Consider the following 144,179-nt stretch of genomic DNA (forward strand, 5'->3'; position numbering starts at 1 on the left):
AGGGAGGATGGCGGTGGAGGAGTCCCCCAGCCTCGGATGGTGGTGATCACCTCCTGCAGTGCGGACCCCATCTGCAGGATCTGGTCACTTTGTTCACGGACCTTGTCCTCCAGCGTCGCCTGGGCTGCTGCGGCTCATGCTGATTCCATTCTTGAAGGTGTGTGATTCTGTCAAGAATGCTGTAGGTGGGTGTAGTGGTGGAATCAAGCGCAGGACACCGAAGTATAGTCCAAAAGACTTTAGTTCAAATTCCAACAAGGAAAATACGAACAAAACTTGCCCGGAGGCGAAACTACGCACGAAGGCGACACAAACAAAAGGCGCACTAAACATGTGCGTAAACGCTCCAACACAGTGGAGTGAAGCTCAACCGAGCGAATAAGCAAATACAAGCACAACACACGACAGAAATAATCACACACAAACACAGACACACCCAACGAGACTTAAATAGAACACTAATGAGGACTAACTAGACACAGGTGTACAACATCAAGACCAAACCAAACGAACATGAAACATAGATCGGTGGCAGCTAGTACTCCGGGGACGACGACCGCCGATGCCTGCCCGAACCAGGAGGAGGAGTAGCCTCGGCCGAAACCGTGACAGTAGACCTTCATTGCAGTGTGTTTTAATCAATTATTTTGTGATGTGAATATATTTAGTATAGTTTTATCTACAAATGATAACTTTTTTAATGTTTCACAATTTTTATGAAATTCATTGAGGATGGTCCTCCCCTTTCTTCCTCTGAGGAGCCTCCATTGACACAGACACACACTTCCTCACACACACACACACACACACACACACACACACACACACACACCATTAGTAATAAATTGCTCTGTGGGTGTAGTCTGCTTTATCCAGAGCTCTACCCCACTGTAAATCCAAATACTCTACCTTACACACTGCTTACCATGATGTTTCCATTCATGACACAGAACACTCATCAGCAACAACATAAAAGATGGGAGCAACACACCAAAAACCAGTCTTGCATTTCATACTGTTCAATATTTTAATTTTGCCAAACAACCACACGTCCATGACAAAATATGTAATTACAGAGTATTGATACAGACATAAATTGGGCCAATAAATCACTGTTTGCTGGTGTGAAACGGTTTACTTAACCTTGAGCGTGCCGGCAGAATTAGAACCTGAGAATTCAGTGAGAAACCATCTCAGTATGCTTGACCATATTCCTCAGCTGAGGTGGAGGGAAGAGCAAGGGATGGGTACACAGAGAGGGAAAGAGAGAGGGTGAAAAATGGAGAGAGAGAAGGAAGGAGTGGACGAACTGGAAGAAGAGGACAGATGGTATAGGATAGAATGGGATGAATGAACACAGAGACTAAGACTGAGACTGAAGGAGAGAAGTAAAGCAGACATATTTGGTTGGAGAGAGGAGGCAATGTGGAGGCAAGACGTGGAGAGCAAGGGGACGGAGAGAGTGAGAGAGAAGGCGGGAGGGGGTGAGAGAGGGGGATGGAGTGGGGTGCATGAGGCGGATGACAAATTGTGATTAATAGATGGTGTCCGGGGCCGCAGTGTGGAGCGTTGCTCATTAATAGAGAGAATTAGAGAGGCTGTGCAACTCAATCTGCACACTGTCACTTGCAATCAGGGACCATAATCAGACATACACACAGGCAGAGGTGCATGCACACACACATTGGCGTACGTGTGTGTGTGTGCGCGCGCGCGCGAGAGCTCACAGGCACGCGCAGATACATACACACAATGACGCACACACACACACACTAAGGGTCAGACTTATACAGAAACGGTAAATCTAAAAAATATGTCAAAGCCTTGCCATAGACAACATGGCACCATGCCTGCACTGTATTTTAATCTCCCTCCCTCTCAATCGCTTTCAGTCTCTTTTTCTTTCTCTCAAGCTTTTCGGTCAGGTCAGGCCCTTTCCAAAGATAATCATTTGGCCTGGGTGCCATCTCTGCAACACACACAGTGGTAACTCCCAGATAACATGTTGGCTTCCTGTTCAAGACCTGATTGGTTTGTTGATAGTTTTTTTTTTAAGAGGAGGTCCAAGACAACTCCACAAACCTCAGTGGTCTCTCTCGCTAAACTTCCTATTTCTCCTAATAACAATGATTTAAAGTTACTCAACATCAATTTTGTACCAATAACTTGCTTAACATAATCTATTTTGTATCCAGCACATCTAAAATGGCAGTCTCAGGGTTAGGAGATACAGTATAGCCTACTCAGGCAGTTAAGGTTAAGGATGTTAGTCAATGGTACAACAGAATGCCCCACCTGAGACTTGACCCAGCAACCCTCTGGTCCTCCATCCATTCACCTGGCGGGAAGGCCATCTTATCATTCATCACCAGTCAGACACCTGAAGGCAAGAGGATAAGTGGTGGGATGTAACAGTCATATTACAGGACAAGCACCAGTGTCCCACTATTCCAGCTATACATGAAGACAGTGTAGGGTCCACTGACTTTCTGCACAACCTGTATTCCCTTAATAGGTAAGAATCTCTTTGATTTAACTTTTAGGTGAATATTGAGAAAGATGTTAAGAGTATCCATGTGTTATCAGGTGTGTACACCTTAGAGCAGTTTATTATTTAATAACGACATAAAGAAGACTCAGAGGATCGCGATATGATTGTCGCTATCCCCATCTAGAAATAGTATGATATTCAAAGTTTCGTTTTATCTACTGTTGGAATGGACAGTTCTCCCTGAATGGTGAATGACTTCAATAGTCATCAAAAATAGATGTATTTTGCATATTTAAACATTTTAACCATACTAACAGTTAGTGGTGCATGTAAGAGACACATATTACAAGATTAATATATAATCACAGACTTCTATATTCATCAGCTCGCTTCATATTTTATAAAGCTCTCAAAAAAGCTAATTCTCTGTCAATTGTCTTCGCCTCTTGGCATCGATAATTTAAACCTGGGGCAGTCAGTCAGGTCAGCAGCAATATACATGCTCTGCATGTGCACACACCCACACACGTCCACAAACATGCACGCACCATACACGAGCGCACACGCATGCGCACACACACACAAAGGGCCAGACTGATAATACTGAAACACTTTGTAAATCTGTCCTTAAACCTATGGAGACTAACATGTGTCACTCCGTTCATGAAGTTACACTTATACATGTCCTCTTATCTATGATATATTATCTATTTTATAATGCAGATGGACCTAGCAGACTTTTCTCTGGTTTACTCTCAGCTCTCTTGTTATTTGTCTAGAGCATGACCGATATATAGTTTCCCCGATATTATCGGCCGGTATTGGTCTTTTACAGATATATTGATAATTGTCTTATAATTCCACCGATATTTAATAAATAGGATGAAAAAAAAGTATCTCATGTCATTATAGTCACAATGCTTGAAATCAACATTTCCCATTTCCCTGCTGAAAACCGGAATATCGGCAGATAGCGGAATCTGTATGTTTTGTCCCCCCCAAAAATCGTAATCGGACCCAAAAATCCCCATATAAGTCATGCACTAGTTTTTTCTTCCTGCTTATGCTAATGTGACCAGAGGCTTGTCTGGCGCCCAGCGGCTCAGGCAGCTGACAGTATGCATCCTGGGGAGTGATCTATTGATCCATATTCAATATGTGCTTCACTTTCCCCCTCACTAAAGTTGGTTGATGAATAACTAAAGTGTAGAACTGACAGTACATCCCACACTTAAACCACAAAAGGCTGAAAACAGCCCAGATGCTAGTTTGGATCGTGTTTCAATCAATTTCATTGGCAAACATGGTTTAAGGGACATTATTTATTTTTACAAAAATATGTTCTCTACATTAGAGGCTTTTTGATAGAGAAGTTAGAAATGTCCCCAAACAGTCAGATATACAGTGCCTTCGGAAATTAAAAATGATTTGATAAAATATTGAATTTGGCCTTTACTACTATAGCCCAGTGGAACGCAGTGAACAACACATTCATAAATGGAAAAATAGAAATCATAAGAAACAGGGGATATAAGAAAGGTCAGGAAATATATACAGTGGGGGGAAAAAGTATTTAGTCAGCCACCAATTGTGCAAGTTCTCCCACTTAAAAAGATGAGAGAGGCCTGTAATTTTCATCATAGGTACACGTCAACTATGACAGACAAAGATTTTTTTCCAGAAAATCACATTGTAGGATTTTTAATGAATTTATTTGCAAATTATGGTGGAAAATAAGTATTTGGTCAATAACAAACGTTTTTCAATACTTTGTTATATACCCTTTGTTGGCAATGACACAGGTCAAACGTTTTCTGTAAGTCTTCTGTCACGGTTCAGACAGACGACCAGAGGACCACAATTGCGTCACACCAGAAAGTTTATTAAAACTTAAGGGAAAAGGGAAGTAGGGAGTGAATGAAGGCTCCAGGGGTAACAGGGATCCCGTCCAATGTGCTGGGTCTGTGCCCCCCCCAGTGGCAGCGATGCGTCCTATGAAGCCGGTGGTGGGTGGTCCAGAAGTCCTGGGGGGGGGAGACACAGACACAACAGGGCGGAATGAAACAAGGCAGCAGTACAGTTCAAGGGAAATCCAAAATACGTAGTAGCAAGGCAGAAGGCTGGTCAGAGTTACCGGGATTGAAGAGTAGTCAGGAGTCGTTATGGCAGAAGCAGGTCTGGATCTCCTGGGGCAGAAGAGTATCCAAAAATCAGGCAGGTCCGGGGTCACAAAACCAGGGTGAGCCAGAAGCGCGAGCAAACAGGTTCCGGGTGTGAGCTTTGCAGACGATCTGACACCGGAGAGCTGAAAGACAGGGCCTTAAATACTGGGAGAGGTAGTGGGTAATGCAGCGCAGCTGGCAGAGTAATTAGAGCAGAGCAGAGCAGGGACAGGTGGAGCTAGTTAGGCTGAGTAGATAGAGTGGTGAGCAGAGTGGAAGAAAATTAAGGTGGTAACCCGGTGGAGTGAGAGGCTCATGACAGAACCCCCCCCCCAAGGGACGGCCCCAGAAGTCCCAAGAGCAACACCACGCCGGGCGGGAGGAGGGGAGCCGGAGGAGGGCTAGAACTCCTCCGAACGGTCCGAGTGAACGTCCTCATCCTCGGAGGAAGCCGGAGGGCCGTGGTCGGGAGATGGGACAGGTCCCGAGACAGGATCAGGCACAGGACAGGAAGCCGAGCGGGCAGGACGGTTAGGGACCCCTCTGGGGCGGCCCCTACGGATTGCAGGTTGATCAGGATGCCGTTGGTGGAAAGCGGTGATGAGAGTCCTATCCACAATCCGACTAGCTGGCACCCAGGTCCTTTCCTCCGGTCCATAGCCCTCCCAGTCAATGAGGTACTGGAGACCCCTACCCCTCCGTCTGGACCGAAGCAGGCGGCGGACGGTGTAAACCAGACCACCATCGACGAGCCGTGGAGGAGGAGGACAAGGCGCAGCAGGGACCAGCGGACTCTCATGGATGGGCTTAATCTTAGACACATGGAAAGTGGGGTGCACCCTCAGGGAATTAGGCAGTTGGAGCCGGACAGCAGTTGGGCTAATCACTCTTATGATAGGGAATGGGCCAATGAACCGAGGTGCCAGCTTCTGCGACTCCACCCTGAGTGGCAGGTTCTTCGATGACAACCACACCCTTTGACCAACATGGTAGGTGGGAGCAGGAATTCTCCGACGGTTGGCCCCGGTAGTGTAGCTGGCAACGGATCTGAGGAGTGTGGCTCGGGCTTGTGACCAGGTGCGGCGACATCGACGGGCAAAAGCAAGTGCAGATGGGCAAGTAACCTCCTCTTCCTGGCTGGCAAATAGAGGAGGCTGGTATCCATAAACACATTGGAAAGGGGACATACCGATGGCAGAGCAGGTCAGAGAATTGTGTGCGTACTCCACCCATGTCAATTGCTGCGACCAGGAGTGGGGGTTGCGTGAAGTCATGCATCGCAGTGCCTTCTCGAGCTCCTGATTAGCCCGCTCTGACTGCCCATTGGATTGGGGATGGAATCCGGAAGTCAGACTGACTGTGGCTCCCAGCAGGTGACAGAACTCCTTCCAAAAAGCGGAGGAGAATTGTGGACCACGGTCAGAAACTACATCCCTTGGCAGTCCGTGGATCCGGAAGACGTGTTCCAGGACCACCTGGGCGGTCTCCTTGGCGGTTGGGAGCTTGGGGAGGGGAATGAAGTGTGCCATCTTGCTGAAACGGTCAACTATGGTGAGAATGACGGTCATGCCACTTGAAGGGGGCAGCCCCGTGACAAAGTCAAGGGCGATGTGAGACCAGGGACGTCTGGGCACAGGCAGGGGCTGCAGCAATCCGGCTGGGGGCTGGCAGGACGACTTGTGTTGGTTGCAGATGGGGCAGGCTTGGACGAATTCCCGTACATCCTTTCTCAGAGAGGGCCACCAGAACCTCTGGGCGAGCAGGTTGTAAGTGCGGGTGGAGCCAGGGTGACAAGCTAGGCGGGAGTCATGTCCCCACTGAACGACCTGGGACCTCAGGTCTTCGGGGACAAAAAGGCGGTCAGCTGGGCAAGTGCTGGGACCTGGCTGGTTACGGAGAGCCTCCAGCACCTGTTCCTCAACAGCCCAGGTCAGAGCTGCAACGATGCAGGGACTTGGCAGAATCGACACAGGGTCCTTGGAGGGGGTGTCATCCTTCTGGAATTGACGGGAGAGGGCGTCTGGCTTGGTGTTGCGTGATCCAGGCCGGTATGACAGAGTGAAATTAAACCTGGTGAAGAACAGGGCCCAGCGGGACTGCCTGGAGTTCAACCGTTTGGCCGTGCGGATGTACTCCAAGTTCTTATGATCGGTCCAAACGAGAAATGGAATGGTGGACCCCTCCAGCCAGTGACGCCACTCCTCCAAGGCAAGCTTCACAGCCAGCAGCTCACGGTTCCCTATGTCGTAATTGCACTCAGAGGGGGACAACCGACGTGAGAAAAAGGCACAGGGATGGAGCTTCCTATCCTCCGCAGCCCACTGAGAAATCACAGCACCAACTCCCACATCCGAGGCGTCCACCTCCACAATGAATTGCCGGTCCACATCAGGCATCTGGAGGATGGGAGCGGAGGTGAACCTCACCTTGAGGGTACTGAAGGCTTTGTCGGCTGCTGGGGTCCAGGTGAAGGGTTGCTTGGTGCTGGTTAGAGCAGTGAGAGGGGCAGCAACGGTACTGTAGTTCCGGATAAACTTTCTATAGAAGTTAGCAAACCCCAGAAACTGTTGCAGCTTCTTTCTGTTCTCCGGAACTGGCCATGAAGTGACTGCTGATACTTTGGCAGGATCCATTTGGATACTTCCCTCTGCCACTATGTACCCCAGGAAGGCCACTGTCTTGACGTGAAACTCACATTTCTCTGCCTTGGCGTAGAGGGAATTCTCCAGAAGACGATGAAGGACTTGCTGGACATGGCGGGTGTGTTCAGACAGGTTTCTGGAGTAGATTAAGATGTCATCCAGGTAAACGAAGACAAACTTGTTTAACATGTCCCGCAGTACATCATTCACTAGAGCCTGGAACACAGCAGGAGCATTGGTGAGGCCAAAAGGCATAACCAGATACTCGTAGTGGCCTGTTGGTGTATTGAATGCGGTTTTCCATTCATCTCCCTCCCGGATCCGCACTAGGTGGTAAGCGTTTCTGAGATCCAACTTGGTAAAAACAGTGGCTCCCTGGAGCAACTCAAAAGCAGAGGTGAGCAGAGGCAGAGGGTAACGGTTTTTCACTGTGATGTCGTTGAGTCCCCTGTAGTCGATGCAGGGGCGAAGAGATCCGTCCTTCTTCCCCACAAAGAAGAAGCCAGCACCAGCAGGAGATGAAGATGAACGGATTAATCCTGCGGACAGAGAGCCATTGATGTAGTCCTCCATGGACTTTCTTTCAGGAGCAGACAACGAATAAAGACGACCCTTTGGAGGGGCTGTTCCAGGGAGGAGGTCGATGGCACAGTCGTACGGTCGGTGAGGGGGCAGAGATGTGGCTCTTGCTTTGTTAAACACCTCTCTGAGACCATGGTAGCATTCTGGGACATTGGAGAGGTCAGGAGCGGAGTTAGTAGGTACTGGCCGAGGGGGTAGTGCGGCAGCAAGCAGGCAGGTTCGGTGGCAGTCCTCTCCCCACTCCCTGATCACCCCGGTCACCCAGTCGAGCTGAGGGTTGTGCCGGCGGAGCCATGGGTAACCCAGGATGAGGGGTTGGCCTGGAGAGGGGAGCAGGTGAAACTGGATAGTTTCTTGATGGTTTCCGGACAGACCCATCGAGACCGGGGCCGTGACATGAGTGACCGATCCGAGTAAGTGTCCGTCCAGTGCCCGGGCAGGAATAGGAGGTGTCAAACGGAGGTTCTCCAGTCCCAGTTGGCGTGCCAGCTTGATGTCCATTATGTTGGCTTCGGCGCCAGAATCCACCAGAGCAGCCAGGGTGTGAGTTGAGTCAGAGAGGCGGAGGTGAACTTGCAGCAGGGGTTTGCGGTCGGAGGACTGGATGGTCATTGAACTCAACCGGACTCCCCCTATGCCCGGTGAGCTTCGGCCCTTTAAAGGGCAGGTTACCACACGATGTCCATCACCTCCACAATAGAGGCAGAGGTTTGAGGTGAAGCGGCGCTGGCGCTCTGCAGGAGTGAGAGAGGCTCGCCCAATCTCCATAGGCTCAGACTGATCAAGCTGACCTGGGTGAGTGGCAGTAGATGACAGGAGCCCAGTCGGATCTCTCCGAATGCCGGTAGTAGGTGGACCTTGGCGCCCCCTCTCACGACGACGGGTCTGTATCCTTCTGTCGATCCTGACAGTCAGTGCGATGGCTTCATCAAGAGTGGAAGGCAGTTCATGGGAGACCAACTCGTCCTTGATATAGTCAGCCAAACTATGGAAGAACGCGTCCACCAACGATGGTGTGTTCCAAGAACTTCGTCTAGCCAGGGTTCGGAAGTCGATGGAATGGTCTGCGACTGTACGTCTGCCTTGTCGAATACTGAACAGTTCACGAGACGCCTCTGCGGTTGGTGAATCCAGGTCAAACACCTTCAGCATCTCCTCAGCAAACAGGTCGAAGGTTGCACATGCGGGGGTTTGACGTTCGAACTCTGCTGTTCCCCAGAGTCGAGCTCGGCCCGTCAGGTGAGTGATGGCATACCCAACTTTAGCCCCCTCCGTGGCGAAGGTCCTTGGCTGCAAGGAGAACTGAAGTCGGCAGCTAGTCAGGAATGGCCGGACCTGGGTTGAATCGCCGTTGAACCGCTCGGGGTTTCCAATCTTGGGTTCCGGAGCAGCGGCTGCAATGACCGGGGCAGGTAACTCGGGGGCAGGGCTGGTGGGCAGACTGGCTGGGGTAAGGTTGGTGAGGAGTTGAATGATCATGGCGAGTTGTTGTTGCTGCTGCTGGAACTGCTGCTCATGCTCATCGGTTTCCATGTCGGGGAAAGTGTGCGCTGAGTCCATAATGGTCAGATCGTACTGTCACGGTTCAGACAGACGACCAGAGGACCACAATTGCGTCACACCAGAAAGTTTATTAAAACTTAAGGGAAAAGGGAAGTAGGGAGTGAATGAAGGCTCCAGGGGTAACAGGGATCCCGTCCAATGTGCTGGGTCTGTGCCCCCCCCAGTGGCAGCGATGCGTCCTATGAAGCCGGTGGTGGGTGGTCCAGAAGTCCTGGGGGGGGGAGACACAGACACAACAGGGCGGAATGAAACAAGGCAGCAGTACAGTTCAAGGGAAATCCAAAATACGTAGTAGCAAGGCAGAAGGCTGGTCAGAGTTACCGGGATTGAAGAGTAGTCAGGAGTCGTTATGGCAGAAGCAGGTCTGGATCTCCTGGGGCAGAAGAGTATCCAAAAATCAGGCAGGTCCGGGGTCACAAAACCAGGGTGAGCCAGAAGCGCGAGCAAACAGGTTCCGGGTGTGAGCTTTGCAGACGATCTGACACCGGAGAGCTGAAAGACAGGGCCTTAAATACTGGGAGAGGTAGTGGGTAATGCAGCGCAGCTGGCAGAGTAATTAGAGCAGAGCAGAGCAGGGACAGGTGGAGCTAGTTAGGCTGAGTAGATAGAGTGGTGAGCAGAGTGGAAGAAAATTAAGGTGGTAACCCGGTGGAGTGAGAGGCTCATGACATCTTCACACACTGTTGCTGGTATTTTGGTCCATTCCTCCATGCAGATCTCCTCTAGAGCAGTGATGTTTTGGGGCTGTCGCTGGGCAATACGGACTTTCAACTCCCTCCAAAGATTTTCTATGGGGTTGAGATCTGGAGACTGGCTAGGCCACTCCAGGACCTTGAAATGCTTCTTACGAATGCTTCTCCTTCGTTGCCCGGGCGGTGTGTTTGGGATCATTGTCATGCTGAAAGACCCAGCCACGTTTCATCTTCAATGCCCTTGCTGATGGAAGGAGGTTTTCACTCAAAATCTCACGATACATGGCCCCATTCATTCTTTCCTTTACACGGATCAGTCGGCCTGGTCCCTTTGCAGAAAAACAGTCCCAAAACATGATGTTTCCACCCCCATGCTTCACAGTAGGTATGGTGTTCTTTGGATGCAACTCAGCATTCTTTGTCCTCCAAACACGACGAGTTGAGTTTTTACCAAAAAGTTATATTTTGGTTTCATCTGACCATATGACATTCTCCCAATCCTCTTCTGGATCATCCAAACGCACTCTAGCAAACTTCAGACGGGCCTGGACATGTACTGGCTTAAGCAGGGGGACACGTCTGGCACTGCAGGATTTGAGTCCCTGGCGGCGTAGTGTGTTACTGATGGTAGGCTTTGTTACTTTGGTCCCAGCTCTCTGCAGGTCATTCACTAGGTCCCCCCGTGTGGTTCTGGGATTTTTGCTCACCGTTCTTGTGATCATTTTGACCCCACGGGGTGAGATCTTGCGTGGAGCCCCAGATCGAGGGAGATTATCAGTGGTCTTGTATGTCTTCCATTTCCTAATAATTGCTCCCACAGTTGATTTCTTCAAACCAAGCTGCTTACCTATTGCAGATTCAGTCTTCCCAGCCTGGTGCAGGTCTACAATTTTGTTTCTGGTGTCCTTTGACAGCTCTTTGGTCTTGGCCATAGTGGAGTTTGGAGTGTGACTGTTTGAGGTTGTGGGCAGGTGTCTTTTATACTGATAACAAGTTCAAACAGGTGCCATTAATACAGGTAACGAGTGGAGGACAGAGGAGCCTCTTAAAGAAGAAGTTACAGGTCTGTGAGAGCCAGAAATCTTGCTTGTTTGTAGGTGACCAAATACTTATTTTCCACCATAATTTGCAAATAAATTCATTAAAAATCCTACAATGTGATTTTCTGGATTGTTTTTCCTCATTTTGTCTGTCATAGTTGACGTGTACCTATGATGAAAATTACAGGCCTCTCTCATCTTTTTAAGTGGGAGAACTTGCACAATTGGTGGCTGACTAAATACTTTTTTCCCCCACTGTACAGTGCCTTTGGAAAGTATTCAGACACCTTGAATTTTTCCACATTTTGTTACGTTACAGCCTTAATCTAAAATGGATTAAATAAAATAAAATCCTCAGCAATCTACACAAAGTACCCCATAATGACAAAGTGAAAACAGGTTTTAGAAAACTTTGCAAATTTATACAAAATAAAAAACAGAATTACCTTATTTACATAAGTATTCACACCCTTTGCTATGACCCTCGAAATTGAGCTCAGGTGCATCCTGTCACCATTGATCATCCTTGAGATGTTTCTACAACTTGATTGGAGTCCACCTGTGATAAATTCAATTGATTGGACATGATTAGGAAAGGCACACACCTGTCTATATAAGGTCCCACAGTTGACAGTGCATGTCTGAGCAAAAACCAAGCCATGAGGTCGAAGGAATTGTCCGTAGAGCTCTGAGACAGGATTGTGTCGCGGCACAGATCTGGGAAAGGGTACCCAAAAATGTCTGCAGCATTGAAGGTCCCTAAGAACACAGTGGCCTCCATCATTCTTAAATGGAAGAAGTTTGGAACCACCAAGACTCTTCCTAGAGCCGGCCAAACTGAACAATCGGGGGAGAAGCGCGTTCTTCAGGGAGGTGACCAAGAACCTGATGGTCACTCTGACAGAGCTCGAGAGTTCCTCTGTGGAGATGGGAGAACCTTCCAGAAGGACAACCATCTCTGCAGCACTCCGCCAATTAGGCCTTTATGGTAGAGTGGCCAGACGGAAGCCACTCCTTAGTAAAAGGCACATGACAGCCGGCATGGAGTTTTCCAAAAGGCACCTAAAGACTCTTAGGCCATGAGAAAGAAAATTCTCTGGTCTGATGAAACCAAGATTAAACTCTTTGGCCTGAATGCCAAGCATCACGTCTGGAGGAAACCTGGCACCATCCCTACGGTGAAGCATGGTGGTGGCAGCATCATGCTGTGGGGATGGTTTTCAGTGGCAGGGACTGGGAGACTAGTCAGGATCGAGGCAAAGATGAACGGAGCAAAGTACAGAGAGATCTTTGATGAAAACCTGCTCCAGAGCGCTCAGGACCTCAGACAGTGGCGAAGGTTCAACTTCCAACAGGACAATGACCCTAAGCACACAGCCAAGAGAACACAGCAGTGGCTTCGGGACAAGTCTCTGAATGTCCTTGAGTGGCCCAGCCAGAGGCCGGACTTGAACCTGATCAAACATCTCTGGAGAGACCTGAAAATAGCTGTGCAGCAACACTCCCCATCCAACCTGACAGAGCTTGAGAGGGTCTGCAGAGAAAAATGGGAGAAACTCCCCAAATACAGGTGTGCCAAGCTTGTAGCATCATACGCAAGAAGACTTGAGGCTGTAATCGCTGCCAAAGGTGCTTCAACAAAGTACTGAGTAAAGCGTCTGAATACTTATGTAAATGTGATATTTCCTTTTTTTATTTTTTATAAATTAGCAAAAAAAATTGCTTTGTCATTATGGGGTATTGTGTGTAGATTGAGGAAGAAAAAATACATTTTAATAAATTTTAGAATAAGGCTGTAACCTAACAAAATGTGGAAAAAGTCAAGGGGTCTGAATACTTTCCCGAAGGCACTGTATAGTGTGGAGCAGGGTGATATGGCACAACGAAAAACTGTCAAGATGACACAGAATAAAGAAGATGATCCTGTTGCAGTGATGTGCAGTCAGGGTAGGCAGGCTAGGCAGTGCTTACCCTGTGATAATTCCCCCCAAAACTTTGCTATGAAAAGCCAAATAAATAAATAAATTACTGTATATAAAAATTGTCATTCGCTTTTGTTTTCTAATGTTTTTTTTATGAATCTGGTGGTTTTTCTGCTCAAAATCAAAAAATATGCTAAAACTGCATCAAAACCTCAGGAAAGGCACCAGGGTATTCATGCCTTCTGTTCCATCCACTCAAATGTATTCAAATCGTTGACGCGGACGGCCGTTCCTGACTCCAGTCACTGTTAATGGACAGGGTCAGCTACTTTGCCTAGCTTGAAGTAGCTTCATTCTTTGCATTGAGCTGATTTCATATTTTGCCCATGCATATTGCCTAAACATGTTGTGTGGGTATTAAACTGGGGTAAGCTCTGCACATTTGGGCGTGTCCAATTTGGTGCTTGCATCCCTTGAACTGAAGGAAGCTAGCTAACTAGCAAAAATAACCTCACAAATGAACACTATACTGCATCTGAAACATTGTCCTAGTTGTAATAATGGAATGCGCCGTTTGAAGGGTTCGAAGAGTGGAGCGTAAACTATAATGAAAGTTAAGACTACGTGAGGCAGCATACAGAGCAGCATACAGGAGCTCTATTCATGACAGGCAACCACCATCTCCCTCATTGGGCTGTCGGGCAGGCGAGTTGTGAGTACTAGGGTGTATTCATTCTGCCAATTTTGTTGCAAAACGTTTCTTAAATGGGACGAAGTGGGGCGGGACTCTCGTTTTAGTCAAAAAAACATTCAGTTTTGCAACAGAATCGGCTAAATGAAAACATCCCTGGCCTGTCCACTTGACGAAATGTCATTACCAATTAATACATTTTACCCAGTCTTTTACACATCTTGGACATTTACTTGGCTTCTACAAGATGGATGTGACTAACTAGAACGATTCAGTGTGCGTGGCTGCATGGGGGCGCACTAGAGCGGGAGGATTCTTCTCTCTGACCGGCTGGATGCCCTAATGGATGGAGCTGCCTACCTGTGATACCAGCTACTGTTTGTGTGTGTGTGACTTTTTGTGTCAGTGTGAAAATGGAACCGAAGGAGGCCTTGGGGATGCGTCTCCCACATGACCGTGGGTCTTCTGTGTCCATGCATAATAAAATAATGGACATGGGGTTCTGTTGTGCCTTCTGCAACGCTGTCACCAAGAGGTTCACCCTGAAAGACAGAAGAATGGACTTAATTTACAAGTAAAGGTAGGCCTAAATGCATTTTCCTTTGCAATTTGCGGGTTAGGCCACTGTTGAATGAACACTAGAATAGACAACATCCCTTTGATTCACTTCATTTATCAAGCTAGAATTTTGTTTTGATTAGACACTTTTTTGACATTTTGAACTGCATTTTTCTGTCATTTCGATTGTTGATATGGAAATTTCGTTAGAATCTTATTTAATATATACACAGAGTATTCCAAACATTAAGAACACCTGCTCTCCTAACCCTGAGACATGACATAGACTGACCAAGTGAATCCAGATGACAGCTATGATCCCTTATTGATGTCACTTGTTATATCCACTTCAATCAAACTCCCGAGTGGCGCAGTGGTAAAAGGCACTGCATCGCAGTGCTAGCTGTGCCACTAGAGATCCTGGTTAGAGTCCAGGCTCTGTCGCAGCCGGGAGACCCATGGGCGGCGCACAATTGGTCCAGCGTCGTCCAAGGTAGAGGAGGGTTTGGCCGGCATGTGGGTTCGTTTCCCACGGGGGGCCAGTATGAAAAAATATATAATAATAATAACCATGTATGCATTCACTAACTGTAAGTCGCTCTGGATAAGAGCGTCTGCTAAATGACCTAAAATGTAAATGTAAATGGATTTTTAAGCCTTGAGACATGGATTGTGTATGTTTGCCATTCAGAGGGTGAATGGGCAAGACAAAACATGTAAGTGCCTTTGAACAGGGTATGGAAGTAAGTGCCAGGCGAACCGGTTTGTGTCAAGAACTGTAACGCTGCTGGGTTTTTGACGTGCAACAGTTTCCTGTTTGTATCAAGAATGGTCCACCACCCAAAGGACATCCAGCCAACTTGACACAACTGTGGGAAGCATTGGAGTCAACATGGGCCAGCATCCCCGTGGAACGCTTTCAATATTAGGAAGGTGTTCCTAATGTTTGGTATACTCAGTGTATGTGTTTGGAATAATATTTCACATAATAATACTATTATGTGTGTGTATATTAAGCTTGTGTATCTTGGCTAGATTGGTATTTACATTTGGTGAACATTTTTGGTCAATTTCATTTAATAGCCACTCTGGTTGTTGGAGCTATCATTTACATTTACATTTAGGTCATTTAGCAGACGCTCTTATCCAGAGCGACTTACAGGTAGTGAGTGCATACATATATTTTTATTTTTATTTTTATACTGGCCTCCCGTGGGAAACGAACCCACATCCCTGCCGGCCAAACCCTCCCCTACCTTGGACGAAGCTATCTGTTGTATGGGTGAACTTGGGCTTCATCAAGGTTTATTTGTGAGTAAATCTGGCTTTGATAATAGCCAGTGCCTACCTAGCCACCGACCTCACCGCACATCACCGGCCTGTTGACATTAACAGATACATCTGAAGGGGCTAAAGGTATAGAATATGTTGAGAAACAAAGAGAGAAGGAACGAGTGAGAGAGAAAGAAAACGAGAGGTTGTCAGTAGCAATGTGTCTTTCACCACTAATGAGATCTGAAAGCTGTAGAAACACAGAGGCACTGACAACAGCCCTGAGAACACCACTCTCCTCCTTTCACCCTCTCTCTCACACATACACACACACTTTGTCATTCTTCACACCATGTCTCAGTCTCACATCAGTACATCTCCTATACACATCACTCTCTTTTCACCTGTCCTCCCACTACCAAGAAAACTTAAAATGTTATACAAAGTTCTAGCCCTTGATCATGACTCTCAGTTCCATTACATTACACATAAGAATAATTGGACGAAGGCGTCTTCTGTAGGGGTGTGTTTTGTTAAGATTCCAGACGCTTGGCCTGAACATTAACATGCATCGCTTGAGGTATGGTTTTGGAAGCATAAGGACCTTATCTTTCATATCAGTGAGAAATAATTTCTAAAAACAAAAGTTTAACTTGATACAGACCTTGATAGGGTTATGGTTAGTGTTCCCACATGACCATAGCTCCATGTTACAGTGCTTGTTTACGGAAAACAGACGGCAGATAAGCGGCGACCATCTGCGCTAATTAGCTATCTAGCATGCTCCAAATACCTGTGTAATTCGGGAAGTGTAGAGGAAGTGTAGTTTCGTCAGATGGAGGTACCCATAGCTGTATGGATCTGCGCAAAACTGCTACAGTAAGTGTATTTTTTTTATTTGAATGATTCTTTCTCGCTGATGAAAGATAAAGGCCATATGTTTCGAAAGCCGTATTGCAAGTGATTATTATTGACATTTGTAAACGTTAAAACACAGCGTTCGGATTGTAGTTCACATGAGACAGTCGTGGGCGAAGCTAATGGCTGAAAACTGTAGGGAGAAGGCAGAATGCCACCTAGAGTTAGAGAGCTAACAAAGATTCTGCTATTTGTCTGCTCATATCTTTAACAAGAAATGGTTTTGAAAATGCACAAGACAGAAAAAAACACCTAGTACAAAAAACACCTTAAGAGGTTGGCTGAAATAAGAGGGATGTTTTAGTCATTACAATCATGTTAAGTTATCATAATATAATCATTTTTAATAATAATTTGTATTCACAGTAGGCCTACACACCCAAAAAATGTTTTGCATGTGAAGTAAGACAAAAACTAATTGTCTCTATTGCGTTGATGACAATAGGCCATAGGCTTGTGGGGAAATAATGGATGCCTAAACAGTCATGTCACTAGTACGTGCGAGTTCTGTTCAGTTCCCAGGCCATTTGGCTACTCACCTGTAGCTGATTGCTGCTCGTGCCTCGTGGCTTTTGCACCATGTGTGACGAGCCGGAAACAATATATACACAAACTGCTGTGTATGTTAACATTTTGGTTTATTCTAGAGCTAAGAAAATAAGTTATCAACGCATTTATAAGACCATAATGACACAGAAAGCCTACTAAGGTCATACAGAATGTGACGATGTGTAAGAGCGGAGAGAGGGAGCACGGAATCATTGTGCGAGAGGGCGGGGGAGCAGAGCGCGCGACTGTCAGAGGAGAACGGAGGAAATCTAACAAGTGAGAAAACTGTTGCATTTTGGTAAAGACGCTTATCAGTGGATTTAAATATGTAAATCTACAATACTTATTTTTAGAATATTTTGTTGCATAGAAAGGAAGCGAAAAGTTAATTAGGTAAGTGGTAGCCTAAGTCACTATTTTGTTCTGTCTGTCTGCCTTGGGTGTTGATGGCCAACGAGTGACCTGTTACCCACTGACTGGAAAAATAATAATAGTCGGCATCACGAAGGCTCATTGCAGTAGCCTAGTCGAAGTGAATAGTTTGTGATTAACGACAACAATTGTGTAAAAAGGAGAAAATAAAAGTTAATTTGCTGTTAGTTTTCGAGTTCGTCGGACTATTCCAGAGCTTGGCAACTCACGGAGACGACGGCGAGGATGCGCTGTCTTCAATGTTTTCTCGACCACGTTGAAGGTCTGCCTGCGCGAAGCTGATAAGATCACCTTCCCACAGAGTATCTCAGATCATCGACACTATTGTGCAGCGAGGAGGAAAAGGTAAGCGATCATATTTTTAAGATTTAAAGATTTGTTTGAAATAGCCTCTATCTCTCGGAGATATTTATATTTTCGGTAGCCCAACATAAGAAAAATGTATGGTCACATTAAATATCGGAATGTGTTTGAATGTGTGTCATTAAAAATGCTTGAATAAAGTGACTGACAATTAATTGAATATCCTAAAAATGAACTAATCTAGCCTACTATGCAAAGCACATTTTTGGTTTCAAATAATTTTTTAGGCCTGGCTGTTATTCATAATTGTATTATTACTATTAGTTTTGTTATTATTCCAAAGAACAAATAGTCTCACATTTATCCACAAAGTACATTTTCAATCTTGCACAAATGTAACCATTTAGGTCTACTAGTATTGAATCAAGTTACTCTACTGTAGGCCTACACCTCTTCCATTTTCACATACAATTTTGCTCAGTCCCAATATGTTGAATGTAAACAATTATATTGGATATCAAAATGTAAAAACTGTGCTTTGCAGTAATTGTGTAAGTGATTAGATTTGTGGTAATGGTATCTTATGCATATGGTTGAGCTATAGTAATCAATGCAATTAATATAGTGAATAATATACTGTATTAATTTAGTAGGCCTAATGTACATCAATCTCAAAATATATTTCCTTACCCCAATAGAATACTTCCTGGCACAAGATGTCTGATTTAGAGGCGAGCAGTGGAACCTGAGATATTCTCTGCTACGACTCAACACACCACAAAAAAACAGAGGAACAAGTTTTCATGAGGAACGGAACATTTTCTCAACACTGTTTTCATAAATACTGACTTTTGAAAAAATCACCCTCAAACAACCATATCTGAGAGGGGAATTTGTTAGTCTACCCAAGAGGAAAACAGACCCAGAATTAAGCGAATGAAAAATACATAGAGAAAGAGAAGCACAAGGAAGGAGGAAGAAGAAAAAATACAAGAGATTTAAGCATTATTTCATTCCTCTCCACTCATCCTTGGACCAGACAAGTGAATGCCGAGGGTGAGATGGACTCCAGTGGGAATACTGGAGCAGACCCCACCTGACAGCTCTCCAACTGAGAAATATAAGGAAAATCCACCAGGAGATTCTGCTGCCATTCTGGCTGAAAAATATTTACAGTTTTAGAGAACCCTCTAGAACAATCTCCACTCCATCCCAGGGAAAAACCTTGCATTTATCGTTCCAAAGAACTGGATGTGTGACTTAGTCAGATTCAACCCATTTCTGTAACACTGAGCACTGAGAAGGTGTCCACACTCAACTGGCTGGTTTCACCTCTAGCCCTCTAAAAGATAATAACATACTACATTTGATATCAGTGAGATCTTTACTGAAAAGAAGGATGAAGAAAGTGAATAAATATTGCTTTGCAGATTAAACGTTTTACCTTAAAAAATAAATGTGAAGAAAAAGTTGTTGAGAAATTAGAGGATAAACCTAGAAAAACATTTAAAAAAATTAATGGAATGAAAAAACATGTTTTGTATTCTCCTCCTGACATTTGACTTCAATGACTCCTGACTTTGCGACATTGAGCTTTGCTGTTCCTTCAGTGTCCTATAGCATCTCATTCCTGTCTTTACATTGAAATCTCCTGTATTTCTAGTCTTTCCTCACAACCATCCTACCTTTTCACTCTCCCTCATTTACCTCTTATTTCCCTTAATTTTACCAAACTACCTCACCCCCCCACTCCCTGTGTAGAACCTCTCTGTCCCATCCCCTTTCCCCCTTATCCCCTCTCTCACCATCTCTCCCCCTAGTCCCGGTTTTCCCAGAGTTCATTCTGGCCGGCACCACCATTCCGGCCAAGGGGGAGGAGGACTTCCTCACGCTGGCCGCCTCCCGGCTCAGCCGTAGGAGACGTGTCATCGGGGCAGGAGTGGGCGTGGCCATGGTGCTGGTGCTGCTGGTCGCCATCCCCTTATTGGTTCACACCACCAAAGGGGGGGCGTCTGGAGGCGGGAGCACCCATTATGAGATGCTCGGCAGCTGCAAGATGGTGTGCGACTCTTTCACCCCCCCACAGGGCAGCCATGAGCTGACCGCTGTCTCCCCCCAACCCCCAGACTTCACAGGGAGAAGGGGCAAGTCTGGGTTTCGTGGGAGCCCTGGACTCCCTGGCCCCCCAGGCCCCAGAGGTCCCCAAGGAGAACCAGGCAAGCCAGGCCCCCCTGGTCCCCCTGGCCCTGGCCCAGGGGGCTACGTCCCCTCCTTCTACAGCCCCAAGATCGCCTTCTACGCAGGCCTCCGCAAACAGCATGAAGGGAGTGAGGTGTTGAGGTTTGACGACGTGGTGACCAATGTAGGGAACTACTATGAACCCAGTACTGGCAAGTTCACCTGCCCCCTACCTGGCATCTACTTCTTCACCTACCATGTCCTGATGAGGGGCGGAGATGGGACCAGCATGTGGGCCGACCTAAAAAAGAATGGACAGGTGAGACAGAGAGGTGTGTGTGTGTGCGTGTGTATGAGGAGCTAGACAGATGAGCACACAATTAATCCTACACTAAAAGTCAACAGTTCAGCTGATTTAGTCTAAGAATGCCTGATACACCTATTCCTTCTTGGATCACTTCTACTTCCATTATCCCATAATGTTTGTTTCTCCTTGTCAGAGGCCTCTCTGAAAAGGAGAAAGGGTTATAATCGGGTTGGAACCGAAATTATTTTCCAATGGTTTCGTTTCGAACATAACCCCTATTTCTTTCATTCTGTTCCAGTGTTCCAACCAGAAAATAATGTTCTGAACCGGTTTGAAACCAAAAAAGTTCATCTTTTTTTAAACCTATGAAATCAACATAGCTTTTTACAAAAATAGCTCCTTAATTTACTTCACCAATTAGCACAAATAGAGAAGCTATGGAAAGCGTAAGCTAGTTGTTTACATGTTTGATTGGTCAGATAAGTACAGGCGCGAGATGCAAATGAAATTTCACCGGTGGGGAGAGAGCGAGAGTTAGGGGTAAACATGGAGGGGGCTTGGCTTGAAGCACTGAATATCATTACATTTTTTTTTTCTTTTTTATTTCTTTAACCTTTATTTAACTAGGCAAGTCAGTTAAGAACAAATTCTTATTTACTACCAAAAGATAAAATGCCTCCTATATATAAATATAGGACCAAACACACATCACAACAAGAGAGACAACACAACACTACATAAAGAGAGACCTAAGACAACAACATAGCATGGCAGCAACACACGACAACACAGCAAGGTAGCAACCCAACATGAATACAACATGGTAGCAACACAACATGGCAGTAGCACAACATGGTAGCAGTACAAGACATGGTACAAACATTATTGGGCACAGACAACAGCACAAAGGGCAAGAAGGTAGAGACAACAATATATCACGCGAAGCAGCCACAACTGTCAGTAAGAGTGTCCATGATTGAGTCTTTGAATGAAGAGATGGAGATAAAACTGTCCAGTTTGAGTGTTTTTTGCAGCTTGTTCGCTACCTGCAGCGAACTGGAAAGAGGAGCGACATAGGGATGTGTGTGCTTTGAGGACCTTTAACAGAATGTGACTGGCAGAACGGGTGTTGTACGTGGAGGATGAGGGCTGCATTAGGTATCTCAGATAGGGGGGAGTGAGGCCTAAGAGGGTTTTGTAAATAAGCATCAACCAGTGGGTCTTGCGACGGGTATACAGAGATGACCAGTTTACAGAGGAGTATAGAGTGCAGTGATGTGTTGCGAACTGGACGTGAACTTGAATGTGTTTAGGCTATTACTAGCATTATAACTTCTCAGAATGATATACTAGACATTAGGAACAAAAAATAACATTATTAACCAGTTCTGAAGATTAGAAAATAACGGTTCTGTTCCGGAAGACTACAGATCTTTCCTAGCTACCCAGCCACATCACTCCGGCCAAACTGACGTTTCTTCTCCACGATGAGTCTGGATTTGCCTCCCTCCCCTATGATATCTAGAATGCTAACACATTCTGACCATTCTGATTGGTCCCAGAAACCGATTGGTAGGGTTAGGGCTGTGGCGGTCACGGAATTTCATCAGCCGGTGATTGTCAAGCAAATAACTGTCGGTCTCACGGTAATTGACCTTTTAATTAACATAAACACATTTAGCATCTCTTGGCTTCCACACATAGCCTACAAGCCACTGATGCAGACCTTTGGAACATCTACACTAACGATCAAAAGTTTTAGAACACCTACTCATTCAAGGGTTTTTCTTAATTTTTTACTATTTTCTACATTGTAGAGGGGGGGGGGGGGGGGGGGGCAATGATCATGAGAACGGTGAGGAATCAGCCCAGAACTACACGGGAGGATCTTGTCAATGATCTCAAGGCAGCTGGGACCATAGTCACCAAGAAAACAATTGGTAACACACTACGCCGTGAAGGACTGAAATCCTGCAGCGCCCGCAAGGTCCCACTGCTCAAGAAAGCACATATACAGGCTTGTCTGAAGTTTGCCAATGAACATCTGAATGATTCAGAGGAGAACTGGGTGAAAGTGTTGTGGTCAGATGAGACCAATATCAAGCTCTTTGGCATCAACTCAACTCACCATGTTTGGAGGAGGAGGAATGCTGCCTATGACCCCAAGAACACCATCCCCACCGTCAAACATGGAGGTGGAAACATTATGCTTTGGGGGTGTTTTTCTGCTAAGGAGACAGGACAACTTCACCGCATCAAAGGGACGATGGACGGGGTCATGTACCGTCAAATCTTGGGTGAGAACCTCCTTCCCTCAGCCAGGGCATTGAAAATGGGTCGTGGATGGGTATTCCAGCATGACCCAAAACACACGGCCAAGGCAACAAAGGAGTGGCTCAAGAAGAAGCACATTAAGGTCCTGGAGTGGCCTAGCCAGTCTCCAGACCTTAATCCCATAGAAATTCTGTGGAGGGAGCTGAAGGTTCGAGTTGCCAAACGTCAGCCTCGAAACCTTAATGACTTGGAGAAGATCTGCAAAGAGGAGTGGAACAAAATCCCTCCTGAGATGTGTGCAAACCTGGTGGCCAACTACAAGAAACGTCTGACCTCTGTGATTGCCAACAAGGGTTTTGCCACCAAGTACTAAGTAATGTTTTGCTGAGGGGTCAAATACTTATTTCCCTAATTAAAATGCAAATCAATTTATAACTTTTTTGACATGCATTTTTCTGGATTTTGTTGTTGTTATTCTGTCTCTCACTGTTCAAATGAACCTACCATTAAAATTATAGACTGATCATGTCTTTGTCAGTGGGCAAACTTACAAAATCAGCAGGGGATCAAATACTTTTTTCCCTCACTGTAGTTATGCACGCTCAAGTTTTCTGTTTTTTTGTCTTATTACTTGTTTGTTTCACAATAAAAAATATTTTGTATTTTCAAAGTGGTAGGCATGTTGTGTAAATGAAATTATACAAACCCCCCAAAAATCAATTTTAATTCCAGGTTGTAAGGCAACAAAATAGGAAAAAATACCAAGGGGTTGAATATTTTCGCAAGCCACTGGAATGCATTTCAATTAATGTGTGCCTATTTATATAATGAATATGAATTCGGAGGACAGGAATTATTAAATATTAAAGCATTAGACCAATCACTAAAAGCTTCAGTCATACAAAAGTTATAATTAAATCCGAACTGGTTCTCTAGCAAATTAATAAGATTGTCTCACCCCATGTTCAAGAATGGCCTTTTTCCCTTTATTCAGATTACAACCTATCACTTTAAGTTATTTGAAAAGGAAATCATCTCCCAAATATCACTATTTCTAAAACAAGCCATAGAAAGTTGGTTGCAATTTCAATTTAATCCTCCAGAAACGACAGAACAAATAATGCAACAAATATTGTGGTTAAACTCAAATATACTAATTGATAAAAAAAAAGGTATAATCTTTGTAAATTATATCATAGTTAGGACTGGTGGAGTTATGTCGCACATGCAGTTAAAAAAACATATGGAAATGTCTGCTCTACCCAAAATTACAACCAAATAATTGCAGCTTTACCGCAAAAATGGAAGAGGAAAGTGGAAAGGGGAAAAAGTAAGGAACTTGTCTGTCGTCCCTGCATTAAAGACCATAATTGGTTAAAGACAATTTGATAAATAAAAAAGTATACAAGTTATATTTGAGATTCTTCAAATAGCCACCCTTTGCCTTAACAGCTTTGCACACTCTTGGCATTCTCTCAACCAGCTTCACCTGGAATGCTTTTCCAACAGTCTTGAAGGAGGTCCCACATATGCAGAGCACTTGTTGGATGCTTTTCCTTCACTCTGCGGTCCGACTCATCCCAAATCAGAAGAACAGAATAGCATACTCTGAGTTGTCCTTATGTTAGGTCCTGATCTGGCTATGCCAAATGGCTGTGAGCTACACTAGTTCATTTAGCAGACAAGATTTGCTTAGAATTCCATTGCATTATTTTATATTATTTTATAGTATGAAGAATACAATTGAACAAAGCGGAATAAAATCGAAAGGACATTTTCTCCAAACAATTTGAGGGAGTACGCACATGCGGCTTTTTTGGGTTGAGTGGTTAACAAATAAATAGTTACTCCTGTATGCTTAATTTAGAGTTATTAATGTAACTTTAGTTGTTGTACAAAGGTTGGGCTATATGTTTTGATTTTTAATACATTGTAAGGCTGCATGATGCGACTCTAATGATGATTTGAAAAAAGTGTCTTGAAAGGCATGAGTTCTGCTTTGTTTTTTTTGCGCAGGCTGTACAGTCGTGGTCAAAAGTTTTGAGAATGACACAAATACTAATTTTCACAAAGTCTGCTGCCTCAGTTTTGATGATGGCAATTTGCATATACTCCAGAATGTCATAAAGAGTGATCAGATGAATTGCAATTAATTGCAAAGTCCCTCTTTGCCATGAAAATGAACTTCATCCCCAAAAAATATTTCCACTGCATTTCAGCCCTGCCACAAAAGGACCAGCTGCCATCATGTCAGTGATTCTCTCGTTAACACAGGTGAGAGTGTTGACGAGGACAAGGCTGGAGATCACTCTGTCATGCTGACTGAGTTAGAATAACAGGAGGGTGGTGCTTGAAATCATTGTTCTTCCTCTGTTAACCATGGTTACATGCAAGGAAACACGTGCTGTCATCATTGCTTTGCACAAAAAGGGCTTCACAGGCAAGGATATTGGTGCTAGTAAGATTGCACCTAAATCAACCATTTATCAAATCATCAAGAACTTCAAGGAGAGAGGTTCAATTGTTGTGAAGAAGGCGTCAGGGCGCCCAAGAAAGTCCAGCAAGCGCCAGGACCGTCTCCTAAAGTTGATTCAGCTGCGGGATCGGGGCACCACCAGTGCAGAGCTTGCTCAAGAATGGCAGCAGGCAGGTGTGAGTGCATCTGCACGCACAGTGAGGCGAAGACTTTTGGAGGATGGCCTGGTGTCAAGAAGGGCAGCAAAGAAGCCACTTCTCTCCAGGAAAAACATCAGGGACAGACTGATATTCTGCAAAAGGTGCAGGGATTGGACTGCTGAGGACTGGGGTAAAGTCATTTTCTCGGATGAATACCCTTTCCGATTGTTTGAGGCATCCGGAAAACACCTTGTCCGGAGAAGACAAGGTGAGCGCTACCATCAGTCCTGTGTCATGCCAACAGTAAAGCATCCTGAGACCATTCATGTGTGGGGTTGCTTCTCAGCCAAGGGAGTGGGCTCACTCACAAATTTGCCTAAGAACACAGCCATGAATAAAGAATGGTACCAACACATCCTCCGAGAGCAACTTCTCCCAACCATCCAAGAACAGTTTGGTGACGACCAATGCCTTTTCCAGCATGATGGAGCACCTTGCCATAAGGCAAAAGTGATAACTAAGTGGCTCGGGGAACAAAACATCGACATTTTGGGTCCATGGCCAGGAAACTCCCCAGACCTTAATCCCATTGAGATTTGTGGTCGATCCACAAACAAAAACCCACAAACTCCAAGCATTGATTATGCTAGAATGGGCTGCCATCAGTCAGGATGTGGCCCAGAAGTTAATTGACAGCATGCCAGGGCGGATTGCAGAGGTCTTGAAAAATAAGGGTCAACACTGCAAATATTGACTCTTTGCATAAACTTAATGTAATTGTCAGTAAAAGCCTTTGACACTTATGGAATGCTTGTAATTATACTTCAGTATACCATAGTAACATCTGAGAAAAATATTGCATAACACTGAAGCAGCGAACTTTGTGAAGACCAATACTTGTGTCATTCTCAACTTTTGACCACGACTGTACACACTTCATCAGTCTCTTATGCACAATTTGACAAGCACTTGATAATGCCTCGAATTTCACGGCGGCATGCCCTTTGTGTGGCCATAATACACCCTAAAAAAATCCTGGCCTTTTGCGGCCAATGGCCGTTGTGCCCTTGGCCCGGAGTGCTGCGTTGTGCCCTTCTCTCTGAGTGCTGCGGGCTCCGAAGCACCTCTCACTCACATGGCTCTCCATCACGTGATCGGGTCTTTCTCACAAGCTACAAGTGAAGACAGACACATCGGGGATGCAACTGTGTGTGTCCTTATCCAATTCCGAGGTGCATATTGAAGATATTGGAAGAAATGTACACATTTACTTTTCATCAGCCAACAAGATGAGTAAGCCTAACGAACAGCAAAAGCACTAGCCTATGTCAATCTACTATCCTCCATAGAACAAAAGTTGACCTATTCTGTGCGAGAAATAAATATTCCAAACATAGTCTGGGACAGTTGTGGGATGCGATTAATACAACCACTAGCATAAAAACCACTTTTTCTACGCAATGTGGCTGACGCAACAGATCAGAACGTTTAGCATAAAATGTTGATAAACTTGTAGGCTATTTCTTCACATTATAAGTACAGCAATGCGCACACGGCAGTAGGCTAATGTTCCATTAGCGGGAAAACACCATAATCAAAAGTGACCGTAAATGCGATTATGTATGTAATGGAGGACGCTTTTCCCGTGGTTCATTTTCATGCCAGCCAGGTAGGCTAAACTCCTGTTGTAAAGATAAGCAATGCGCTTAATATTAGGAAAGTTGAGAAATAAATATAGTAAGCCTAGCCTATAGAAAGCTGATGGGATCCTCCTCTTTTTAATAGAGGCACAATTGCATAGCCTATAGAAATGTTGCGCAAAATGAGCTCATGGGCTCTCATGAAGTGTTTGATTAGATTTTCGATAACATTTGCATTGATTTCAGAGTGATTAGAGGGACAATAGAATGCTGAGTACCAGGCAGTTAGCAAGTTTGGTAGCCTACTAATGACCATCAGCAGCATCAGAGCTTGGACAAGCCTAATTACCGTGACTAAACGGTCATGTGGAATTTGACTGCCTTCATGACTCGTGACCGCCGGTGTGGCGGTAATACGGTCACCGCAACAGCCCTAGGTTGGGCCAGACCCGGCCTACATGATGACGTTATCAACTTTGATACTCTGATTGGTTAGATTTCTTAGAGACTATCCAATCGCTGATTAATTTGCTTTGTACAACGGCCCTCATTTTGAGGTCACACAAACGACTTCTAGGATGGCAGATTCATACTGAATGTATGTAGCGATCGATAGAATGGAATTCAGGGTGAGTCGTCAGGCACCTACAGATCACTTTCATTACCGGTTCTGTTTCCATTCCTTGAACAATTTAATCATTTTCCGGTTTTCGGTTCTGTTCCCTGAACCGATTCCAACCTCTGGTTATAATAGGTATTTTGGAGTTGTGTGCATATGTGTCTTCATGCTCAGTTTTACACAAGTATACTCAGAGTATTATTGTTTAAACATGAAGGGACAGAGAAGTGGAACGCTTACATATCCCAATCAACTAAAAAGTATAAACCTTTAACACTAACCATTTATCTATAGCTAGGCCGAATGATGTGGGTTGAATGTTGCCATTTGGTATTCTATTGTTGGTAAGATGGTGGGATGGCCATAAACAACAATGGCATGTTTGAAGGATGAATTAGCAAAGCAATCTAGATTAAACATAAAAATGTTAAACATTTTTATGCAGACAGAGTAGAATGAGAATAAAGTAACTCATCCAACATTTGTATAAGAACAAGTAAGCCCTCACTTAATAATTCAACAATCAATTTTCTCTGGATATCATCAAAAGGCTTAAAAAAAAAGTTCCCCAAAGATATAGTGAATTGCTCCTGGAGGACACAGAGAAAATGAAGGCCTGAAGTACAGTCAGAAAGACCTGAACGGCAAACTGCACACACCAAACTGGAATGGAACGGAAGACAAAAAGTGTAACACTTTGCCAGTTTCTACCTCCTGATTTGGGCAGCAGGAGAGAGAGAGAGAGTGACAGCTATGCGATCAAGAGGATAACGGTCCTCCGCATTTCTGTGGAGTGACGCCAAAACGCAACAGCTGGCTACTGTCCTCTGAGGATCTCCGGCTTTAACATTAATAAATAAACAAGCAAAAAATTAAAAATTAAAAGCCCCAAAAAAGCCTTGAAAGTTTCCCATCTGGAGATGACAAGCTTGAGGAATTAAACCCTGACTCTATTGAGGTTTCATTTTGATGTGTGTGGTGCGGAACAGAAGAGCTACACCGAGGGATTACCATAGAGGAACAGAATAAGACTCACTTTGCATTGTTACCAGCCAAGTCAAATTAGCCTGAGTGTTTGATGAAACACTGGTGGTTGATTTCTTTACACATAATTTACAAGCTGTATAGTCAGGCAGTGGTGTGTTGCTGAGTCGACAGTGACCCTGATATCTACTGCTTATTCATGACAGATTGGTAGGCATCAACAACTTGAACCAATCCGTCATAAAATCTTTATAAAACTGTCTTCAGGGGAAATGCTGAGTTGAATATTTCTTACCCTTTATAAATTAGTACAAACAATTATATGTAAGTGTAACTAACCTTTCTTCATCAGATAATTTTCACTGGGTTGAATGTATACCCCCAACTAAGGAGCTCAAGTCCAGTCAAGCCCTTATCCACAATAGCCATAAAGGAAGGATGTTAGGGGTTTCGCATGGTGCTCTGGTCAAATTTCAAATGTTGGCCTTACTGTAATACTGTATCTCAATCGTCTAACCATCTCCCTGTAAAAATAGGCAGAGTACATGTTATCTCCATGATATAAATGTTACCTACCCAATTGGTGTTGGAATGGATGAGTCCAGTTCAGGCACATATTTAAATGATAACATATATCATAAGTTACCATTCATTTTGTTTCCTTGGATCCTGTACCACCCTGGCCTTCGCCCAGCTTCCCCAATACACCCATAACACATGCTTTTTATTTGACCAGGTCTATTAAGAGGTAGATTCCGCTCTGCCTCCCCGCTCATTGATTTGACAGGGTGTGAATAAAGTGCACAGTAAAGAAGACAGATAGGAAAATGCCAGGTATAATTGGGAGACCTGGTTTGTCGCGTGCTGTCCTGAAATTGTCATTCCTGTCCTGTACCGGTGTTAAATCATTCATGGCCTTTAGATGAGACCCCCCCCCCCCCCTTGCCCATTAATTATCTTTTCCATCAACTAAATTATTTAAGCCAATTCAGTGCCCATCCCCCTTTCACAGGCCCACTCTGCAATGAATAGACAAGAGCTCTTATAGGGGAGCTAACTTATGGGATCAATTACAAAAACACAACCCTGGGAGAACATTTCTTAGCCAACGCTAGAGACTAACGGATCAACATCAAAGTTACAGCAAGGAGTACCAATATCAATGTCAATGTTTGGTATTTGCGGTGTGTAGGCATACTGTTTGGATTGTGTCAGAAATCAAAACATTTGATTTGTCCGTTGTTGCTCCCCCTCCCATGTCCCATTTTAGTTGTTGTACCTGTCCTTCTGAGTATCCAGTCAATAACTCTACTTTTAAACAAGGCAACAGTAAACATGTCGTCCCCCACGAAAATCCGTTATGGATTGACAAAGTGAAAACAGGTTTTTTGACATTTTTGCAAAAAATATATACCTTATTTACATAAGTATTCAGACCCTTTGCTATGAGACTCAAAATTGAGCTCAGGTGCATCCTGTTTCCATTGATCATCCTTGAGATGTGTCTACAACTTGATTGGAGTCCACCTGTGGTAAATTCAATTGATTGGACATGATTTGGAAAGGTACTCACCTGTCTATATAAGGTCCCACAGTTGACAGTGCATGTCAGAGCAAAGACCAAGCCATGAGGTCGAAGGAATTGTCCGTAGAGCTCCTAAACAGGATTTTGTTGAGGCACAGATCTGGGGAAGGATACCAAAATATTTCTGCAGCATTGAAGGTCCCCAAGAACACAGTGGCCTCCATCATTCTTAAATGGAAGAAGTTTGGAACCACCAAGACTCTTCCTAGAGCTGGCCGCTCGGCCAAACTGAGCAATCGGGGGAGAAGGGCCTTGGTCAGGGAGGTGACCAAGAACCCGATGGTCACGCTGACAGAGTTCCAGAGTTCCTCTGTGGAGATAGGAGAACCTTCCAGAAGGACAACCATCTCTGCAGCACTCCACCAATCAGGCCTTTATGGTAGAGTGGCCAGATGGAAGCCACTCCTCAGTAAAAGGCACATGACAGCCCGCTTGGAGTTTGCCAAAAGGCACCTAAAGGACTCAGACCATGAGAAAGAAAATTCTCTGGTCTGATAAAACCAAGATTGAATTATTTGGCCTGAATGCCATCCCTACGGTGAAGCATGGTGGTGGCAGCATCATGCTGTGGGGATGTTTTTCAGCGGCAGGGACTGGGAGACTAGTCAGGATCGAGGGAAAGATGAACGGAGCGAAGTACAGAGAGATCCTTGATGAAAACCTGCTCAGGATCTCAGACTGGGGTGAAGGTTCACCTCCCAACAGGACAACTACCCTAAGCACACAGCCAAGACAACGCAGAAGTAGCTTCGGGACAAGTCTCTGAATGTCCTTGAGTGGCCCAGCCAGAGCCCGGACTTGAACCCGATTGAACATCTCCAGAAAGTCCTGAAATAGTTGTGCAGCGACGCTCCCCATCCAACCTGACAGAGCTTGAGAGGATATGCAGAGAAGAATGGGAGAAACTCCCCAAATAAAGAAGTGCCAGGCTTGTAGTGTCATACCCAAGAAGACTCTAGGCTGTAATCGCTGCCAAAGGTGCTTCAACAAAGTACTGAGTAAAGGGTCTGAATACTTATGTAAATGTCATATTTGCACAAATTTCTAACAACCTGTTTTTGCTTTGTGTGTACATTGATGAGGATAAAAAAAAACAATTTAATCAATTTTAGAATAAGGCTGTGACGTAACAAAATGTGGAAGAAGTCAAGGGGTCTGAATACTGTCCGAATACACTGTACCTTCATGACTTTAGGTCAATCGGGGTGAGGGGGTGGCCTTTCAAAGTTAGCGTTTTCAATCTCTTGTTATAGCGTCACCATCTGGCCAATCAGTGTAATTTTGTAAATAACGGCTCTCCATGGCAAGATGCATGATTCACCCAAGTTTCATTAAAATCGGGCCAGTGGTGTCTGAGATATCGCGTGGGTTAGCTAGACTCATATCCCTGAGCCTGTGTGCCAAATTTCATCACTCTGAAATCCCTTTCATACTTAGACGTTTTTCCGCCAACTTTACCATACCGGCAACTTTTTTCCGCCTTTTTCTTATATCTGAAAGGTATTGCCGGTATGAAAGCTAAAACTTGTATTTCCACCTAATGACCTAGTAATCATTTCAGTAAACTTCTGCCTATGGCTTAGTATGAAACGTAGCTGTAATGCCTAGGCGGCATTGGCACGCACTACGCTCTTAAACCCTTGATGGTTGCTAGGCAGCGCCAGTTAATAACCATCCTCCTGCCAGTTTGAAACTTTGTGAGGCATGTCACTTCTCCCATCTCTTCGCATATCCCACCAAGCATGCACTGTTTTCTTAACAACAACTGGATGGAGCCATAAAGAATTACTGTGGGAATAAATATCACTGAATGACGAAAATATTGTAAGAAAGTAGGCTAATGCAATTGAAGGCATGTATCAAATGGTTGTTTACTGAAACTCCCAAAGTTATCCAATCATTGTAATACATTTGAAGCAATAGCCTACCCGCGTGTGGTCAATTAGTCTTGATAAATCAATCGATGTCAGATTTTTGTTTTCACTGAATCTCTGTTTGGATATTGGATAGGCTACAATTAGGCTGGGGAAATGTTAGCTAAGTTGAGGTGAGTGCTGCTCATGGTCATCTTGTCTAGTTGGCTCATTTATTAGAACATTTTGCCAGCATGTGGATTATTTTGCTCTTCACTCGCAGTCGCTTAGAATCCTAGGCCTACTCCTGACCAAAAGCCTGTGACTTCACTGATTTGTCTCAATCAATGTGATTTTGTTTAACTGAATCTCCATCTATAGGCTATTTGGCTAAGTGGTTTCTGGCTGTGCAAATAAGTGGAGGTGGTATAGCTCATCTATTCGTTTGCTCATCGATCACTGATCAGAAACATTTAGCATGCAATAATGTAGCCCGAATCAAGTGTAGGCCTATTATTTTGCTCGATCGCATATAGGCAACTCCAAAAGCCTGCAGAGGTTATGAAAGATGAACACGAGACTGAAATGCTTTTGAAAATAGGATTGCTATTATTTTCTAGCGGTATCATGATGAAGATATTCTCAATGTAAGACCCTACGCCTGCACCCTAACAAAGTGGAGTGAGGGTAGGAAAGAGATTAAATGTTTGGGCTCTGTTTCAAAATATCACTTTTTTATAAGACAGTGGTTTCACAGTGTTCACGGGAGGTAAAAAATTTGTATGCAGGCAAGAATGTGGTACAAATGGGCCTGTTTGTAAGGGGGTCATACAAACATGGCCCAATTTATTTTTACAGCCAAAATACAGTAAATCCTTTGTGAAAGCAGTAAGAGTCAAACAGATTAAGCGATATAAACACGTGCCCGTTATAGCGCCACCGTGTGGTCGATATGAATGTTCTTGCATATGTTGAGTCTTGACAGTGTTTGCAACATGTGTATGTTACAATACGAATATCCTTGACTGATTTATATGCATTTATGTGCCAGACCACCCCCATGTAATTGTTTATTGGTCAATAGCGTCCGTGTTGTTTTAGGCACTAATATGGAAAATATTGACGTGAGAGAACTTTGTCCATAGATGCCACATGTTAAGTTTTGTGCAGATCGGTCATACCGTGCCAAAAGAGTAGCGTTTTAAGTGTTTTTCACAAAATTCTAAATGGTGGAAAATCCATCATGGCAGACCTAATGGGTCCCTGAGGCATATTTGTTCCTTGTGAGGAGGGGGACCTATGTACCGAATTACATGACTTTAGGTCAATCGGGGTGAGGGGTGTGGCCTTTCAAAGTTAGCATATTCAATTTCTTGTTATAGCGCCACCATCTGACTAATTTAGTAAATAACGGATCTCTATGGCAAGATGCATAATTCTTCCAAGTTTCATCAAAATCGGGCCAGGGGTGTCTGAGATATCGCATGTGACTAACGTACGAATGTACTAACGGACGGAGACAGATTCACAGTTCCCTCCCCGATTTCATTGTGGGAGAGAATTATTATGTACTGTAAGTGTAATTTACATTGACTATAACTCAAAAGGCAGATCTAGGTTGTGCGTTTAAATTGTGTCATATTGACACAGAGATACAGTTTATCCACAGCACATCAAAGGGAGGTGGGATTAAGACAGCTGGGGGAGAGATGCCTGTAAAGGGAGGCAGGCTGCAGACAAGTGGGGCGACAGAGAGATCAAGAGAGGAGAGAAAGATGGTTGGATAAACAGAGGAGAGCGGGCATAGGGGGATGAGAGACACAGCTACAGCAAGGCCAACATGAGAGGGCAGGATCAGATCAACATAAAGAAGCCAGATGAGGAGGGATAGAATGAACGAAAGAGGGGAGATGGAGTGAAAGAGAACAAGGCCAGTGTAAGGACAGAAAGGTGGAAGAAGTTAATTGAATCAAATACATTATTGACAGTCGTAGATCTCTGAATATCTGATATTGCTAAATAGATAATGAATCCTTCACGTGTTCCTTGACATCTTGTCCAGTGTACCTATTAGACAGCTATGATTAGGAGGGAAATTATGTCTGATCCTCACAACTGACAAGCCTGCATACCCTACTGAGCCGTCAGATCTCCACTCTCCATGTTTCTTAAGCCACAAAATGATTTTTGTTAAAGCAAGTGACCTTTCCTATGAATTTATAATTTACAACCAATATAGATTTTGCCCTTTGCGATGATGAGCTGGGAGTGGGATTATCATCAATATTTATAGCCGGGGCATGGGTTGGTCATTTTGGGAGTGTCTAGGCCCATCCCCCACGTTGGCCGCATATTTCTTCTATGACTAATAGATTATGATGAGTCCAGTGCAGTGTTTAAAGAGCTGCTGCTAACCCATTTAGACCCAACATGTCTGCTCAGAAGCATTGTGCCACCTGTGACTCCATGTCCCCATTACAGGACTGTGGCATTTGGTTTGATTTGACCTATTGGAAAAAGAAACCTGGAGGACACACCAAGCACTAATTAAGCCCAACACAACATTGGAACCGCTGCCCTGATTCCTGCTTCACACGGCGCAGCTCTTTGCACTTCTCACAGAGGACATACAACTGGAGAGTTAGAGTGTATTTTCCATTCAGTTGGATAGTGCAGTGTCAATGTAGGACATATACAAATGGTTATACTATTTTGATACGAAAACACAGTCATGTTCACTTCAGAATGGATCCGGTCCAACATCGACTCAATTAGCTCATTAATTAATGATGCTAGTAGCTAGTAGCTTATTTGTGGGCGACTGTGTGACACGTGTGAAGCGCTGGATCTTATTTAGTGAGCCTGACGTGTCCGCTGTCAGGATTAGTAGCTACTAATTACTGTGGGTTTCAGTGGAGGTGTTAGTTTAGAACAGCCTTCCAGATACTGTCTGCTAATTAATGACTACAGTTGTTTTACCTTTCCCTTGTCATCCAGCTTTTGTAAGACATACAGGTGGCTTTGAAACTGCAACAGCAAAGTTTTGATATAAGTGCATTTTCATTACTCTTCCTAGGAAATGTACGTGTATTGTATAACCATAAAAAACATAACTTTTGCATTACAGCCCCTACGTTTTATAGTAGGGCACATTTTCCAAGCGATGGTTATTTTCATCATGTACTGTTTCCTAAGTCAGGGTTGCAGGGAGCTTAGTGGTTAGAGCATGGATGGGCAACATTGATGGGGTTGGGGGCCACAAAAAATCTGAGCTCATCATGATGGGCCGCAGTGGCTCGCTGGTCTGCGTACCCACATCCATACCCACACATGCATTCAGAGCCGGCCCTTGCCTTTTTGGGGGCCCTAAGTGAAGTTTTGTTGGGGGGGCACCCCCCACCTTCTGAGTTAAACATTTTAGCAGGCCCCCTCTTGACAGCAGAGAGAAACATTGAAGTTTTAGTCAATTTCCAGCAAGATTTTGCAATTTTATAACTAATATCATGCAATTGCAATTATACTTGTTTTGCCATGGAGCGGATAGAAAGATTTGCAGTTTTACAGCTCATTTCCTGCAATTCATAGGGTGGAGAGAGATGTTTGCCGTTTTTAATATGATATCTGAGTGAGAGTGACTAAAAAAATCAATGGGGGGTGGCTGAGAGTGACTAAAAGTCAATGGGGGGCCCCCTGGTCAGTAATTCGACAATGATTACTAGAAGTTTAGATAGCTGGCTAGACTAACTTACCAATCTAAAAAATTTTAGCTGACATGGGCTAATTGATTGACTGTCAGTGACTGACATAACAAGAGAAAAACTGCTGATGCGCAACCAAATTTCGAAATTGCACCTTGTGTATTCTACTATTCTAACTCTCAACAGTAAGTTGAGACCCCGGGGGAAAAAAATTGATCCACGGGCCTACAAAAGGGGACCACCAGTTGCCCATCCCTAAATTGGAGCGTTGGGCTAGTAACTGAATGCCCAAGCCGATAAGGTGAAAAATCTGTTGATATGCCCTTGAGCAAGGCACTTAACCCTAATTGCTCCATTGATAATGTCTCATTTCCAATTCACACATACATGTGTGAATTAGGACAAATATAAGCACCCCCCTTATTATTATTATTATTAGGTCAGTACACCAAAAATGCAGTTTTGCCGTCTCTCTCTCTCTCTCTCTCTCTCTCTCTCTCTCTCTCTCTCTCTCTCTCTCTCTCTCTCACACACACACAACCATTATACTGTATATGTCCATTCATTTCTCTAATTATCACTGAGGCCTTTACACAGTGCAGACTAATAGGCCTCCCTTCTCTTCCTTTTTCTGTCTTTTGTTTCATCTTTGTTTTCCTTCTCATTTTGCCTCCCACTCCTTCAAAAGTTCATCCCAAAGGTTGGGCTTTCTCATTGAGGAGTGTTCAAATGTCAGGATTTGTTTGATAAAGACCATTTCCTGTGTAAGGGGGATACAGAACATTTAGCCCTTAGAGATCATGGAAATGTATATGACATTATATATAACATTTGCAAGAATAGACAGTAAAGGCTAAAAGTATGGAATTACCCATGACTCATTGTATTATATAATGAGGGAACTAAAGTTAGCCAATGAAGAATTTCTCGCCACCATGACAGCTTGATCACTTTGTGAAAATGTCAGCAGTGTGAGATGTCTTAGGATTGGCTCAACATGTGAAGGAAATGTTTAATCAGTCACGTGATGTTTGCGTGACCTAACCACACACATAGGTGGCATTGTAATCAGATGATATGGAGGATAAAACGCTGGTTAGCAAGGCCCAAGAAAATGTGTCTGCGTGCATGCATGCTTGTGTGTCTGCCTTCCTGCGTGCTTGTATTGGTAAATATCGCAATAATTCCAATATTAATATTTTCCAAATTGTCAATAGGGGCCAGTCACTGACTAAGTGGCACATTACTTAATGTCATTGCGCAACCTTTGGCTGCTTCATAGTTGATGCTCTGCAGGTAGAGCTGTCTGTAGCTGAAACCCTTTTATATCCAATTAAACTGTCTCCACGATTGGAACATTCCAGGCCAGCGCCAATTAGAGACTTTCTAATCAACATCTTGACACCTTAGGTCCAGAGTGTCATGGCAATATATTAGCATTTAGCATGACAATTAGGGGTCAGACTCACACGGCTGCTAAAAGGCTTCCACAACCACCACCCTAATATATATATATATATATATATATATATATATATATATATATATATATATATATATATATATATATATATAGAGAGAGAGAGAGAGAGAGAGAGAGAGAGAGAGAGAGAGAGAGAGAGAGAGAGAGAGAGAGAGAGAGAGAGAGAGAGAGAGAGAGAGAGAGAGAGAGAGAGAGAGAGAGAGAGAGAGAGAGAGAGAGAGGAGAGAGAGGAGAGAGAGAGAGAGAGAGAGAGAGAGAGAGAGAGAGAGAGAGAGAGAGAGAGAGAGAGAGAGAGAGAGAGAGGAGAGAGAGAGAGAGGAGAGAGAGAGAGAGAGAGAGAGAGGAGAGAGAGAGAGAGGAGAGAGAGAGAGAGAGAGAGAGAGAGAGAGAGAGAATATTGTATAAACTGGATATTTCCATCAGTCCTCCATACCCCTGCCTCTTTTCCCATATATATATATAGTGGTCCCACAGGTGAGTTTAAGAGACCCCTCTAAATCGTCTCGCTCCGCTCTGAGAGGTCTGTACATCACGGTGAATGAATCCTGTCAGTTTTATTACCAGAGGAGCAGGGCACCACTGCAAAACACCAAAATAACAGAGTCTACACAGACTCCCACCTCCCAAGTCTCATTCCTGCCCTCCAGAAATAGGTTTGCTTGATCAGTTTGTTATCCAACAGGCTCCCTCCCTCCCCATCACTCCAGCCCCCTCCAGTTTGGCTCCCCTCACCCCGGTCTTGTGCTTAGACTGTTAAAGTGACACGCAGCTGCTCTCTCCTATGTGCTCTCATTCTAAATCTCTCTCACTTCCACTCTCTCTCCACTCTCACGTCTCTCTCCTCTATTTTCTCTTTACCCGATTCCCTCTTTCCCCTGTACTTGCTTCTACTTCTCTTCCTCCTGTTCTCCACGGCCTCTCTGCCTCCACCTCCCGCTCTCCTCTTTGTGTGTCTTTAGCTCCCTCTCTCCATCTCTCTCTCTCTCTCTCTCTCTCTCTCTCTCTCTCTCCCGCCCCTATTTAATGGTGCCCCTAATGAAAAGTGGAGGCGGTGTATCCTTCCTGTCGTCCCACGGGCCCTCGCTCTCCCCAGCAGCAGCTCAAGTCGGCACGGCATTTGGCCAACAGACAGAAATGTACTCCCTTGTCGATATCAATCTCCACTGCAGTTGACAATATTCCTGATTTGCCTTTCTCTATTTCACATTCCCACTGCACCCCCCTCCTCACCTCTTAAAGGAAACAAGGTTTCATTTTGATAGTTACTACGAGACCAAATTGAGACTCACTGCTCTGGTTCTCTCTGACTGCTCCTCCTGTTTCTGTCGGCCTCCTGGCTTAACAATATAATGGTAATGAAATCTTTGAAATTATGATTCATATTGACTTTTTTGCCACTACATAGTCATTTGATTTGAGCTTGTGGACTCAAAAACAGAACCATCTTTCATCTGTAATTGGTAGCCTATGCTCTATTCATTTACACAAATTACTCTTTGCTGTTTGACCATGCAATTACTTTAGAGTTGAAGGTAACATCATAAATAACACTGTATAATCATGTATTCTCTTTTTCATATATTGGTTTCACCAACATTGTTTTAAAATGTTATACCATGAAGCTTCATTGTTGGTCAGAATTGCTGTTGGGCCACTAGGTTATATAGGAAGTACAATGCAACCATACATTAATCATAAACATGACACATTAAATGTCAGCGACGGCATATATTTTCTGCTGTCTGAGCCTTGGTGAAGTAATGTCCCCTATGGATCCATGCCAGAAGAGTCATAAATAACCAGGCCTCCTTATCACTAGCAAATATAATTAGCTGAATGACATGTTTAAAGGGTCATTGGAGGGAGGAGATGTAAACACCAGCACTGTCACAGCCCTTCTTATGACTCTTTAACATATGGGCTATTCAATTAGACAGAACGCTCATGGCATTTGCCCTTGAATTCAAGAGTGTGCAGTGTCATAGGTTAAATAAAAGCTGGCCAATTGCTCTGAAAGCTTGAAAATTGGTTCTGTGAAAGTTCCCAGAGCACATTTTGTTAGGTTGCGGCAAATGTTCTCATAACACAAAAACTGTCCAGTTGTGCTGATGATTATACAATGTTTGTATAAAACATTCACCTGATGTTCCAAGTAAGTTCCCAGAATGTTGTTCTCATATTTTGTTGTGGTAGTATGTTCAAAAAACATTACTTGGACATTGTGTTATTACATTACCTGGAAACCGAATGAGAACTTTGGGGGAATGTTCTGTGGTGGTTGTTAGATGTTATGCACACATTTTAGTGAATGTTAGAACATTCCAAGGATATATAATTTAATAAATTTTCTGAAGAAAAAAAACGTTCTTATCAAAACAGTTACAGTTCATATAAGGAAATCAGTAAATTGAAATAAATAAATTAGGCGCTAAACTATGGATTTCACATGACTGGGTTAGAGCCGTGGATCAGAAAACCAGTCAGTATCTGGTGTGACCACTATTTGCCTCATGCAGCACGACACATCTCCTTCACATAGAGTTGATCAGGCTGTTGATTGTGGCCTGTGGAAAGTTGTTCCACTCCTCTTCAATGGCTGTGCGAAGTTGCTGGATATTGACAGCAACTGGAACACACTGTCATACATGTTGATCCAGAACATCCCAAACATGCTCAATGGGTGACATGTCTGGTGAGTACGGTATCTCTGTGCATTCAAATTGCCATCGATAAAATGCAATCATGTTCGTTGTCTGTAGCTTATGCCTGCCCATACTATAACCCCACCGCCATCATGGGGCACTCTGTTCACAACGTTGACATCAGCAAACTGCTCGCCCACACAACGCCATACACGTGGTCTGCGGTTGTGAGGCCGGTTGGACATACAGTCAGCATGCCAATTGCACGCTCCCTCAACTTGAGACATCTGTGGCTTTGTGTTGTATGACAAAACTGCACATTTTAAAGTGGCCTTTTATTGTCCCCAGAACAAGGTGCATCTGTATAATGATCATGCTGTTTAATCAGCTTCTTGATATGCCACACCTATCAGGTGGATGGATTATCTTGGCAAAGGAGAAATGCTCACTAACAGGGATGTGCACAATATTTGAGAGAAATAAGCTTTTGTGCGTATGGAACATTTCTGGGATCATTTATTTCAGCTCATGAAACCATGGGACCAACACTTTACATGTTGCGTTTATATTTTTGTTCAGTATATATCAAATTGCCTCTGAAATAAATTGGCCGACACCATTTTTCTGTTAGTTTTTTTGCCATTGTCGGCCGATACTGATATGGCAATATATCGTCTGATACCATTAAACAATATACAATCAGTTTATTAGGTACACCCATCTAGTACCGGGTCAGACCCCGCTTTGCCTCCAGAACAGCCTGAATTCTTCAGGGCATGGAAACGTTGCTCAATTGGTATCAAGGGATCTAACGTGTGCCAGGAAAACATTCCCCACAACATTACACCACCGCCACCAGCCTGTACCGTTGACACCTGTACCGTTGATACTGATTAGACAATATATCGTCCGATACCTAAATGACGATATATCATGACATCCCTACTGACTAGCTTTGGTTCGTAGTTGTATTGCTAACACAATTCTACACAGATTTCCCACCTGTGAAACAGGAATGACCAAGTGCTACCAAGAGAAAATGACAGATGAATAATTGAAAGGATGTCCATCCAGGCAGGCAAATACCAAACTGAATACTAACCTTAACCCTAAACCACAACAACCCATAAACTGCCTATACATCTACAGAAAAATATTCTCCTGGAAACGTTCTCCTCCTTGTCCGCCCCTCAAAACAACTCAGAGAATGTCAGGGGATTAATGCCACTCAACCATGTAAACAGATGTTGGGACCGACTGCAAGTCAGCCTCTCTGCTCACATACAAAAACCACACAACAGATCCTCCTCAAGGGAGTCATTCATTCCTCTCAGAGAGAGGTAGTCTATAGAAGATCGCAAAATATCTTTATAGATGCAATTCCTTTATATACTGAACAAAAATATAGATGCAACAATTTCAAAGATTTTACTGAGTTACAGTTCATATAAGGAAATCAGTCAATTTGGGAGTGGGGGGGGGGGGGGGGGGGCTGGTGGAGGGGGTCCCGGGAGACCTGCCACAGCAGCGCGCCGTTAATCAATCCGATTTAGAGCGGACAGTGACACGCTTAGCCGCCTCTCCCGCCAACACTGCCATGGCGGGGGAAGAAACTGTGAGCGTGACCTGCATCTCATTCTGGGGAAAGAACGAAAAAAGATGGATAGATGGGTCCAGAATGAAGAGATAGTGAGGGGGAGTGGACGGAGGAAGGATGATGGAGTAGATGTTAGATGGAGAGGGAGAGACACAACAATTAATGGAGTGATGTGAGCTGAATTAAAAACAAAAGGAATGTATCGATTAATTTAAGTCTTCAGGAAGAAGAGAAAAGGCCCAAGCAACAAGCTGTACATGGAAACAGATAGCCTGGCTATAAGACTATGGGAAACGAATGAGTTAAATGTTTGATATGTGCAAAAATAACTCATTATTGCCAACAAGTTTGTGGAGAAATGGTTAGTTTAGTCTCGCCTGAAAGGTTGAGATGATGGAACATATCCTCAGCCAGGCCTAAACCCTGGGAGAGAGACAAGGATGGAGTGAGGGTATCAGATTTGCAATCATTAATATGGATGCGCTAGTGTATTTTCTTTTACCAGGATTAAATGGATCCCATGCTTGAGCAGTTGGCTATTTATCTGGTGATGGTACTATTCATTATAAGCAGCTTTAGTTATCAGGCCTACAAACCTACAATTAATAAATGGCACAACTTAAGATGTAGTGCAACTCATTACAGGCCATTTGTGTACAAAGAATGTGTATACCATGAGAAGTGTGTTTTCCTGTGTTACAGTGGGAGAAAAAAGTATTTAGTCAGCCACCAATTGTGCAAGTTCTCCCACTTAAAAAGATGAGAGAGGCCTGTAATTTTCATCATAGGTACACGTCAACTATGACAGACAAAATGAGAATTTTTTTTCCAGAAAATCACATTGTAGGATTTTTAATGAATTTATTTGCAAATTATGGTGGAAAATAAGTATTTGGTCAATAACAAAAGTTTCTCAATACTTTGTTATATACCCTTTGTTGGCAATGACACAGGTCAAACGTTTTCAGGTCAAACGTTTTCTGTAAGTCTTCACAAGGTTTTCACACACTGTTGCTGGTATTTTGGCCCATTCCTCCATGCAGATCTCCTCTAGAGCAGATGTTTTGGGGCTGTCGCTGGGCAACACACTTTCAACTCCCTCCAAAGATTTTCTATGGGGTTGAGATCTGGAGACTGGCTAGGCCACTCCAGGACCTTGAAATGCTTCTTATGAAGCCACTCCTTCGTTGCCCGGGCGGTGTGTTTGGGATCATTGTCATGCTGAAAGACCCAGCCACATTTCATCTTCAATGCCCTTGCTGATGGAAGGAGGTTTTCACTCAAAATCTCACGATACATGGCCCCATTCATTCTTTCCTTTACACGGATCAGTCGTCCTGGTCCCTTTGCAGAAAAACAGCCCCAAAGCATGATGTTTCCACCCCCATGCTTCACAGTAGGTATGGTGTTCTTTGGATGCAAGTCAGCATTCTTTGTCCTCCAAACACGACGAGTTGAGTTTTTACCACAAAGTTCTATTTTGGTTTCATCTGACCATATGACATTCTCCCAATCCTCTTCTGGATCATCCAAATGCACTCTAGCAAACTTCAGACGGGCCTGGACATGTACTGGCTTAAGCAGGGGGACACGTCTGGCACTGCAGGATTTGAGTCCCTGGCGGCGTAGTGTGTTACTGATGGTAGGCTTTGTTACTTTGGTCCCAGCTCTCTGCAGGTCATTCACTAGGTCCCCCCGTGTGGTTCTGGGATTTTTGCTCACCGTTCTTGTGATCATTTTGACCCCACAGGGTGAGATCTTGCGTGGAGCCCCAGATCGAGGGAGATTATCAGTGGTCTTGTATGTCTTCCATTTCCTAATAATTGCTCCCACAGTTGATTTCTTCAAACCAAGCTGCTTACCTATTGCAGATTCAGTCTTCCCAGCCTGGTGCAGGTCTACAATTTTGTTTCTGGTGTCCTTTGACAGCTCTTTGGTCTTGGCCATAGTGGAGTTTGGAGTGTGACTGTTTGAGGTTGTGGACAGGTGTCTTTTATACTGATAACAAGTTCAAACAGGTGCCATTAATACAGGTAACGAGTGGAGGACAGAGGAGCCTCTTAAAGAAGAAGTTACAGGTCTGTGAGAGACAGAAATCTTGCTTGTTTGTAGGTGACCAAATACTTATTTTCCACCATAATTTGCAAATAAATTCATTAAAAATCCTACAATGTGATTTTCTGGAGAAAAAAAATCTCCATTTGTCTGTCATAGTTGACATGTACCTATGATGAAAATTACAGGCCTCTCTCATATTTTTAAGTGGGAGAACTTGCACAATTGGTGGCTGACTAAATACTTTTTTTCCCCACTGTATACCATGTATGATGAATATAAATGGAATATACTTTTATCATTTTCTGAGGCATATAAATGCATGACTGGTGAGAGTTTCTAAAGTACTATACTGAACAAAAATATAAACGCAACATGCAACAATTTCAGATTTTGAGATTGACACTCTGGTGAAGCATATCTTCCCTGACCCCAACTAAACCATCTAGGAGGCGATCTCTATAATTGTCCCACTGCAACAGGTTGCTGAACATCCCATTAAATCGATTTAGTGCAAGTTTGTGTTCTCAATGGAGGTTCTGGGTCAAAGGTCAATGCACAGCTCATCTATTTGGAGCGATACATGCCCATTGGACAGCAAGGCCTCTGTACTGATGACATTATACCAAGACCCCTGAGTGAAGGAGGAAATCATATTAAATGGCTCAGTGAGAGAGAATAGAGAGGGAGATGGGAGGAGAGCGAGAGAGATGGAGAGATAATTGATTAATAGAAAGGGAAGATTGGTGAGGGAAGCTGAGAGAAAGAGAGAGGTGAAAATAAAGGAAATTATCACCAAGAGGATTTGGTGATATGTACAGTATATACATATATACCTTCTTCTGGGCTATTACCAGTGAATATTTATGATTTATAGTATATGTGTGTTGGGGGAGATGATGCCATCTTGGAAAGGTAGTTGTAAATTAACATGAGCTAACCTCAGTCTATGCAGGTATCCTAGCGGTTAAGAGCGTTGGGCCAGTAACTGAAAGGTTCAGCTTTCAATCACCCACGTGGGTATACTGTATACTCCTAAAAACCATTGAGGAGATGGGAGAGGCAGGACTTTCTATGCAGACGCTTGTTGACACGCGCGAGCAGTTTGGATGAAATGATTGAATAACATGTATGTGTAAAAACAAATGTTTTTGTGTAAAAACAAATGTTTTTGTGGTCAGCATGTTAGTCACTTTCTGCAACCTACCCCCCCTCTGTCTCTCTCTCACTCTGTTTCTCTCTCTCTCTGTGTCTCTCTCAGGTGAGGGCCAGTGCCATAGCCCAGGATGCTGATCTGAACTATGACTATGCCTCTAACAGTGTCATCCTGCACCTGGACGTGGGGGACGAGGTGTGCGTGCAGCTCGACGGGGGCAAAGTTCATGGAGGAAACACCAACAAATACAGCACCTTCTCTGGCTTCCTCATCTACCCCGACTGAAGGCAGCCACATGTTACACACACAAACACACACACAACCACATACAAACAATCTCCCAGGCAAACAAATACAGCAACTTTTTCAGGATCCTCATCCAACCTGATTCTCACAACCACTCTCTTTCTTCTTTCTCTACGCTCTCTTTTTTTCCCTCTTTCTCTCTCCCTCTCTCTCTCATACTCCATTGCTAAAACACACAGTATTTAGAGAAACAGATGCAATGGGAAAAGGAAATATAATAATGGCTCTGTGTTTTTAATGTCTAGATAATGGCCAAACCATAACATTCCAAACCAAGTGCTGTTACAAGGCATCTAATCTGCAAGTGTGTATATAGAAATGTTAATTTAATACACACACCCACACACCCATTTGTTTGTCATGTGTTTTGTCATTCTCATGATATCAATGAATCATAGATATGTAAATGAAACTAACATGTAAGTATGGGGTGACAAACAAGAATTATGTCAAGACAAAAACTTGTTTAAAGATCATCTTGATATTGTGTATATTCTTAAAGTTACATATATATTCACTTCTGATGCACACACATCTGTGTGTATGATCATGTATGTGGAAGCATACTTACATGACTCACATGCAGCTCTTTCACACACACACACACACACACACACACACACACACACACACATGCAAACACACACACAGTGATTAATTGAACTTCCCCTATCTAGTGTTGCATTGACACGAGCTGACCATTTCGGCCACCAGTGTGGAATTGAGTAAAATGGTTTCAGAATGCAGACTGCAATGGATGACTGCGAGGTTGGTTGTGGGGCTTCCCGCCTCCCTTCTTCGCTCCAAGATGGATTTCCAATGCGGCTGAAGACACCAAATGAGAAAAGTCATGAATATATTGATCGGAGTTGATAATACACCCAACACCACGAACATCATCCAGTGTGGTGTGTGTGTGTAAGATAAGTTTAATGTTGTTAGTTTTACCCACATGGCTCCTGCCTACAGCTAATGGGGTGGGGAGGGGTGATGGTTGTCCCCTAACAAACAGGATATCAATGATGAGGCTTATGGTAGACAGAGACAGTATTTTCCCAGACCTTATGGCGGATGACAGAGCATCATCATGTTCCACTAAAGAGCCCAGATATCCTGTGTTTAAACCCTCAACTGTTGGCGGGACTCCATTACTATTCCTATATTCACTTTACATTCAATTGATAACAGAGCAATTTAAAATGGGTGTCAAACCCAGGCATAATCAGAGATGGAGCTTTATATCATGGCATGCTGGTTATTTGTATAATGATGAGTCTTATTTTCTTCTAAGGTAAGCAGCCTGTTTGTTTACAGTGTGGATACGGACATTGAGGATTCATCTTGTACTCTGTACAGAATTAGTTTCACATTTTCAAATGTATGCTGCTACCGTAGAACTAGATACAGACTGTCTTCAATGGAAATGTACATCATTGTGTGTAATTGAATGTACCATACATTATTAATTATGTAAATGCAATTCAAATATGCAGGTTCAGGTTGATTCTGTCTGTCAAAGATGTTATGCAAACACTTGACACGGTGGCAATGAGACTATATTGTGTCACTTGTGTTATCGATCAAGAATGGATTTCATGGCAATTTTAGTGTGGGGGGCATTATTACGTTGTCAGACCATTTAAAAAAACACAACTATCTTTACATCAATGTGAATGCCCTGCCTAGACAATACCATGAAAAGCAGGTCCTTCTCCTGTAGTTTATAGCATCATACATGTACCTAATGTAAGTAGTTGTACATGTTACAGGACTTCAGAGGAGGGCTCTATTGTAACAAGTTGTTGTATTAGGAAAACCACAGAATAAATGTAGCTGCAGCAGGGATTATACTGCTACTCCATGTGTGTGCATTAGTGTTGCAGCATATGGCTGGTGTGTGTGTGTCAAGTCTCAGGTCCAACTACAGGACAGAGCTTTGGGCTTGATCTAGAGACAGAACACCGGTTATTATCAAACTGCATCAGTCAGATGAAAACAGTATTCCTGTACTATATCTTAACTGACAGTATTACAACAACCACCTATCATCGTATATAAACCAACACAATGTACGGATTTGTTTGTGTGTACATGACCTCTCTCTTTGTCATGCTGCATTCTACTGTGTTCCCTGGAACTAAATAATGTTAAATAACTTACTGTTGAAAAGGAAACCTGGTCTTTGTTTATGAACAGTATGAATTGATTGTTGTCACTGTACCTTGCAAGCTGAGCTGTGTGTGTATATCTTATGTATAATATTATCAACAACAATTTAATCTGTCCTAAGACAATAATATATAAGACCTACAATAAAACAATGTGAAGATGATTCTGAGTCACTGTCTGACTTACACTAATGCTGTCATTATTTACAATCCCAAAAAACTTGATCAATTTATTACTGCAGTAATGTATTCTCTTTTGTTGATATGTGGTGGGTTGAGAAAACAAATTAATGTTACAGACTTAAGGACTAATACTGGATTTATGTATGTACATCAGGAGCTCACGGGAACTGAATACCGGCTTCTAAATGTTTCAGTACCGACACCCAAAATGAGCACTGGCAGCTATTTCATTCCAAGTCAAGCATTGATGTTAATTACATTCAGTCTTCAATTTTTTTTGTAGAGCTGCTGACTAACAAAGTGTAAACTGTCTAAAAATAAGTAAAGAAAGTCGCTCACTCTATATATACTCCCAACAATTTAATGGATAAACCTATTAGGTTTACCCATTAAATTGTTGGGCGCACACAGTGCCTTCAGAAAGGATTCACACCATTTTACTTTTTCCATATTTTGTTGTGTTACAGCCCGAATATTAAATGGATTAAATTGAGATGTTTTGTCACTGGCCTACACACAATACTCCATAATATCAAAGTGGAATTATGTTTTTCAAAAAAAACATCTAATTCATTCAAAATGAAAAGCTGAAATGTCTTCAGTCAATAAGTATTCAACCCATTTGTTATGGCAAGCCTAAATAAGTTAATGAGTAAAAAATTGCTTAACAAGTCACATAATAAGTTGCATAGACTCACTCTGTGTGCAATAATAGTGTTTAACATGATTGTTGAATGACTACCTCATCTCTGTACCCCACACATACAATTATCTGTAAGGTCCCTCAGTCGAGCAGTGCATTTCAAACACAGATTCAACCACAAAGACCAGGGAGGTTTTCCAATGTCTCGCAAAGAAGGGCACTTATTGGTAGATGGGTAAAACAATTGAAAATAGTTTTATTCTGTACAGGCTTCCTTCTTTTCACTCTGTCAATTAGGTTAGTATTGTGGAGTAACCACAATGTTGTTGATCTATCCTCAGTTTTCTCCTATCACAGCCATTGAACTCTGTAACGGTTTTGCTTCATGGTGAAATCCCTGAGCGATTTCCTTCCTCTCTGGCAACTGACTTAGGAAGGACGCCTGTATCTTTATATTGATACACCATCCAAAGTGTAATTAATAACTTCACCATGCTCAAAGGGATATTCAATGTCTGCTTTTCTTTTTTTTTTTTACCCATCTACCAATAGGTGCCCTTCTTTGTGAGGCATTGGAAAACATGCATCCTGTTTGCAACAAGGCAATAAAGTAATAATGCAGAAAATGTGGCAAAGCAATTAACTTTTTGTCCTGAATACAAAGTATTATGTTTGGGGAAACTCCAAAACACATTACTGAGTACCACATTCCATATTTTAAAGCATAGTGGTGTCTGCATCATGTTATGGGTATGCTTGTAATCATTAAGGACTGGGGAGTTTTTCCAGGATAAAACAATTAATGGAATGGAGCACAGGCAAAATCCTACAGGAAAACCTGGTTCAGTCTGCTTTCCACAAGACACTGGAAGATGAATTCACCTTTCAGCAGGACAATAACCTAAAACACAAGGCCAAATGTACTCTGGAGTTGCTTACCAAGAAGACAGTGAATGTTCCTGAGTGGCTGAGTTACAGTTTTGACTTAAATCTACTTGAAAATATATGGCAAGACCTGAAAATGGTTGTCTAGCAATGATCAACAACCAAACTGACAGAGGTTGAAGAATTTCTAAAAGAATAATGGGCAAATGTTGCACAATCCAGGTGTGGAAAGCTCTTAGAGAGTTAACCAGAAAGACTCACAGCTGTAATCGCTGCCAAAGGTGATTCTACAAAGTATTGACTCAGGGGTGTGAATACTTATGTAAATTAGATATTTCTGTATTTCATTTTCCATACATTTGCAAACATTTCTAAAAACATGTTTTCACTTTGTCATTATGGGGTGTTCTGTATAGAACAGTGAGAGAAAAAAATATATTTAATCCATTTTTAATTCAGGCTGTAACACAACAAAATGTGGAATAGGTCAAGGGGTATGAATACTTTCTGAGTTTGCAACTTTCTTAATTTTTTTTATCTCACTATTACCACAGTTAGCTAGGTGATAGAGAAATCCCTTCCTCATATAAAATGGCAGCATCCCATCTCTTAACCCATGAAACCACAAGCAATACTCTAGAATTACAGAATAGACCCGTGTCCTGCTCCCACCCTCAGTGAACCAGTCTGTGGTCTCATCTCGTCAGAGTGAAAACAAGCAGACAGATATTTAATTAAAGGTGAGAGGTAATAGTATTCTGGATGCTGAATTTGTTGCCTACGGGAGACTGGAGGGATAGTGGTGGTGTAAGGGGGGGGGGGATACCTCGGCAGTCTCCCCTCCTCCTCACACTCTATCCTGGCAGATTCCAGTGTAAAGTTAATTGGACAGGGAGCGAGGGCATAGGAGGGAAGCATTCGGGCCCATTAGCAATCCCCCTGTGGAAGGCTGAGCCGAGAGGATCACAGACTCACAAATAGGAGGATTAAAATAATCAATAGGCTTCACTCTCTCCTCTCCAGCACCAAACACACACACACACACACACACACACACACACACACACACACACACACACACACACACACACACACACACACACACACACACACACACACACACACACACACAGACACACACACACACACACACACCACACAGACACCAGCAACACAGACAGAAATACATACATTCTGCCTGGTCACATGCACACCCCCATACACTCAAGACAGACAGGCACATGTAGACTTTCAATTACTCACACATTGCCACACATAAACACTGTCTTGTATGAACCCATACACACAACAGTAATGAAATCCACACACACACCCACGCAGGCACGCACACACTCACGCACAAACATATACATCTATCCTAGTGCTAATGAGGGGTATGCGGAGACTGGCGGAAATGGAGAATAGGAGCTGCGTTTCTGTCTTTGGAACACTGTGAAATGGGTGTTTCTGCAATATATTATTAAAGGAATACTTTGGGATTTTGGCAATGAGGCCCTTTATCTACTTCCCAAGAGTCAGATGAACTTGTGGATACCATTTCTGCGTGAAGTTTGAAGGAAGTTGCTAACTAGCGCTAGCGCAATTGCTAACTAGTGTTAGCGCAATGACTGGAAGTCTATGCTACCAGATACCCATAGCCTTCCAGTCATTGCACTAATGCTAGTTAGCATTGGCTCGCAAAACTAACTCTAACTTCCTTCATACTGACACACAGATATAAAAATGGTATCCACAAGTTAATCTAACTCTGGGGAAGTAAATAAAGGGCCTCATTGCCAAAATCCCGGAGTATCCCTTTAATCTTTAATCCTTTGCTTATTTGTGGATATTTTTTTTTAAACCATTTTAGAAAAAGTAAGCCTACATTACATTCACAATGTGCGCTGTCTGGAAGCTGTATTTAAAACAATGCACAGACATTACTGTGCAGTGTTTTATCATTATACAATGACGCCACCTGTTGTACACGTACTGCAACTACAGTGGCAGGAATGGGCCCACCGGCTGCAGTATCGTCTTTCAACCACCAGGCCGCTGTCATTCTGCAGACAAAGATGGCGGTGCGGAAGAAAGACGGCGGCCCGAACGTAAAATATTTCGAAGCGTCTGATACCGTCTCGCAGTTCGACAATGTCCGCGTTTGGTTGGGCAAGAATTATAAAAAGGTACTGCTTGTTTTTTTGCTAAAGTAATAAATACACGCATTCATATTATCAAACATGAAAGAGGGCAATCTTAACAGCAGAAGGAGTGAGCAAAGAGAAAGGAGAGGGAGGGTGTGAGATGAGATGGGTTGCAGGATAGTCCAGCTGTTTAATCCACATATTCACAAGACGGAAACAAAAGGATGCTGAGAAAACGTCTTGGGAAATGCCGCGTTGCAAATGATGAACATTTGATATGTTCTAAGTGCATGTTTCTACCCTCTTTCAGTAGAGGGAAATGAATGGCCTGTGTTGCAGGTTTTTGTTCAAGGGGAGGAAACCCATCTAGCTATCTAACGGTAATTTCATTGATTGCAGATGTCTATACTCCGGCCACAGCACCGCCAGCGCAAGTGCACAAATCCAGATGTTGAACTGTCTTTTTACCGGCGCTTTCGGTGTTATCTTTCACCCCATTGCACACCATGTTCTTTTAGGGCAATATGTGCGCCTTGAGTTTTAATGATCCGCCCCCTTTTACCCCCTCCCAGATGGTGTGCAGAATTTTCTCATTATAGTGTTGCCAAAAAGCCCTGTCTATTGTCTCAGAGCATGTGCTTAGCCCCACCATTCTCAACCTGGCCCAGACAGAAAGAATGCAAAGATTCACGTAAAGAAACCTGTAGTTTCTTTGACCACATTAATTATGTTTTTGTTAATTGTAGTGTTCAAACTATCAAAGTTCTATGGTGGATATAGAAAAATATCCTATTCTCTCTCTCTTTATCGCTCTCTGTCTCGCTGTCGCACAAGCACACACAAACTAACTTAGTTACAATGTCTATTTATCCGGATATTTCCATGTAAATCCTCTCTCTCTCTCTCGTCCCTCAGTACATCCAGGCGGAGCCCCCCACCAACAAGTCTCTGTCTAGCCTGGTGGTCCAGCTACTGCAGTTTCAGGAGGAGGTGTTCGGACGACATGTCAGCAACCCACCTCTCACCAGGCTGCCGGTAGAAACACACACACACACACACACACACACACACACACACACACACACACACACACACACACACACACATAAACACACACACACACACAATTTGGTATTGTGCTTCCCCTATTACACTATTCTAATACTGTACCTAACCCTCTGTCTTTCTGTTCAGATGAAGAGTTTCCTGGACTTTAAGTCTGGTGGGGCTCTCTGCCACATTCTGGCTGCAGCCTACAAGTTCAAGAGGATCAGGGCTGGTAAGAGTTTCATTAAAGCCATCCAATTTTGTTTGGCTCACTACACTTACATTCCCCTCAAATGAATTCAACCCAGTTGTATGGTTGAAATGTTCTGTTTAAGATTAAACAAAATAGATTGAACCTTGAGATGTTTTTCATTTTGACAATGATGTATTTTTATAGAAGTATTTGCAGAGGTTCTGTGAGATTTTTTACTCCTGTCTGTCTTCATGGCAGGCGCAGGTTTGACTTTCAGAATCCTTCTCGGATGGACCGCAATGTGGAGATGTTCATGACTATCGAGAAATCCCTGGTACAGGTCAGTCTTCCGTGTTCTTCTTTGGAAAACTATTTTATTTATTTATTGATCTGTGTCCCTCTCTTTCTTATTCACCCTCTCTCTCTTTCTTGCCATTTGTCCATTAGAACAACTGTCTGAGTCGACCAGTGATCTACCTGAGCTCTGACATTGAGGCCAAGCTGCTGGGGAAACTGAAGGACATCATCAAGAGGCACCAAGTAGGCTTGTCTTCACTGACCTAATGATGAAACTGTATATGGAGTACACATACAGTGCAATACAATACAACACAATATAAAAACACAGTTAAGCAGAGTTTGTTTGCTGCCTGCAGGGCTCAGTGACTGAAGACAATACATGCAGCTCCCATGTGGTGGTTCCCATCCCTGCCAGTCTGGAGGAGGGTGAGTCAGTCTAACATTATGGATCAAACGTTACCTAATGTGGCAGGTAGCCTAGAGGTTAAGAGCGTTGGGCCAGTAACCTAATCCCAGCGCTGACTAGGTGAAAAATGTGTCTGTGCCCTTGAGCAAGGCACTTAACCGTAGTTGCTCTGTATAAGAGCATCTGCTAAATGACAAAAATGTGGCTTGAATTTATGCCTGGAAAGTGAATTGGTCTAGTAGCTAACAATGGACTGATAGATACAGTGGGGAAAAAAAGTATTTGGTCAGCCACCAATTGTGCAAGTTCTCCCACTTAAAAAGATGAGAGAGGCCTGTAATTTTCATCATAGGTACACGTCAACTATGACAGACAAAATGAGGAAAAAAAATCCAGAAAATCACATTGTAGGATTTTTTATGAATTTATTTGCAAATTATGGTGGAAAATAAGTATTTGGTCAATAACAAAAGTTTCTCAATACTTTGTTATATACCCTTTGTTGGCAATGACACAGGTCAAACGTTTTCTGTAAGTCTTCACAAGGTTTTCACACACTGTTGCTGGTATTTTGGCACATTCCTCCATGCAGATCTCCTCTAGAGCAGTGATGTTTTGGGGCTGTCGCTGGGCAACACAGACTTTCAACTCCCTCCAAAGATTTTCTATGGGGTTGAGATCTGGAGACTGGCTAGGCCACTCCAGGACCTTGAAATGCTTCTTACGAAGCCACTCCTTCGTTGCCCGGGCGGTGTGTTTGGGATCATTGTCATGCTGAAAGACCCAGCCACGTTTCATCTTCAATGCCCTTGCTGATGGAAGGAGGTTTTCACTCAAAATCTCACGATACATGGCCCCATTCATTCTTTCCTTTACACGGATCAGTCGTCCTGGTCCCTTTGCAGAAAAACAGCCCCAAAGCATGATGTTTCCACCCCCATGCTTCACAGTAGGTATGGTGTTCTTTGGATGCAACTCAGCATTCTTTGTCCTCCAAAGACGACGAGTTGAGTTTTTACCAAAAAGTTATATTTTGGTTTCATCTGACCATATGACATTCTCCCAATCCTCTTCTGGATCATCCAAATGCACTCTAGCAAACTTCAGACGGGCCTGGACATGTACTGGCTTAAGCAGGGGGACACGTCTGGCACTGCAGGATTTGAGTCCCTGGCGGCGTAGTGTGTTACTGATGGTAGGCTTTGTTACTTTGGTCCAGCTCTGCAGGTCATTCACTAGGTCCCCCCGTGTGGTGATCATTTTGACCCCACAGGGTGAGATCTTGCGTGGAGCCCCAGATCGAGGGAGATTATCAGTGGTCTTGTATGTCTTCCATTTCCTAATAATTGCTCCCACAGTTGATTTCTTCAAACCAAGCTGCTTACCTATTGCAGATTCAGTCTTCCCAGCCTGGTGCAGGTCTACAATTTTGTTTCTGGTGTCCTTTGACAGCTCTTTGGTCTTGGCCATAGTGGAGTTTGGAGTGTGACTGTTTGAGGTTGTGGACAGGTGTCTTTTATACTGATAACAAGTTCAAACAGGTGCCATTAATACAGGTAATGAGTGGAGGACAGAGGAGCCTCTTAAAGAAGAAGTTACAGGTCTGTGAGAGCCAGAAATCTTGCTTGTTTGTAGGTGACCAAATACTTATTTTCCACCATAATTTGCAAATAAATTCATTAAAAATCCTACAATGTGATTTTCTGGATTTTTTTCCTCAATTTGTCTGTCATAGTTGACGTGTACCTATGATGAAAATTACAGGCCTCTCTCATCTTTTTAAGTGGGAGAACTTGCACAATTGGTGGCTGACTAAATACTTTTTTTCCCCACTGTATATTATATTCCAGATCCATTGTGTTCTATTTAATTCTGTGGATCTGACCCCCCCCCCCCCCCCCCCTCTCTCGCTCTCTCTCTCACCAACCCCCTGGTTGGTTCAGAGGAGTGGGTGCGTCCGGTGATGAAGAGAGACAAGCAGGTGCTGCTCCACTGGGGATACTCTCCTGACAGGTAGGTACTGTCCATACTGGGGCCTCAGCCTGACACAGTCAACACAACCTTAGCCTTTAGCAGCACAGCATGCTCTTAACACCGGCGACACTGACACTATCGAGTAAAGTCACACAGTGAATGTACACTAACATTCTCTCTAACCCATACCCACATCTCCTTTACCTATTCTTACACCATGACAAACACAAACAGTTCCACACTGTTTTCTCAGCCTGTGTTATAGCACCATGTTGTGACATGTAGTGCACTAGACTGACACTAGTCTCTGACCTCCATCTGACCTCTGTCCCCTGTTGCTCAGCTATGACACCTGGATCTCAGCCAGTGAGGTGGAGGCTGCTGTGGAAGATCCGCCCAGCCCAGAGAAACCCAGGAAGGTCAGCACACTTTCTTCCTCTCTTTCTGTGTGTGTCAGGGCTGTGCCCCAAATCGTTCTTGCCTACTAATTACAAAAATGCTATACTATGTACTAACCATACTACGTAGCCTACTATTTAGAACATACTGATAGTACCCACCATTCATTCATTTTGGACAGCTCGTCACGTCCCCTTGTCAAACACGTGGGTCTGAAAATACTATTCTCTTCCTCAATAGCATGCAGCGAATTGGTGTTAGATGAAGAGCAGAAATTAGTATGACATCCTTACATTTAAAGCATACAACATTTTTGAAATCTCACATACCATAAAACTTTATATTTTCGCATATATACAGTAATCAGCGTACTATTAATTATGCAAGTACCGGTATTCAGACACAGCTCTCTCGCTCTCTCTCATATATACATGTAAGAAATGATTAACATATTAACATGTTTATGAACAGAGTGTGAATTACACTGTGACATTCGGGGCGTCTCTATTGGGGGGTGTCTATGACTTATGGGCCTAATAATAAAGACGTCATTTAATGGTAAAAATGAATTACCTTTCAATGTGGCATGAGCACAAACAGTCATGGTGCTTTCATCTGATTGTCAAACAAATCACTTCAAAAAGTAGGCTACCTGTGCATGTTCAACCACTCCAAAACAATCCAAACAGTCCATTTGATGAATGGAAATAGAGATCTGTTTACAAAACACAAAAAAATGTGCCTAATGACCTTTTTTGTAGCCTGAAAGGTTGGGACACCTGAAATGGGGCTGAAACTGTTCTGGGGAAAACGGTATGGTCACCCTAATACACACGGTGAATTTACTACTCTAGGCTACAAATTGTAGGCCTATTACCATGAACTTCAGATAGGCCTACCGGTAGTGGTATAAAAAAAAAAGGGTAAACTCTGATTGCCGGTCTTGATGAAAAAAGTAACGTTCCCTAAACATTCCATGCATTTGTCTGAAAAAGGTGGGTAAACTGCATTTAGCTGTGTTTACCCTCCAATAGGCCTATACCACTGCCAGCATACCCTCTCAGCCGAGGCAATTTTACACACATGAACAGACGCAGAACAGGTAGTTCAATTCAATATAATACATGAGTTGAATCAAAACATTTTTATACCGTAGTCCACAATTCATGAATTGAGTGCTTGGAGTTTTCACAGATCGTGTGGCATAAAACACAACCTTTCTTTCTTTACATGAATGACATTTATGACAGTGTTATTTCTAATTACTAAGCATTTAACAATTAAATTAGAACATTGAATTTAAACTCTGTACGATTCCTGGATCTTGGAGATCTCTAAAAACTCCCTGAAAGTGTAACTATGCCTACGTAACATTTCATTATGTTTTGCCGTGAAAACAGTTCTCAGAGGCACACAAATCCAAAATAATGTAAGCCTATGCCATTGCAAAATCAATTGTTACTAACTGAAAGAGTCAACTACAGGCCAACTGTCATTACTGTTGGATAGTTTGGATGCACATTGGTGTCTAGCTGTAGGCTAGTTGTCTAGTGATATTATCGACCATCATCAGCTGATCCAGGAAAGGAAACAAATATTGATAGAAAATAATAAAGCTAAATAAATGGTCTACTTCTGGCCATGGACGGCACAGAAAACACCAATACCCGCACACACCTGAAAAGCAAAGCAATGAGCGCTCTAAACAGCTGACTGACAAAAGCAAACAGTGATAAATCAACGGATAAATCTAATGGATTGTAATAAAGGCTATTTTTATGAAGGGAGCATGGCAAATAAATGGCAAAAATGAGCAAGTACAATGGAAAATCTATGCGTTTTAAAGGAGCTCATCTGAGGCCAAATTCAGCACTACTGACTGGACAGCACAGTGGACAGAGAGACGGTTTGTGCAACCACATAGAAATAAATGCTTTAAACCATGATAGAGAGGTGGGAGTTTTCGTTTCCTTTGGACGCTTTTATTTTCATATTTACCACTGTAAAACATATTTACCAATGCATTTGAAACAAATAGGAGAATATTAAATTAGCATTAGTTAGAGACCCCCTAAAGTTGGACTTTTGTTGCATTTAGGGGACCTAATGTCTCATTCAGGGGAGCTGAGCCCCCTCCTGGCTCCCCCGTAATTCGCACCCTGTTTATGACATCATATTAACAACTGTGTGTCTTCAGGTCCATGCCAAGTGGATCCTGGACCTGGACCAGTTTAATGAGTGGATGAATGAGGAGGACTATGAGGTGGGAGAGGGGGGCCCCAAGAGGAAGAGGATCTCAGCCAAGACCCTGACGGACGAGGTGACCACCCCGGGGGACGAGCGCCGCGACAAGAAGCCCGGCAGCGCCAAGAAGAGGAAGCGCTCGCCCTCCCCCTCGCCCACTCCACCATCCCAGGAAAGCAAGAAGAAGAACACCAAGAAAGGGTGTGTGTGTGTGTGTGTGTTACCCTACTACCCTTTGTTTACTACTGTATAGACCAGCCCAGGATAATGCCCTTTGTAGAGGTGTTATTGGGAGATCTGTAGATTGCTGACACACACTATGACTATGAAATACTAGCCTTTAGATGCTATACAGTATGACTGACTTCGTGTGTGTGTGTGTGTGTGTTTGTGTGTGTGTGTGTGTGTAGGCCCACCACTCCGTACACTAAGTCTAAGCGAGGCCAGAGAGAGGAGGAGCTTGAGGATCTGACTAAAGATCTGGATGAACCATCACCTGTACCTGCAGTAGAGGAGGTCACCCTACCTAAGACAGGTACACAACACACACACACACTCACATGTACAGTACATATGACATTTTGTTAGTGAACATTCTAACGCACACATACACTTTATTATCTAAGATTTTGACTCAGCCCATTGGCTTATCCTCCTGATATTTACAGTGGTTGAAACATTAGTACCATCATTGTGACTGAAGGTCAGGGGTTGAACTAAAGTGTTGTGTCACAGGAAATGCAACTCCCCCCCCCCCCACCCCCCTCTCTGTCTCTCTGTAGCCAACACTAAGAAAGACTCTGAGTCGACACCAGTGAAGGGAGGTACCATGACAGACCTGGGTGAGTTCCCTGAACTATTTAATCAATACAATACTTGCTTTATTGGTCCATATGCACAGATATGTTTTATTTTTTGCTGTCACAGTACCCAACCTGATGCACAACACACACATCACATCATAACTTTACATCTCAGTGTGTACACTGTCTGCAGGGTGAGGTCACTATATTTGAGCTTAGTCTATCCTTTATCTGTCCGCTGATCTGTATGTTCATTCTCTCCTCTTTTATCTTTTGAACAGATGAGCAAGAGGATGAATCCATGGAAACTGCAGAGAAGGAGGAGGAGGAGGGCTCTCCGAGTGTGAAAGGAGAGCCGGTGAAAGGGTCGGACCTCCATGAGGACAACGTGACTGAGCAAACCCACCACATCATCATTCCCAGCTACGCTGCCTGGTTCGACTACAACAGGTAGGCTACACATCCCCCCACCCCCGGATCATCAGCCTAATGGTCTTAAGTTTTAGAGTTAGTTTCGTGCAATTCTACACATTTTGCCATGGGGCGTAGAGAATATTCTGCAATTTTATAACTAACTTCATGCAATTCTACTCATTTTGACATGGGGCGGAGAGGAAAATGAGCTGTTTTACAGAAAATGTTCTGCAATTCTACACATTTTGCCATGGGGTGGAGAGAGATGTTTGCAGTTTTTAACTGATATATGATATCTGAGTAAGACTAACAAAATCAATGGGGGTCAACGGGCAGTAATTTGACCATGATAACAAGTTTAGATAGCTGGCCGCTAAACTAACTTAGCAATCTAAAACATTTTAGCTGACATGGCTAATTGACTGACTATCAGTGACTGACATAACAAGAAAAAAGCTGCTGATGCGCAACCACATTTTGAAATTGAACCTTGTGTATTCTACTATTCTAACTCGCAACAGTAAGTTGAGATCCGAGGGTGCGGGCTGTCAGTCCATCCCTGTTCTAGAGAAATGTTTTTAAATGGTATAGCTAGTCTACTGAATGTTAACCTCTTTCTCTCTTTCCCAGTGTCCATGCTATCGAGCGCAGAGCCCTCCCAGAGTTTTTCAACGGCAAGAACAAATCCAAAACCCCTGAGATGTGAGTAAACACATGCTAACATATTATTATTACACATGCCTAGCTCATACACATGTACACTCTTCTGTGTTATGTATAAAACAACAGCTTTCACACAGCTTTCAAGTTTGGAGTGACTTAACTGCATATTTACTGACAAGAATCTCTATCTCTCCTCACAGTTACCTGGCCTACAGGAACTTCATGATTGACACGTACAGGCTTAACCCGCAGGAGTACCTCACCTCCACCGCTTGTCGTAGGAACCTAGCCGGAGACGTGTGTGCCATCATGAGGTGAGGAGAACTCGGTGCACACATGACATTTACAACAGTAACAGTACAGTTTACTCCGTTTTGTAATTCTTATAAGAAGAGTATAATACTAGCTTCGTGAAAGCAGAACGCTGCGCTCAGATCAGGCTGGTTTAACACTGTAGTACAAGGGTGTCAAACTAATGTTGCCCCGCGGGCCGCATTCGGTCTTCAACGAGGTCCGGAGGGCCGCACTGAAAATTGGTTATATTTCCTTGTCGTCAAAATTTGCAAAAAATAGTCCTCTTGCCTTTCGATGCTGCCTGACTGTCTAGCTTTCATTTCGGTGATTATTAGCGAGCTGGACACGGTCAAGAAACAGTGTAATTTCTACACAGTTTCGATTTGGTTTTAGACATTTTAAAGTATATTGAGTTTGTCCCCCCCCATTTTAATTTTAATGTTTTACTCAAACCACCCTCGGGCAGATTGGACCCCCTCGCGGGGCAGGTGTTTGACACCCCTGCTGTAGTACACTGTGTACACACTGTCTTTGTTGTGTATTCTTGTCTTTTCATCTACATGCAGTAATATTTACCTCCTCCGTTTATCCCTCTGTCCTCCTCCTCTCCTCAGGGTGCATGCGTTCCTGGAGCAGTGGGGTCTGATCAACTACCAGGTGGACTCAGAGAGCCGTCCCACCCCCATGGGCCCCCCGCCCACCTCCCACTTCCACGTCCTGGCTGACACCCCCTCCAGCCTGGTGCCCCTGCAACCCAAGGCCTCCCAGGTACACACACACACACACAGACGAACATATGCACACGCACGAACACAAATTGTATCTATATTTTGGTTCTAGATGTCTCTCTATTTGACTGTAGTTTCACTCCACTTATCTTCTCTCTCTGTCCCCTCTAGACTCCGGCGGCACAGCAGATTCTGTCTTTCCCAGACAAGGTGAAGGAGAAGCAGCCAGCCGACCTGCAGAACTTTGGCCTGAGGACAGACATTTACAGCAAGAAGAATGGGCCTCCTAAGGTATGGCTCACAACACTGCAGGACTGATGAGGATCATAATGCACTGTATAGCTAACTATTAAAGAGTAATGATGTGTTACAGTGATATTACTTCTTCCTGTCTGCAGAGTAAAAGTGCTGCCAACGCCATGCGAGACTGGACCGAACAGGAGACACTACTGCTGCTAGAGGTAACTAACAACTCAACTCTGTCTCATCTAGTTTATTACCATTCAGCAGAATGGTTCAACAAAATGCCCTTTAAATCCAAATAAACTTGAACTTGAAAAAGTGTTGAGAGGAACAACAACAAAAACACACAAAGCACTTATCTGAAAACAAAACCTAAGGCTTAATATAACATTATGAATATCAATCATATCATCCCTCCCCTTTCAGGGTCTGGAGATGTACAAGGATGACTGGAACAAGGTGTCGGAGCACGTGGGCTCACGTACCCAGGATGAGTGTATACTGCACTTCCTGCGTCTGCCCATCGAGGACCCCTACCTGGAGGACACGTCCTCGTCCCTGGGCCCCCTGGCCTACCAGCCTGTCCCCTTCAGCCAGGCAGGCAATCCCGTCATGAGCACCGTGGCCTTCCTGGCCTCCGTGGTGGACCCCCGCGTGGCCTCTGCAGCCGCTAAGTCTGCCCTGGGTGAGAGGTCAACTCACTAACTAACCGTCGGTCGGAGCACACAGAGTAAAGACTGGCCTGATTTGTGTCAGATAATTTTTTTGTTAACTGTTGTTTACCAGGAGGGGTCTTGAGGTTTGGATTTTTTTTTGTCTCTCGAGAGACATTTTAGAGATGGATTGTGTATTGGGTGTATCATTCAACGGTTTAGAACCAGCCCCCTGCTTTTTTCTCCACCATTCATTACTTCTCTTTTCTTCTCTCTCTCTCTCTCAGAGGAGTTTTCCCGTATGAAGGAGGAGGTCCCAGCAGCACTGGTGGAGGCCCATGTGAGGAGAGTGGAGGAGGCGGCGCGGGCCAGTGGCAGACAGGACCCCCTCTACGGCCTGGAGGGCAGCGGCATCGCAGGCACCAGCCTGGAGGAAGGAGACAAACCTGGTACAGCTTCGATCTACTATTATCTAAAACTATAGTTGTCTTTGGTCATATTTACACATGTACTGTATGTCAATAGTTTATCGAACTGAATTGAAAAATGAGTTGCAGGTGGGTAGACGTAAGACGCTAGGCTTGCTGACATCTCATTTCTCTTTTCTCTGCCTCCAGAAGAGAGCAGTGAGGAGTGTAAGAGTGACAGCCAATCCAGTGAGGAGAAGAGGGAGACCAAGGTATGGTGTCTGTTTGGACTTCTACTGTACCTGTGTTTGTGTTGTCTCATCTTCTGGCAAACCAGTTACGGTCTGGGTCTGAATTGTCTATGTTGTGATGATTGATGCTCAAGTATCAGTAAGGAGCTGACCATGTTGTCCTTATCCCCATGGTGATAACAGGAGAACAAAGATGGAGCCATGGAAGAAGAGGAGAAGCAAGGAGAAAACGGGAAGAAGGAGGAGGAGAGAGGGAGAGAGGGAGAAGGAGAGAGAGAGCGAGAGGCTGGGAAGACAGAGACAGAGATGGGTAATGTTTATGTCTGTGACTGAATTTGAATGTATCTCTGTCTCTCTTGTATTTTACAGACACTCAATTAAGTGTGACTTCTATGTTTCCCTCTCTGCATTAGGTGACAGAGAGAAGGAGAAGGAAGGGAAGGATGGCTTGGAGGAGGGCCAGAGAGAAGGAGAGAGCGAGGGAGAAAGGAAGGCTAAGGTGGAGCGGGACGTGGGAGAAGGGAACCTGGCTACCGCTGCTGCCTCCGCCTTGGCTGCTGCTGCCGTCAAAGCCAAGGTCTGACTTCTGACCCTTGTTTAGCATGATGCCCCTAACATCAGATCTAGCATCAGGGGCTGTATGTATCAAGCTTCTCAGAGTAGGAGTGCTGATCTAGGATCAGTTTTTCCATAGTTCATACGATTACATTAGGAGGCACCTGATCCCAAAAAAGATTGGCAGAGGCTGTGGATCCGTAGGTAACCGCCCCGACCTGCCCCCCTGGATCCCTTTTCCCCAGAGCTGAAGATCCGAATCACGTTCTGTGCATGTGTTTCTTTACCTCTACTTTACGCACACATTGTTGTGTTCACCCTCACTGTCAATCGTGAATGATAATTCTTCAAGTTTTAACGGTGAGTCGTCCATGCAGCATCTGCATACCGACCATTTGATCTCAATCAGTTTCGTGGGGATATGCATTTAGATCTTCTTGAGTTATACAGTGTTGTTTCAAGTAGCCTACAGTGTTCTGAATTATATACAATGAGCACATTTTTTAGCAGATAGTGTTAAACTGTAGCATAGCTTACCTGTGTTTTAGTTTAAATCAAAGCACATATTTTGCCTAATGGCGCACACTGTTGAGGCCACATGATAGAAAAATGTGACCATTCGTACAATCATCCTAAAATCTCATAAGAAATTATGTGGTGTTTTTTGTCTTACAGTAACGTTATACTATGCTATTATATTCAGTTCTGTTATGTAGAATACTCTCATTATGTGATCTTGCAGACATTGATTCAGTTTTTATCTAACTTTATTAAACGAGCACCATTTGCCAGAGTAGCCTGTTCTCTACCGCAAATGCCAGAAGCTTCAGGACCTTTAGTGGGTCCAAAAAAGTTGGATCCGCAGCCAGTCCGTAAAACATATCGGACCCTGTATCAGTGGTTAGGGACAACTTCTACTATCTCCGTCTCTCATATTGATTATCAACCATAGATTGTTCAGTATATGTCTGTGCTATTTCACATACTAAAGATTATCTTTCTCTACCCTCTCTCTCCCCCATACTTCTTCTCTCTCTCTCTCTCTTCCTCTCCATCCCCCTCTCCCTCCCTCCTTCTCTCTGTCTTTCTCTCTCCGTAGCACCTGGCTGCGGTGGAGGAGAGGAAGATCAAGTCTCTGGTGGCTCTGCTGGTGGAGACTCAGATGAAGAAGCTGGAGATCAAACTGAGACACTTTGAAGAGCTGGAGACTATCATGGACCGAGAAAGGGAGGCTGTGAGTCAGGGAGTAGCGAAGGATTATGGGGGATGTAGTTTAAGTGGACTTGATGGTTTTGTTAGTTGGTTTTGCTTTGTTGGTTGGACTGCGCATTTACATGTTCTTACAATGTGTGCGTATGTGTGTAGTTGGAGTACCAGAGGCAGCAGTTGCTGGCAGACCGTCAGTCGTTCCACATGGAGCAGTTGAAGTATGCAGAGATGAGGGCGCGTCAGCAGCACTTCCAACAGATCCAGCACCAGCAGCATAGCCAGACTGGAGGCCCACACCCTGCCCCGGCCCCCCCACCCCAGGGCCCCTCAGCCACCCAGTCCCAGCCGACCCCCAGTATCCCTGCACCACAGCCAGCTCCCAGCCCAGCACCCCCTGCCTCCTCCGTCCCCATGTCTGGCCCCTCCTCTGCCCAGGCCCAGCCCACCGAGCCCCAGCCGCCCCCCAGTGGTCCTCACACCACACCTCCCCGCCCGCCAGGCCACTCCAGCACCACCACCACCCCAACACTCCACGGTGAGTCACACTTTGTATTGACCAACTGTGAATTTTCAGTAGTTACCTAATACTGTATAAAGTTAATAATGTGACCCAGTGGAATTAACTTGAACTGTACTGTTGAATGTTTCTGCACTATGTTCATGTGTGTGTTTTTGTTACACATCTCAAATTCTTCTCTTCTTTTCTTGAACCCAGAGCCCAGCGCCCCTCTACCTGGGGATACACTCCACTCCTCAGCCCCTGTTCCCACTCCACAGTGAAAAGAGAGAAAGAAAGAGAGATAGGTAGGGAGAGAGAGGAGGGAAAAGAGAGAGAGACAGGGAAAAGGTCCTGGCAAACTGAATGACATTGACCACTTTGTACCTATGAATTCTGCCTGTATCATCTGAAAATGAAGAAGTCAAACTGAAGGAGATACAACGAACTTTGATCATGTTTAACATTTGGACTGGACGATTGACATGAGAAAGGAAAACAAAACAAAAACATTCCCTACCGGAATGAATATTAGGTGGAAAAGAACCCCCTCAAAACACCCTCAAAACAGTCCCCCAGTCATTTTTACAGACATAAGTTGCTTAATTACTTTCACCCTTCACATCAGACCCAAGGTTAAACCAAGAGAGTATTGTCATGTAAATACGCCACCTGACCTGAGGATATGAAGAGAACTAAAGGACTCTTGTCTTAGCAATGGTGCTTTCATTTTCTTCTATAGTATACTGAGGGTCAGATGTTCCCAGCCATGTTCACAGAGGTACCTACCTACCTATTCTCCCAAGGTACCCCTAGTAGGTACTTAGAATTTAAAGAAGATTTCAAAAAGATTTGCACTTTGAAAATATGTTCCCCCCGGTGCCCATATCTGGAGACAAACCATTATTAACTAAGAGCTGTATTCAATCAGATCCGCTTTAGCCAACATCCGCATAGCTGTTGTTTTGGCTGTGTCAGAGGTGGAACTGTGTTAGAGCGGTCAAATAGCACGCGCGGCTCCTGGCATTATACCTTAAGTGGACATTGCCATTGGCTGCACAGAGTTGCATTAAGGGCTCTATTCAATCCGTATCTCGGAAGTTCAGCTTTACACCGTGATTGAAATTTAAAGGCAATGTTCCCGCATTAGCAAAGACTGTATTCACGGTAAACGCTGCATATGTCGGCTCAATCGGAAATTAACTTTAAATGTATTTCTTGGAATCTGTAACACTTCAGCGTTACAGATTGAATAGAGCCCTAAGAGAAATACCATGCAGCCTTGTTTACAAGTTTGAATACTGGAATGTGAGATCTATGATCTACACCTCGATTAGGCTGATAGAAATCCTCATTATTTTGTTTAATGATATTCAATTTGAGCGTCATTATTTCTATATAGCCTACATTTTCTCGTTATGAACTTCTGACGCGAGTGAGATGGGTGTGGCTACCTGACAATGATCAAGAGCAGCTGCTCACCGATTTGACAGCTCCAAAGCAGTTACACCTCCAACACCGCCAAAACATCAGCTATGCGGGTGTCGGCTGTCGCCGGTTAACGCTTGATCTGATTGAATCTAGGCCTAAATTGACCTGAAGCACATAACTGTTTTCTTGTTTTTAACTTTTACTACGATGTCATAGTTTCCAAATATGAGATCATCAATTGAACAAGTCACCTTATTTCATTGGATTGTTTGCTTGTTGCCCTATGTTTGTGAATGTGGCATTATAGAGCTTCGGGGTTGGCCTGTTGGTTAGACGTATCCTAAACTAAAAAGTATGTGTGAGGGCAATGAAAACGGATGAACTAATGGTATTACTCTTTGTAGTAATATGTATTCCACCTGGAAACGGACTCATCTTGCCCTACTGCCATTTCAGTTAGTAAGACTATGTACTGTTAACTGGATTTTCTGTTACAATGCTGTCAAATGTTTCACTCCAATTTGAAGGGACAAAATCCCTCTATGACTGAGCATAAGAAACCACTTAAAGTAATGATGAAGGGCAACATACTCCCAGAGTCACAGTGCCCCCGAGGACCAGGTCACAATGTCCTAAAAGTCCTCATTGTAAATGGGCAGTGCAGTCAAACCAACCACTATGAGGTTGGAATAATACTGTAAAATTGTGAAAATGATGATAATGCTCTTTAGTGTAAGAGCTGTTTGAAAAGGGTGGGGTTTTGGACTGCACGGCAACATCACTAGGCAGTATAAGTTAATAGACCAATAACAAAGAGAGTATGCCCTCCGCTCTGCCAATAACAGCTAGTTTTCAGGTTACATGTCCCTCCCATTAGGCCCCTCCCATTAGGCTCTTCCCATTAGGCTCCTCCCATTAGGCCCCTCACAGACCACATCCAGACAGTCCTAGCGAAATTTCTTGATTGAGAAATTGCTTTTTGCTAAGAAGCTATTTATTTATTTTTTGATCATTTTAATTGAAAACAATAACATTAAGGTACTTAATTGTTATCCAGAAATGATTGGATATTGAGATAAAAATTTGACATTTTTTTTGTATTTTACCGCCCTTTTTCGATCGTGTCTCATCGCTGCAACTCCCCAACGGGCTCCGGAGAGGCGAAGGTGGAGTCATGCGCCCTCCGAAACATGACCCGCCTAACACCCGCCAGCTTAACCCGGAAGCCAGCCGCACAAATGTGTCGGAGGAAACACCGTTCAACTGGTGACCGGTATCAGCCTGCAGGCACCCGGCCCGCCACAAGGAGTCGCTAGAGCGCGATGAGCCAAGTAAAGCCCCCACGGCCAAACCCTCCTCTAACCCGGACGAAGCTGGGCCAATTGTGCGCCGTCCTATGGGACTCCCGGCCACAGCCGGTTGTGGCACAGCCCGGGAATGAACCCTGGTCTGTAGTAACGCGATGCAGTGCCTTAGACCGCTGCGCCACTCGGGAGGCCCTGCATTGGACCTTTAACTCTATTCTGTTTTTGAACATTCAGATCTGAAACAGTTGGCCTTTCTCAGAGCAGATCGTAATCATAAGCCTAGCAGTAACTACACAAATATGATGATTTGTATTCATGGATGCTTCATATTGCGTCATATTTGGTTTCTGTCAGCATGTCCAGTATGGCTAGTCAGTATCAGTGAATCATACCATTGTAAAGATTATACTCTAAAGTAATGATTGGATATAGGCTCCAGAAGAACCCTATTGGCAACTTCAGACATAACCGACATCAACGTCACAACTCTTTCTTAATTGATAAACCAACATATTTTCTTTCTTTTTAAATCATGTTGTTTGCCATTTTCTCCATATAAGTTAGTGGGGTGAAGCCAGAGTTGTGGATGTTTGGGAAATCCACAGATTTGTATAGTTTGTGTTTTTCCAATGACAGGTCCAACTCACATGAAGCGATTACTATGTAATGGAAGTGGCTTTAATGTTACAAAAGAACTGTACAAGTCAAGGGATCTCAAAAGTCAGTTCAGCTTACAGAGAGGAGAATTCTGTCCTTTAATATCTGTAACAATATCTTTATGTAGCCTATCTATTTTTATATTTTTTGACTGTCATGTTTTCCATCTTGTTTCTTTGATATTACGGTTTGCATTTATTTGCTGTATTTTATTAACTTTGTAACCTCTAATCCCCTCCCTCATTGTCATGTGCGTGGTCCTGATAGGTCGCAATGACCTGTCAATCAGTGTGACGTCTGACTGTGAGCATGGGTGTGAATGCATGCCATGAAGATAGATCTGTTTTCCCCAGAGTTCCTTCAGTTCAGTTGCATCGCTCCCCCATGCCATTGTTTTGATTTGTTACAAAGGCTGAGGAATTGTGATGCTCATTGTTCTCATACAGACATACCAAACTATCACACACCAGCACATCACACAAACACACTGACAGTGTCGTATATACTCGGATGATAAAACTTGTCCAGATAGCCAGTGTTAGAAACTTCACTAGTCGTGACCATGGATGGACTGCTTTGGTGTCTGTATTGTTACATTGTGTGGATTTCGTGATATGAAATACATGTCTGTTCAGTTTGTTTTTCATGATTGCTAACGATAGCAATGATTGCATTGATTATACAGTAGAAATTAACCTTTCCTCAGTCAAACCGTTAATGAATTAGTGTCAATAATTGCTCTGCAGTTCGTATTTAAAAAAAGATGCTAAGGTTTTACTTACAAAAAATGTTTTAAAAAAATCAAATAAATGACATGACAAGTGACGTGTGTATAGTTTGGTCATTGCTGCTATCTTGACTGTTCAATGGCAAACTTAAAGATATGACACTGTTCTTCAGTCAGGCTGTAGTTCACTAAGAATTTTTGGTAGTATGACTATGGCTCTAAACCTAAACCCTCATGTGAAGGAATAGACAGAGGATCTTTCACTTGTTCTTGTTACATTAGGCCTACGGAAATAATCCACGCTCTGTCTGCACTGCAGGCACCACAAGATGGCAGGCTGTGCGTGTCGTCTTCCGTACACGGTCCCCCTATGCATGGGACTACTGAGTCTTGAACATAACGGTTTCTTATTTTCCACTGAACTATCACCTAGTACTAACAGACACTCTGCAGACTACGGAGACTACAAACAATCTAGTGGGAAAATGTATCACTTTACCATACAAGGCCTACTGCCTCGGAGCAGCTAGCAGACCAATACCTGCATTACCATAAAAAGGGCTAGTGTAAGTACTGCAAATACCTTAGAGAACCATAGAGGGCCACTGCAATCAAATAAGAAACATACCCATCTTACCAAAGGACTAGTGCAAAAAAGATACTATGACAATGTTGAGTAGGCCTTACATTAAGGTCCTATACAGCACTGTTGAATAATATTCAAATTACCTTTACATTTGAGAGAAAGCCAGCACAGATGTCTGTTCACTGAAATTATCAAATGGATATACTCTACTATTTGAATACCACTTCCTAGATTGCATGGTGTCAACTCAAAACACATGCATTCTTATAGCCAGAATGGTCCTGGACGTGTTGCCAGAACGTATAGGTATCTGGACCATCCCGGACACATAGCCAGAATGGCTAGGCCAAAATGGCTTAAATGGTCTAGTAAGTGATGTATCCATTTTTATATTACTGCACGGTTGCTGTTTTGGAATTCCACTGACATCTGTTAAACAAAATGAAGGATGTTTCTGTGTGTCCGTGTGTGTATTATATGCAGAGACAAGGAACGGATGGAGTCCATAAAGGTATAGTAGTACAGGGCTCAACATTAAGCCTGTCCTCTTGTCCGGCACAAGTAAAACAAATAGTCAATCAAGTAGATTTAAGTTGTTCAAATAGACAAGTAAAAAAAAAAAAAAAAAACACACAAATCACAATATAAAACAATTACTCCAATCAGAATTGGATCTGAAGCCAACATTGGAATTCCTGTATATTCCAATCTATTGTTCATGTACATAAATAAAGAAGCCTACATGTCACAGCCCCGTGTAGCTCAGTTGGTAGAGCATGGCGTTTGCAACGCCAGGGTTGTGGGTTCGTTTCCCACGGGGGGCCAGTATGAAAATATATGCACTCACTAACTGTAAGTCGCTCTGGAAAAGAGCGTCTGCTAAATTACTAAAATGTAATGTAAATGTAAAACATCTCCACCATTGTGTTATTAAAAATATAAAAGAAAGAACACATTCGTTTTCAGAAACTGGGGATTTTTATTAAATATCGTTCGAGACAACATATGAGACAGTAAATCATCTACCATTTCATGATTGGTTGGCCTGGTAAAATCCACATTACAGCTGGTCTCAGCCAATGAACTCTGTATAAAAACACAGCTATTGGGCGACGGGGCTGACACAGGGGTTGAGTGACAGGGTGGGAGATGGGAATGTATGGAATAATCAAGGGAATGTTATTGCCGATTCTGTCCACGAGCCAGGCATGATAGCATGCACCTGTGGCTGGATGATATTTTGAAGTGAAATGAAAAAGGGTCTCAACTCAGACACAGAAAAGGCACTTCTGAAAGAAAAAAAAAAATATCACAAAACGAGGGCAAACAAGAGTTGGGTGGGGAATGACACGGTGGATGGGGGCGAGACAGACTTTACGTATATAATAGAAAAAACATATTTGGGAATAAAAGTAACCGGTTGTGTTCTTGAAATCTTCAACCACTCATCACCATCCGGACGAGTTCTGAGGGAGAGAAAAAAAAAAAGAATACATCAGCAGCATGCTTGGTCATCTGTGTGAGAAGAAAAGCCTAGAGCAAACTCCACCTCAAGCATCTGCCAGCAACACTACAGCCTCCACCAGCAGTGCTACAACCTCCACACTTTCCCAAATAGCCTCGCACTACCTATCAACTATAGGATTTAGAGTGCCTTATTTTCCTTATGACTTTATACTGACTCTTGGTTCTAGAAGGATTGGCTTGTATAGCCTAGAATAAATTATGGATGGGATATTCCATCCAAAACATACATTTTTCCCAAATGCCTTTCTAAGCATTTTCCCACCAAGATGTAATTGACAAACAGACTCAGAGGATGTCACAGCCCAGACACCACATTGAGACAAATTCAATGAATCAACAGAGGCAAGTCCACTTAGTGACTTGCTCCCACATGGTTCTCTAGGAGGTGTTTTCCTTCCCAACATGAGCACAGCTCTCTGCTGGAGCTGGATGCTACAGCCCGAGTCTGATCCAGAGACTCCACGTGTCAGTCAGAAGAGAGAACCTGCATTAAAGGGGTGAACAGAGGCTGGAGCGAGGAATGAGAGCAGTAGGGAGGGGAGGGACTCAGAAAAGCTCCATCTCCTAACGAGCCAGAACAGCCAAGGATTTGCTCAGCCAGGCCTCAGAACCTGAAATGTGTTAGGATTAGCAGCCCCCCTCCTTATTTGGGCTGTTCTAACAGAAGAAAAAGGAGGACAGCGGGAAGGAGGAGGAGCGAGGGATCTGACAGAAAGGGAGGAAAAAAACTAAATCAAGGGTCTAGCACACCTACAGTTAGAGCTTCAATGGGGAGAAGGGGCGGAGGGACCAGATGTCACCAGCCAAGGAAATGCAATTCTGCATTAGTAGGAAGTCACTATAGTAAAGAGGACGACAATTTAACCCTTGAGAAGGCTTTATTTTACACCACTTGATCCAAAACACCCTCCCACACATTCAGAGTTGAGGAGTCACCCCTCTAGTCTAACTAACACAGATCCCCCCCCATCAGTGTCCTGCCCTCTTCCGGTTGGAGAGTCAGTGTCCATTGGGGTCCCTCAGGAGCCACTTAGACACATGCAGAGATGCTACATGCAGGCTACAGCCAGGAGAGGGGAAAGGGCAGGAGAGAGAGAAATGCTCTGCAGGAGAGAAAGTTAAAAAGAACAGATATCAAATCATAAATTCAAACCAGACTCCACCACAGGAACCCTGTAGCCTCTGACAACACCATCACGGCACAGAGAGATGTCCTACTCTACATACGCCATCAGTATCATAGCCTTTACTACGCATCTCTTCAATAGGACGCCATCTTTCAAATGTGTGTTTGAGTAAGAGCACCCCCACACACAACCAGAAACAATAAAGAGTAACCTGCTAGTTAACTACTTGCTTAAATATATATCTGTGGTATCAGTTGCTAGGAGTAGGAGCATTCTGTGCAGTGATGGGTTGAAGAGAGGCCCCCTCCCCCCTACACACACATCCCCCAGAGCAGGTGAGAGCCCACTGCTGGGGTAGGTGCTGACAGAGAGGGGGGGGGGGGGCTTTAGGGGGTCTGCTCGTACCCGCCGCTCAGCCGGACATGATGTGGCGGACAAAAACTGTGGGAGAGGAACAGGGAGATCAGTGAAGGGAAAAAACAAGAGAAGGGACACCACACACAACCACCTGAAATCAAATAAACACAACCTCCACCCAGTCATACACATAATACTTATTAATAATCAAATATTCATAGGGATTTGTGTTTACATGATCCATGAGTACATCCCATTCAAGACAATTGCCATTGTATTTTGGTAAAATTAACATCTTATCATCCACATGATTGTTCCATTATTCAAAACTATGTGAAATGGTCATTCCTAAAGCATTGTGATATATTCTACAGTATAAGACGAGGTTCAGTGTTCTCCCTTTACAACCATCAAATCTCATAACCACGCTGCTTTACCTTCGTAATTGATGCAGCCGTTCGCGTCTTCGTGTCCCGCTAAGAGAGTCTCCACCTCCTCTTCTGTCATTTTCTCACCTGCAACACAAAAAATGAAAAACTTTTACATTCTCATAACAGATAGACAAGACACTGTATAGGAAGGGAATCCCATCTTTCCTATACCTTTCACATCTGCAATTCTATAAAGGTAAACCCCACTACCAAGCAGACATTCCCAGAGGCCTACTGATACAGTTAACGAGTGAGACCATCAACAAAGCCATGTCTTATGTTGTTTATGTTGCTCAATCGTCTTACAAGACAGATGTTCAGGATGCAAATGAAGAGGATCAATATGGATAAGGTAGGGCATTGAGTCACTAGTTTAAGAGGTGATAACTGATTAGTGATAATAAGGACCTTTGGCACCCCAGTCAGGTGAGGTTGATAAGGAAAAGAGGGCCGTGTGGATCAAGCTTTTCTCTTGATCCAAATTAACATTCTTCAGGTAAAACCATCAAGAGCTGAAAGTCAATGATTTATGTCTCCAACATTGTCACAAGGCAGGTTGCAGTAATGTTTGTCTGGAGTGTTAAGCTGAAGTAGAGCTCTCATGTACAAGAAATAAATGGTTGGCTAATATACTGTAATATAAACCATTGACTAATACAAGTAAGAAATACACAGTGACTGCAGTTCAATGAAAATTAACAATATTTTCATAAGTGGAGAAGTAAACATAGCCATCGGGGGTTCTGAGGTCTTACCGAGTGTTGTGAGGACGTGGCGCAGCTCAGCGCCCATCACTGTGCCATTGCCCTCCTTGTCGAAGACGCGCAGACCCTCCACAAAGTCCTCAAAGGAGCCCTGGTCCTTATTCTTAGCGATGGCCTGGAGCATTGGCAGGAACTGCTCAAAGTCTAGCATCTTGTGATTCATCTCTGGGGAGGGCCGAAAACATAAACACGTCTTACTCTGCTAGATACTATCACTAGCTGTTACTTTTCTAGAAACAGACAGAATAACTTAAACTGAACAAAAATATAAATGCGACACGCAAAGATTTTACTGAGTTACAGTTCATAGAAGGAAATCAGTCAATTGAAATAAATAAATTAGGCCCTAATCTATGATTTTCACATGACTGGGAATATAGATATGCATCTGTTGGTCACAGATACCTTTAAAAGGTAGGGGCGTGGATCAGAAAACCAGTCAGTCAGTATATAGTGACCACCATTTGCCTCATGCAGCGCAACATCTCCTTCACAGAGTTGACCAGGCTATTGATTGTGGCCTGTGGAATGTTGTCCCACTCTTCTTCAAAGAGTGTGTGAAGTTGCTGGATATCATACACATTGATCCAGAGCATCCCAAACATGCTCTATGGGTGACATGTTTGGTGAGTATGCAGGCCATGGAAGAACTGGGACATTTTCAGCTTCCAGGAATTGTGTACAGACCCTTGCCTCATGTTTCAACCCCATGTCACGATGGCGTTGGATGAATGGCACGACAATGTACCTCATGATCTCGTCACGGTATCTCTGTGCATTCAAATTGCCATCGATAAAATGCAATTGTGTTTGTTGTCCGTAGCTTATGCCTGCCCATACCCCCACCGGCCACCATGGGGCACTCTGTTCACAACATTGACATCAGCAAACCACTCGCCCATGCGACGTCATACACGTGGTCTGCGGTTGTGAGGCCAGTCGGACGTACTGCCAAGTTCTCTGGCAATGACGTTGGAGGCGGCTTATGGTAGAGTAATTAACATTGAATTCTCTGGTGGACAATCCTGCAGTCAGAACGCCGATTGCAAGCTCCCTCAAGAGTAGAGACATGTGGCATTGTGTTGTGTGATAAAACTGCACATTTTAGAGTGGCCTTTTATTGTCCCCAGCACAAGGTGAACCTGTGTAATGATCATGCCGTTTAATCAGCTTCTTTATATGACACACCTATCAGGTGGATGGATTAACATGGCCAAGGAGAAATGCTCACTAACAGGGATGTAAAAAAAAATTGCAGATAATTTGAGAGAAATAAGCTTCTTGTGCATATGGAACATTTCTTGGATCTTTTACTTCAGCACATGAAACATGGGACCAACATGTTGCGTTTGTATTTTTGTTCAGTGTATATAAAATATCTGCATCTGCTCCATTTAAGACTAGGCCCACATACTGAGAGTAAAATAACTCAACATGGCATGAAATGTATTTAACCCCCTAGAGTCGATTGACGTACCGGTCCATCACCCTAATTAACATTTTAAAAAATCATAAAAATGTGTGTCAGTTTAAGCTAGAGATATCCAGGTTGTTTTTTTGTATCGGATGAGTCAATTAATGTCACACTTCTGCATCTGTGATGAAAGGTGGCAGAGCTAGAGCAGTGTTAGCCGGACTACGAGACATCACGAAAATCGGTCTTCTCACGAAAACGTCTGTAGCGTCCGAACGGTTTGGCCTACAAACTATGGAAATGGGAGACTCTCACGAACACGATGATGGTCTCCGTTTTCCTCTACGGCCCCCACAAGTGTCACAGGACTCCTCTGAAGGTCACCGGTACCGGTTTCGGTTTAGAAAAACAAATGGTAGTTTGAAGGTATTTATGTGCCTACCCAAAAAAAAATAATAAGGTCAAAAAAATTATACACACACCTTATATCTCCTAGATTTAGGACAGACACTTCAAAACCTTGTTGTTTTAATGATTTATTGTTTTACTGTCCTTTTTGCCATTTATTAATGTGTTACTATGGGCTACTAAAGACCCAAAACTATTATTAGTATTATTCTTATGTTGTTTGGGGATACCTAAAGGGGTCCTGAAACTCAAAATTAAATAGCAAAATGATCCATAGTATGACCATCTTAACACAATTCCATATGTCAGCTTAATAAACATCTGAACAAATCTTATAAATTCCAAATAGAGGAATGCTTGTGTTTCTCTATAAATTGATAGTCAGCTTTATGTTATCAGACCTTGTTGACATGATCTGCATATCTGAGATGCACCTGTTCTGTGTTTAACACATGTAAGAACAGAACAGGGATCGTTTGGAGAGTGAACCTACACAATGAGTTCTGTTACATGTACACAATAATGTGATTATTGTGGATAGTCAGATTAATATAATAGTTCGATTAAAACTTTTACATGCTTTGCAAGAAGAACGATTTCCTTAATAATCCTGTTTACATGGACACACCTGATGGCACTCTGAAAATGCAGAAACTCCGCAATCAAAATAAACATTCTACCTCAGCAAACATTATTTTTGGGAAGCATATTTGATTCTGTGTTCGGAGACGGAGATATAAAGTTTGTAAGACACAAATTCAGTTGTTTACAAACACATTTCACTCACGCTAAAGAGGGAGGCTCGCTCGGCTGGTGCTAGCACATGCGCAGATGAAATGCACTGCTGGAACGCCGATTAAGGTGTTTACATGTCCTAATGATTCAAAAGATCGCTCAGAAAACCAGGTGTTTCAATCGGTGTATGCTTACTTCGATTTTGACCTTATGCCGTTTAAGATAAGCAGAGTAAGGTGTTTACGTGACTAATGCCATAATCTGCCTACTGCCATAATCAGTTTAATATTGAAATATTAGTGTGCATGTCAACGTACTCAATGTCTCGGTTCCTTGACTGATAAGGGACAGGATGCACAACCACAACAGAAACTGAGTTTCAATAGTACCACCCACTTGATAGGATAGGACAAAGCCTGTGTGCCTGTGGTACTTGACAACTGCAGATTACACACAAAGTTCACACTCCATAGAATAGTTATGTCATACCCAGAATAACATTTTGTTTCATCAGTTGTATCCTTCGTTGGATGCTAAAGCACATTAGTTGATACCTTACAGAATACAAATTATTCAAACTGGTTTGGTGAAGTTGTTCACTGCAAACAGTAACAGTCCCAAAAACACATCAGCCCTAAGCGTTGAAAAATAGGTCTAAATCAAACGGAACACAATAAGACGACACTATGCCCGAATAAAATCTGACAAATGTTAACTGAAATGTGTAATACTTCTATGTTTTATCCAGCCAATGGATACTAATGGTCAATGTTCAGTAAGCATCTAGAAGAATGGCTGACCTTCTGACTTGGGGTTGCCCAGGACCTTGAGGACCTCAGCGTTGACAGGGTTCTGGCCGAGAGCCCGCATGACATCACCACACTGGCTGTAGCTGATCTTCCCATCACCTGTCCTGTCAAACAGCAGGAAGGCCTCCTTGAACTCTGACAGACAGAGAAGAAGGGCATTTTTAAAAAGCAGAGCTGTATTGTGTGTGTGTGATTGATAAATATAAGCTGGGAGAAGAAGGGCATTTAAAAAAAGCACAGAGCTGATTGATATATATAAGCTGTAAATGTAGAAACAGGTTGAAAAGACTGGGCAAAAACGAGAATCCAAAGACAAAGTTAGTAAGAAAGTGAATAATACATTGGCAGTGAAAAATTTATCAAATAAAGCGTTATTACACAAACAATTCCGTTTTTTTGGTTTTGTTGTTTGATTGAGTATTTGTTATCTACATTAAATGCGGTGGCCTCTAATGGAACGCTTTCTGACATCAGGGTAATTTCCCCGGGCCATTGTTATGGTGCCTGCCTCCCACCGCTGGTATGCGGCGCATCCCGAGACGGTCCGTCTAAAACTACACAGCAGCTACTCATTTACCCATATATGGCATCGACAGCAAGCGCTGGCCGAGTAATCTGTCAACCGTCTTTCAACCAAACAAACGAGGGCAAATGAAATCTATCAACCGTGGAACAAAACTCCTAAACAGGCCATTGAGCAAGGGGAAAATACACAGTCAATCGATGTGTACAGTAACGCTATGTCGGTAGATATGTTATTGCTAAATGGATACATGCTTCGCTAACTTAATTTCAAAGAGTATGTCTGAGGTTTAGTTGTGCCACGCCTTCGATACGTACAACTCAATAAGTGGTTGAGTCATTTCCCTTTGCTTATACAATGTCTATGAGTCAACACCGGTGTAGGACTGAGAACAATTTACAATAGTGGCTTGATTTCCTCAATAATATGTAGACATATTTTATACAATTCTCGCACCTGGAACAAATTCTCATTCCAGAATTTTGAACTTCCGGTTAGCGCTGTTCTCTAACCACGTAGCTAGCTAAACATCACAACAATAAACGGAACAGATCAATAATCCCAAAATTGGTGTTGGCAAAAAAAACCTAAAAAACGTTAAAATGGAAGAACTAAAACGACCAATCTTTCAAAGTATTTAGGCTTCTGAACACTAATGACTAGCCATGTCTTGACATGTTGAAATCTGGCCCTTCTATTTCTGCATGCATAAAAAATATCAGGCACAGAACTCAAAAAACAGCAAAATTAGTTGGTCATCCATTCAACACAAAACATTAATCTGCTGAAACACCATTCAATCAAACCCGCTGTGGTGATCAAACAAGGGGATCGACCACATTATATGGGATTGACTGAGCCAATAGACACTCGTGAATATTTTAGTAAACGTATATCAATATGTCTGATGACAATTCCACTATTCATGCATTGTACGAAAACTTACGCACTCACTACTGTTAGTCGCGCTGCATAAGAGCGTCTGCCAAATGACTCAAATGTAAACGTTAAAATGTTTCCCAAGATGGTTAGCCAAAACAAAACCTGGTCCATCTCAACAAACTCACCATAGGCTCCAGTTTAAATCAACTTGTCAGCAGGGAAACTGCTTCTCACAAGACAAACATGAGGAGGACAGGAGAGAAGAAGTACAGCTATTCGACATTCAATGAATGACGACAGTGAAGTAAGGGATAGTCTAGCAGCTAACAATTTAGCTAGGTAGCTAGCCTTCAAATAGCGTTACTGTCACAAAGCTGTCACAAAACTCACCAATGATCTGGTCTTCTGAGAAGTCAGACTGGTTGAGAAGTACGGCAGAGATGAAAATAGAGAAAACACATCCATTAATATGACTACCGAAGATGAAGAGAACAAGTAACGTTAGCCAGCAAACATTGCACAGCCATGTTTTGAAAATCCAGCAGCGCAATGTCTTCGTTGGATCAGCTAGCAAGCTAACTGGCTTTGTCTACACGAATTTAAAATGACATTTTGCTAGGCTAACAGTCTACACTTCACGTCGCATACAAATATCTTTGAAACAGAACAGAGTAAAGGCATTTACCATTTCTGGGCTTGGTTTGAGTCCCGTCTGCGGTCGGAGGTAAGGCGAATGTGAACCGACAGGGGCGAACGTTGACAAGAAAAACTATGCTCATGACGTCATCCTCCTTAATTATTGCATCGCACAGGCCAATCACATCTCGCAGGCGTTGGCTCTTCGAACTATTTACCGAAGTAAATTCGTTCCAGTCATTGGCAGCAGAGAACTGGAAGGAATGGCGGCCAAAGGAGGTGTTGGCTTTGGGAATGACCAGTGAGATATACCTGCTGGAGCGCAGACTACGGGTGGGTGCTGCTATGGTGACCAATGAGCTAAGATAAGGCGAGGATTTGCCTAGCAGTGATTTATAGATGGCCTGGAGCCAGTGGGTTTGACGACGAACATGTAGTGAGGACCAGCCAACAAGAGCGTACAGGTCACAGTGGTGGGTAGTGTATGGGGCTTTGGAGACAAAACGGATGGCACTGTGATAGACTACATCCAATTTGCTGAGTAGAGTGTTGGAGGCTATTTTGTAAATGACATCGCCGAAGTCAAGGATCGGTAGGATAGTCAGTTTTACAAGGGCATATTTGGCAGCATGAGTGAATGAGAAATTAGTGAGATAAGATCATCATAAATGTACAGCAGACATGGTAATCTACAGGTGTTCCTAATATTTGGTATACTCAGTGTATATTAGGCTTCACATACAGCATTAAAACATGAGACATTGAAATTGGTTGAGTGCATTTGCATGACATCAACTGAGCGTCGGCACTGTGACCTAATTCAGAAACAAAAAAACGGCAGAAAACAAAATATGTAAGGTCTTCGAGATGCTCTCCTCTCCCCTTCACTATGCCCCATCACTGCCCGCATCCCAACACTGAAAGTGGACAAAGTCCAGAACTCAAGCCCCCTGCTCCGTCAGGTACTGGGCCATTGTCCTACTGGGGTCAGGGAGGAAGGATTGGGGCAGCAGGCGTGTCCCCACAGGGCAGGTAATCCATGCTGCCCAGGGATATGGGGACCTCTCCCACTACATACTACCCTAGCTTCCTCCCCAGGGTGTCCTGCGCCCTGTCCTTGCCCCCCCTGGAACACCATGAGGGCGCCGTATCGCCCCATGGCCATGTCAGACTGGCCTGCCACGCCACTGTGGATGTAGGAGCCGATGTGCCAGCCTGCAGGGACGCCCACCGCCACCCTCACTGACATGTTCTCACCCAACGGACCTGAAAGAGGACGGGACAGGAAATGACAGGAAACCACAACTTCACTAACAGAGCAGTCTTCCATTTCCAAACACTTTCAACCAAGAAATAATGCTGCAGATAGAGCCTCTCGAAGTTCAAATCAAGTAAACTCTCTTTGATACATTTAAAGTCATATTTGTAAATGTTTGGGCTACTTTTATTACTCACTCACCTATGGTAAGGGCCAGCCGATCAGCCAGAGAAGCACCTTCACCCAAGTTCAGTTTAGAGAGGTCCTCTGCTGCCAGGAGACTGAAACAAACAAAGATAAATGCAATTTTACGCATTCGAACAGGTATACTAGGGTGATGTGGCTACTGAGTGGGGGTGATGTAGTGATGTGTCATACCTTCACGTATCCAGTCTGACTCTGGTTTTTACTGTGGTGGTGAGCCATGGTGGCAAAAGCCACATCCTTCACCAGCTGCTGGAACTTCTCATTACGGGCAACAGTCTGTTTCACAGTTCACCTGCAGCACACACAGACATGGAGGACATTGAGATACAGATACTTCTGATCGTCACAGTGGAACTACTACTATATTTAAGTTTGACACAAAAGCCTTTATCAAACTAAACAAAGTAAGATGACTGTCAAACTACGTAACATTCAACTTAAATATTGCATGCAGACAGCATTGAGGAGGATTAGTGATATGATCTCATTGAGTGAATGAGATCTGCTTACCTCCATGACAGCAGCTTTGTCTCCTACAAACAGACTGATCAGCCCCTCCTTGGCCCTCCTCCCCTCCAGCTTGCTGGCTTTGCTCCAGCCTTCCTTTTGGGTCTGCTCATGTAACCATCTCTCTGCCTGGGTTGGAGAAAAAGGAGTCATTACACACACATATACACACTATCCTAAATATACATTACATTTAAGTCAGGGGTTGCCCAATCCTGGTCCAGGAGGCATGCAGTGTGCAGGCACTGCAGGGCAGGCTTTTGTTCCAGCCTAGCACTAACTCATCAGATAAAATACTACTAACAACATATTTCCTTACTGTTGGACTGGAACAAAATCTTGCACATTCACCACCTCTCCAGGACAAAGTTTGGACATCCATCCCTGCCATGCTTAGCCAGGAAGACTGTGCAGACAGAAGACCGTACATGCTGGGGGGGGGGGGGGGGGGGAGACAAGAAAATAGATTACATTTCAGTGAAGCCAGCATCATTCAAACCATGTCCATGATGACATCTGGCTCTAGGAAGATGTTTCAATTCACTGCATGTGATATTGCCAACGATGCTCAAAGGCTAGTTTCTGAATTTTGAATACTTTCTTGTCCCTTACGTTGTTAATTCGCGTGCCACTTTTGAATGCCTCTCTGCTAGCTAACTGTTACCGTTAACATTAACGTTACTCAAATCAACAGCTGACAGCAGCTTCAGAAAGCACAACCATCAATAGGATGCTGGGGTCGGGATGCCGGCGCACGCTATTCTCGCCTACCTTTGAGAACTCTGTTCTGATTGATATTAAAACATAAGTTAATGCCATTCTTGAAAATTTTTACAAATCAAAGCTCGACATTTCTCCTTATGAACTCCAGAATGTTATTGAACACGCTGGGTACGGCAAACGAGCATGGCCAAACTTACTGTTACAAAACGCATCTTTCGTTGAGCCGGGAAATGTTGCTTTAACGTTTGTTTAGCGCCATCTGATGTACTGGAATGCATATCACATCGCGCACACAGGGCAGCACTTCTTTGGGATAGTTTGATGGTACGAATCTGGTCCATTATTTTCTTTATTACATATTTGCTTACTTGTAGGTTTATTTTATTTTGAGAGACACTGTATAAACACATTGGCCTATACTGCTATGAGGTGCATGTTGTTTACATACAGTGGGGCCCCTTCTGCACAGTGACAGGCCCCAACATCACAACATCAACCATTACATTGCATATTATTTCCAAGAGCAATATATGGCTGTGTCTCACTTACATTCACCCCTGTTGTAAGGCACGTGCCTATGGAGCTGAATGCTGCAACACTTTTCCACTATGACATGGCGCAATGGCAGCAGGTGTTCTGGATGTGCTACGGGGTTTACTGCAGAAACCATGTGAAGTGAACTACACCAGATGGCTGAGGACTGCATATAACTGGCCCATTTTAGACTTTGAGTGGAAAGGTCCAGGAAAGGGAGTAGCGCATTGTTTGCAGAAATATGTAGAAAGTGAGAGACAGTGCATCTCCACAATATGTCAGTTTCTTGAATGATAATGCATTGAATGATACACGTACCACCTTTGAAATGGTTTAGACTTTTATATCATGATACAGTAATCAATTTATGCAGTTTATTAATATGCATGAACGCAGACGAAAAATATGGCAGGTGTTTCTATTACACAACATAATCTGATAAAATGCTATTTTAAAAACTAGACGTGTTCAACAGGTGTGAGTGTGTGAAATTTCTCTGTGCCTGTATTCATTAACTTAATCTCTCCTACAAGTTAATACAAGTCCACTCTATATTTGTTTAGGAATGTTATAAACAACTCCGTTCTCCCATTCCCATGTCACCTCAAATGAGCACATTTGCACAATGTCAAACCTTTGTGTATGGATGCATCACTAGCGTCCTTCCACATCAACCACCGAATACGTCAGAGTCATATGTTTTACAAAAAAGCTTTTGTAACAAATGGGTTACAAAAGAAGACACATTGGAAACACATTTGTGAACAGTATGTTCAAACTGGGTCTAACTAGTACAAATGCTAGTACATCAATATGTAGGCACAGTAGGCTACATGTAATGGATTACAAAAAATCCGTTACGTTACCAGCAAAAATATTGTAATCAAATTACCAATACTTTTGAAAATGTAGATCATTACTTCTAGGATGACTTTCAAATTTAGAAGGTTATGTTTGCAGGGAAAAAAATGTCCATGAAACAATTGCCTGTTTTCTTAATTACCTTTCATATTAACGTCAGTCATTAACCAAAAAAGTGTTACTCGCATTCTCCATTGATCTTCTTCAGGGCGAGAAGTGTTTTGTTGGCTTTCTTATCCCAACAATCCTAAATTTGAAGTCTAAGCTCTCAGAGAAAATACCTCTTGCGAGATTCTCTGCACACATCATCACTGCGGTCATTGAGGCTATAGACCGCCGGTTTGGACCTATGCTAAGCACCCATGAAGCAAAAATGGCAACCGTGCCAAAGTTTCGACTGTCTTAGCTCAACCCTGCGAAGAGAGATGATATGCGGAGCACATTAGTTCAAGAAGCAGCATCTATGGAGAACACACACTCCGAAGAGGTTGATGAGGGAGCACAGAACGTGTCTAATGAGTCAGAAGACAATGTTTTTGTGTTCGGAGGTGCAACAACAAGGGCCAGTGGCACAGCAGAGGATGAGGCGAGGAAGTAACTCGAAGACAAAGACCACTCTTTGGACTCCTTGAAATCGTTCCCCATAGTCCGGAACTTGTTCCTGAAGTACAACACTACACTTCCCTCCAGTGCCCCAGTTGAGTGCCTTTTCAGCTATGGTGGAAACCTGTTTACCCCTCAGCGAAACAGGATGTCTGATGCTCATCTAGAGCATGTCCTCTTGCTGCGATACAAAAGGAATTTCTGCCTTCAATCATCTGAGTAGGCTAGCTTCAGAATAGACCTACTGCAATGCCATGTCTGATATGTGGGTTTATTGCACCTAGCTGCACTTCTTTTTTGCTTAAATTTAAAAAACGACTTGGTGGACTAAATGTGTGATTACACTGTGCATGTTGTAAAAAATTTTTTTTTTAACATGTATCCTTTGTCCTGCACATTGGGTTTGTGCCCACATTTTTAGACAGGTGTACATGATTAAAAGACGCATTGTGGTCTGACTGTGATCAGATCTTATAGGTGTAAATGGACAAGATGGGGCGGCAGGTAGCTTAGTGGTTAAGAGCGTTGTGCCAGTAACCGAAAGGTCGCTGGTTCTAATCCCCGAGCCAACTAGGTGAAAAATCTGTCGATGTGCCCTTGAGCAAGGCACTTAACCCTAATTGCTCCTGTAAGTCGCTCTGGATAAGAGCGTCTGCTAAATAATGTAAATGTAAGATCAGGATGAAGGACGCATGTTAGAGGCAGGTATACAGGGCTTAAATACATTTTTGTCACAGTGATGTGTTCTAATGTGGCTCTGCTTAGTGGCTCAAACATCCTGCAATAAATGTTGTTAAATTGGTAATAATCTTTTTTTTTTTCTTCTAATGTGTTTTACGGTGAAGTAATCCAAAAGTAACTGAAAGTAATCAAATTACGTTACTAAATTTAGGTAATCCAAAAGTTACGTTACTGATTACAATTTTAGACAGGTAACTAGTAACTGTAACGGATTACATTTAAAAAGTAACCTACCCAACCCTGTCAATATGTAGTAGCTGCCAATGCTATCCCCAGAGTACTGTACCTAACATGATTGGAAGACTGACTACAGGGAGGAGCTTTCATGGATGCTGTAACTACTGTTTTGGCTTGGCTAGCTTGCTATATAAGGAAATCCATCTTTGGGACAGTGCACCTAGTTATTGGATCTTTGCTGGGCCATGATGAAGATCATTCTGCTTGTCATTCTGTTTGTGACCTTGTTCTCTCAGGGTTACAGCAGTAAGTATGAGCCCTCTTCAGGGTGTTATGGGGCAAAGGATAATCTACTAGATAATTATTATTTGTTCATTTCATTAGTATCACATGAAATTAAATGTAATATACCTGTTAAAATATGATAGGGCGGCAGGTAGCTTAGCGGTTAAGAGCGTTGTGCCAGTAACCGAAAGGTCGCTGGTTCTAATCCCTGAGCCGACTAGGTGAAAAATCTGTCGATGTGCCCTTGAGCAAGGCACTTAACCCTAATTGCTCCTGTAAGTCGCTCTGGATAAGAGCGTCTGCTAAATGACCTATTTATTATTGTGAGTAGGGCAGACTCTAACAAAACCTGTCAGTGTAAAGTGGTTATCCCACTGGCTATAGGGTGAACGCACCAATTGGTGAGTCGCTCTGGATAAGAGCGTCTGCTAAATGACGTAAATGTGCCCTTGAGCAAGGCACTTAACCCTAATTGCTCCTGTAAGTCGCTCTGGATAAGAGCGTCTGCTAAATGACTAAAATGTAAATGTAAATGTAGTGTAACACAGCCTGTGAGTGCTATGGAGACTGTTGGTCTGACTATGAAAGCCTCTGCAAATGTCAGTTACAGTAGCAACCCTCTCTGTCAGTAAAAATAAATAAATATATGAGTTAACTCCTATAAAGCTGTCCTGAAAGAAATGTGTCAGAATTATCAATAATTAGTGTCCAACCACATTCTAAGCGCTCCACCTTGTTAGTCAGATAGTTAGAATAGTTTATCATCCATTAGGATTTTTTTATTATTATTATTGGCTCAAAACCTAGTTAAATTGTATATGAACTTTACCAAAATAGCCAAAACGAAGCACAGCTTAGTATTTACATGTCAACAGAAGCAGGGTGTGAACTTTTCACTTTTGTTCCTTTTCTCCAGCTGGATCCACATCCTGCAAGGGCCGCTGTGACGAGAAGTACAACTCTCAGAACATGTGTCACTGCAACTCTAAGTGCTCCCAGTATGACAACTGCTGCAGTGACTACGAAGCCCTCTGTAATGGTGAGAGGGGCCTGTGCCATTCTGATCTGGAGGCATGCAAACAAAACCATGTCCCTGAAACATATCACACGGTCTACTACACCTAGGCACAGTTAATTATTCATCTGTTATCTGTTTGAGCTGCCATTTTTTCCATCCTGGAAAATTAACCACAACACCTGGTGAAATTCACATAGTGGTCGAGGTCAATCACAGTGCACCATACAGATACTACTGCATCATACGTGAAAGAGTCTTTACTACACAACCTTTGTGAACAAAATCAACATACTACATGTAGCTCAATGTTAGACAATAGTCAGTCATTGGCCTTTCTGATGGCCACAGTGGCAGGATGGCTCACCACCAGTGTTTGAATCAGGGTGCCCTCAGTCTTTTTACAGCATGAGAATGCATGTGTGTGCTTGGCCAGTAGAGGTCATTGGTGTGCAGTGTAAAGTGCCGCACATCATGCACAGCGCAACAATCTTCAATAGGCTCCTTATGTGAAACACAGGACTCTGCAGTTCATAGTCCTAGCTTAGACATTCATGTTAAAATGTCAATTTAAGCTAAAACATAATAATAATGACTTCTCCACTTCGCACCACTCCAGGATTGTCCTGCCAGGGCCGCTGTGGGGAGACATACAACTCTCAGAACAAGTGCCACTGCAACATCAAGTGTGGAGACTACAACAACTGCTGCAGCGACTACACCTCCCTCTGTGGAAGTGAGTTAACTGTTACTCAAACTGTTACACAAAAAGTATTATAACCCTGGTATTTGTCCTGTCGTACAATATAATGAGTTAATGACCCACAACAGCACTGAAATGACCGATATAATATTAAAACAATGTAATTACTTCTCTATGTTACAACAGTATAATATTTGTTAATGTAAACTGTTCCCCATGTCTCTGATACTGTATGTTCTATGGGTGGTAGGCAATTATAGATTCTATGGGTTCTATGGTGGCAGTCCCTAAAATAAAGTGTTATTTTCCCGTGTCTGTTAGGCTCTGGTGGTGGAGATGGAGGCAGTGACATCACTGATGCTGAGATCAAGTCTATGTCTGAGGCTCTGTATGCTCTGGACTCCAACAAGCCCTCTGCGTCAGAGCTGATCATTGACTCCCAGGCCAGAGTGCCCGACTCCCAGACCAGCTCCCAGAACGACCTGTCCCCACGCCCGTGAGACACCCTGCCTGAAAAAAATACTTTCTATTTTGTTTCTCTTTTCTCTTTCATTCTCTACTTCTCCATTTCCAACCATCTCTTTGTTGTATTATTCCTCTCTTCCTCTGTCTCTGTCTTATGTTATTTTTCTCTCTTTCTTTCTCCCTCCTTATATCTTCATCCCTCTTTCCCTGTCACTGTCCAACTTCCCCCTTTTCTCTGCCCCTTGCTCTATCCCTTTCTCTCTCTCTGACCTACAGTATATCCTGACTGTGTTGTCTTCCATCCAGGTTGTTCCAGTTCCTGGACGAGGCGTCTCTGTTCTCCAAGCCGTCATATGCTGCCTTCATGGCCCTGCTGGACAACTACGAGAGAAACACAGGCATCACAGAGGACTTCACCCCCCAGCAGCTGGCTGAGCAGGATACCTTCCTCAGGGAGGCCATGTCCAACACGGAGCTGGGCAGAGAGCTCTATGCCTTCCTCTTCACCAAGGGTATAGTAGTATAGACATCCACTCTGTGTCCTACTGAGATAACACTAGCCAGTCTTCATATCATCGTCATGTCGCTAAGAGCCCTTCTATCATTAATATGCCATACTTATCACATACAGTATCTTCCTAGCTTGCACCTACAGTTCATGTTACAGTATTTCTATGATACCACCCCTTCACATTTCTATCTCACTATTGCTCATTATCTCTGATGTACCTACAGTACCAGTCAAAAGTTTGGACACACCTACTCATTCAAGGGTTTTTCTTTATTTTTGAGATTCTTCAAATAGCCACCCTTTGCCTTTATGACAGCTTTGTACACTCTTGGCATTCTCTCAACCATCTTCACCTGGAATGCTTTTCCAACAGTCTTGAAGGAGTTCCCACATATGCTGAGCACTGCTTTTCCTTCACTCTGCCTTCCGACTCATCCCAAACCATCTCAATTGGGTTAATATCATCTGATGCAGCACTCCATCACTCTCCTTCTTGGTAAAATAGCCCTTACACAGCCTGGAGGTGTGTTGGGTCATTGTCCTGTTGAAAACAAATGATAGTCCCACTAAGCCCAAACCAGATTGGATGGCGTATCGCTGCAGAATGCTGTGGTAGCTATGCTGGTTAAGTGTGCCTTGAATTCTAAATAAATCACAGACAGTATCACCAGCAAAGCACTCCCACACCATAACATCTGCTCCTCCACGCTTTACGGTGGGAACTACACATGTGGATATCATCCGTTCACCCACACCGCGTCTCACAAAGACCCGGCAGTTGGAACCAAACATCTCCAATTTGGACTCCAGACCAAAGGACAAACCTGGATGGAAGACAACACAGTCAGGATATACTGTAGGTCAGAGAGAGAGAAAGGGATAGAGCAAGGGGCAGAGAAAAGGGGGAAGTTGGACAGTGACAGGGAAAGAGGGATGAATATAAAATATATTTTGATTTGTTTAACACTTTTTTGGTTACTACATGATTCCATATGTGTTATTTCATAGTTTTGATGTCTTCACTATTATTCTACAATGTAGAAAATAGTAAAAAGAAAGAAAAACCCTTGAATGAGTAGGTGTGTCCAAACTTTTGACTGGTACTGTATATGTCCAAACATCTATCTCCATGTAAAGAAGGTGTACCCAAATGCGCTTCAGCCCAGCTTGAACAAAAAAGGGAATCAGGTGTTCGACTGAGGGACTTGAATGTGGTATGGAATGTTGTTTGGACCTATCTCCATTTGTAATGTGTCAGTTTGCTATTCTCTCCTCCCCAGGACGCTACAGCTCAGAGGAGGAGTTCCTCCATGACCTGAAGATGATGTGGTTCGGCCTCTATTCCCGCTACGCTGGCAAGATGGACTCCAGCGGCTTTGAGCACATTTTTGCAGGTGTGATATGTGTGTGTGTGCATATGTTTGTGTGTGTGTGTAAAAATGTGGTGTGTGTCTAATTTTGTTAGTGTGCAAGCGGGTGTGTGTGTTTATAAAGTGTATCTTTTTTTATTTTAGGGGAGATTAAGGGTGGGAAGATATCTGGCTTCCACAACTGGCTCCAGTTCTACCGGCTGGAGAAACAGGGTCTGATTGACTACTACAGCCACAGCTTCGATGGACCTGTAAGCACCAAACAAACCATCACATTCACAACACAACCATGTAATCATAACATAATCATAACACAAAGTCTCCAAAGACTGAGATCTCTCTCTCTCTCTCTCTCTCTCTCTCTCTCTCTCTCTCTCTCTCTCTCTCTCTCTCTCTCTCTCTCTCTCTCTCTCTCTCTCTCTCTCTCTCTCTCTCTCTCTCTCTCTCTCTCTCTCTCTCTCTCTCTCTCTCTCTCTCTCTCTCTCTCTCTCTCTCTCTCTCTCTCTCTCTCTCTCTCTCTCTCTCAGTGGACTTCCTACCCTGATGTTCTGGGGATGCAGTTCATGTGGGGTGGCTACTTCAAGCAGGTTGGTTCTTCCATCATTGGCTGCAGTCCTGAGTTCGACTTGGCCGTGTACAGTCTCTGTTACATCACCCGTCCAGGGAAACAGTGAGTACTCCGTTCGTGTGTGTGTGTGTGTCATTTATTTTTCATGATCTACCAAAGATGATGTACACACAATACATAGCCATTGCTGTTCTGCACTTCTATCCATTTTGGAACGTGTGTCACGTTATGTCTCATTATGTGAGTGTGTGCTTGTGCCATTGTGTGTTATGTTTTCATCTGGTTTTCTATGTGCAGGTGTAAACTGAGCCTGGGAGGGAAGCCACTGGTGATCCAGACCTACACCTGGGATAAATCCTCCTATGGGAATGGGAAGAAGTACATCGGCTCCGCCTTCCCTGCCACGCCCTAGAACTGAAGCGCACAGCGGCCACTCAGCATTCAACAAGCTACCAACAATCACATTCCACATCAAACTAAACAATGTCCAATCTTAGTCCTGATATGCAGGAGCATTTCAATCAGAACTTGTATTTGTAATTGGGTCACATTTTTGTAAATGGGACAATTAATCCTAACTTAAGTTAATATAGTATGAATGTATTGTCTCACTATAAATGTAGGTGCAAAACACAGATGTTGTAATATTTACAATTTACAATTTAGTCATTTAGCAGACACTCTTATCCAGAGCGACGTACAGTACTGAGTGCATACATATTGTAGTAATAAAGCGAAGGTGACATACCATTCAATATTGGGGCTCAAAACATTTCTGCTCATGATTATTTGTAAAATTGTGATTATTTTAGGTAACAATGTAGTGATTTCTCAAAGAATGAAGATTCTAATAAATCAGGTGTGCCCAAAAAGAGGTTCAGGTTGGAATGTTTTACAATCACATTTGTCAGAACTTGTCCATGATGATCAAGAATAGTCCAACACCAAGCAGTTAGTCAAGCAATGAAAAAATCTGTAGGGTATGAGAATCCTATGCACTCCTGAGGGCATGCTCAAACTATGTCCAACGGGGCTGAAAATTGGCATTTACACACCCCTAGAGCGGGCACAATGGTGACACCCCACCACTAAAGCATGTGTGTATATGACACAATCGCTTACTGTCTTACCCAAACAAAAACCAAATGCGGTCTCCTGCACCCCTCACCAACAAACAAATGTAAACGAATAGAAACAAAAACAGGTTTAGCAGAACCTATTCTGCTTGACCTACTCCAAACAGTACCCACTAGCTAAACCTGTTCCTATCAGCTGTCCATAAAGCCCTGGGTGTCCCACCCCAGCTGGGGGTGTGGATCTGCATGTGTGTGAGGCTGCTTCCAGCTGGGATGGGGAGATCGAGTTTACCCTTTCACTCATCCAGGGTGACTAACGGGATAAACTCTGGGTCTGCCGACGGGACAGGGACACACACTTGCACCCCTGTTTAAAGAAAGTATTAGAGGAGATGGATCTGCTTTAGATCCCATTGTCCCCCGGTATGTTTGCATCCGTGCCAAGAGAGAACGCAAGGCCAGTGACTTCAAAATAAAAACCCAGCCTTTCAGGAATTCATCTGATTTGGGCCTCCACAAACAGGCTCAGTCTCACATCAATCTGACAATAAAGATACGCTCTGTGAGGAATTTCTCCAGTTCAGTTTTGTCAGACCATATAACATTTTCTGGGCCGGTAACTCTGAAAATTAGAAGAGTACATTTTCTCTCTTTTCACACTCCTCACTTTTTGAACTCAAGATGGAATCAAATTAAACAACAGTCGGGCGAGACATAGAAAAATATTCAATTGTTCCTTTTGTCGCTCTCAAAACTTCATAATCGAATTATAGCTGGCCACCCGCCAACCCCTCCACACATAGCCCCCCAAATGGGCTCCCCCTGGCAGAACTACTAGCCACCTGACTTTTGTTCAGTAATTATATTATCCCGCTCTCTTTAGCGTGTCGTGGCTAATGGCTGAGCGGGATGGTCCAGCTGCACACGCAGAAACAAAGCAGCTTATGGGGCCAGACAATGGGCCCGTGGAAAAGGGACGCCTGAAGGCGGTCGGCCAATGAGCACGCACTGCAGGGGGCCAAGGGAGGGTTAAGGGAAGGGTTAAGGGGGTTTGGGGTGTAGCTGGGGGGTATCTATTTTTGAGGTCCCGTAGCGGCCTCCTCAATGGGATGGTTGGTATAAGAACACATGGTCCAGATCACCAGAACGTTTAGGGCTTGTGTTGGAGAGAGGTTCAAGTGTTGCTTAGTGTAACCTCCAAGCTGATCAGGGACCATGAAACTCAGAGTAACTTTCATTCTCTGGAGGTCTGTTTGTCTTTCTGAACGCTCTATAATAAACAATATGATGAGCCTATTGTCGTCCCTATTCAGAACATCAAAAGTGTTTGAAGAGAATTTAGGTGATGGGACGGTTGGGGCCACAAGTATTAGGTGAAGTGGGGATTGTGATATGTTATTGTCAAATAAAATGTTTTTAAAAAACAATTTTACACATAGCATAACTGTAATAGCATAATTTCTGATATGTGATATTGTGAATAAAAGCATTTACAACTTAGGCCTAATTATAATTACAAATGCAGTCTTTCCAGAACAATCACGACCCCAATCCCCAATCCCCAACCCCCCACCAACACACACACATGCGCATGCACACACACACACACACACACACACACAAACGTGCTCTTGCCTCACTGGGGTATTGGGATCTCCCATAGGACTCCCAGTCTGACAGATGGACACAGCCCCCTCTCCCCACTGTAATTCTAAATAGGACTGCTGGGGATTCAGGAAGAGGTCGTGTGCCTGGGTGTGTGTATGTGTATGTGTGTGTGTGTGTGTGTGTGTGTGTGTGTGTGTGTGTGTGTGTGTGTGTGTGTGTGTGTGTGTGTGTGTGTGTCAGAGAGTGGGGATTGTGTTCTGCTTTCTGCAGCTGAAGCCGCTGCCCTCTCAAGCAAACATACCTACATAAGGTGAGTAGGGAGGGTCCTCAGGGGTCAGTGTTAGTTCAGGTGAGAAGTGCTGAGCCACTATCAGATACTTACTTAATGAGAGAAAAGGGGGGAGAGGAAGGAAGTATGAGCCATCTGTCAGAGAAGTTCATAGTGCATGACCAACACTAAGGGGACCAGGGGACATGACAGCAATCATAGCTACCTCTTTACCACTTGTGACATAGGGATATTTATCCCGCTTTATTTTGCTCCAGCTTTATTTTGCTCCAGATAAATGATGTCTTCATTTTCTCTTAATTTGTGTCACCCATAGTTTGCTCAGGTGTCTGCCAAAGTTAGGCTATTTGGAAGCGTGAGGCCTCAGATAGGATATTCCCAGGTTATTCCCACTCTGGGGAAGAGCAAGGCCTGGCTAAATTATTCCCATTCTGGGCTGCAGGTGTGGAGTAGGACAGGCAGGGACCCAGGGGGAGGTGAGGGGGTTTGGGGGGGAGCGTGTGAGGGGAGTGTGAGACACATCCTTTGGGTGCACAGACAGTTCCCCAATCCAACCCCTCACTCCCCACCTCTCCAACATGAGCACATGTGATAATTTTTCTCATGTCTTTCTATCTGTCCTTCACACAATCACTCACTGTATCTATTGAATGTAAAGTATATACAGAGACAGTAGTGTGTATCCTGCCATTATTGAAAGAGATCGTGATACCTCACATCTCAAAATAGGGTTACTTAATGTTAGATCCCTCACTTCAAAGGCAGTCATAGTCAATGAACTAATCACTGATCATAATCTTGATGTGATTGGCCTGACTGAAACATGGCTTAAGCCTGATGAATTTGCTGTGTTAAATGAGGCCTCACCTCCTGGTTACACTAGTGACCATATTCCCCGTGCATCCCGCAAAGGCGGAGGTGTTGCTAACATTTACGATAGCAAATTTCAATTTACAAAAAAAAAAATGGCGTTTTCATCTTTTGAGCTTCTAGTCATGAAATCTATGCAGCCTACTCAATCACTTTTTATAGCTACTGTTTACAGGCCTCCTGGGCCATATACAGCGTTCCTCTCTGAGTTTCCTGAATTCCTATCAGACCTTGTAGTCATAGCAGATCATATTCTAATTTTTGGTGATTTTAATATTCACATGGAGAAGTCCACAGACCCACTCCAAAAGTCTTTCGGAGCCATCATCGACTCAGTGGGTTTTGTCCAACATGTCTCTGGACCTACTCACTGCCACAGTCATACTCTGGACCTAGTTTTGTCCCATGGAATAAATGTTGTAGATCTTAATGTTTTTCCACAAAATCCTGGACTATCGGACCACCATTTTATTACGTTTGCAATCGCAACAAATAATCTGCTCAGACCCCAACCAAGGAGCATCAAAAGTCGTGCTATAAATTCTCAGACAACACAAAAATTCCTTGATGCCCTTCCAGACTCCTTCTGCCTACCCAAGGACGTCAGAGGACAAAAATCAGTTAACCACTTAACTGAGGAACTCAATGTAACCTTGCGCAATACCCTAGATGCAGTTGCACCCCTAAAAACGAAAAACATTTGTCATAAGAAACTAGCTCCCTGGTATACAGAAAATACCCGAGCTTTGAAGCAAGCTTCCAGGAAATTGGAACGGAAATGGCGCCACACCAAACTGGAAGTCTTCCGACTAGCTTGGAAAGACAGTACCGTGCAGTACCGAAGAGCCCTCACTGCTGCTCGATCATCCTACTTTTCCAACTTAATCGAGGAAAATAAGAATAATCCAAAATTTCTTTTTGATACTGTTGCAAAGCTAACTAAAAAGCAGCATTCCCCAAGAGAGGATGGCTTTCACTTCAGCAGTAATAAATTCATGAACTTCTTTGAGGAAAAGATCATGACCATTAGAAAGCAAATTACGGACTCCTCTTTGAATCTGCGTATTCCTCCAGGGCTTAGCTGTCCTGGATCTGCACAGCTCTGCGAGGGCCTGGGATCGGGAGAGACACTTAAGTGTTTTAGTACTATATCTCTTGACACAATGATGAAAATAATCATGGCCTCTAAACCTTCAAGCTGCATACTGGATCCTATTCCTACTAAACTGCTGAAGGAGCTGCTTCCTGTGCTTGGCCCTCCTATGTTGAACATAATAAACAGCTCTCTATCCACCGGATGTGTACCAAACTCACTAAAAGTGGCAGTGATAAAGCCTCTCTTGAAAAAGCCAAACCTTGACCCGGAAAATATAAAAAACTATCGGCCTATATCGAATCTTCCATTCCTCTCAAAATTTTTAGAAAAAGCTGTTGCGCAGCAACTCACTGCCTTTCTGAAGACAAACAATGTATACGAAATGCTTCAGTCTGGTTTTAGACCCCATCATAGCACTGAGACTGCACTTGTGAAGGTGGTAAATGACCTTTTAATGGCGTCAGACCGAGGCTCTGCATCTGTCCTCGTGCTACTAGACCTTAGTGCTTCCTTTGACACCATCGATCACCACATTCTTTTGGAGAGACTGGAAACCCAAATTGGTCTACACGGACAAGTTCTGGCCTGGTTTAGATCTTACCTGTCGGAAAGATATCAGTTTGTCTCTGTGAATGGTCTGTCCTCCGACAAATCAACTGTACATTTCGGTGTTCCTCAAGGTTCCGTTTTAGGACCACTATTGTTTTCACTATATATTTTACCTCTTGGGGATGTTATTCGAAAACATAATGTTAACTTTCACTGCTATGCGGATGACACACAGCTGTACATTTCAATGAAACATGGTGAAGCCCCAAAATTGCCCTCGCTAGAAGCCTGTGTTTCAGACATAAGGAAGTGGATGGCTGAAAACTTTTTACTTTTAAAACAGAGATGCTTGTTCTAGGTCCCAAGAAACAAAGAGATCTTCTGTTAAATCTGACAATTCATCTTGATGGTTGTAAAGTCGTCTCAAATAAAACTGTGAAGGACCTCGGCGTTACTCTTGACCCTGATCTCTCTTTTGACGAACATATCAAGACTGTTTCAAGGACAGCTTTTTTCCATCTACGTAACATTGCAAAAATCAGAAATGTTCTGTCCAAAAATGATGCAGAAAAATTAATCCATGCATTTGTTACTTCTAGGTTAGACTACTGCAATGCTCTATTTTCCGGCTACCCGGATAAAGCACTAAATAAACTTCAGTTAGTGCTAAATACGGCTGCTAGAATCCTGACTAGAACCAAGAAATTTGATCATATTACTCCAGTGCTAGCTTCCCTACACTGGCTTCCTGTTAAGGCAAGGGCTGATTTCAAGGTTTTACTGTTAACCTATAAAGCGTTACATGGGCTTGCTCCTACCTATCTTTCCGAGTTGGTCCTGCCGTACATACCAATACGTACGCTACGGTCACAAGACGCAGGCCTCCTAATTGTCCCTAGAATTTCTAAGCAAACAGCGGGAGGCAGGGCTTTCTCCTATAGATCTCCATTTTTATGGAACAGTCTGCCTACCCATGTGAGAGACGCAGACTCGGTCTCAACCTTTAAGTCTTTACTGAAGACTTATCTCTTCAGTAGGTCATATGATTGAGTGTAGTCTGGCCCAGGAGTGTGAAGGTGAACGGAAAGGCTCTGGAGCAACGAACAGCCCTTGCTGTCTCTGCCAGGCCGGTTCCCCTCTCCACTGGGGTTCTCTGCCTCTAACCCTGTTGCAGGGGCTGAGTCACTGGCTTGCTGGTGCTCTTTCATGCCGTCCCTGGGAGGGGTGCGTCACTTGAGTGGGTTGAGTTACTGACGTGATCTTCCTGTCTGGGTTGGCGCCCCCCCTTGGTTTGTGCTGTGGTGGAGACCTCTGTGGGCTATACTCGGCCTTGTCTCAGGATTGTAAGTTGGTGGTTGAGGATATCCCTCTAGTGGTGCGGGGGCTGTGCTTTGGCAGAGTGGGTGGGGTTATATCCTTCCTGTTTGGCCCTGTCCGGGGGTTTCTTCGGATGGGGCCACAGTGTCTCCGGACCGCTCCTGTCTCAGCCTCCAGTATTTATGCTGCAGTAGTTTATGTGTCGGGGGGCTGGGGTTAGTTGGTTATACCTGGAGTACTTCTCCTGTCTTATCCAGTGTCCTGTGTGAATTTAAGTATGCTCTCTCTAATTCTCTCGTTCTCTCTTTCTCTCTGAGAACCTGAGCCCTAGGACCATACGTCAGGACTACCGGGCATGATGACACCTTGCTGTCCCCAGTCCGCCTGGCCTTGCTGCTATTCCAGTTTCAACTGTTCTGCCTGCGGTTACGAAACCCCTACCTGTCCCAGACCTGCTGTTTTCAACTCTTAATGATCGGCTATGAAAAGCCAACTGAGAGACCTGAGCCCTAGGACCATACGTCGGGACTACCGGCCGTGGTGACTCCTTGCTGTCCCCAGTCCGCCTGGCCTTGCTGCTATTCCAGTTTCAACTGTTCTGCCTGCGGTTATGGAACCCCTACCTGTCCCAGACCTGCTGTTTTCAACTCTTAATGATCGGCTATGAAAAGCCAACTGAGATTTATTCCTGATTATTATTTGACCATGCTTGTCACTTATGAACATTTTTGAACATCTTGGCATGGTTCTGTTATAATCTTCACCCGGCACAGCCAGAAGAGGACTGGCCACCCCTCATAGCCTGGTTCCTCTCTAGGTTTCTTCCTAGGTTTTCGCCTTTCTAGGGAGTTTTTCCTAGCCACCGTGCTTCTACACCTGCATTACTAGCTGTTTGGGGTTTTAGGCTGGGTTTCTGTACAGCACTTCGAGATATTAGCTGATGTAAGAAGGGCTATATAAAATAAAATTGATTGATATTCATGGATGCCAACGGAAGCCAGGCTTCCCCAAAAAATGGATGAAGAAAAAACAAAAACAAAAAACATACAAAATAATGTATATTTCATCTCTCTGTGTTTCATACATTTCCTTCAATTCACAAGAGGCTGAATGTATCTCACCGGAGAAAGCACCCTCTGTCGCAGTACTGTAGGTGTAGCCCAACTATCTGATGCTGTCTGGTCAAAAAGAGTATGACATTGTTGTCGCATATAGCTAGCATTGAATGTAAGGGAAGCAAGCGAGCATTTGGCCTCCCTTGATAATATATATATATTTTTTAAATAGCCAATCAGCGTTGAGCTAAACTGAATGAGCTCAGCTGTGAATGGTCCTGGCTAACCCCCAAAAAAAGTGTCAAGGGAAGTCAGTTTGGATTTGGCTTCACACCAATTACATCACCAGAATCCAAACGGCATTGAGCAAAAACATTTTTATTGTTGTATCTCATTGTGTTGTTGTCCTCCGGTGGCTAGCTAGCTAGCTAGCTAAAATAGGCCCATTCCTAAATCAGCCATGGATGGAGATAGGGATTTGGACTTGCGATTTTACGTACTTCTCCATACTGGCCAATGATTATAAAGGCAATTCTGATCCAACCATAAATTCATACATTGTGCCCCTGGCCTGAGAGGATGGAAGTTCAACATGTAGCTAGATGTAACAGGCTAATGTTAACTAGCTGGCCTGGCGCATCGTTGCCCATGTAAGGAAGTTAGGCTAGCAAGCAAGTATTTTAGCCAGGTAGCCTAGGACAACAAAAACTAAAAGTGTGTACTGTATGACAGAGTCATAGATGTTTAGGCATCATGAAAGAGGAGTATGGCATTGCTGGCGTTTCTCCACAAGTAGGGTGAGTCAACATGGTTTTTTCTACTTGCAAGCAAGCACTCACACACACACACAGAAATCAGTGCCATGGACAGCCACATCATATTTAGCTTATTTTGATTGGACTAAATCGTTTTTGGTATATTTTAGTTGTCACTGTATTAGACTAAGCATAAGCGATTAGATTATTTTGAATTTGAAATGGTGCTGGATTAGTGGAGGCAGCGCCTGTTTTCTTTGCGATTTGTGGTAACTCTCCTTTGTTCTAAATCAATAGTTTAGTAATCCGAAAATGTTGGGAAATTAACTTGTTTGACCATGCTGTAGGTCATGTAACTGTTTGTTACATGCAATGTGCTCTGTGGACTTCAGGACAGATGTTGTTCTCCAGTTTTGTGATGAAACAAAGGTGTGGTTGAATTTATTCTGCCACTGTTTCTTATTTTGTCTGGGACAGGGCTGCCTAGATACAGTATCATGGTGTCAAGGCATATGAACTAACAGGTTATAGAGCAAACAATGCAATTATCACAACACATAGGTTCCTCTTATAGAATATTAGCTCAAAAGTATTATGGAGCTCCTGCACCTAAATATAAACAGTACCGGCACCCAAAACGAGTAGGCACCTATTTCAGTCCAAGTTAAGCACTGTGCACAAGTAATAGCCCACTTTTAGCTAGATAGCCTGTCTCCATTCGGTTAGTTGACGCCGTCCTTCACTTCAGGTCTTCACTAAGGCACAGCTCCTGTCCCGTCTCGTGAGGGGTGTCTCTGGAGCCCTATTTAACGAGCGTAATTGGCTGCAATGAGCGCACGCCGGACGCCAACATCTGCTCAGCATACGCGGATGTATGAATGGACGTGGGAATGGCTCGAACACCTGCCCACGCGCAATCCCAAACTCTCACAATCGGTTAAACTCATAATACCGAGCGTGCCGCTCGATCTCTCTATGCAAAAGTTGCGCTGCTCATTTGTCGAAACAGACTGATGATACAAACAATACAAAACTGAAAACTATTGCAACTATGAAAATATTATAATGTAGATAATGTCACGAGCCATAAGAGTTTAGGCCTGCAGGCTATCAATCTAATCAAAAAGTGTTTGTGTCACACACACACAAGGCTTGTAAACTTGTTTTTGTTAACGACATTGACCACGGGCCGGCCACGCGCGCTCTCTCGAGCGCAGATTAATTGGATGTGAGAGGATGAGAGAGTGGGAGGAGGAGCCTGTCTATGGTCCGAGGCTAAAATCACGGGCCCCCGCCGGGTGACCCGCAGAGATGCTACACTCTGGGATGGAACACTGACAACAACTGTGAAGGAGACGCAGGGGAGAACGTTAATAAAGATTGAGTGTTTTAGGCTAGTTGATGTATAAAAAGCTGTACTCCCTGTAGAAAGGTGAGATAGTAGTAACCCATAGGCTACGCCTGCTCAACAGCCAACAAGAACTCACAGGAGGTCCTTGGGAGCGTTATTTCAAATATCAGGTAGGCCAACCTTATCTTTCTCATTTGAATTAATGTAAATGTTTTTCTCTCATAGGATAATAGTCTATTTTGAATAGCATAGGTCTATTGAATATTCTAATATTTTGATAATGTTTATGTGAAGTTGAATGTGAAATGTTTGACCATTTATAAATTGGTAGGGTAATAGGTTATGATTTTTCGAAATGTTGGGTTAGGTTATGCTAAATAACAGGAATTAGGCATACAGCTGCAACTGTGTTAAGGCATTATAGGCTACAAACATATTAATACATTGTTATAATCGATTATCTAATTTAGCATTCTAAAAACTGTGACATTATTATTAGGCACTAGGCCTACTGTTCTTAAATGTGCCTGGCATAATTTTAACGGGAACATTTTATCAGGTGTAGACCTATACTTAAATCAGTGATTATTTATCCAAAAACAGTTACCCCACCAGCTCAACCTGCTTCAGAATCACTTTGGTCATAAGCTTGTTGCTATAAAGACAGTCCAAATCATTGCTGACACAGCTGGAAAAAAGGCTAATGATTGTATGAAATTATGCTATAGGTTATCATTCAGCAAGCTAAATTATGGTCTGGAATAAAAATCTATGACACACACAAAATTGTGGACAAATTACTTAAAACCAATCACTAGTTTCAAATAGGCCTATAGGGAGCATCTAATAGGCTCAAAAACCAAATTCATTTTCCAGAAGGTTCAAACTATTGGCAAACCTACAGTGAAAACCCCAATTAAATCCTATCCTGAATCCTAATGAATAGCTTATCATTACCATAAACACAAAACACAATCAGCCGAGTCCAATTTGTCGCAGAGTTATACTGTACATGCATTATTCTGCGTTCCCTGTCACTGATCCGGGAATGTAGTCTAACCTTGAGTTAATCCCATGTTGCCGCTTCATCCACGGAGGGAGCAAATCCCGCAATGGCCCAGATTGCGAGTCCATCCCGGCGCCCGCCGCGACCTAAAAGCCTGGAATTACAGAGTTTAGAAGTCCCCCGAGATCAAGTCTCCCCTCGGATTAATACCCTCTAAAACCTTTTTTTGAGGGGGAGGGGGGGCAGGGTTTGATTCGGGGTACATTTGTTTTTAATGGTTTAAGCGCCCATAGTCAGACTGCAACTGTGTATCCTACAGGCTCATAGCCATTCAGTAACACGTTGATCCTCATGTGCAGTATAATCCCTTCATTAGCGGTGACTGACACCTGAAGCACGAGAGCCGCAGGCCCTGAGCAAGAGAGAGTAGCACTATAGGAGCTGTCCACGCGACCATGGTGCTGAAAAAGCATGTGATTAATTCTTTATTCGTCACATGCTTCGTAAACAACAGGTGTGGACTAACAGTGAAACGCTTACTTACGGGCCCAACAATGCAGAACTAAATAAAATAGAGAAATAATATAGAAATAAAAGACCAATCCTTGTAGGCTAATCAAATCAAATCACAATTTATTGGTCGCATACACATATTTAGCAGATGTTATTGGGGGTGTAGCGAAATGACTGTGTTCCTAGCTCCAGCAGTGCAGTAATATCTAACAATACACAACAATACACACAAATCGTAAAAGTAAAAAAAAAAGTCAAAGAATGGAATTAAGAAATATATAAATATTAGAATGAGCAATGTCGGAGTCGGGAGTATATACAGTGGGGAAAAAAGTATTTAGTCAGCCACCAATTGTGCAAGTTCTCCCACTTAAAAAGCTGAGAGAGGCCTGTAATTTTCATCATAGGTACACGTCAACTATGACAGACAAAATGAGAAAAAAAATCCAGAAAATCACATTGTAGGATTTTTAATGAATTTATTTGCAAATTATGGTGGAAAATAAGTATTTGGTCAATAACAAAAGTTTCTCAATACTTTGTTATATACCCTTTGTTGGCAATGACACAGGTCAAACGTTTTCTGTAAGTCTTCACAAGGTTTTCACACACTGTTGCTGGTATTTTGGCCCATTCCTCCATGCAGATCTCCTCTAGAGCAGTGATGTTTTGGGGCTGTCGCTGGGCAACACGGACTTTCAACTCCCTCCAAAGATTTTCTATGGGGTTAAATCTGGAGACTGGCTAGGCCACTCCAGGACCTTGAAATGCTTCTTACGAAGCCACTCCTTCGTTGCCCGGGCGGTGTGTTTGGGATCATTGTCATGCTGAAAGACCCAGCCACGTTTCATCTTCAATGCCCTTGCTGATGGAAGGAGGTTTTCACTCAAAATCTCACGATACATGGCCCCATTCATTCTTTCCTTTACACGGATCAGTCGTCCTGGTCCCTTTGCAGAAAAACAGCCCCAAAGCATGATGTTTCCACCCCCATGCTTCACAGTAGGTATGGTGTTCTTTGAATGCAACTCAGGATTCTTTGTCCTCCAAACACGACAAGTTGAGTTTTTACCAAAAAGTTCTATTTTGGTTTCATCTGACCATATGACATTCTCCCAATCCTCTTCTGGATCATCCAAATGCACTCTAGCAAACTTCAGACGGGCCTGGACATGTACTGGCTTAAGCAGGGGGACACGTCTTGCACTGCAGGATTTGAGTCCCTGGCGGCGTAGTGTGTTACTGATGGTAGGCTTTGTTACTTTGGTCCCAGCTCTCTGCAGGTCATTCACTAGGTCCCCCATCTGGTTCTGGGATTTCTGCTCACCGTTCTTGTGATCATTTTGACCCCACGGGGTGAGATCTTGCGTGGAGCCCCAGATCGAGGGAGATTATCAGTGGTCTTGTATGTCTTCCATTTCCTAATAATTGCTCCCACAGTTGATTTCTTCAAACCAAGCTGCTTACCTATTGCAGATTCAGTCTTCCCAGCCTGGTGCAGGTCTACAATTTTGTTTCTGGTGTCCTTTGACAGCTCTTTGGTCTTGGCCATAGTGGAGTTTGGAGTGTGACTGTTTGAGGTTGTGGACAGGTGTCTTTTATACTGATAACAAGTTCAAACAGGTGCCATTAATACAGGTAATGAGTGGAGGACAGAGGAGCCTCTTAAAGAAGAAGTTACAGGTCTGTGAGAGCCAGAAATCTTGCTTGTTTGTAGGTGACCAAATACTTATTTTCCACCATAATTTGCAAATAAATTCATTAAAAATCCTACAATGTGATTATCTGGAATTTCTTTTCTCAATTTGTCTGTCATAGTTGATGTGTACCTATGATGAAAATTACAGGCCTCTCTCATCTTTTTAAGTGGGAGAACTTGCACAATTGGTGGCTGACTAAATACTTTTTTCCCCACTGTATACACTACTGTTCAAAAGTTTGGGGTCACTTAGAAATGTCCTTGTTTTCGAAAGAAAAGCAATTTTTTTGTCCATTAAAATAACATCAAATTGATCAGAAATACAGTGTAGACATTGTTAATGTTGTAAATGGCTATTGTAGCTGGAAATGGCTGATTCTTAATGGAATATCTACATAGGCGTACAGAGGCCCATTATTAGCAACCATCAGTCCTATGTTCCAATGGCACGTTGTGTTTGCTAATCCAAGTTTATCATTTTAAAAGGCTAATTGATCATTAGAAAACCCTTTTGCAATTATGTTAGCACAGCTGGAAACTCATGTGCTGATTAAATAAGCAATTAAACTGGCCTTCTTGAGACTAGTTGAGTATCTGGAGCATCAGCAATTGTGGGTTCGATTACAGGATCAAAATGTCCAGAAACAAAGAACTTTCTTCTGAAACTCGTCTATTCTTGTTCTGAGAAATGAAGACTATTCCATGCGAGAAATTGCCAAGAAACTGAAGATCTCATACAACGCTGTGTACTATTCCCTTCACAGAACAGCGCAAACTGGCTCTAACCAGAATAGAAAGAGGAGTGGGAGGCCCCGGTGCACAACTGAGCAAGAGGACAAATACATTAGAGTGTCTAGTTTGAGAAACAGACGCCTCACAGGTCCTCAACTGGCAGCTTCATTAAATAGTACCCGCAAAACACCAGTCTCAACGTCAACAGTGAAGAGGCGACTCCGGGATGTTGACCTTCTAGGCAGAGTTGCAAAGAAAAAGCCATATCTCAGACTGGCCAATAAAAAGAAAAGATTGAGATGGGCAAAAGAACACAGACACTGGACAGAGGAAGATTGGAAAAAAGTGTTATGGACAGACGAATTGAAGTTTGAGGTGTTCGGATTACAAAGAAGAACATTTGTGAGACGCAGACCAAATGAAAATATGTTGGAGGAGTGCTTGATGCCATCTGTCAAGCATGGTGGAGGCAATGTGATGGTCTGGGGGTGCTTTGGTGGTGGTAAAGTGGGAGATTTGTACATGGTAAAAGTGATCTTGAAGAAGGAAGGCTATCACTCCATTTTGCAATGCCATTCCATACCCTGTGGACGGTGCTTGATTGGAGCCAATTTCCTCCTACAACAGGACAATGACCCAAAGCACAGCTCTAAACTATGCAAGAACTATTTAGGGAAGAAGCAGTCAGCTGGTATTCTGTCTATAATGGAGTGGCCAGCACAGTCACCGGATCTCAACACTATTGACCTGTTGTGGGAGCAGCTTGACCGTATGGTACGTTATAAGTGCCCATCAAGCCAATCCAACTTGTGGGAGTTGCTTCAGGAAGCATGGGGTGAAATCTCTTCAGATTACCTCAACAAATTGACAACTAGAATGCCAAAGGTCTGCAATGCTGTAATTGCTGCAAATGTAGGATTCTTTGACGAAAGCAAAGTTTGAAGGACACACTTATTATTTCTATTAAAAATCATTATTTCAAACCTTGTCAATGACTACATTTCCTATTCATTTTGCTATATTTCCTATTCAAACTAATTTCATGTATGTTTTCATGGAAAACAAGGACATTTCTAAGTTACTCCAAACTTTTGAACGGTAGTGTATATGTGAAGGGATGGGATGTATAGACAATATGGACAGTATATGGATAGAATATGTAGTATATCTGAATAATTACATAGGACAGCAGCATGTTTCAGGAGAATCATAAAACAAAAAATCCTAAAAATATTAAAAGAACCCCCGAAGTACTATTACAAACTGGTAATTAAGACTGTAGTTTAGACAATTGATCATGGTCTTCAGTAGATTTTAGAGTAAGCAGGCTGAGGCTATAGTCCTGACCCAATCTCGTGGACAGACTAGTAAACATAAAACCAAATTACCCAAGATTTTAGTTCTGGGTTAACGGAAATCAGTCATGACCTACAGTGAGGAAAAAAAGTATTTGATCCCCTGCTGATTTTGTACGTTTGCCCACTGACAAAGACATGATCAGTCTATCATTTTAATGGTAGGTTTATTTGAACAGTGAGAGACAGAATAACAACAAAGAAATCCAGAAAAAAAAATGATTTGCATTTTAATGAGGGAAATAAGTATTTGACCCCTCTGCAAAACATGACTTAGTACTTGGTGGCAAAACCCTTGTTGGCAATCACAGAGGTCAGACGTTTCTTGTAGTTGGTGACCAGGTTTGCACACATCTCAGGAGGGATTTTGTCCCACTCCTCTTTGCAGATCTTCTCCAAGTCATTAAGGTTTCGAGCCTGACGTTTGGCAACTCGATCCTTCAGCTCGATCCTCTGAAGGAGGTTCTCACCCAAGATTTGACGGTACATGGCCCCGTCCATCGTCCCTTTGATGCGGTGAAGTTGTCCTGTCCCCTTAGCAGAAAAACACCCCCAAAGCATAATGTTTCCACCTCCATGTTTTACGGTGGGGATGGTGTTCTTGGGGTCATAGGCAGCACTCCTCCTCCTCCAAACACGGCGAGTTGAGTTGTTGCCAAAGAGCTCGATTTTGGTCTCATCTGACCACAACACTTTCACCCAGTTCTCCTCTGAATCATTCAGATGTTCATTGGCAAACTTCAGATGGGCCTGTATATGTGCTTTCTTTAGCAGGGGGACCTTGCGGGCGCTGCAGGATTTCAGTCCCTCACAGCGTAGTGTGTTACCAATTGTTTTCTTGGTGACTATGGTCCCAGCTGCCTTGAGATCATTGACAAGATCCTCCCGTGTAGTTCTGGGCTGATTCCTTACCGTTCTCATGATCATTGCAACTCCACGAGGTGAGATCTTGCATGGAGCCCCAGGCCGAGGGAGATTGACAGTTATTTTGTGTTTCTTCCATTTGCGAATAATCGCACCAACTGTTGTCACCTTCTCACCAAGCTGCTTGGTGATGGTATTGTAGCCCATTCCAGCCTTGTGTAGGTCTACAATCTTGTCCCTGACATCCTTGGAAAGCTCTTTGGTCTTGGCCATGGAGTTTGGAATCTGATTGATTGATTGCTTCTGTGGACAGGTGTCTTTTATACAGGTAACAAGCTGAGATTAGTAGCACTCCCTTTAAGAGTGTGCTCCTAATCTCAGCTCGTTACCTATGTAAAAGACACCTGGGAGCCAGAAATCTTTCTGATTGAGAGGGGGTCAAATACTTATTTCCCTAATTAAAATGCAAATCAATTTATAACATGTTTGACATGCATTTTTCAGGATTTTGTTGTTGTTATTCTGTCTCTCACTGTTCAAATAAACCTACCATTCAAATTGTAGACAGATCATTTCTTTGTCAGTGGGCATACGTACAAAATCAGCAGGGGATCAAATACTTTTTACCCTTACTGTAGCTCTCACCTTGAGGCTACTACAGTAGGCCACACAAGGTCAGTAGAACTCATTAGGCTGCGGAATAAGACTGCTATAAATAGACTGGTCTGGTCCTCAAGACCAGCTAGGGTCAATGTCCCAGCATCAGTCAGTCTACACAGTCAGAGAAAACCTGCTCTCAATTCACTCAGCTTTGGACAGGATAGACAAAAAATGTCAAAGGGTAAAGTTGTGATGAGCCTCATTTGGCCTCAAAATCTTCATAATTTTTTTTATATGTTAAGGTCAGAGCTGTTACTAATGTTAGTGTGTTTTCGTTTCCAGGAGACCATGATGGCCAAGTCGTACAGGAGGCCCAGCGAGGGGGCAGAGCTAGTCAGTTCTCTGGAGTGGATGGATGATGACGTGAGCTCCCCAGACGGAGACGAGCCAATCACAGCGCACCGCTACAGACCGGGCGGAATGGGCCACCTGGGCAGGGAGCTGGTCAGTGAGGACATGGAGGAGGATGAGGAGGAAGAGGAAGAGGAGGGCCAGGGAGATGGGAACGCTCCCAAACGCAGAGGGCCCAAGAGGAAGAGGATGACCAAGGCCCGGCAGGAGCGCTTCAAGGCGCGGCGTGTGAAGGCTAACGCCCGGGAGCGCTCGAGGATGCACGGGCTGAACGACGCTCTGGAGAACCTGCGCAGCATCATGCCCTGCCACTCTAAGACCCAGAAATTGTCTAAGATCGAGACCCTGCGGCTGGCCCGCAACTACATCTGTGCCCTGTCTGAAGCCCTGGAGGGGGACCAGTCCACGGAGGGCAGGGCCTTTATGGAGACCCTGTGTAAAGGCCTCTCCCAGCCCACCAGCAACCTGCTGGCTGGCTGTCTGCAGCTGGGGCCTGGGGGGCCTGTCGAGGAGAGGCCTGAGGACAGGCATGGGGGGAGAGGAGGGCCCACAGTCCTGGGAGGGGTGGGGATGGCCGTTGGACCAATCAGCTACTCCTCCCCCGGCCTGCCCAGCCCGCCTTACGGCACACTGGACTCCGCCCATCTGCTCCACCTGAGAGGGATGAAGGGAGGGGCTTACGAGAGCCACTCCCCTAACGACTGTAACAGTGGGGTAGGCACCCCTCCCTACGACGGTCCCCCTACGCCCCCGCTCAGCATTGGCAGTAACCTAGTGCCCAAGCAGGAGTCCTCGCCCCACTATCTCCCACCGCACCACTACCCCCCCTCCATCGGCCTGACAGGCCCCCAGGGACAGGTCCTGTACCAGAGCGCCCGCTACCAGGTGCCCCTGGAGATGCCCTATGATTCATACTGCCCTCCTCACATGGCACCCCCACAGATGGGCACTGTCTATGGGGATTAAGGGGCAGAGAGGACAGATGGGGCAGATGTTAATGCTCAACACTGTCAAAATCAGCTCGATTGACTTTAAACCTCTTGTTTGCTGTGGTTGTTTCTGAACGCCAATTAAGCTAAAAGGCATCCCAATACTTGACCATTTCCAAGGGGTTCACAAGAGGAGTGGGTCCTATAGGTGGAAAGGCTGACTTGAAGAAAGACCTCAGCTTGAGCACTTCTGACCAGCACTTGGAACATGAAACAAATCATTCACATGAATGAATAATAATACATTTATTTATTCTCTAATTTAATATTTATATGAACTGCTGTTAGTCATTTTGTGTTTATCCTTTTTGCATGTGTTTGGTCTTGGCCTTCTCTATTTGTGCTGTCCCTGTTACATTGTTGACTGACTGACAGTGTATCTGTTTTCTATATTCTGTGTCCATTTCTCCTTTGTTGTCTGTTCTTCCCTGTTTCATACTGAAAAATATTATCCTATATATTGCTAGCATAATGTAGCTGATGACCAGAGAGAAAACTGCCCATGAGGAAGTGAGAAATGTCTGCTGAAGTAATGACAAGAACAAATATCACTTCCAAAATCTGATCAAGTTGTAACTTGTTATTAGAGACATCATTCATAATTAATAACATCTGGAATGATTCCATCTTATTAATTGACATTCCTGAATCAAATCTATATATTTTGTATAATCTTCTGTTCAGACACTTTCTCCATTGCCAAATATTCAAAACATTCAAAAATGTTCCTCCAGATGAAAACCTTTGGATTGTATTTTTGAACAAAAATGTTAATCATTAAAACCATTTAAACTAAGTTTTTCTGTTTGAAATTCTGAAAGTGGGTTTGCTTTAATGACATTTTTTAAAATCAGTCTTGCTATGTCAAAAGACAGTCAAGGACCAACTGCTGCAATTAGGGTGTATGTGGGTAGTGGGTGGAAGTGATATGTGAGAGGTTGTGAGACACAATGAGAGAGGTGAGAGTGAGCAGAGAAGATGACAGGAGGGGAGTATGTTTTTAATGAGAGTACTTCAGTGACCACTGTTATTATGCTACCACCCCCTGACACACACACACACACACACACACACACACACACACACACGCACGGGCACGCGCGCACACGCACACACACACACACACACACACACACACACACACACACACACACACACACACACACACACACACACACACACACACACACACCTCTAGGCCTAGAGAGACATGAAACATGGGAAAGGGAGTTTTGTTGTTAAATGGCCACCGTGTGTCCATTGTAAACACAACCTGTTCTTTGTCTTGACCCCTGACCCTGCATTGTGCTGAGGTTGCTGGCTCTGGAGGGAAAGACAGCTGGGAGAAACAGAGGGGAGGGACATTTCTCTGACAGCTAGGGGGGTCAAATGCAGGGGAGGGTGAGCTACACCCCCTCATAACCCCGCCTCCAAACAATCCCATTCCTCTTCATTAAACATTGGAATAACACAAAACTTTACACACACACGCACACACACACACACACACACACACACACACACACACACACACACACACACACACACACACACACACACACACAACATAGACTGGTGGAAGATGGTGATGTAGCGAGTGTTGTTCTTATTTGACAAGGGTTTGTGTGAGTGTGTGTATTTATTGGGGGTGTGTTGCTGGGCATACATTATTCAGAATCTTAAATATTAAAAATATTGAAACCTCTAAAAAGCTGTGCGGTTCTCAAGAAGACAATAGAGGTTATTGTGGGTTCCACTGTTGGTTATCTTTTCTAGCTGTATTCAACATTAAAAAGTGTAAGCTTATGACTGGAAGTAAAACCTGACAACAGTATTAGAGAAGGTGGAAAAAAATTGCCATGCCTACTCCAGGGTTAATTGACTACGTCCAGACATACACTACCGGTCCAAAGTTTTAGAACACCTACTCATTCAAGGGTTTTTCTTTATATTTACTATTTTCTACATTGTAGAATAATAGTGAAGACAACAAAACTATGAAATAACACATATGGAATCATGTAGTAACCAAAATATATTTTATATTTGAGATTCTTCAAAGTAGCCACCCTTTGCCTTGATGACAGCTTTGCACACTCTTGGCATTCTCTCAACCAGCTTCACCTGGAATGCTTTTCCAACAGTCTTGAAGGAGTTCCCACATATGCTGAGAACTTGTTGGCTGCTTTTCCTTCACTCTGCGGTCCGACTCATCCCAAACCATCTCAATTTGGTTGAAGTCGGGGGATTGTGGAGGCCAGGTCATCTGAAGCAGCACTCCATCACTCTCCTTCTTGGTAAAATAGCCCCTCAGGAGAGATGGAGAGAGGGGGAGAGAGAGAGAGAAAAACAAAGAGAGTTCCTGCTCACTCTTCCCTGAGAGAGATTATGTCACTCACTATCACTAACAGTGGAGTCCATCTGCCCTCACACTCAGTGTAAAGAGATCAGAGACCTCAAGTGAATAAATATTTTATACAGAGCAGACAATAGATATTATACTATACCTTCACTATATGTCTCACTGATGGGCAGAGTGAAGGTTATGAATGGTTACTTTACAGAGAAATATCCACAGACAAGCCAAGTTGCCCTCCTCCTTTATTTTCTTTCACATGTTCAACCCTCTCCCTCTCTCCCCATATCCTCTCTTCCTACCCTCCTCCCTCAACTTCATCTCTCATCTCTTTCTCCATCTTTTGTTTTAGCTACACTAATCCATCGGCTGGCTCTTAATAAAAGAGTGGATGTGTGGAGGCTGGATTGTAGCAGGATAAAGGTTGGTGATTAAGATGGCTGGCCTCATAGGGCATGCAGGGAGGCTTTCCTCACTGAGTCGCTGTTGTAATAATCCTGTACAATTCAACTGGGCTCAGTTCTCTCTCTTTCCCTCACACACACACACACACACACACACACACACACGCACACACACACACAGCAACACACACACACTGTAGGCATGCATGCACGCACACACACAAGCACGCAGGCAAGCATGTAAACACACACACGCACGCACACACACTGGGCAGGTGATGTAGCAGAGGCTGATGATGATCAAGGCTATTTGGAAAGACAAGCAGATGAAGGGAAGGGAGTGGGGGCAAAACAACACAGGGACGAGGCAGAAGGGGGGAGGGACGTGTGTGGGGTGTGTGTGTGGAGTGAGAGGTTTTAGGGGTTAAAGAGCTGTGGATGGGTTGTGGGAGTGGGGCGTGTTGACTCTGACCCTGGTGACCCCCTCCGCCCCACAGTTCCTCCACTGTAGAGGTGACAGAAAATGGAACAGGAGAGGAGGGACAGATGAGCTCTTTTACTGGAGGAGAGCAATGAAGAGACATGAGAAGACCCAAGAGAGAGGGAAAGTTAACATGAGCACTGTGGGGATGAAAAATAGAGAGGGAAAGTTAACATGAGCACTGTGGGGATGAGAAAGACAGAGGGAAAGTTAACATGAGCACTGTGGGGATGAGAAAGAGAGAGGGAAAGTTAACATGAGCACTGTGGGGATGAGAAAGAGAGAGATGAGTAAAAGGGAGAGAAAGTGAAAGAGAAAATGGAAGACAGGGAAGAGTAGATAAAGTCTATATATTTCCAATAGCGGTGCGTGGGTAAAATCACTGGGGAAGCCAAGCCAGAAAAAAAGCCATATTACAACCTGTGTTGTTATAATTGCGTTGTTTGTGCTATAACCTGTTAGTTCATATGCCTTGACACCATGATACAGTATCTAGGCAGGCCTAAGACCGAGACAATAAGAAGAAACAGTGGCAGAATAAATTCAACCACAGCTGTGTTTCATCACAGAGAACCTCTGTCTGGTGAAGTCCACAAAGCATATTGCATGTAACAAACAGTTACATGACCTACAGCATGGTCAAGCAAGTTAATGTTTCCGACATTTTCAGACTACTAAACAACTATTGATTTAGAACCACGGAGAGTTACAACAAGTTGCAAAGAAAACAGGCGCTGCCTACATGATTCCAGCACCATTTCAACTTCAACATTTCAACATCATCAAATAACCTATACTTAGTCTAATACAGTGACAACTAAATGAGACCAAAAACTATTTAGTCCAATCAACGTAAGCTAAATATGATGTGGCTGTCCATGGTTCTGATTTCTGTGTGTGTGTGTGCGTGCATGCGTTCGTGCAAGTAGAAAAAACATGTTGACTCACCATACTTGTAGAGAAACACCAATGTCATCCTCCTTTCTTTCATGTTGACAAAACGGTCTATGACTCTTGTCATACAGTACACTCTTTTAGTTTTTGTTGTCCTGTAGGCTACCTGGCTAAAATGCTTGCTTGCTAGTCTAACTTCCTTTCATGCGAAACATTAGCTAGTTAGCATTAGCCTTCTACATCTAGCTACATATTGAACTTCCATCATCTCAGGCCAGGGGCACAATGTATGAATTTATGGTTGGATCAGAATTGCCATTATAATCATTGGCCAGTACGGAGAATTAAGTAAAACCACAAGCCCAAATGCCTATCTCCATCCATGGCTAATTTAGGAAAGGGTACATTTTAGCTAGCTATCTAGCCACCGGAGGACAACAACACAACGAGATGCAACAATTCAAGTTGTTTCTGTCAATGACGTATTGCTTTCGATGCGATGTGATAGGAGTGAAGCCAAATCCAAACTGACTTCCTTGATACTTTTTTTGGGTGCGCCAGTACCATTCAGAATTGAGCTCACTCAGTTTAGCTCAACACTGATTGGCTATTATTTTGTACTTTTTTTTTATCAAGGGAGGCCAAATGCTCGCTGGCTTCCCTTGCATTCAATGCTACGGGTGGCAACAATGTTATATTATTTTTGACCAGACAACATCAGATTAATGGCCTACACATACAAAGACAGAGGGGCGCTGTTTTGCTCGGTTGGATTCTTTCTTCGGTGAGATACATTCAGCCTCTTGCAAATTTAAGGAAAATTATGAAACACAGAGAGACGAAAGATACATTATTTTATCTTTTTTTTCATTTTTTCAGTGTATTTCTATCCAATAGGCGGCCCGGTGTTATGTCTGTCTATCTGTCTATCCACCCTCTGTACTGGCCTGAGATAAGACCAACCACTGAGAGGTCAGTTTACTGTGGTCATTAGATCATCTGGGGTCAGGGGTCAGAGGTGGGAGGGGTCTAAGAGCTCCTTGGTGGTCAGTTGCCTCACATCATCCACTAGTACCAACAACTTGTGCTGCTACACAATGTTTACACCAAATGTGCACCCAGTCCAATATAGATGTCAGGTCAGTATTAGGGTCGTTCCACGAAATGAGTGCATTTTGCATCCCTTTGATATTTTAAGTAGAACTTGTGCACCAATATTGAATTATTATAAAAGCCCCGTTATATTAAATGAAGTGCCCTTTAATATAGACCACATGGAGAATTCGATCAATCAGATTTTAAATATGAATAAAGAATTGCTAAAGTGCCAAAATTCCACAATTTGACATTTCCCTCTGTGCACCCTCTGTGACTTCTAGGAAGATTTTAACCCACTTAACCCTAAGTTTTCACCATCATTGTAAAGCCCTAGTTATTTTGTTGCTTTGACAAAGTCATTCCTGAAGATTATTATTTATTTCATGTGATTAGTTATTCATTTACAGTGCCTTGCAAAAGTATTCATCCCCCATGGCGTTTTTCCTATTTTGTTGCATTACAAACTGTAATTTAAATGGATTTTTATTTGGATTTCATGTAATGGACATACTCAAAATAGTCAAAATTGGTGAAGTGAAATGAAAATAATAACTTGTTTCAAAAAATGCTAAAAGAATAAATAACAGAAAGTGGTGCGTGCATATGTTTTCACCCCCTTTGCTATGAAGCCCCTAAATAAGATCTGGTGCAATCAATTACCTTCAGAAGTCACATAATTAGTTAAATAAAGTCCACCTGTGTGCAATCTAAGTGTCACATGATCTGTCACATGATCTCAGTATATATACACCTGTTCTGAAAGGCCCCAGAGTCTGCAACACCACTAAGCAAGGGGCACCACCAAGCAAGCGGCACAATGAAGACCAAGGAGCTCTCCAAACAGGTCAGGGACAAAGTTGTGGAGAAGGACAGATCAGGGTTGGGTTATAAAAAATAGTTATGCACGCTCAAGTTTTCTATTTTTTTGTCTTATTTCTTGTTTGTTTCACAATAAAAAATATTTTGCATCTTCAAAGTGGTAGGCATGTTGTGTAAATCAAATGATACAAACCCCCCAAAAATCCATTTTAATTCCAGGTTGTAAGGCAACAAAATAGGAAAAATGCCAAGGGGGGTGAATACTTTCACAAGCCACTGTACCTCTGTACCTCATTTTAAGCTCAACCCTGTTACGTGAACTGAACTCTTGTTTTAATATGGTGAAACTATTCCTTTTAAAATATTTATTTCAAAAGAAAGAAATATAAATAAATACATCTAATAATCAAATCATAGTGTAAAAGCAGGGGAGCTGGATCTACTCTTTTTGGCCATTTGCTGGTGTTTTGTGGTGGAAAACAGAGCAGGTCGAGCATAACACGCCAACCTTGTTACCCATAGATAAACAGGCTAGAAATGTTTTAACAATTTAAATGTGTTATGAAGCTTGCCTTCAATTGCCACTCCCTGTTGCACACAACAAGCTTCCATTTGTATTTGTATTTATTACGGATCCCCATTAGCTGTTGCCAAGGCAGCAGCTACACTTCCTGGGGTCCAGCAAAATTAAGGCAGTTATACATTTGAAAAACATTACAATACATTCATAACAGATTTCACAACATATTAAGTGTGTGCCCTCGGGCCTCTACTCTACTACCACATATCTATAACACAAAATCCATGTGTGTATAGTGTGTATGTTATCGTGTGTTTGTATGCATGTGTCTACAGTGGGGGAAAAAAGTATTTAGTCAGCCACCAATTGTGCAAGTTCTCCCACTTAAAAAGATGAGAGAGGCCTGTAATTTTCATCATAGGTACACGTCAACTATGACAGACAAAATGAGGAAAAAAAATCCAGAAAATCACATTGTAGGATTTTTAATGAATTTATTTGCAAATTATGGTGGAAAATAAGTATTTGGTCAATAACAAAAGTTTCTCAATACTTTGTTATATACCCTTTGTTGGCAATGACACAGGTCAAACGTTTTCTGTAAGTCTTCACAAGGTTTTCACACACTGTTGTTGGTATTTTGGCCCATTCCTCCATGCAGATCTCCTCTAGAGCAGTGATGTTTTGGGGCTGTCGCTGGGCAACACGGACTTTCAACTCCCTCCAAAGATTTTCTATGGGGTTGTGATCTGGAGACTGGCTAGGCCACTCCAGGACCTTGAAATGCTTCTTACGAAGCCACTCCTTCGTTGCCCGGGCGGTGTGTTTGGGATCATTGTCATGCTGAAAGACCCAGCCACGTTTCATCTTCAATGCCCTTGCTGATGGAAGGAGGTTTTCACTCAAAATCTCACGATACACGGCCCCATTCATTCTTTCCTTTACACGGATCAGTCGTCCTGGTCCCTTTGCAGAAAAACAGCCCCAAAGCATGATGTTTCCGCCCCCATTCTTCACAGTAGGTATGGTGTTCTTTGGATGCAACTCAGCATTCTTTGTCCTCCAAACACTACGAGTTGAGTTTTTACCAAAAAGTTCTATTTTGGTTTCATCTGACCATATGACATTCTCCCAATCCTCTTCTGGATCATCCAAATGCACTCTAGCAAACTTCAGACGGGCCTGGACATGTACTGGCTTAAGCAGGGGGACACGTCTGGCACTGCAGGATTTTAGTCCCTGGCGGCGTAGTGTGTTACTGATGGTAGGCTTTGTTACTTTGGTCCCAGCTCTCTGCAGGTCATTCACTAGGTCCCCCCGTGTGGTTCTGGGATTTTTGCTCACCGTTCTTGTGATCATTTTGACCCCACGGGGTGAGATCTTGCGTGGAGCCCCAGATCGAGGGAGATTATCAGTGGTCTTGTATGTCTTCCATTTCCTAATAATTGCTCCCACAGTTGATTATTTCAAACCAAGCTGCTTACCTATTGCAGATTTAGTCTTCCCAGCCTGGTGCAGGTCTACAATTTTGTTTCTGGTGTCCTTTGACAGCTCTTTGGTCTTGGCCATAGTGGAGTTTGGAGTGTGACTGTTTGAGGTTGTGGACAGGTGTCTTTTATACTGATAACAAGTTCAAACAGGTGTCATTAATACAGGTAACGAGTGGAGGACAGAGGAGCCTCTTAAAGAAGAAGTTACAGGTCTGTGAGAGCCAGAAATCTTGCTTGTTTGTAGGTGACCAAATACTTATTTTCCACCATCATTTGCAAATAAATTCATAAAAAATCCTACAATGTGATTTTCTGGAATTTTTCTTCTCAATTTGTCTGTCATAGTTGACGTGTACCTATGATGAAAATTACAGGCCTCGCTCATCTTTTTAAGTGGGAGAACTTGCACAATTGGTGGTTGACTAAATACTTTTTTTCCCCACTGTATGTTTGTGTGGCATTCTCCGTTGTGTGTCATTCCCCCTGTCAGAAGGGGATTCATGGCTGATTTAAGGCTAAGTTATCAACCCTGTTATGGTCAACCCTGTTACTTTATTTGTCACTTAATAGGCACTTACTGTAGTCTTTTTTTTTTGATGGGAAAACGTTTATGGAGTTGAACATGTGCTCTTTATGAGAGAATGTTAAAATTATGTGAAATCAAACTTTATTTTGTAATTTATTTTTACCAAGTTACACTTTTCAAAAGGCACCGAATTGGTGGAACGACCCATTAGATAATGTTGGAGGAGATATAATTGAAAATAAACCCGTAATCCTGATGGACATTCCTCACTTGATTTATACAAAGGAAATATATTGCTTTGTTTTTACAAGGATTACCATAATCCATGGTGTGTGTGTGTGTGTGTGTGTTTGGTTTTACTATCCTTGTGGGGACCAGAAGTCCTCACAAGGATAGTTAAACAAGGAAAATTCGGACAAGTGGTGACATTTCACCGGTCCCCACAAGGAAAAAGGCTATTTTAGGTTTAGGTTTGTCTTGCTCCTCAACGTGGGCAAGACAAAGGAGCTTATCATAGACTACAGGAAACGGGGGGCCGAACACGCCCTCATTCACATCGACGGGGCTGTAGTGGAGCAGGTCGAGGTTTCAAGTTCCTCAGTGTCCACATCACTAAGGACCTATCATGGTCCAAACCAGTGGCGGTCGGTGCCGTTTATGATGAGGGAGGACGATTATTTTTTTAATGAGCATGGCCTTATTTCTATTACAGCATATTGGATGATTGTCATGCATATTCCATTCACCCAGCTCAATGTAACATTGATAGGTTTTGGCTACTACGTGATACTTTAATTTTCCCTTTACCCATCATGAGGTTGCTACAACCTAGCCTATGAATGAAAGTTTACAATGTAGGTGCACAGGTCGAGAGAAATTTGAGTATTCAAGGTGACAGACATTGACACATTCAATACCACCTTGCACACTCTTTCCTGCATCTAGCTGATCTAGGGTGTAATCATTAGTCCAACAGTTGCAAACGAGAGTTTCTATTGGACAAATTCAGATATGTTTATCCTCATTTTGTTCCATTTGCTTCCATTTAAGAATAATTTTTCAACAGAATCAGTGGAATGAATACACCCCTGATCACACTCAAACACAGTTCACTTTCATAGCAGCCACATACAAACAGCATGATCCCTTTGATCATTGTATAATTACTTCTCACATCTACGCGCTCTCCTCCTCTCACCTTTTCCCTTCGCTTATGGACTTCAGTGCATTAAACATCAGCTGTCTGTGACCAGGCGAAAAAACCTTTCAAAGCCAATCCTTCATATTATATCATAACCGCTAACCACTACACACAGCCTACATCGTTGAGACCATATTAACGTCATAGTCAACATAGCTACTAGAACTAACGCGTTAGTAAACCCGCTACAGTCATGCAGTACAGTGTACAGTCAGCAGCAGTAGCGGTGCATGGGTAAAATCACTGGGGATGCCAAGCCAGAAATAATGCCATATTACAACCTATGTATTGTAACAATTGCATTGTTTGCTCTACAACCTGTTAGTTCATATGCCTTGATACCACGATACTGTATATAAGCCTAAGGCCGAGATAATAAGAAGGCACAGTGGCAGAATAAATTCAACCACACCTTTGTTTCATCACAAAACCAGAGAGCAACATCTGTCCGATGAAGTCCTTTACATTTTTTATTTAATTTGTTCTAGATCTATAACATTTACATTTTAGTCCACAAAGCATATTGCATGTAACAAACAGTTACATGATATACAGCATGGTCTATCAAGTTAATGTTTCCGACATTTTCGTCTACTACTCAACTATTGATTTAAACCCATGGAGAGTTACTGCAAGTCGCAAAGAAAACAGGAGCTGCCTCCACTATTCCAGCACCATTTCAACTTCAACATTTCAACATCATCAAATCACCAACATATGCTTAGTCTAATACAGTGAAACTAAAAGTTACCAAAAACAATTTAGTCCAATCAACTTAAGCTCAATATGATGTGGCTGTCCATGGTTATGATGTGTGTGTGTGTGTGTGTGTGTGTGTGTGTGTGTGTGTGTGTGTGTGCGTGTGTTCATGCAACGAGAAAAAACATGTTGACTCACCCTACTTGTAGAGAAATGCATATGCCATCCTCAAGTACTAATCCTTATCTCTATCCATGGCTAATTTAGGAAAGGGACAATTCTAGCTAGCTAGCCAGCCACCGGAGGACAACAACACAACGAGATGCAACAATTCAAGTATTTTCTGTCAATGACGTATTTCTCTTGATGCGATGTGATAGGAATGAAGCCAAATCCAAACTGGCTTCCCTTGACACTTTTTTTTTTGGTGCACCAGGACCATTCACAGTTGAGCTCACTCAGTTTAGCTCAAAGCTGATTGGCTACTATTCTATACTTTTCTTTAATCAAGGGAGGCCAAATGCTCGCTGGCTTCCCTTGCATTCAAAGCTGCAACAATGTCATACTCTTTATGACCAGACAGCATCAGATAGATGGCCTACACATACAGAGATAGGGGGGCGCTGCTTCACTCGCTCGGATGCTTTCTCCGGAGAGATACATTCAGCCTCTTGCGAATTGAAGGAAAATTACGAAAACACAGAGAGACAAAACATAAATAATTTTATGTTTTCTCTTTTTTTCTTGGTAAATGTTTTGGGGGGTCCTGGCTTCCCTTGGCATCCATGAATACACGCCACTGGTCAGCAGTAAGCAGTTTTGCAGTTACAATGGCGTGCTCCGGTGGCAATAAATGAATAAAACCTAAAGCTTACCTTGACTTGGAAAAGTTCCAGTGTTGGATAGCCATAGCCAGCTAGCTAACATAGCATCCCTTTCTGTTTGAGACGGGTGTTTGAGTAGGCTAACCTAGCTAACTGCATTCGCTAGCTAAGTAAGTGAAAGTGAAAGTGAAAAAAAATACAACTAAACATAGTTAGTTCTCTCTCTCTCTCTCTCTCTCTCTCTCTCTCTCTCTCTCTATCTCTCTCTCTTGCTTCTCCTTCATTTTTGAATAAATCAACTATTGTATTTCTCTCTTTGAGTCAACTAATCAACACATTTTATGCACTTCAGTGCTAGCTGGCTGTAGCTTATGCATTCATTACTAGATTAATTCTCTGATCCTCTGATTAGGTGGACACCATGTCAGTTCATGCTGCAAGAGCGCTGATAGGTTGGAGGATGTCCTCCGGAAGTTGTCATAATTACTGTGTAAGTCTATGGAAGGGGGTGAGAACCACAAGCCTCCTAGGTTTTGTATTGAAGTCAATATACCCAGAGGAGGACGGAAACTAGCTGTCCTCCGGCTACACCATGGTGCTATCCTACAGAGTGCTGTTGAGGCTACTGTAGACCTTCATTGCAAAACAGTGTGTTTTAATCAATTATAAAGTATCCTCTGTAGCTCAATTGGTAGAGCATGGCGCTTGTAACGCCAGGGTAGTGGGTTCGATCCCCGGGACCACCCATACGTAAAAATGTATGCACGCATGACTGTAAGTCGCTTTGGATAAAAGCGTCTGCTAAATGGCATATTATATTTGTATTATTATAAAAAATGTATTGTCCTATCATGATGGAACAGTCCCCAACCCTATACCCTAGACACCTACCTGAGCGACCCATACACCAAAGAGAAGTCCCCATCTGTTTTATGGCCCTGCTGTAAGTTGCCTATATGCAGCCAAAACAGAAAGATAAATGCGGTCAGAGACCTACTAGAGCTGCACCGCCCCCTCAAGATTCTGAGCCTGCCTGGCAGGGTTGGTGCTACAAAGCCAGAGCCCCCTGATGGGAGTGCATAATATACAAGGAAATTCTCAAAGCCACTAATGAGAACCTTGACGACCTTGTACCTAGCCGGTGGGGATTCCGGTGGGGTACCCCCACCCAGGTAGTGGCAGTGCTGGCAACACTGGCTGCAGTAACAATGGGGAGGGGGTCACACTCGGACAATCAGAGAGGGGGCATATTATTGTGGCCCCGGTGGCACAAAATAATCAAAGGTCTGAATGTACAGAGATGCTTGGGAAAATGGTTACAACGGGGGACCAGAGTGTGTGTGTTTCAGGGGAAGGGGGTGGATCAGATCTCCATCACCTAGGACTTGTCAAATGTCAAATGTTTGTCAATTTTTGCTCAATCTTGCATGCTTTCTCAAACAGCTGTAACTGTATATTCCTTCGTAAATCAGGTCCTCTCTTGAGTTGGGCTCTGGGATGTAACAACCGTTGAGCATCTGAGTTTATGGTTGATTGTGGAGGAAAGGGGTTGAGTGTGTTAGAGTATGTGTGTGTGTGTGTATCCCACATCTGTTGCAAAGGGTTAGTAAGGATGTTAGGGAGAATATTGGAAGAACCACAATAATTGTTTGCTAAAATAATAATTGCTTGACAAAAATGTAATGTAATGCAATGGCAATGCAGGTTATAGGTAACAATCCTTTGCATGAACTGCTGACATTATTACGCATATTAATTGATAATGATGGAAATTAAAGCAAATTGAGGTGAGAGCATTGGAAATGCTTTTGGCGGTTGACCTGCTTCTGTTTTGTGGGTGGCACTGTGCGCTGTTTTCAAAGGATTGGTCCTGGCCTCTCGGGGGGCCTAGGGATCCGGGGGGACGGGGGTGGTCTGCCGATCACTGGGATGACAACCCAACTTGGGATGGGGAGGGGCTTTAGCTGGGGGAATAGTGGAAAAGAATTGGATGGTTACTTAGTAGCAATACAAATATCATGGTACAGCTATATGGACACTCAATCACTAAGGTACTTTTAATGATACATTTACAAACATATATTATGATAAATAGATTTGAAACTTGTATCTCATTATGGTAAATGGTGAAATAAGTATAGCCAGTTATAACTGTAATGGCTTAGCAGATATTAAGAAAAGAAGAACAATATTTACCTGGCTCAAAGAGAAGGAATATAATATCTATTGTTTACAGGAAACTCATTCAACAATTCTAGATGAAGTTGTGTGGAAAATATACTTTTCCCATGGGCAAAGAAACTCAAAAGGGGTGATGATATTAATTAACAGTAATTTTGATCCGAATGTGCAAATTGTCCAAACAGATCCGCAAGGTAGATGGATGATTTTAAATATGTTATTGGACTGTCACGCCCTGGCTCTGGGGACTCTAGTATGTTGAGCCAGGGTGTGAGTTTTCATGTGTGTTGGTTCTAGTTGTTGTATATCTATGTTGGCCAGGGTGGCTCCCAATCGGAGACGGCTGTAGCTCGTTGTCTCTGATTGGGAGTCATACTTAGGTAGCCGTTAGGCATTCATTCATTGTGGTTTCTTGTTCCGTGTTGGTTCGTGTATGTAACCAGGGACGTCACGTTTTCGTTTTGTTGTTTTGTTCGTGTGATCATTATATAAATAAATATGTTCGCATTCAACGCTGCGCCTTGGTCCTCCTCTCTCACCGACGATCGTGACAGAAGAAACCACCATACAAGGACCAAGCAGCGTGTCCAGGAGCAGGCAGACTGGACATGGGAGGAAGCGCAGGGAAAGGAGATGGAGAGGTTGGCGATGGCCCAGGTGGGCAAATCGTGGTCCTGGGAGGACATGCTCGGGGGCAAAGGGCCATGGGCTAGGATTAAGGCCCTGGCGAGAGAGGAGCAGCGGCGTCAGCAGTGTCATCGTCGGACGGACGAGAGGCAACCCCAAACATTTTTTAGGGGGGGGCACACGGCATGGGCGGCTGGGCAGCAGGAGGCTGCCACAGGGCGATTTGGAGAGGAGGCCACCGGGTTTTGGGGGCCAGAAGGCAGGTTGGCGGAGCCTGGATGGAGAGCAGAGCCAACTCCCCGTACTCAGGCATGGCAGCATGAGACTGGGCAGGTTCCGCGGTATGCGGAGCTGCGCACTGTGCCACGAGTGGTCCGGCATAGTCCGGTACGTCCTGTGCGAGCACCCCGCACGTGTTGTGCGAAGGTGGGCATGCAGCCAGGACGGAGTGTGCCGGCTCAGCGCTCGTGGCCTCCAGTGCCTCTCCTCGGTCCCGGATATCCTGCGCCAGTGTCACGTGCTGTTATGCCAGTACGGGTACACAGCCCTGTACGTCCTGTGCTGATGCCTCACACAGAGTGTGTGAAGGTAGGCATTCAGCCAGGACGGGTTGTGGCAGCTCTTCACTCCAGGTCTCCTATCCGTCTCCACAGCCCGGTCCGGCCTGTCCCTGCTCCACGCACCAAGCCTACGGTGTGCGTCGCCAGCCCGGTCCGGCGTGTCCCTGCTCCTCGCACCAAGCCTACGGTGTGCGTCGCCAGTCCGGTCCGGCCTGTCCCTGCTCCACGCACCAAGCCTACGGTGTGCGTCGCCAGCCCGGTCCGGCGTGTCCCTGCTCCTCGCACCAAGCCTACGGTGTGCGTCGCCAGCCCGGTCCGGCCTGTCCCTGCTCCTCGCACCAAGCCTACGGTGTGCGTCGCCAGCCCGGTCTGGCCTGTCCCTGCTCCTCGCACCAAGCCTACGGTGTGCGTCGCCAGTCCGGTCCGGCCTGTCCCTGCTCCTCGCACCAAGCCTACGATGTGCGTCGCCAGCCCGGTCCGGCCTGTCCCTGCTCCTCGCACCAAGCCTACGGTGTGCGTCGCCAGCCCGGTCCGGCCTGTCCCTGCTCCTCGCACCAAGCCTACGGTGTGCGTCGCCAGCCCGGTCCGGCCTGTCCCTGCTCCTCGCACCAAGCCTACGGTGTGCGTCGCCAGTCCGGTCCGGCCTGTCCCTGCTCCCCGCACCAAGTCAGTGGTGCGCTTCGTCAGCCCGGCTCGGCCTGTTCCTGCTCCCCGCACCAAGTCAGTGGTGCGCTTCGTCAGCCCGGCTCGGCCCGTTTCTGCTCCCCGCACCAAGTCAGTGGTGCGCTTCGTCTGCCCGGCTCGGCCCGTTCCTGCTCCCCGCACCAAGACAGTGGTGCGCTTCGTCAGCCCGGCTCGGCCCGTTCCTGCTCCCCGCACCAAGTCAGTGGTGCGCTTCGTCAGCCCGGCTCGGCCCGTTCCTGCTCCCCGCACCAAGTCAGTGGTGCGCTTCGTCAGCCCGGCTCGGCCCGTTCCTGCTCCCCGCACCAAGTCAGTGGTGCGCTTCGTCAGCCCGGCTCGGCCCGTTCCTGCTCCCCGCACCAAGTCAGTGGTGCGCTTCGTCAGCCCGGCTCGGCCCGTTCCTGCTCCCCGCACCAAGTCAGTGGTGCGTTTCGTCAGCCCGGTTCGGCCCGCTCCTGCTCCCCGCACCAAGTCAGGGGTGCGTTTCGTCAGCCCGGCTCGGGCCGTTCATGCTCCCCACACCAAGCCAGTGGTGTGCGTCGTCAGTCCGGCACAGCCCATGCCTGTTCCACTGGTGCCTGGTTCAGCACGGGTCAGCTGCTTCACGCCGGAGCTAGAGCAATCCGCTCCACCAGTGTGCAGTCCAGCTCCGGTCAGCAGGGCCAGACCGGACCAGGGGTACTTTGGGGGTTTAGAGAGCAAGTGGGGATCATGCCCGGAGCCGGATCCGCCGCCAAGGCGGAGTGCCCACCCGGTCCCTCCCCTGTGGTATTTGGTTGGCGCGGTCGGAGTCCGCGCCTTTAGGGGGGGGTACTGTCACGCCCTGGCTCTGGGGACTCTAGTATGTTGAGCCAGGGTGTGAGTTTTCATGTGTGTTGGTTCTAGTTGTTGTATATCTATGTTGGCCAGGGTGGCTCCCAATCGGAGACGGCTGTAGCTCGTTGTCTCTGATTGGGAGTCATACTTAGGTAGCCGTTAGGCATTCATTCATTGTGGTTTCTTGTTCCGTGTTGGTTCGTGTATGTAACCAGGGACGTCACGTTTTCGTTTTGTTGTTTTGTTCGTGTGATCATTATATAAATAAATATGTTCGCATTCAACGCTGCGCCTTGGTCCTCCTCTCTCACCGACGATCGTGACATGGACCATAAACAGATATGGCTCATTAACCTTTACGGACCAAATAATGATGATCCACGCTTCTTTGAAAATATACACTACCGTTCAAAAGTTTTGGGTCACTTAGAAAATTCCTTGTTTTTGAAAGAAAAGCAATTTTTCTGTCCATTAAAATAACATCACATTGATCAGAAATTCAGTGTAGACATTGTTAATGTTGTAAATGGCTATTGTAGCTGGAAACTGCTGATTTTTTATGGAATATCTACATAGGGGTACAGAGGCCCATTATCAGCAACCATCAGTCCTGTGTTCCAATGGCACGTTGTGTTTGCTAATCCAAGTTTATCATTTTAAAAGGCTAACAGATCATTAGAAAACCATTTTGCAATTATGTTAGCACAGCTGAAAACTGTTGTGCTGATTAAAGAAGCAATAAAACTGACCTTCTTGAGACTAGTTGAGTATCTGGAGCATCAGCAATTGTGGGTTCGATTACAGGCTCAAAATGGCCAGAAACAAAGAACTTTCTTCTGAAACTCGTCAGTCTATTCTTGTTCTGATAAATGAAGGCTATTCTATGCGAGGAATTGCCAAGAAACTGAAGATCCCGTACAATGCTGTGTACTACTCCCTTCACTAAACAGCCCAAACTGGCTCTAACCAGAATAGAAAGAGAAGTGGGAGGCCCCGGTGCATAACTGAGCAAGAGGACAAATACATTAGAGCAGGGGTGTCAAACGTACGGCCCGCGGGCCGGATCAGGCCCGCAAACGGGTTTAATCCGGCCCGCGAGATGATTTAAAAAAAAAAAAAAAAAAAAAAAAAAAGAAATTTAAAATTAGTATAAAAATGCGCTGCAATTTTTCAATAAAATAAACTGCTGTTCCAATTGCGTCCACTGGATGGCGCAATAGCAATTGTGTTAAGCAAGCAAACTGTTTATACCGGGGCAGAGCAAGTAGGTCAAGCACGTGCAGCCAATGAGCTACTTTGTTTTGCCCGCGATATTTATTACGGCTTCTACTTTTAACATTATGTGCTTTGGCACCCTCATTGCCCCAATATGTCTCTGTCAAAAAAGAGAAAAGTGGACGCAGAGTGCAGAGTGTTCCAAGGAAAATGGTCATCCTATTTAATCACGGAATTGAATGGGAAAGCTGTATGTTTGGTGTGTTCAGAGCATGTTGCAGTGCTGAAAGAATATAACCTTCGTCGCCACTATGTGAGTCTTCATGCCGACAAATGTGACAACTTTCAAGGACAGCGGAGATGAGAGAAGGTGAATGAACTGTTGGCGGGTCTGAAGAAACAGCAGTCTGTGTTTACTCACAGCCGAGACATCAGTGACGCTGCAGTGAAAGCTAGCTACCTCATTGCTAATGAAATCGCAGTGGCTTCAAAACCATTTAGTGAGGGTGAATTTGTAAAAACATGCATGATGAAGGCAGCGGAGATTGTGTGCCCTGAAAAGCGCCAGGCTTTTGCAAATATCAGCCTGACAAGAAACACAGTTGCAGACAGGATTTCCGATCTTTCAGTGGATTTGGACAGCCAGTTGAAGCAAAAAGTAAAGTCATTTATTGCGTTTTCGGTTGCAATTGATGAAAGCACGGACATTACAGATGTTGCACAACTGGCCATTTTTTCATCCGCGGAGTTGATGACACATTGACCGTCACCGAGGAGTTCGTGGAGTTGGTGCCGATGACAGATACAACGACAGCAGCTGATATTTTTACCGCACTCGTCGGCGCGCTGGACACGGTCGGAGTGGACTGGTCCCGCGCTGTCAGCCTGGCTACAGATGGTGCGCCCTCAATGATCGGGAAAAAAGCAGGCGTTGTGATAAAGTTCAGAGAGAAAGTGCAATCTGCAAATGGAGGACGTGATTTTTTGATTTTTCACTGTATTTTGCACCAGGAGGCTTTGTGTTGCAAGTCATTAAAGATGGATAACGTCATGAAGGTGGTCATCCAAACTGTTAATTTCATCCGATCCAGAAGCCTGAATCACCGTCAGTTTGACAGCCTTCTCAGAGAGAAAGACCACATCTATGGCCTGCCATACCACACTGAGGTAAGATGGTTAAGCCGAGGTGCTGTGCTGAGGCGTTTCTTTGATTTACGAGAAGAAATTGAACAGTTCATGGAAGAAAAGGGCAAACCAGTGTTAGAATTTCATTCCGCAGAATGGATGCCGGACCTTGCATTTATGGTGGATGTTACAGAGCACCTGAATAACTTGAACAAACAGCTGCAAGGGCGCAACAAAGTTGTCACGCAGTATTATGACAGCATACGTTCTTTCAAGTTGAAGCTGTCATTGTGGGAGACGCAACTTGCCGGTGGTGATGCAGCTCACTTCCCCTGTCTGAAAAATGTGTGCGCGACCCAACATGTGGCAGACATGAAGCGGTTCAAAGATAAAATAACTGGACTGTTACGGGAGTTTGAGCAACGCTTTCAGATTTATGTTTATATGTTTTTATGTTGATGTGCTATTGTTTTTAATTTATTTTATTTTATTTGTATATTTAACCTATTCTTGACTTTGTGGTTCTTGCACTTGTTTGGGGAACAGGATTTCATTATTTTTATCTACATTTCTGCCTGAGAAATGACACCCTGATATAGTTCTGTGATCTGTGAAACAGTTCTGTTAATCACTGAGGCATTGTGTGTTTGTGTGTTCTTTTTCTTTAGAATTTTCAAATAAACTTGACGTGTTTTATGATTAATAGTGATGTTGTGCTTGTACTATTTTGGACACACTGTCCTCAGGCTCCAGCTTTATGTTGTATGTTGATCGTATTAAAACAAAGAAAACAATCTGAAGTTGTTGTTTTTAAGTTATATATACCATGATTTTTCCGGTCCGGCCCACTTGGGAATAGATTTTCCTCCATGTGGCCCCTGAGCTAAAATGAGTTTGACACCCCTGCATTAGAGTGTCTAGTTTGAGAAACTTTGTTATATACCCTTTGTTGGCAATGACACAGGTCAAACGTTTTCTGTAAGTCTTCACAAGGTTTTCACACACTGTTGCTGGTATTTTGGCCCATTCCTCCATGCAGATCTCCTCTAGAGCAGTGATGTTTTGGGGCTGTCGCTGGGCAACACGGACTTTCAACTCCCTCCAAAGATTTTCTATGGGGTTGAGATCTGGAGACTGGCTAGGCCACTCCAGGACCTTGAAATGCTTCTTACGAAGCCACTCCTTCGTTGCCCGGGCGGTGAACAGTTTTTAAAATTAAATGAGAAAAAAATATTCCATTTTATTTGGAACGGCAAGCCAGATCAAATTAAACGGGTCTATTTATATAATGAATATGAATTCGGAGGACAGAAATGATTAAATATTAAAGCATTAGACCTATCACTAAAAGCTTCAGTCATACAAAAGTCATACTTAAATCCGAACTGGTTCTCTAGCAAATTAGTAAGATTGTCTCACCCCATGTTCAAGAATGGCCTTTTTCCCTTTATTCAGATTACAACTTCTCACTTTCAGTTATTTGAAAAGGAAATAATCTCCCAAATATCACTATTTCTAAAACAAGCCATAGAAAGTTGGTTGCAATTTCAATTTAATCCTCCAGAAACGACAGAACAAATAATGCAACAAATATTGTGGTTAAACTCAAATTATGTTTTGAAAAAAATGTTTGAAAAAGGTAGAATATTTGTAAATGATATCATAGGTAGAACTGGAAGAGTTATGTCGCACATGCAGCTAACAAAAACATATGGAAATGTCTGCTCTACCCAAAATTACAACCAAATAATTGCAGCATTACCGCAAAAATGGAAGAGGAAAGTGGAAGGGGAAAAAAGTAAGGAACTCTGCATTAAAGACCATAATTGGTTAAAGAAAATTATGATATATAAAAAAGTATACCAGTTTCATTTAAGGACCAAAATATTGACAGCTGTCCCATATAGATTGCAAAATAGTTGGAAAGAGATTTTTGACATACCGATTCCATGGCAAATGGTTTATGAACTGATATGCAAAACGACGCCGGATTCAAAACGTATAATTTTTCAATTTAAATTATTATACAATATTCTTGCAACCAATAGAATGTTATTTATATGGGGGATACAATCTTCCAAGCTCTGCAGATTTGGTTGCAAAGAGACAGAATCATTAGATCATTTGTTTTGGTACTGTCCATTTGTAGCTTGTTTTTGGTCACAGGTCCAGGAATGGCTGAAGGATTGCAATATTTACCTGGAGCTAACCCTGCAGATAGTACTACTGGGTGATCTGAAAAGTCATAGTCAATCGATCAATAATATAATAATACTTTTAGCAAAAATGTTTATTTTCAATTTACAATCTGTAGAAACAATGAGAATAGAAGGGTTCAGAACTTTTGTGAAACATCACAGTACAGTTGAGAAATCCAATATAGATGGTGTTAAGAAATAGATGGGAGGGGTTGAATGGAGCTGAAGATTGGGACTAATAACAACTAATAATGACAAAATAACTGATGTAAAACATACTGTGTCCATAATAAGTATATAGGTTGAGAACCTTTGTGAAAAAGAGCACAGTTTGGGGGATATGGCATGTAGAGGCAAACCGGATGGACATCATGAAAATGATCGGAGAGGTTGAGGGTAGAGGAAGTTCAGGAGTAAAAACAAACAAAATAGAATTATTGTCAAACTGACTGTGTCCATAAAATGTATATAGTATGCATAAGCTGGAAGTAGAGGCCTAAGTTTACTCCAATTAGGGAAGGGGTGGTGGGGTTGGAAAGCAATAAAGGAAAATCAATTTATAAAAAGGATATGTACAGTGGGGAGAACAAGTATTTGATACACTGCCGATTTTGCAGGTTTTCCTACTTACAAAGCATGTAGAGGTCTGTAATTTTTTATCATAGGTACACTTCAACTGTGAGAGACAGAATCTATAAAAAAAATCCAGAAAATCACATTGAATGATTTTTAAGTAATTAATTAGCATTTTATTGCATGACATAAGTATTTGATCACCTACCAACCAGTATGAATTCCGGCACTCACAGACCTGTTAGTTTTTCTTTAAGAAGCCCTCCTGTTCTTCACTCATTACCTGTATTAACTGCACCTGTTTGAACTCGTTACCTGTATAAAAGACACCTGTCCACACACTCAATCAAACAGACTCCAACCTCTCCACAATGGCCAAGACCAGAGAGCTGTGTAAGGACATAAGGGATAAAATTGTAGACCTGCACAAGGCTGGGATGGGCTACAGGACAATAGGCAAGCAGCTTGGTGAGAAGGCAACAACTGTTGGCGCAATTATTAGAAAATGGAAGAAGTTCAAGATGACGGTCAATCACCCTCGGTCTGGGGCTCCATGCAAGATATCACCTCGTGGGGCATCAATGATCATGAGGAAGGTGAGGGATCAGCCCAGAACTACATGGCAGGACCTGGTCAATGACCTGAAGAGAGCTGGGACCACAGTCTCAAAGAAAACCATTAGTAACACACTACGCCGTCATGGATTAAAATCCTGCAGCGCACGCAAGGTCCCCCTGCTCAAGTCAGCGCATGTCCAGGCCCGTCTGAAGTTTGCCAATGACCATCTGGATGATCCAGAGGACGAATGGGAGAAGGTCATATGGTCTGATGAGACAAAAATAGAGCTTTTTGGTCTAAACTCCACTTGCCGTGTTTGGAGGAAGAAGAAGGATGAGTACAACCCCAAGAACACCATCCCAACCGTGAAGCATGGAGGTGGAAACATCATTCTTTGGGGATGCTTTTCTGCAAAGGGGACAGGACGACTGCACCGTATTGAGGGGAGGATGGATGGGGCCATGTATCGCAAGATCTTGGCCAACAACCTCCTTCCCTCATTAAGGGCATTGAAGATGGGTCGTGGCTGGGTCTTCCATTATGACAACGACCCGAAACACACAGCCAGGGCAACTAAGGAGTGGCTCCGTAAGAAGCATCTCAAGGTCCTGGAGTGGCCTAGCCAGTCTCCAGACCCGAACCCAATAGAAAATCTTTGGAGGGAGCTGAAAGTCCGTATTGCCCAGCGACAGCCCCGAAACCTGAAGGATCTGGAGAAGGTCTGTATGGAGGAGTGGGCCAAAATCCCTGCTGCAGTGTGTGCAAACCTGGTCAAGACCTACAGGAAACGTATGATCTCTGTAATTGCAAACAAAGGTTTCTGTACCAAATATTAAGTTCTGCTTTTCTGATGTATCAAATACTTATGACACGCAATAAAATGCAAATTAATTACTTAAAAATCATACAATGTGATTTTCTGGATTTTTGGAGTGTATGTAAACTTCTGACCCACTGGGAATGTGATGAAAGAAATAAAAGCTGAAATAAATCATTCTCTCTACTATTATTCTGACATTTCACATTCTTAAAATAAAGTGGTGATCCTAACTGACCTAAGACATGGAATTTGTACTAGGATTAAATGTCAGGAATTGTGAAAAACTGAGTTTAAATGTATTTGGCAAAAGTGTATGTAAATTTACGACTTCAACTGTATCTGCAATATTAAAGCTGATCTACCCCCTAAAAAAACACCCACAAAAAAAACACACCGATGCAGCCGTGAAGAAGCCATGACAATGCCTCTTCCCCCTCAGAAGGCTGAACAGATTTGGCATGGGCCCTCAGATCCTCAAAGAGTTCTACAGTTGCACCATAGAGTGCATCCTGACTGGTTGCATCACTGCTAGGTATGGCAACTGCTCGGCATCCGACCGCAAGGCGAAAAGAGGATAGTGCGTACAGCCCAGGACATCACTGGGGCTGAATTCCCTGCCTTTCAGGACCCCTATACCAGGCGGTGTCAGAGGAAGGCCTTCAAAATTGTCAAAGACTCCAGCCACCCAAGTCATAGATTGTTCTTTCTGCTACCACACAGCAAGCGCTACCAGAGCGCCAAGTCTGGGACCAAAAAGCACCTGAACAGCTTCTACCCCCAAGCCATAAGACTGCTGGACAGTTAATCAAATGGCTAACTGGACTATTTACATTGACCCCCTTTATTATTTATTGATCTGAATTGTTTTGCACTGACTCTCTTGCACTCTATGTACACACACACACATGCACATTGACGCCACACACACACTCACACATAGACACACTTTCACACTCTTCACATATGCTGCTACTACTCTGTTTATTATATATCCTGATTGCCTAGTCACCTTTACCCCTACCTACATGTACATACGGTATTACCTCAATTACCTCACCTACCTCGTACCCCTGCACATTGACACGATACTGGTACGCCTTGTATATTGCCTTGTTATTGTTTTAATTGTGTTACAATGTCCTTTTTTTATTTAGCAAAGATTTGTCTTACTTTTTTTAACTCTGTATTGTTGGGAATGGGCTCGTAAGTAAGCATTTCACTGTCAAGTCTACACCTGTTGTATTCGTCGCATGCGAGCAATAAACATTAGATTTGATTTGATTAGGGTTAGTGTTAGAATTAGGGTTAGGAGTTAGGGTTAGGTTTGGTTTAGGGGTTAAGGTTAGTATTAGTGCAAGGGTTAGGTTAAAGTTATGGGAATCAATTGTTTGGTCCCCACATGGATAGTAAAACAAACTTGTGTGTGTCTGTGTGTCTGTGCGTACGCGTGTGTGTTTGTGTGTGTGTGTGTGTTTGCAAGTGTGTGTACAGATGCAATGCAGGAACTTGTAGTGTATTTGAGTTTTAAAAAGGCTTCTGAAGTTTGTAATTTCCAGACTTGATTTTCCCATTTAAAAAATGCATCAATCCCTACAAAAATGTCCACTAATTATAATCCACATAAAGGATATTTTCCTGCTGTAGCAAACAGGCTCAAAATAAGATCCTACATCTGTATGTGTTCATTCATGTGTATGTGTGTGCTAACTCTGATGCTTGTTCCTCTGAACTTCAAGCACATTATGAAACACACACACAGAGTCAACATTGACTACTGGTCGCTCTGAGCAGAGAGAGAGGGGCTGATTAGTATGTGAGAAAACAGGGTGAATGTGGGGGAAATGAAGTTACAGTTTTTGCCCATTGCTTACACACTAAAACCGAATGCTTAGACCAAAGCCTCAATACCTAAACTTCTTGTAGCATACCTTAAACACAGTGTAACCATAGCTTAAACACAATGTCAACTTTGCACTTTGTTTGCAATTCTGTAACACACTTATTGTGAAACACTACACACGTTTTCTTACATTAGACACTTTGTTCAAAAACAAAATCACCTGTTATCATTGGGAAAACACTCTGTTCAAAATGCAAAACTCATCTGGCAATTGTATGCACTTACATACACACCTGAAAACACTTGCACAGAAAACAGAACACCAATCAGTCTGAGCCTTAGCACTACAAATAGGCCTCAGGTAAGCCATTTTTAGAACTTTGCAAGCATGGAGGCAATGAGAGTCAGAGTAAGAGGAGGACAAAGAGAGAGAGGAGTCGGATGTGGAAGAGGATGTGGAAGAGGACGAGGACCAGTGTGGAGACGTATATCAGATGACATCAGGGCTACTCTGGTGTACCATGTGATAAATCATGGCCTGTCCATGAGGGAGGCTGGGCAAAGAGTCCACCCTAACCTCAGTCACTACACAGTAGCATCGATAATAAGGACATTCCGACTGGAGAACAGGTATATCTTCAAGTTTCTACTCCAGACTGTACCTACTGTGTGTGTCACATGATTCTGTATCATATTACAGTATTACTGTACTAACTATACTATACAAAAATGGGTAGTGCTGTGAAGTACTGTATATGTAAAGGAATACCATTGTGATGTTGCAGTACTGTGTACAGTTTGAAAGTACAGTATGTGAAAAATAACCTAACCAATGACATCTTGTGGTGGCATTTTCCACAGAATGGTTGGACGACCTCCTCAAGGTGGAAGGGAACGGCTCTTCACTCAACAACAAGAGCTTGCCATCATTGAAATGGTGCGAGAAAATAATGCAATCTGACTTCGTGAGTTGCAACAACGCATAATTGCAAATGGAAATGAATTCAACAATATCAACAGGGTCAGCATTTCTACACTAAGTCGCATCCTACAGAAACATAACTTCAGAATGAAGCAGCTGTACAGGGTGTCATTTGAGAGGAACAGTGTCAGGGTCAAGGATCTGCGCCATGATTATGTGCAGGTATGTGTCACTTTACTTTACATACTATATATTGTGATGTGGGAATGAGGGTTTATGCTGCCACCTGCCCTGCCTGTAGCTTGTAGTTTTTGTCTATACTCACCCAACCCAGCCCCTACTTGTGTGAAAATATGGACATTGTAGTTACTGTATGTGTTTTCAGTAACACTATTCAATATTTTCTGTTACAGACAGTTCTGGAGTTTGATGCCTCCGAACTGCCGCATGAGTTCATCTACGTGGATGAGGCAGGCTTCAATCTGGCCAAAACCAGGCGTCGGGGCCGTAACGTAGTTGGACAAAGGGCTGTTGTAAATGTCCCTGGGCAGCGTGGGGGAAATATCACCTTGTGTGCTGCAATTAGTGTCCAAGGATCATGCCACTCTAGGTCCCTACAATACAGGAAAGGTCATTGCATTTCTAGATGCACTACATGCAGTTGTGCAGGACAGACCACAGCAGCCCAGGTTTGTTGTCATCTGGGATAATGTTAGTTTTCACCGGGCTGCTCTGGTCCGAGATTGGTTCAACAACCATAATCATTTCACAGTTTTATACCTGCCCCCTTACAGCCCCTTTCTAAATGCAATCGAGGAATTCTTTTCAGCGTGGCGGTGGAAAGTATATGATCGGCAACCACATGCCCGCATGACTCTTCTGCAAGCAATGGAAGAGGCATGTGGAGACATTGAAGTGGGATCAATCCAAGGGTGGATTCGGCACACAAGGCGATATTTTCCCCGATGCCTAGCCCGTGAGGACATCGCCTGTGATGTTGACGAGGTCTTGTGGCCAGATCCGAACAGAAGGCGTGATCCATAAGTGTCACGCTCTGGCTCCGGGACTGTGTTGTTTGAGCCAGGGTGTATTCATTTGGTTGTGTTGGGTATAGGGTGTGTTCATTTGTTGTGTTTGGTATTGGTTTTGTTTTCCGTGGTTGGTCAGTGACTCCCAATCGGAGGTAACGAGTGTCAGCTGTCGGCTCGTTATCTCTGATTGGGAGCCATATTTATACTGTGTGTTTTCACCTTGTGGTTGTGGGTTTTTGTTCCAGGTTCAGTCATAGTCACTGTAGGACTTCACTATCGTCATTTGTTTGTTGTTTTCGTGGTTGCTTTTATTTAAATAAAGTCATCATGTTCACTCCACGCGCTGCGTATTGGTCCGTTTCCTCAGACGATCGTGACAGAAAAACCCACCACCAAAGGACCAAGCAGCGTGTCCGGGAGCAAAGAGACTGGACATGGGAGGAAGCGCCTGGTAAGGAGATCGAGAGGCTGGCGATGGCCCAGGTGGGCAAATCGTGGTCCTGGGAGGACATGCTCGGGGGCAAGGGACCTTGGGGGAAGATCAAGGCCCTGGCGAGAGAGGAGCAACGGCGTCAGCAGGGTCATCGTTGGAAGGACGAGAGGCAACCCCAAAAAGTTTTTTGGGGGGGGCACATGGCTTGGGCGGCTGGGCAGCAGGAGGCTGCCACAGGGAGATGTGGAGAGAAGGCTACCGGATTACGGGAGCCATTGGCGAATAGAGGGAGGGAAGCAGTTGAGGCACGGCGTGAGAGACTGAGGTGTGTTACCAGTCCGGACCGGCCCGTTCCTGATCCCCGGTTAAGGCCAGTGGTGTGTGTTCCCAGTACGGACCGGCCTGTTCCTACTCCACGCATCAAGCCCACGGTGTGCGTCGCCAGTCCAGCCCGGCCGGTTCCTGTTCCACGTAGAAAGCCTACGGTGTGCGTGGCCAGCCCAGCCCGACCTGTTCCGACTCCACGCATCAAGCACACGGCATGGACGACGGAGGCAAAGATGGGGCGAATCCAGGAGGCCACCAGGCCAGGGGTACACCGCCCTGTACGTCCTGTGCGGATGCCTCACACAGAGTGTGTGAGGGTAGGCATTCAGCCAGGACGGGTGGTGGCCGCTGTTCACTCCAGGCCTCCTATCCGTCTCCACAGCCCGGTCCGGCATAGTCCTGCTCCCCGCACCAAGTCCACGGTGTGCGTCGCCAGTCCAGCCCGACCTGTTCCTGCCACCCGCACCAAGACTACGGTGCGCGTCGCCAGCCCGGTCCGGCCTGTTCCTGCCACCCGCACCAAGTCTACGGTGCGCGTCGCCAGCCCGGTCCGGCCTGTTCCTGCCACCCGCACCAAGTCTACGGTGCGCGTCGCCAGCCCGACCCGGCCTGTTCCTGCCACCCGCACCAAGACTACGGTGCGCGTCGCCAGCCCGGTCCGGCCTGTTCCTGCCACCCGCACCAAGTCTACGGTGCGCGTCGCCAGCCCGGTCCGGCCTGTTCCTGCCACCCGCACCAAGTCTACGGTGCGCGTCGCCCGGCCAGAGTCTGCCGTCTGCCCAACGGCGCCTGAACTGCCCGTCTGCCCAACGGCGCCTGAACTGCCCGTCTGCCCAACGGCGCTTGAACTGCCCGTCTGCCCAACGGCGCCTGAACTGCCCGTCTGCCCAACGCCGTCTGAACTGTCCATCTGCCAAGCGCTGCATAAGCCGCCCGTCTGCCATGAGCCTTCAGAGCCGTCCGCCAGACCGGAGCCGCTAAAGCCTTCCGCCAGACAGGAGCCGCTAGAGCCGTCCGCCAGACAGGATCAGCCAGAGCCTTCCGCCAGACAGGATCAGCCAGAGCCTTCCGCCAGACAGGATCAGCCAGAGCCTTCCGCCAGACAGGATCAGCCAGAGCCTTCCGCCAGACAGGATCAGCCAGAGCCTTCCGCCAGACAGGATCAGCCAGAGCCTTCCGCCAGCCATGAGCAGCCAGATCCGTCAGCCTGCCATGAGCAGCCAGATCCGTCAGCCAGCCATGAGCAGCCAGATCCGTCAGCCAGCCAGGATCCGCCAGAGCCAGCCAGCCAGGATCCGCCATTCAGTCCGGTGCTGCCCCTTAGTCCGGTGCTGCCCCTTAGTCTGGTGCTGCCCCTTATCCTGGTGCTGCCCCTTAGTCCGGTGCTGCCCCTTAGTCCGGTGCTGCCTCTTAGTCCGGTGCTGCCCCTTTATCCGGTGGGGTTCAGTTGGAGGAGGCTACGAAAGCGGGTAGTGACTATGGTGGGGTGGGGACCACGACCAGAGCCAGAACCACCGCCGAAGAGGTATGCCCACCCAGCCCTCCCTTGGTTAGCCCTAGTTGAGGCGCGGTCGCAGTCCGCGCCTTTAGGGGGGGGTACTGTCACGCTCTGGCTCCGGGACTGTGTTGTTTGAGCCAGGGTGTATTCATTTGGTTGTGTTGGGTATAGGGTGTGTTCATTTGTTGTGTTTGGTATTGGTTTTGTTTTCCGTGGTTGGTCAGTGACTCCCAATCGGAGGTAACGAGTGTCAGCTGTCGGCTCGTTATCTCTGATTGGGAGCCATATTTATACTGTGTGTTTTCACCTTGTGGTTGTGGGTTTTTGTTCCAGGTTCAGTCATAGTCACTGTAGGACTTCACTATCGTCATTTGTTTGTTGTTTTCGTGGTTGCTTTTATTTAAATAAAGTCATCATGTTCACTCCACGCGCTGCGTATTGGTCCGTTTCCTCAGACGATCGTGACAATAAGCCCCCCCGCCCCCCACCACACACACGCACACACACACGCACACACACACAAAACAAGTATATGTTTTTTCCCCCAATAGCAATTTATCCAGTAATTGTCTTGTTTTTTTACTTTTGTTTTGTTGCTCAATTTGATGTTAAAAATTTCTGTAAGAATGTTAGTTTTTTTGTAAAAACTTTTTTGTAAATACTGTTTGATTACTGCAGAAATTCTACTTTTGAGTTTTACAGAAGACAATGACAATAAAAATAGAAACACAAAGACTGCAGTGTTTTATATAAAGCCCATCAGTGTGTTGCTGGTGATATGAAAGAGTAATTCAAATGTTGCTTGTGTGTATGGTTTTGTTGCAAGAATTTCATTTTTAGAAAGGAGTGTTAAGTTTTGATTGCAGTGTTTCATTTTGGCATATATGTGAGTTGTTAATCTCCAAGTGCTATGTCTGATTGGCTTGTGTGTTGAGTTTTGACATAATGAGCCAAATTCTGCAAAAAGTATGTAAGCAATAGGCAAAAACTGTAAAATGGTGTAAACAGGGTCTGGGGGCAACAGATGGAGCAGGGTCATAGTGATAGAGGTTCTGTATTCATAATTCTCTGTGTGAAATATTGGCTGGCAACATCTGTCATTCTTTGTGTATTTAAATGTGATATGGCATGATAAGTCTGTACACAGGCTACTCTACATCTATGAGTGGGACACTACCGTACCACCTGAGGATTATCTACAATTATAAACCTATACGTATTACATGTACATACATTAAGTGTGTGTGTGTGTGTGTGTGTGTGTGTGTTGTTGGGAGGGATAAATAAGTATTAACCAGCTGATCAGAGGTCAGTGTCCGAATCGTTGCATTAACACACTAATCCTGACAGAGGAAAGAGGGGTAGGGGAGGAAACTCTTCATCCCCTCTCATAGACTACACTGCACTATGTTACGCACTTACTCATTGTGCAATAATACAGCTTTGCACAATCCTCATACACACACGTCAGGTATTTGTTCACCACAACAACAAAAAGCTTGAAAAATAGATGGTATGACAAAGCCTGCAAATTAAGCCGTTATGACTACACATTCTGAGTTCATACTGGTCAACATCTAAACATCCCTGACAGTTACAGGATTATACAATCTTTCAAAATATACTATAACCTAAAGGGTCATCACTGACCTTTTCTCACTGCCAAACTTGAGAAAATGCATTGCCAATACAATGTCCGATCAGTTCCCATATCGTCCAAGTACTGTATAGCTGAAAGTTACAATAATAGAGTCACAGTGCCACCTAGCATGAGACTGCAGTCCTACAATCTTTTTACGGGGTACAGCGTGTAGACCAGAGCTGAGGCTGTTCATCAGTCCTGCCACAAGATGGCCATAGTAGTCTAAAATGGATGGTGTTACTGGTGATTGTGAAAGAGAGATTTCTGACTGTGGAGACTCTCCTTAAAATGTTTCCTCTAACGACGTTATTCAGGTTGATGATGAAATTAGGACAATAAGGCAATTCAATTACACAGACAATATGATAGGGTTATAACATTTAATAATCTATTTGATAAGACTCTTTTGATCTAATGCAGTAGCCTAAGCGTAATGACCTTGGTTTGCATTATGAAATAGGAGTACCTATTTTTTGTCCATCAAACGTTTATCTATCACACATGTCAAACTCATTCCACGGAGGTCTGAGTATCTGCGGGTTTTTGCTCCTCCCTTGTACTTGATTGATGAATTAAGGTCACTGATTAGTAAGGAACTCCCCTCACCTGGTTGTCTAGGTCTTAATTGAAAGGAAAAACCAAAAACCAGAAGACACTGGGCCCTCCATGGAATGAGTTTGACACCCCTGATGTAACATGACAACTCATTGTCTCTTTCAGACAGAACACAGCACAGCACAGCACAGCAGGACAACATGAAGAGGCGCACTGCAGACCCACTAAGCACGTACTGATGCCAGCGTCTTTTGGACGGTCCGAACCGACCTTGATTTCAACGTACATGGACATGGATTTTTTAAACCAATCATAGACATCTATGTTTGGTTCAGATTTCGTCTGGTCCGGAATGGACCAGATCTGAACGAATCATAGACATCTATGTTTCACAAGTTTGGACAGCACATTACAGCATAGTACAGTACACTAGAGCACAGCAGCATACAGTTCATTACAGAACAGTACAGTAAAGAAAATAAAAGTACAGTATAGTACAGTAGAGTAGAGTACAGTAGAGTACAGTAAAGTAAAGTATAATTCAGTACAGTAGAGTACAGCACAGTAGAGTATAGTACAGTATTACTCTAATGTACTCTACTCTACTTAACTAAACTGTACTGTACTCTACTGAATTAAACTCTACTGTAGTGTACTGTGATCTAATGTATAAAACGCTATTGTCCTGTTGTATACCGTACCATACCATACTCTACTGTACTCTATTGTGCTCTACTGTACTGAACCATACTGTACTGTGCTGTTCAAACGTCTATGATTCGTTCAGATTTTAGTAGAATAATACCCAGCATGCTTTGCAAGTGTTTGTTTTTCATTTACATTTTGGTCATTCAGCAGACGCTCTTATCCAGAGCAACTTACAGTCAGTGCATTCAACTAAGGTAGATAAACATCAACATATCACAGTCATAGAAAAAATATATATATTTCTGTAAACGTTAATGAGAATGTTATTGTAGTTGAAGTGGTCTGTTGGTTTATTCTGTAAATTGGACTTCTTTGAACATCATCGCTGCCAGTTTTAAAGATTTTGAGAAAGCTCAAATAAGTGCATGTGACAGATGGGAGCTATAATAAATATTCTATGTTGCAACCTTCAGATGGCTCCTCTTTCTTATATTAAATGGATTAAGAAATTATTATTGTGCTTACTTCATTGAGAATATGTGCAGTTGAATATTGGCTATAGAATCAATTACCCCAAAATACATATTTTCAACGTCTTTATAATGAAATCTTTTAAACTTTAATTCAGTACCGAAAATTTACCTGATTTCAACGTCCGGAAAACACCTATTTTCAACATCCGGAAAATATGTATTTTCAACTGTTATTCAGAACCGAAAATGAATCTGATTTCAACGTCTGGAAAATATGTATTTTCAACGTCTGGCAAATACGTATTTTCACCTTTCATTCAGAACTTAAAATTAACCTAATCTCAACCTCTGGAAAATATGTATTTTAGACTGTACTATACTCTACTGAATTAAACTCTACTGTACTGTACTCCACTGAATTAAACACTATAATAATAATATGCCATTTAGCAGACGCTTTTATCCAAAGCAACTTACAGTCATGCGTGCATACATTTTTGTGTATGGGTGGTCCCGGGGATCGAACCCACTACCTTGGCGTTACAAGCGCCGTGCTCTACCAGCTGAGCTACAGAGGACCACACTACTGTACTGTATTCTACTGTACTCTACTGTGCTCTAATGTGCTCTACTGAGCTCATTAAAATAATACCCAGCATGCTTTGCAGGTAGATAAACAACAACATATCACAGTCATAGCAAGATTTTTTTTTTTATGTTACAGTTACTGAGAATGTTATTGCAGTTAAAGTGGTCAGTTGGTTTATTCTGTAGGTTGGACTACTTTGAACATCATCACTGCCAGTTTTAAAGCTTTTACAAAAGTGACAGATGCAAGTGCATGTGACAGATTGGAGTAATAATAAAAATGTTGCTATCTTCAGTTCACTGCTCCTTCCAATATTAAATGGATGAAGAGATTATTATTGTGATATAATGCTTACTTCATTTAAAATGTATGTGCAGTTGAAACTTGGCCATAGAATCAATGACCCAAAAATATGTATTTTAAATTACGTATTTTAAACTTTCATTCAGAACCAAAAATGAACCAGATTTCAACGTCCGGAAAATACATATTTTCAACATCCGGAAAATACATATTTTCAACATCCGGAAAATAAGTTGTTTCAATGTTTGGAAAATACGGATTTTAAAACGACCGGAAAATACGTCTTTTCACCTTTCATTCAGAACTTAAAATTAACCTAACGTCAACATCTGGAATATATCTATTTCAGATGTCTTTTCAACATAATTTTTCTTACAGGTGATTCATATTCACAACCACTTTCAAAGTTCTTCTACTGTGACCATGAGGAGTGAAAACAGTGGGAGTAGAGAGAGGGGGAACAGAGGAAGGAGTGGGAGGGAATCTCCCAATCTCATCTATTAGACATAACGCTCTCTACTGTAGCAGTGGAGCAGCTAACCCATTTGCACGTAGACTCAGTGAATAAGTGAGCTTCTTCTCGTATGGAATAATTAGGCTAATGAAGCTAGCAGGGGAATTGGCTCTATCAGAAATCTGCATACAGTCCTGCGCTATCATCAGAATCTATAATTAATGACCATGGTCAGACAAGAAAAATGATTAATCAAGAAATCACACAGGTTACATCTTCAAAGGAAACATTAAAGGAAAAATGAGAGAGAATATGGTAGATAGAGTTTTATGTATCCTCCAGGACAAGTTTGCATGCTTTATAGTTTACACATAAATGGATTTCTGTTTAAAATAGACTGTGTAAAATAGGCTATGGATGTATCATTTTTGCTAAACCAAAGCTTAAATTTCATAATAAATAAGTGCTAGGTCCTCCTGAACATGTTTTGGACAAAATATTGGATTACATAGACCACCAAACTTGTTTTCCTACACGTATGGTAATTTCCTGCTATAAGAATTGCACTTTAAAACTTACCAATGTCATTACAAAGAGAAGGCTACTTTCAAAATGCAAGAAATAACAATCTTGGGCCTTTGGCATGCTGGTACATATAAAATACACATGTTAAGGAACAGATATAGATCAGAGTCAGGGAAAACTAAGATGTCCTTCGTTAAGTTGCCATATTTTATGGCCACCATGTTCTTGTAAACATTTTATTAGAGAGAGGCAGCGGACAAGCGAGAGGGAGGGGAGGGAGAGATAGGGAGTGTGTGCCCCTGTAACTCTATCCTAACGCTCTCCGATGGTGAAATGTACTGATCCAGTTTGTTGGCCTTCCTTACTGTCCCGCAACCCTACCCCCCATGGAAGGTGGCCAGAGTCGGGCCCAGGGGCGAGGGGGGATTTTATATATGTGTGTGTGTGTGTGTGTGTGTGTGTGTGTGTTACTTATGTGTGTGTCTCCGAATGCAAATGTGTGTCCATAGGTCAGGATAAACTTTGCAGCGGACGGCTGTCTGACCTTCCTGAACATATGAGTTTACATGGACATTCTCCTGCTCAGTATTGACACTGTGGGGCTCTGCCAAGCCTAACAGGACAGACGCATTACTGTTTTTACTGCATCCATCCATCACTCAGACATAATCCTGGAATATACATGCACATAAATACCCCATTACTTAATGCTAAGGATCTCCTATAGGCAACTAAATAACTAACAATACAAATAAAACTAATACCCATACATACAGTATATGCATGATTCATTCTTAAACTCAACTCAAAACTCAAAAGTACTACCCCACTGGTCACACACTGGTTGAATCAACATTGTTTCCACTCCATTTAAATGAAATTACGTTTGACCAATGTGGAATAGACGTTTAATTGACGTCTGTGCTCAGTGGGACTATTCTGATATATTTAGGGACAGTTTTTCAGGACACAGGATAATCCAAGACCTGCGGTATAAACCTATCTCAAGGGAGATTTTCCACTAAGCAGGTATTTTAGTCCAGGACTAGGCCTAATCTGTGTCTGGGAAACTGGCCCTCAATGTTTAATATGTGACTTAAACATCTTAAAATAAATAATGAGATATTCAATACCCAGTTATCTAATGCCAGTCAATCCACATGTCATTTCACTGGCAAGGTAAAATACACTGAAGAGGTGGAGAGGGGAAGAACTGACTTCTAAGAAGGCCATTTAGCACATTAGAATTAGATTGACATTTACTCGACATTACACCATGCGTCAACCTCACACCCTTCCCACCTCCACCCCCACCTCCCTTACCTCTCTTATATGACACCCTGCAAGCACATTTACCGACATCGGATCTACATTTCCTGTAAAACTACTGTCGGTGCAGTAGCAGGAGTTAACTTGTTAGGGATCAGGAGTCCTGTGTTCGTCTCTATATCAGTGTATCATACCATATGACATAAGCTAATAACAAACAGCAGGTGATCCAGTAATATTACAGCAACTCTACCCTTTAGATCAGGGGTGTCAAACGTAAGGCCCGCGGACCGGATTAGGCCCGCAAACTGGTTTAATCCGGCCCGCGAGATGAATTTGAAAAAATAAAAAATAAAAACAATTTTTTTTTTTTTTTTTTGGTAAAGTATAAAAATGCGCTGCAATTTTTCAATAAAATAAACTGCTGTTCCACTGGATGGCGCAATAGCAATTGTGTTAAGCAAGCAAACTGTTTATACCGGGGCAGAGCAAGTAGGTCAAGCACGTGCAGCCAATGAGCTACTTTGTTTTGCCCGCGATATTTATTACGGCTTCTACTTTTAACATTATGTGCTTTGGCACCCTCATTGCCCCAATATGTCTCTGTCAAAAAAGAGAAAAGTGGACGCAGAGTGCAGAGTGTTCCAAGAAAAATGGTCATCCTATTTATTCACGGAATTGAATGGGAAAGCTGTATGTTTGGTGTGCACCCCAGTATCTCTATTTGCACATAATCTCTTGCACATCTAGCATTCCAGTGTTAATACTATTGTAATTATTTTGCACTATAGCCTATTTATTGCCTTACCTCCATAACTTGCTACATTTGCACACACTGTATATATATTTTCTGTTGTATTTTTGACTTTGTTTTTTTTACCCCATATGTAACTCTGTGTTGTTTTTATTGCACTGCTTTGCTTTATCTTGGCCAGGTCGCAGTTGTAAATGAGAACCTGTTCTCAACTGGCTTACCTGGTTAAATAAAGGTGAAATAAATAAAATAAAAAAGTGTTCAGAGCATGTTGCAGTGCTGAAAGAATATAACCTTCGTCGCCACTATGTGAGTCTTCATGCCGACAAATATGACAACTTTCAAGGACAGCGGAGATGAGAGAAGGTGAATGAACTGTTGGCGGGTCTGAAGAAACAGCAGTCTGTGTTTACTCACAGCCAAGACATCAGTGACGCTGCAGTGAAAGCTAGCTACCTCATTGCTAATGAAATTGCAGTGGCTTCAAAACCATTTAGTGAGGGTGAATTTGTAAAAACATGCATGATGAAGGCAGCGGAGATTGTGTGCCCTGAAAAGCGGCAGGCTTTTGCAAATATCAGCCTGACAAGAAACACAGTTGCAGACAGGATTTCCGATCTTTCAGTGGATTTGGACAGCCTGTTGAAGCAAAAAGTAAAGTCATTTATTGCGTTTTCGGTTGCAATTGATGAAAGCACGGACATTACAGATGTTGTATAACTGACACATTGACCGTCACCGAGGAGTTTGTGGAGTTGGTGCCGATGACAGATACAACGACAGCAGCTGATATTTTTACCGCACTCGTCGGCGCGCTGGACAGGGTCGGAGTGGACTGGTCCCGCGCTGTCAGCCTGGCTACAGATGGTGCGCCCTCAATGATCGGGGAAAAAGCAGGCGTTGTGACAAAGTTCAGAGAGAAAGTGCAATCTGCAAATGGAGGACGTGATTTTTTGACTTTTCACTGTATTTTGCACCAGGAGGCTTTGTGTTGCAAGTCATTAAAGATGGATAACGTCATGAAGGTGGTCATCCAAACTGTTAATTTCATCCGATCCAGAAGCCTGAATCACCGTCAGTTTGACAGCCTTCTCAGAGAGAAAGACCACATCTATGGCCTGCCATACCACACTGAGGTAAGATGGTTAAGCCGA

General features: G+C 43.6%; 5 protein-coding genes and 1 pseudogene across 7 annotated transcripts; 4 read left to right on the forward strand and 2 right to left on the reverse strand.

The window, feature by feature from the left end:
• Positions 1–19,768: 19,768 nt before the first annotated feature.
• Positions 19,769–44,789, forward strand: LOC311133345 (complement C1q-like protein 4; the record flags this gene model as incomplete). The annotated part of the gene is made up of 2 exons (XM_084166846.1): positions 19,769–20,314; positions 44,610–44,789. 2 exons carry the CDS (start codon positions 19,769–19,771, stop codon positions 44,787–44,789), a joined length of 726 nt encoding a protein of 241 aa, XP_084022972.1.
• Positions 44,790–50,764: 5,975 nt separating this feature from the next.
• Positions 50,765–64,454, forward strand: LOC311133249 (SWI/SNF complex subunit SMARCC2-like; the record flags this gene model as incomplete). Its single annotated transcript, XM_084166736.1, is given in 26 exon segments — positions 50,765–50,875; positions 51,749–51,868; positions 52,028–52,097; positions 52,100–52,112; positions 52,332–52,413; positions 52,521–52,613; positions 52,730–52,799; positions 54,723–54,792; positions 55,097–55,172; positions 57,350–57,597; positions 57,807–57,931; positions 58,179–58,238; positions 58,481–58,649; positions 59,244–59,315; positions 59,477–59,590; positions 60,185–60,338; positions 60,470–60,589; positions 60,697–60,759; positions 60,968–61,226; positions 61,482–61,643; positions 61,812–61,873; positions 62,036–62,162; positions 62,266–62,429; positions 63,507–63,641; positions 63,773–64,151; positions 64,332–64,454. Coding segments are annotated over 26 exon segments (3,183 nt in total). The 3' UTR covers positions 64,397–64,454.
• A 5,321-nt stretch (positions 64,455–69,775) lies between these two features.
• Positions 69,776–78,538, reverse strand: LOC311133936 (myosin light polypeptide 6). The gene is made up of 6 exons (XM_084167558.1): positions 78,483–78,538; positions 78,188–78,215; positions 76,384–76,527; positions 73,018–73,191; positions 72,269–72,346; positions 69,776–70,286 (listed from the first exon to the last, which is right to left on the reverse strand). Exons 1-6 carry the CDS (start codon positions 78,483–78,485, stop codon positions 70,258–70,260), a joined length of 456 nt encoding a protein of 151 aa, XP_084023684.1. The 5' UTR covers positions 78,486–78,538; the 3' UTR covers positions 69,776–70,257.
• A 90-nt stretch (positions 78,539–78,628) lies between these two features.
• On the forward strand, positions 78,629–89,716 carry LOC311133934 (uridylate-specific endoribonuclease-like). 2 transcript variants are annotated; one of them, XM_084167557.1, is made up of 9 exons: positions 78,629–78,766; positions 85,246–85,368; positions 85,964–86,080; positions 86,369–86,543; positions 86,819–87,024; positions 88,304–88,417; positions 88,538–88,644; positions 88,921–89,063; positions 89,259–89,716. In XM_084167557.1, exons 2-9 carry the CDS (start codon positions 85,299–85,301, stop codon positions 89,371–89,373), a joined length of 1,047 nt encoding a protein of 348 aa, XP_084023683.1. In that variant the 5' UTR covers positions 78,629–78,766; positions 85,246–85,298; the 3' UTR covers positions 89,374–89,716. The 2 variants fall into 2 exon arrangements, with proteins under 2 accessions (XP_084023683.1, XP_084023682.1); XM_084167556.1 differs by lacking the exon at positions 78,629–78,766 and adding an exon at positions 84,277–84,350.
• Positions 78,976–81,131, reverse strand: LOC311133935 (elongation factor Ts, mitochondrial-like; annotated as a pseudogene). Its single transcript, XR_014615381.1, has 6 exons — positions 81,018–81,131; positions 80,725–80,836; positions 80,409–80,534; positions 80,070–80,190; positions 79,893–79,972; positions 78,976–79,699 (listed from the first exon to the last, which is right to left on the reverse strand). The product of XR_014615381.1 is annotated as an elongation factor Ts, mitochondrial-like (transcript).
• Positions 89,717–106,044: 16,328 nt separating the features above from the next.
• On the forward strand, positions 106,045–107,073 carry LOC311133250 (neurogenic differentiation factor 4-like; the record flags this gene model as incomplete). Its single annotated transcript, XM_084166737.1, has 1 exon — positions 106,045–107,073. One exon carries the CDS (start codon positions 106,045–106,047, stop codon positions 107,071–107,073), a length of 1,029 nt encoding a protein of 342 aa, XP_084022863.1.
• Between the last annotated feature and the right edge of the window lie 37,106 nt (positions 107,074–144,179).

The sequence above is a fragment of the Coregonus lavaretus genome (assembly GCF_964263955.1).
Source record: "Coregonus lavaretus genome assembly, chromosome: 8".
NCBI lineage: Eukaryota > Metazoa > Chordata > Actinopteri > Salmoniformes > Salmonidae > Coregonus > Coregonus lavaretus.

Excerpts from the sequence above, each read along its gene's own strand:
- LOC311133936 (XM_084167558.1), bottom strand. Across the intron at positions 73,192-76,383 it reads GGGCAACCCCAAGTCAGAAG|AGATGAATCACAAGATGCTA; the intron begins GTCAGCCATTCT and ends GGCCCTCCCCAG. Across the intron at positions 70,287-72,268 it reads CGGCTGCATCAATTACGAAG|AACTCGTCCGGATGGTGATG; the intron begins GTAAAGCAGCGT and ends TCTCTCCCTCAG.
- LOC311133934 (XM_084167556.1), top strand. The coding sequence starts at position 84,290 with ATGATGAAGATCATTCTGCTTGTCATTCTGTTTGTGACCTTGTTCTCT. Across the intron at positions 85,369-85,963 it reads CTACGAAGCCCTCTGTAATG|GATTGTCCTGCCAGGGCCGC; the intron begins GTGAGAGGGGCC and ends GCACCACTCCAG. Across the intron at positions 86,544-86,818 it reads AACGACCTGTCCCCACGCCC|GTTGTTCCAGTTCCTGGACG; the intron begins GTGAGACACCCT and ends TCTTCCATCCAG.